Here is a 142715-nt window from a genome sequence, read left to right as displayed (position 1 = left end):
TGTGTGTGTCAGGTTTCCTAGCCTTATGTTACTGTTCCTCGTCTCCTCTCTCCCGCTGCCTCACGCTGTGTTTTCTTCCTGGAGGGCTGACCTGAAATGTGCCTAATGCTGCATGCAGGCTTTATATGGTCCTATTAATGTTTGCAGTGTTTTATCTCCCTGGACAGTTAGTGTACAACAGGAGTCAGGTGCCACATTAAAACATCTGATCCAACTCTTGAAATACATTGTATGTGTGAGACACAACTATACAAGAATGTCTTTAATTCATTATTTAGAAGAAAACTATAGGAGCATGAGGACTTTTGGGAAATGAAAGAACCCTCCTTGAACATGAAATCAGTCCTTTCCTGTTTACTCTGATAATACCACCATGTTACTAACGTTACACAGCTAGTGTTCTTCATCGATTGGCTTCTTGTCGCCTCACCTGACTTGTTCCTATACTTAACCACAGCAGTTTAATTTGTGTCTTTGCCCAAAGGGTGTATCAGCAAAGTTCACTGACTCACTAAATCCATTTCTGGTGCCACTCGATAGGCCAGTGTTCTGACTCTTTAAGCTGATAGGTCAACAGTGTGCAGATTGTTGTCATTGCTATGTAGTGGAACCACTGGTTGTTCGAGCAGAGGAGTGATCAATCATGTTTTATCAAGTTGCGCACGGCAATAAATGTGTTGACTTCCAAGAGGTTGAAATTACGCAACCTCCTCTCGGCTCCTCTCAAAGTGACAAAGCAGGTGTTTATCTCCTCACCCAGGGGGACACACACACGCTGTTGAACATTAGCGCTCCTTCACAGCGGGGCGTGACCTGCAGCCAAAGGCTCAGGACTGTTAGTGACAGAAGACAGGAAGGGCTGAGGGAGTGGCAGGGCAGGGTCTCTCTGCTGCAAGCTCTGTTTGTCTTAATCAGCACAGAGAAACCTGAGTTTGAATGGAAGGGACTGAGTCATGGTGTATAGTGTGGTAAATAGCTTGCCTGATGGTTGAATATTCTTGATTATAGCAAGAAGAATCGTGTGTGTTTGTAGCGTAGCTCTCAGCAGTGAATGAAGTCAGACACATGTTGGACCTTTGCAGAAGAGATAAGAGCCTGAGTGGAGGGGCAGTCAGTGGAGGAGGAAGTATTCAGATCCTAAGTACTGCTACACACTGGCAAGAATGTATAACTCAGCCCAGCACTGAAACTGTTACTAAAGTAGTGTGTATGTGTGTAAGTATCAAACATAAAAGCATAATGACGCCCCCGTGAGTGGTGTATTATATATTGTATCATTAGGTTATTATTACGCATGCGTTTGTGCCTCGGGAGTAGTAGTTGGAGTTGGTTGAAGTGGAACAAAAATATGATGATTTTTTTTGCTATGGATTAATCTCCTGATTGACTGATTGGTTGATTGTTTTATTAAAACTTCAGAAACACCTGTTACCCAGAGCCCAGAGGGACCCCATCTCAATGCTTCTTTTGTCCTACCAAATATTTCCATCCAAAATGATTCATGAGCAATAAAAAGCAATTCAATCATTTAATTCACTGACAATAAATCTACACATTTGAGAAGCTGAAACCATGAAATGTTGAAAAATGACATCAAAACAGTTTATTTTCTGTCAAGGACTCATTGATTGACTGACTAATATTTTTAGCTCTTCTTGTAAATACTGTTGGATAGTTAAGCATCACATTTTTTAAGGTTTTGCAAACAAAAGAGCGTATATCAATAACTATCAATAACTAAGCTGTCAATTAAATGAAGTGAATGAACTGTGGTGGAATTAGAGAATAAAGAATACACTCAAGTAAAGTACAAGCACATCCGATTTGTACTGAAGTAGCTACTTGACTGAATGTACATAGTAACATTCCACTACTGAGAGTAATAAAAAATAATAATCAACCCAAGTACTCCGCCTACTACGAGCCATAATGTCTGACTGCGACTGTCACAGCCCCGCTGGCATTAATGACTCCTTTACTTGATAAAAGATGAATGGTGCAGTGTGACACACGTCTCAGCAGGAATGTCTGTCACTCACAGACAACATTCCAGACCCCCCTCCCCAGCGCAGTCCCCTGGGTCCTGCTCCGGGTGTGTCAGAATAAATAGTTGGCTTTCATATCACAGCAGAGGAGGTATGACAGTACAAACACCCAGAGAGCACAAACAGGTCTGCAAAGAGCTGTTTATGAGTGACATGCCAGTGTGGAATCTTCTTTGTTCCAGCTCTCACTGGGTTTTATGTTCACACCTGAAACATTAACTTCAGTGCCCTTTCATTACACGAAGAGAACCAGTAAGTGTCACGTTAAGGTACAGAAAGACATTTACTCAACTACTGTACTTATGCAACATCATGAGGTACTTTTAAACTACTTCATACCAGCAATAATTACTTTGAAGATCACCATTATACATAAAAAAAACTAATCAACTTCTTAAATTAGGTGCATTTATAGACTGATCACCCACTATACATTTATACTATACCTTTACAAGTGTAAAGAACAGCTATTTTATCACAATAACCAGAGTATATCTTACCTTCTACTTTGTTAATGTCCTGGAACCATGCCAAGAAACAGCTGAGGCTTCCTCACAGAATGATGTTAGTGGTGTGGAGGATGTTGACTGTCACCTCTCTGTGTTTTTACCCAGGACTCAGGCCACTGACCTGGCTGTGGTGATCGCTCGCATGCAGAAGAATGCCGACCAAGTGGAGAAGAATATCCTGGCATCGGAGCAGCTGCTGGCTGTGGTAAGAACATGCACCAGAGCTGGAGACTCACCAAGATAAAGAATTGTGACGTGACTACATTGACACTGGCTTAATATGAGTGGGTCGTCCCTTGATCACAAGGTTGGCGGTTTGATCCCCGCCTCCTCCTGTCCACATGTCCATGTGTAGTTAGAAAGGCACTATATGAATGCAGTCCATTTGATACTTATATCAGTTTCAGTTTTCAACGATAAATCTCAGCAATAAAGGCTGATCATGCAAGTTGATTTGGCTAACATGCTGCCTGTGGTGGAAAATACAGTACGTCATCTCTGTGAGAGTAAAGGTTATGACAAAGTATGACCCCTGCTCATGTTTCTTTCTCTTTTAAAAAAAATAAAATAAAATTACAAAAAAAAAAAATATATACATTGTAGGGAGTTGGTCCCTAATGTGAGTAAAGTGGTAATAAAACAACCAACTTAAACAGGACATGATTCAACAGAACTTTTTTCTAAATCAGATATGCTCAGAAACATGAGAGTACATGAAAGTGTTTTTTTCTAAACTGAATCTTACAAACACGTTGTTCCTTTTGGCCCCTTGCAGGACACAGAGCGTGATGGGAAGAACCAGGCCCTGGTCCACCAGAGGGAGAACGCGGAAAACCTGGCGCAGGCTGAGGGGCTGCTGAAGGATCTCTTCATGGACGTGGACAAGGCCAAGAGGCTGCAGCACCCGCAGGCCAAAGAGATAGAGAGAGAGTGAGTTTATTCTGCAGTGTCACAGACAAATTCCATGCATGCCAGCAGACACACCTAAAACTTGATGCGTCGCATGCCATGACCAGGCTTGTCACAAAGTGTCATTTCCACATTCCATTTTCCCCCTCTCTCCACCCATCAACTTATCTGAAACACTTCTGTGTCTAAATCTCACTTTTACAGTGTGAAAAATCTGCACGATCGCTGGGTGAAGGACTGCTCCATCTACAGGGAACTGTATTCCCAGATGCAAGAGTTGGACCCAAAACAGAAGATCGACTGGAGCCCTCTGCTGGATGAAAAACTGGTCAGTTGTCAGTCTTTGGTTGAAGCTAAACATCTTGACGATTATAAAATGTCACAGGTTGAACCATTTTCTTCTTCGTAATGCTGGGATTTACAGAAACAGTTGAAGGCAGACGCATACGGCCCCAACCTGACTGATGTGGAGAAGCAGATAGCTGAACATAACATTCTGCACCAGGAGATCGAGGCCTACAACGCCCAGCTGGAGCCCAGCACCACCACTTCAAAGGTACAGGACACAACACGTTATACACACACACACACACACACACACACACACTCTGCAGGACTTCATGCAGGTTGATTAGTTTCTCTGCTTCTTCTTCTTCATCATCTTCTTCTTCATCTGTGTTTGCAGGAGCAGTACGCCGCCCTCAGAGAGAAATATGCTAAACTTCACGTGAGTTGTTTTGTTTGCTCTTGTTGACCTTAAGGCAGCATTGTGTGACTTGTGTTTTTTGAAGGAAATAAGAAATGAATCAAGTGAATTCAGAGGGATGTGTGTATGTAATGTGTGTATCTTGCATGGGTGTTTATGCAGGAGCTCTCCCAGCAGAGACGCAACCACCTGGCCTCTCTGTACGAGTATGTGCAGAGCTGCAGTAAGGAGCTGGTCTACCTGTCAGGCCAGCAGGAGAGGATCCTCCAGAGAGACTGGAGCGAGCGCATGGTCGACGCCCGGGGTGTCCGCATGGAGTATGAGGTGAGGCGGACAGCGTGCGTCCTCGTGATGATGTGGTCTTGTGATCACGAGGGAAGTGCGGGGTGGAGAGATTTTGGAGAGAAGAATATTAACATTTTGTTTGTCAGCTTGCCTTCGAGCACAATCCTCTCAGGGCCAGTTACACCAGCTCGGGACCCAACTGGTGTAACCAGTACGGTGCATAGTAACTGCTTAGCTGCTGGGGAGACTTGATTGTTTGTGTGTTGTTTGCGTTTTTATGCAGAAATTCAAAAACAACGGACTGCTCGCACATGAGAGTGAGATCAACAAGCTTCGGGAGGAAGGAGAGCGTCTTCTTGAGAAGACACACCCTGGCAGCTCAACAATAAAGGTACTGTCAGCTGTTTCAGACATTGGGAACATAAATAAATCATCCTTGTACATGACACAGTGACTCAGTTTTTATTACTGTCAGATACATTAGAATGAATGCTTAGAATCAAATTGCTTTGAGTGAAATTGAATTGAGGTGATTGATTTGGTCAGGCGCACAGGAGTGCTGTGCAGGCCGATTGGCAATCGTTCCTCAACTTGTGCCTGGCTCAGGAAACACACCTGGACAACATCGAAGACTACAAGAAGGTAGAGATCCTCTGACGGCTCCACACTATGACTGACTGTGAACATATTTCTCCTACTAAATCACTGTAGCTCGTTGTTAAGAAGTGCTTGTTTGTCCAATGCAGTTCCAGCTGGATGCAGAGACGCTCTCCGAGTCCCTGGAGAGACTCAGTTCCACTATGGACCCGAGGTCTCTGGCTCAGAAGAGCAACTCTGAGGTCCTGATGGCACTGGAGGTACAACTGTGCTTTTCTTTAAATCTTGGTTTCCACGCAGCTCCACAAAGTCTTGAAGAGTATAGAGACATTTAAAGCTGCAGGATAAGAGTGTCACTTACAACAGTGTAGTGTAGGAGGAACCCAACTGTCAAGAGATCACATGACTGAATACAGGTATTCTCAAACTTTGATTCACGAGGAAAAAGTAAAACGAAAGCAGGATTAAGAAGCTCAGAGGAACTTGAAGCAAAGTCCATGTGTGATTTTGTGCAGACTGCAGTGAGCTTTTAGAAAATAAAGACCACAATAACGTCCACCCACAATGCCCTCCTTCAAACAATGAATCAGCCAATAGCAAGCAACTTGTGACTTGTCAGGTCTGTGTCACATCTCAGCTTCATGCTCACCACACCAAAGCATTATATATGCTTCACCATATTGTTGCATGCAAGAGGAAAGCTTATACGAGATGTATTCCATGCAGCTATGTTGGCAACATCAATTTATACTATTTGGGATATGAGCCATAAAAAAAAAAAACAAGTTAAGGAATTATATATAATAGTGAATAGTATTAAATTATAGAAGAGATTATTTATTTTTCCCTCTTTTACAAAACAGAGAATGCAAACATTTCCTTAAAAATCGACCTGCAACTACATATATTTACATATATATGTATATCACAGCTCTGCTAACGGCTGCACTCTTCAAAGCAGCCACTTTGCTTCTTTACCTGATCTAACCCCCTTCAACCTGCTCAGCAAAATCAGTTCACCTCTACTCAACTAGATAATCAAGAAATACGGAGACATAGCACATGATCTTCCTGGTTGTTTGAGTTGCTTCTGTTCTAATTCAATAATCCCTTCAGGGAGATGAACCAGCAGTAAGGAGGAACGAGCAGCGCCTGGCTGCCCTCAGGGAGCTCAGCAGCAGCGTCGTGCCTCTGAAGTTACGCCGAATCCCGCCCCCCAAACCCACCACCGCAGTGTCCCTGTGTGACTGGGCAGATGAAGATGTAGGTTATGATCAGTCAGGCTTCGATATTAAAAAAACATGATTTCCTATGATGGCAAAGGCAAAATATCTATATTTTATCATGTGCTCTGTCTGCTTCAGGACACAGTGAGGCGTGGTGAGGGGCTAACCCTAAAGTCCAACTCTGATAATAGGAACTGGGTGCTTCAGAGCAACAGTGGGAAGACCAGAACACTCCCTGGGGCATGTTTTTTGATCCCACCACCTGATGCTGAGGCGCTTGACAAAGTAAAAAGGTACAGACCCCAAACACAGCACCTACAGTCTGTATGATTTACTTACATTTTCTTGTTATGTGATTACAACAGAGACAATGCCTGTGATGATTTTAAAGAAACTTTGTGTGTCTGTGTGTGTTCAGTCTGGACAGAGCGCTGACAGACCTAAAGAGCAATAGATCTGCGATAATGGCCTCTTTGAAGAACCCCACTGTGGAGGTGGACGGCCCTATGAAGGCAGGTGAGAAGAAAGTCATCCCACTCTGTTTTCCTCAGCGATAAGACCATGAAAGAGTTTTCGATGGAATATTTGGGCTTATCTCACATTTCATTGTTGATTCACTGTCTTTGCTCCTACCCAGCTGCTACTCAAAGTGCTCCGGATGATCCCAGAGCTGCAGAGTTAGCCACTGACATAGACAAGATCAACAAAGCCCTGGATCTGAGCAAAAAAGAAATCCTGAGTCGACTCAGAGCTCCGTTAGACAACCGCAACCCCGCACAAGACCTGGCGAACAGGCTGCAAGAGCATGAGGTGAATGTGAAAAACATAATGCTTTAACTGTAAATGTTACAGTTTCATTATCTTATGTTTTTTTTCCAAATGTTATTCACTCACACCATATGACTTTGTCCGCCAGAAAACTGCTCGCACTGTAAGACAGCTGGAGTCTGAGAAATCTGCGGTCCAGAGAGAGATGGAGCCTATTCTGGCCAAGAAACCCCTGGGACCCATTGCCTCCACCCTGCCCCTCAAACTCAGCGATGCCAACAACAAGCTTGATGACATCGACACCCTCCTCGATCTTTATAAAAAAAAGTAAGAAGAGTTTCTCTTTAATTTTTAAAGTCACAGGGGGGAAAAAGCGCCTACGTGCACCTAGAGCCTGTTGTTTGTTTTGCAAAAATCCACCTTGCCCGTATCAATCTGTCCACTCAGCCCAGTTCACAGTTTGTGCACACGACACAGATCCTCCCTCCCCCCTCATGCATGTTACAATGCCACACGCCTCAAGCTAGGCATACACTAAATGACATTAGCAGTTGCTATCTATGAGTAAGTTAGCCAGCCTAACTCCATGTAGGGTGTACCCCATTCTGTTTATTCATGAGAGAAGAGACGGCCGCGTTCACAGGTATCTGGTGCACGCCCACTGACGAGCACTTGATGGGAGGGAGCTGAGGAGCTTGGTTATAGGGGGGGGGGGGGCGTGAGAGTTAGAAACGTTCAAAATTTTGACATTTGTCAACTCGATCTGTCAGACCTGCCGATTGCAGCTTTGAACATAGGCAATTAGCCTATATTGTCTGTTCGGGGATGTTTTTCATCATTATCTCTATGTTTCTCTCTTTATAACCAGAGCTACAGCCTCCATGTTCCTCGAGAAGAAGAAGCAGAAAGTGGAAGACATCGTCTCTGGGTTCGAGGAAAAGCTAGCTAAAGATGCCACCATTCTTGATCAACCCAATGCCCTCCAGAGTCGCAACCAGGAGCTGCAGGTATTGTACTATAGGCTCATATGAAGGGAATATGAGGGGATAAAGCATGGGATGCCCCAAAGATATCCAAACCTGTTGTTGTCTTTCTCCTTCGGCCAAACAGTCTATGCTTAAGGATGTGGCCTCAAAGAAGGAGGAGTTCACTAAATTAGGCAAAGATCTGGACCTGACAGGGCAAGCATGCAGCTCCCTGCAGCAGAGTTTCAATGAATACTGTCCTGACATCCGCCGCCAGGAGAACGAGGTGAAAGAGCTGAAGAACCGTTACATGACTGTCAATAATCAGCTCCAGGAAAGGTGTGTGACACATGATCCAGGCATTGTTGTGACTGTGTGTGTGTCTCTCTATGTTCTACAAATATGTTTTTATTTCGAGATGAGTAGTGTTTTTTCTATTTCGCTTTAGGTCTGGTCTCATACAGGAGGCAAACAATAAAAACCAAGATTTCCAGAATGCAGCTCAGTCATTGGATTTCTTCTTGATCAATTTGCCCAATAATTCCATCAAACCCACCGATAATGTGGCGCAGATCACAGCCAAGCAGAACTCTCAGAAGGTGAGTGGAAGTACTGAATATCTTTACATTACATTAACCTGTCTCCAGCTTCTATATAAAAACTTACTCATGTCTGTGTGGTTTTTGGATTATATGTCTTGTTTAGAAAGTAATGGAGGACATCAAGAAGAAATCAGGTGATTTAGAACGAGTCAAGTATCTTTCCCGTGACCTGCAGAGCGTCTTGCATGTGAGTTCAGGAAAGATGATTATTTTCATTAAGAGTTGATCGGTTGTGCACTTCCAATTAGTAATCCTTCAATGTTGCAATATATTTCAGGAGTATGACGTAAAGTCAAACACTTACCGTGGCACTTTGAATAATGATGATGATGATGATGATGATGATGATGAAGATTATGAACCAGTTCCAAAGATACGTCAAACTTCTACTATGACTCAGGCCGTACAGAGAAAGGTACGCTTATAGACAACCGCCTAAACACAACTAAGAACTCATGACAGATGTCTTCTTTTCCTGTAAAATATTCACTGTCTTCAATTACTAAACTCATTTTGTCTTCTGCTTCTTCTGCAGGAAAAAGATCTAGTGAACCTTTTCTCAGAGGTGTCTGCGCAAAATGACCAGCTACTGAGCCATATGGAGACGGCGAGGAACATCAAGGCCAGGGTACGATATTATGGAATCAAAGTTACATCAACAATTTAAGTAATAGAATGATTCCTAGTGTTTCCTCTTACAAATTATCATCTCCTTTGTAATTTTCTTCATTTGTAGAATGAAGATCAAGTTAGTCAGGTGGTGGTCAGTCAGCAGCTGCAGCTACAGAACCAGAAGAAGGACCTGGAGGAGAGTGGTAGTCTGAAAAGGGAATTAAGTGAGGAGGTTGAAAGGCGCTCACATGCTGAAAGAGACCTGGAAACATACCGTAAGAGGTTTGTGTCTCTGAAGAATAGAAGAGGAGTGGAGAGGTTGGAGGAGAAGGAGGTGGTGCAATACTACCGTGACCCCTCACTAGAGGTGGAACTAAAGTCTCTGAAAAATCGGATCCAGGACGAAGCACTGAAAAGGTCAAGAACCCATTCAGAGATAGAAATTATCAATGAAAGGATTATCAATGTAGAAACACAGCTAATAAAAATCGAACCTAAACTAATAATAAGGCAACTGACTGAATACGAGAGAGACCCGCAGCTTGATAAAGAAGCCACCAGGATCAGAGAAGAGATGCAGAGGATACGGCTGGAGCTAGAAACGAGAGACACTGAGTCAGTTCAAGTGAAATCTGAGCTGACGGTTCTGTCTCAGCAGAAACCAAAAATCAGGGAGAAGATTGTTAAGAAAGAAGTGGTGAGGCTCGAAAAGGATCCGGACATGCTGAAAGCTGTTCTCACGTTCCAGAGCATTATCGCGGAGGAGGAATACGAGTTCAAGTCACTCAATGATAGCATTTTTAACATAAGGAGCCAGATAAACACACTTGAGAGGGTAATTCCCACCATCCAACCCAAGATAGTCACCAAGGTGGTGAAGAAAGTACAGCAAGATCCTGATTTACTGGAAGAGTCGAAAAAACTACGGATTGCCTTGGAGGAGGAGAAAGATGAGAATGTTATCCTTATGAAAGACCTGGCCACCTTACATCTACGTTTTAGTGAGGTGAACAAGCTCAGGGCTAAAGTCGAGGTCAAGGAGATCATCAACGAGATCTACAGAGTTGATCCTGAGACAGAAGTCGAGCTGGTGCGTCTGAGGAAAGAGCTGCAGGATTCCAGCCGTAACCGTACAGAGCTGGAGAAAGACATTAAGACATTGATAATAACTCTGACTGCCCTGCGTGCTCAGAAACCCAAAGTAGAGTACAAGGAGGTGACCCAGGAGGTGATCAAAGAAGAGAAAAGCCCAGAGGTCACCAGGGAATTGCAAAGGCTGAACAACCAAGTCTCCCGTATACTAGTCAACTATGAAACCACCCTGGAGCTGCTGACCCACCTACGTAAGGAAAGAGATGAGCTGAAAGCTGAAAAATCAAAGGTGGAGACCAAACTAGTCAATAAAGAGCTCATCAAATATGAGAACGATCCTCTTCTTGAGAAGGAGGCTGACAGACTTCGGAGGAATGTAAGAGAAGAGACTCACCAACGTCGCACTGTGGAGGAGTGTCTCTTTGACCTCCAGAACCAATACATTGTCCTTGAAAGGCAGAAGCCAGAGGAAAAGGTTGTCATGCAGGAAGTGGTGCGTCTTCAGAAGGACCCCAAGCAGATTCTGGAGCATGATAAGTTGAACAAGAACCTGGACGATGAAATGAAATCCCGCAGAAAGCTTGATATTGAGGTCAGACAGCTCAGGGCCCTGGTTCAAGACACAGAGAATACCCTCGCTCAGATGGACGAGCGTCAGAAGAAGATTCAAGTAGAGTCAGAGCTCAGGCAGATCAAATCTCGTATTCTTGAACTGGAAAACTCCCCGCTGCCTATTGAGGAGAAGATTATCATCGAGGAGGTCCTCAAAGTGGAGAGGGACCCTGCGCTGGAAAAACTTACTGATGGTATACGTGCTGAGTTTGAGACGGAGGGCAACAATATCAGTCGTCTAGAGAGAGAAATACGCAACCTGAAGCTCAGGCTGGAAATTCTGCAAAAGGAGAAGTCAATTGAGAAGGTTGTTTACAGAGAAGTTGTTCGCGTAGAGAAAGACCCTGCAGTGGAGGCTGAAAGGGAACGTCTAAGAGAGCTTGTGATGCAGGAGAGAAATCTTAGGCGTGACCAGGAGGAAAATAATCAAGACCTCCACCTCAAAATTACTCACATGCTAACAACAAAGTCTGCCTCTTCTCAGGAGGAGACCACTCTCATCACCAGCAGAGATGCTCTGCAAAGAGAGAAGGAGGATCTTCTCAGACAGCTCAAAATGCTAGAGTCTGAAAGACAGAACATCAGCATAAGCTTCCAGCAACAGTCCAAATTGATGAGTGAGAGGAACCAGACTGTACGACAGAGGAGTATTAAGACATCCTCTGAAATACAAAGGCTGGAGAAAGAAATCCTTAACGAAAAAGATAAAATACACCAGAGAGATACACTCATCCTCGAGCTGCAGAGCAGCGTCAACAATGAAGATCAGTCTGAAACTCACACCAGGGAGACAAATCTCTCCACAAGGATCACCATCCTGGATCCGGAAACCGGTAAAGACATGTCTCCCTATGATGCTTACCTGCAGGGGCTAATTGATCGCGACCACTACATTCACCTGTCAGAGCTGGAGTGCGACTGGGAGGAAATCACCTCAACTGGTCCGGATGGAGATACAACAATTCTGCAGGATCGCAAAAGTGGGATGCAGTATTCTGTCAAGGATTCTCTGAGGGACGGCCGCTTGACTCAGTATGACTTAACACGGTACAAGGAAGGGAAAATGTCCATTTCTGAGTTTGCCCTCCTCGTTGCAGGAGAAGTTAAAAAGCCCTTCATTCCTCCAGTAACAGTTCCAAGATCCCCCACCAGACCCACTCCACCCTCTCCCTTGAACTCCATGCCAAACTCCCTGAGGTCCTCCTACCCCAGCCTCAACTCTCACCACAGTGGCAGTATGAACAACCTCACTGCTTCAGCAGGTGATGAGCAGTTTCCTATCTCTGGTATTTTAGATAACACCACTGAAAGCCGCATGTCTGTAAGAAGTGCCTTGACCCGCAAACTAATTGATGCCGATACAGCTCTGAAGCTGCTGGAGGCACAAGCAGCTACCGGGGGAATCGTCGATCTCGCCAAAAAGGACAAACTCTCTGTTCACAAGGCAGCTGAACGGGGTCTCATTGACACAAGTGACATGTACACGCTTTTGAATGCCCAGAAGGCCTTCACTGGAGTAGAGGACCCGATGACCAAAGAGCGCCTCGCAGTGGGACAGGCTGCAATGAAAGGTTATATTCCCAAAGAAAAGGCCAGAAGGTATATGGAGGCGCAGTACCTGACCGGTGGGTTTGTGAATCCAGCTAAAGCAGGGCGCCTCACTATCAAAGAAGCTCTCGCCAGTGATATTCTTGATAACACAACAGCTGAAGAGCTACAGGATGAGGCTTCCTACAAAAAAGAGCTGGTAGACCCCATCACTCAAGAGAAGATATCATACAAGCAGGCGATGGATCGGTGTAAGAGAGACGTCAGCACGGGGCTCCTGCTGCTTCCTGCAGTCTCTACTGATTCTGCAAATGCGCCATCATACTCAAACTATCGTTTTAGTTCCTCTTATGGAAACTTCTAGATGTGAATTTAAGATGTTTTATTTTGCACCAGCCACTGGTGCTAGAGGGTGTGTGATAACTGATCCACCTAAAGATTCAAATGAAAAATGTAAGTTCGTACACTTTTTGAAAACACTGGAAAAATGTAACTACTTTTTGGGTGAAACTGTACATGTGGATCCGCTTATTTTCAGTGCTATTTTTGGGTCTGCTGTAAAGACAAGGGAAATGTTTGTTTTATATGGTAAATTGTATTTTCAGCACTCTAAAGCTAAATCCTTCATAAGTGCTTATTAAACTCCACAAGTGATACATTAATTTGTCTGTTTTGTTATTTGAAATATTAACAACTGAATCATTAGAACATACAGTATGTGTGCAAATTGAGTCAGTGTTCACAACACTCTGCTTTTGAGCCATGCTAACAGCAGCAATACTTTGGTTGTAGTGCTAATTAGCAAGTGTTACCTTGCTAAACTGAAATGTTGAAAATGGTAAACATTGTACCTGCTGAAATGCCATTGCTGATTTGATTCAGCAGTTTGTGTGGGTTAGGAGTTATGGTTAGGGTCACATATGCCTATTTGCCGTGGAATTTGGCACTTATTGTGGAAAAAATAACAGACCGAGGAACATCGGACTCTTTTCTTAAAAAAGGGTCCATACTGGTCTCATACAAAGCGAGGAACATGGGACCAGGGCAACATAGGACCCAGTGAACATAGGAACGCTCCTCTGAAATTCAGCGTGTTAGCATGCTGATGTTAGCATTTAGCTCAAGTACTGCTGTGCCTAAGTACAACCTCACAGAGCTGTTATCATAGAGTCTGTAAACTCTGCTATAAATATTAAATGCGGGATATACAATTTATGACACATGTTCCCATCTTGTTCCACAAGACAGTTAATCATCTACTGTACCTAATACTTAAATAGCAGTACTTAATATACAATGCCCGTAAATCCTGACGAGTAATATGCTTGGAAATGATGGATTAAGGATACAGATTAAATATGACTCATGTTAAGGTTAACAAGGTCAAACTCACAGATCTACATGGATGAGACACGTGTCTATGGAAGGACAAATGCATGTGGACAATGAAAACATTAGAACCAGGACCCACAGAGTGAATTACCTTGTCAGCAGGCATACGTATCAGTAAATAAACACTGTAGAAACTAATTTACTCTAGTGCCTCTCACAATAAATGTGAGATTAAAATCCCTTTTTTTCCTGACAAGAGTTAAAAGGTGATATTGGTTGGGGAATTTTCTGAAAGACCCCATCTGACGCCACAGTGGATGTTACAGTAAATTATGTTGTCGTGGGCTGCTGGGACGTCTGTCTGCCAGATTACCCGGTGACTGAGAGGACTTTGTGGGATTACTGCACATGAGCCTGTCTGGAGGCCAAAGTGGCCCCACTCTGCGACTAGATGGGTGTGTTGTTCACTGACATGATGCTGTAATGACAAAACCGGCTTTCTGTGTGGTCTCCACTGCACCACTTGCAGACTGGACTCAAATTCTGGGTTCTTTTTCTCCAGTTTTTATCAATGGCATAGTGATCTAAGTGCATGTATGATGACTGCCTTCCTAATAAAAAGCCTGCTAAATAGCCCAGAATACGACAGCATCACATACAGTAGGTGGAAACAAAAAGGGCACATTTGCATTGACTGGACCATTGCCTGAGTGATGGTAATTGGCAGCTCCTTTTTGTTTCACTGGATTGTTGTTGTCATAATACTAGGCTGCAGCGCTGATGGTTTAGACCCTGACAATGAGCATTTGCACATTTCTCTCATATTAACTCTGTCATAAAAGACAACGATGAAGCCCAGTGAATGTCTGCCCTGCAATCATGCCAACACTATATCCACTAGTATTTAAAGCACTCTTCTTCAGTGTAGTTTGCCTATTCATATGACAATATTCAGTGATGATTAAAAGTATGCTCCTGAGTCAAGTACACATTTTACTATTGCAAATGGAAACTGATCATCAATACAAATAGAAACATAAGAACAAAAAGTAAGAGTCCTCTTCATCCATGCATTGACAAATTCCTGACAACCCGACATTAAAATGCATTAACTCAAAGTGTCTGGCTCATCATTGGTTGAAACTCTCTGCCAGAGGCGATAAACTCCAGTAAAGCTCAGACGCCCCGACAGCCAACTGTGCAAAGATGCCAGCTGGCAGCATCAGCTTGAAACCGAAGACGCTGCGAGCCTTCTTCATTCTGAAGATTTCTGTCTGTTACTTTATTCTTTAAATCTTGACCAGTGAGATTAACAGAATGAGACTTAACTGGAGATGTGAGAATCCTCAGAGGATTGTGTTTTTTTCTGCATATTACAAAGGTGTTCTGCTCAAATGTTAACTTGTGTCATGATGTCCTCATACTTCAGAATTCCACCGGGTGGCATCTCTAGAAGAAGAAGAAGAAGAATTCCTTTATTCGTCCCGCAATGGGGAAATTCAATTTCATAGTCAGTGGTGGAATTATCTACCACCCCAATTCCAAAGAAGTTAGGACGTTGTCAATCCATCTTCAACCGCTCGTCCCTATTGGGGTCCTGGGGGGCGGAAGCCGATCCCAACTGACACGTGAGGCGGGGTACACCCTGGACAGGACGCCAGTCTATCACAGGGCACGGCTGGGACGTTGTGCGAAACGTAAATAGAAACAGATTACAATGATTAACAAATCCTTTTTGACCGATATTAAACTGTATCAGAGGTGAAACTAATTCTTTTTTATAATTCCCCATAGTTCATGCGCAGTGCACAGAAAAATACACTTAATTATTGATTATAGTCTACTTATCAAGCATTCACTAGAACCTATCACTCTAGTACTTTTTCATCACTAGTATCAATCTTTCAGCCCCCTGTATCCTAACCGATATTTTCCTCTTGTCCTCTTTTCCTTATCTCATCAAATAGATCTATTTGAATCATGATTTGAATATCTCTCTTAGGCCCCAAGGTGAACCACGAAAAGTCTTTTAGAAAAGGATTTCCGCCCGTCCGTCCGTCTGATCTCTACACACTCTTTGGTTCATATAAAAGAACAAGTCATGCTAAGCTACCAAAAAAGTTTGTCGCTGAAATTCCAGTCGATTATGCGTTTATGTTTTATGCAGAACTAGTTTCTTCAGAGTGTAATAATATTTGGCCGCGGGTGGTGGCATGGTTTAACACGTTACCGTCGCCAATAAGGTAGCTGCTTTTTATCAACAGAATGGCAAGATGGCGGCTCCCATGGTTACATTCAACGTTAGCGATAAAGAGGAAAACACTTGTCATGCTGAAAGAGCATTTTTGTCAGAGACGGGATATTTTTGTCTTTTCTTTCCGGTATGGAGCACCCCCTCCCCCAAATCTTTTAGTGGTAGTGCCGGCTTACTTTCACCCCTGCACTGAATACACTACAAAGACAAGAAATTTAATGTTCAAACTGATAAACGTTGTAGAGATCCTGGACTGTTGAGCAACTGAAGTCGTACATCAAACAAGAATGGGAAAGATTCCACCTACAAAGTTTCAACAGTTAGTGTCCTCAGTTCCCAAACGCTTATAGAGTGTTGTTAAAAGGAAAGGTGATGTGACAAACATGCCTCTGTCCCAGCTTTATGGAACATGTTGCAGGCATCACATTTAAAATGAGTGAATATTTGCAAAAAACAATAAAGTTCATCAGTTCGATCATTAAATATCTTGTCTTTGTAGTGTATTCAATTAAATATAGATTGAAAAGGATTTGCAAATCATTGTGTTCTGGTTTTATTTACATTTATCAGCAATCAGGCTTGCAGTAACAGTAGTGTATCTTAATGTAAACATAACAAATTAGATTTAAAAGGTTTGCCACTTTATCAAATTGAGATTCAAATAGCTTTATTGGCATGACCAATATGAACATGAACATGATCCAGTGCTTTTTTCCTCAGTTGCCTTTTCATTTCCAGCTTTCACTGTCGCTTCATACTGTATTGTGTCAGGTGCTTCTTCCCTAGATATGTTAAGCAATATATTAGTGGCTGGGAATATGACAATGTTTGCACCAGAATTCAAACATCTTTATCCTGCTCACAATGCTACCAGAGTTGGAGTTCTGGGTCATTTTTGAGATGACCACTAAGTTTGTCCTTCAGAGGAGGGGGAGCTATACACTCGATAGTGGATTAGACGGTGACTGTGTCATGGATTAAAGCTCCAGTCAAGAGCATAAGGCTTCCCACTGGCTGGACAGAGTCTCCAGAGGTACAGTCCAGTGACATTATACCACATAAAGGCTAGAAACCATTTTGATTATAAGTAACGGTCATCGAGGGGAATATTTGAATAGATAAACTTGTCAGTCTTCAGTCTATATATATATATATATATATGTATATATATCTTATGTTGTGTGGCAGAAAAAAAACATACATTTTTCATCTTTAAAAAACAGTATAAAACATTTTATTGAAATTGTTATAGTGTAACAGACAAAAACTTAAAAAACCATCACAATACAAGTCTGGATGTGCGGACTAACTGATGAGTGCAGCAGCATTTAAGTCCTCGGATGTTTACAATAGCTAAAGCCCCCTAATAGAGCTAGAGGAGCTGTGGTTGAGCAGCTAAAGCCTGGCCACTGACGTCAGCCCATAGTTGTGGAGAGCCCAGAAAGGTGCTAAGCAGGAGACAGCTTACTGTCCAAATGTCTAACACAATGTAACTCCAGTTACAGAGCCAACACACTACTCTACTCCTGTCATGGGTGAGTGATGAACACAGAATAGCGTCTAACAAAGCGGACTTACACATAATACATAGTAGTCTGGTACATTCTGGATTTTATTATACAAAATAAGAGAGTTTCACACAAGATAGAGTCTGTGTGAGATTAGGGAAAAAGGGTCAGACAAAACAGAGTAGACAGCCACTTAAACTGGGGAAAAGTTGACATCCTACAAAGAGTACAACACTGATGTTAAAGGAAAGACGTGCAGATACCTTAAACAAACATCACCTCGTCATACATCAGCATTTTCATCAGTCTTTGCCATTGGCAGTGTTAAGGGATGCTGAGTTAAGAGATGCTGAGGGAAACGGATTGCCTCACTGTTGCGCCGCATGTACGCGTGGCCGCTGATGGGGTACCACATCTCTGTGAAGGTCAGGTTGGCCACGGTGATGGCACAGCGCCCTAGCACCTTGAAGCCTGACTTGCAGTAGAAGGGAACGAGGAAGTCTTCGCACATGAGCACTGCCCGGCGCACGTTGGGCAGGCAGCGGAGATACTGCAGGTAACGCCACATCAGAATGGGACCTTTGCCCTGCTGTCTGAAGGTGCGATGGACAGCGAGGACGTGGATGTGGACGGTGTGGCCGCGGGGTTTGTGGAGAGTCAGTGCGTCCTGGAGAAGGGGGAAGTGGAAAGGAAGAGGAAAGTGGTTAGTAATTACTGATCATATATATATGTGATGGTCAGACATACATGATGATTTGGGAAGGTGCAGGGTGTCTCACTGTTGTGAGTCTGTCCTGGTCCCAGAGAGAGCCGATGATAAAAGCCACGAGCCGGCCCTCCTCAATCCAGCCCATGGACAGCTCTGGACACAGTGTGAGGAAATGACGCACTTCATCCAGGTGGAGAGGACACTCACCCGACACTGAGATAAATGCTGAGAGAGAGAGAGAGAGAGAGAGAGAGAGAGAGAGAGAGAGAGAGAGAGAGAGAGAGAGAGAGAGTGAATAACTGTGCGCAAAATTGGTTTGGCACTACTTTTACGCACATTAAAAGCCCAGAAACCCCAGTGAACATTGTGCTGAATACAGCTTTAACATCTTTAAAGTGTAGATAAAAGAATATCTGACAGTGACCAAATGAAATGCAAAGAGGGAATTCGATCTCTCTACGCCACAAATGGTTTTACGCACTCCTCCACGAAGCTTCCTTTCACTCAGCGACACTTCCAAGCGGATTTCTGCTTCATTCCATGGCTGATGAGACTCTCACTTACCTTCTCGCTCGATTTCAAAGACGCTTATGGCATCCTGCGTGTTGAGCGGTCGGAATTCGCTCGCGGGAAGCGTGTGTCTCCTTTGGATGCCAGGCGAAACAGACGGTGTTGGCTGCATTGGTTTGATGAAAAGCTGCGCTCCAACAACGGACATCGTACGACTTTACACTCTCTCCTCCGTAGAAAAAAAACTGGTCTGGTCTTCTTCTCCCCCCGCTCTGCAGGATCACCTCTGTCGGGCCCTGCGAGGAGAACACCATGCTTGTGTCTGTATTTATAGGACAGATTTCCCGGCTGTGATCCAGCAGCTCATTTGCATTTGAATATTTGATGTCAGTGAATGAATGAAGGTCACGACTGCGTGGGGCACTTTACTGAAGCCTGCAATTAACTGCGTCCATCGCTGCGGTTTGGTTTTTGTCTCCATTGATAGATAATAACAAAAGGTTTTCTATGAACCATCACCTCTGGCATGTTTGCCACGTGTGTTCACAGGGAGGCGCACCGATCCACAACACAAAAGTTTGGATAAAATACCACTAAAATATTTCGTCAAACGACATTCAAGGCATCGCATCTGTGTAACAATTGTTCCTCAATATAATGAATAAAACGATAAAGAAAAAAACTTCCCGGATTCTTCCCCACGGCGCCAACAAAGACACTTACCGGAGGAGGTTGAGGTGAATGTTGGTGAGGTTCTGCGCACTGAGCGGCTCTTCTCTGCCTGTTCCACCTGCTCCACCGCAGACGTCTCTTTTCATTATGAAGTGATTATTACTATGAGTCACATGAGGGAAGGATTACTCATGTTGTTTCCACAACTCGGCGCATTACCGACACTTTATGTCCTCTGTGACAGAGCACAACGCGTCCACTTGGCTGTGTTTTGGAGAAAGTGATGCCGTTTGTATCCGAAATAGATTCACTTTAACAGCATCTGGCCCTGATTGGTCAAGCTGTTCTTCTCTTCAGTTTGTTACACATAATTCATCTTAATTATTATTGTAACGTAATATGTTGTTTAACATTCAAATCTTACTTGACTTAAAGTATTATCAGCAACATGTACTTGTGTATCAAAAGTAAACACTATTCATTGTGTAGAAAAATGGTTTCTGTGATTGATTTAATAATATTGTGTTATTACTCCTGATGCATTAATGAGTGAGTAAAGCACTGGCCGAGGTGGGGCTAGTTGAATTGCTTTATACACAGTGAGGTACAGCGAAGGGTCTGGGCCCTCAAAAGACCCAAGATCAACGACTGAGATGAGTCATGTGAAGAGAAAAGCTGTGCTGCAATCATCTGTACTTGTCTGGCTGTTTGTTTAGTCAAATATTGGATCATTTCATCTCTCTGGGCCTATAACGGTTATTTAAATAATCAACGTTTCTTTGATGGAACTGCAAACAGCTTACATCCTAAATATGACCACGTTCCCCATGTGGACACTGCTTTGGGTTGGAACCTTTGGTTTAAACTTAAACAATGAACTGTATTTTATAAATTCATCATGTTAAAAAAAATCTCATATCTTAAGAGTAACTAGTAACTATAGCTGATGAAGAAGAGTAAAAACTACAATATTTCCGATTCAAATGTGGTGGAGTAGAAGTATAGATGATCGGAAATTGATATAAAGGGAAACATATCTGATTTTTAACTGGCTTGGCGTGATTGCAGTGTGTGTCAAGTGTATGCAAATGAACAGTGTTTCACGTATCTCCATGTGGCCAGTGCTTCTAAATACTCCCAACTCTTACCCTAACCTAAACCTAATTTTAACCTGAACCTGGAAATCAAGGCTGAACCAAACTAAACCAAATACTACCTGTTAACACAGTGACCAGTGTCACTATATGACTAGACTGAAAAAGAGGAGGGGAAAGAGTAACCTCAGAATAGAAGAAGTATTTCCTGAGAAACCTTTCCTAAAGCTCGGGGGTGGCTTATAGACACATCCAAGCTGTGGAGCATAAAACCTCACCGTCCTCACTTTGGTTGAACACCCAAAATGTTTAAGAGTAGGAAAATGCGTGTGACTGCTGCCATGCTGACTGGCTTCATTTTGCTGCCAACGTTTGAAAATGGATGACATCACTACTGCGATGGCTGAGAACTTCTAACATGTACATAACATCATCATGGACTAACTGAGTGACCAGTTTGTTTTGTAAACAGTGAGTTATAAATACAGTGTGAGTGAAGTGGGCTCCATAGACTTTAATGTATCATGTAGCTCATAATAACTCATGAACTGTACATGCCATGGTGATAAGCATAGGTACAGCTGATCAATGTGCAATACTGAGCAGTTTGAAATATGAATGAGTGTGTACTGTATAGAGTAGCAGAGATATATAAATACAGTTGATGTCTATCGGATTGTTTTTAAATCTTAATAACTCAAAAAGTATAAAAGTTATCAATAAGAAAAGTCATAGCACCCATCCAAAAAGAATCCCGCACGGTTTGACAAATCAATCATTGTGGTAACATACAAATGAAAGAAAATACCACTAATAGCTCATTACATATGCAAATTTATGAATATTTTATGAAAATACCTTCATGAAATTAGGCATGGTTCAATATAGGAACTGCGGCATAAATGGGTTTTGAGTAAAAGAGAAAAAAAAAGGCACAGAAGAAGAAGTAAGCAAAGGAACATGAGTGTGACTGCAGCACTCACACCAAATAATTACAAGTCAACACTGACCTACTGTCAAACATGCTCATGCGGAACCAATACTGTGGAAAGAGCAACGTATTGTAGCATTGAGGCGACGAGGCAGCTTACAGTCACATTTCTATATTCATATGCAAGCAAATAATCCTAGCACAGGAAAAATAATAGTCAGGTACAGTTCAACTAACTAAAACTAAAGTGATTCATATGATGGACATACTGTATATCTTAGTTTGATGCAAAAATAGTCAGAAAGTGGTCGGCTTTCATCATGATCTGTTCCTTTCCAATAATGCAATGCTATTATCTTAGCATTTGGAAGCATTTTAAACAGCTAAATACTGGTCCAACGGAGGATAATTACCATCCACTCAAATGTGCTCGCACTGAAATATGAGCTCAAACACAAGGTTTACGTGTTTCTACTCTCTGCTCAAATGGATCAGGGCCTTTTTAGTTATCAACATATGCACCTGTGCAGTTTATGTGCAGTTTAAAAAAGCACTTCTATTTGATGCAGCTCATCTCCCATTCAGGTCACTGAAGAAGTCGATACATGATGGAAGTTGCTATTATATTAAACAGCCCTGCAGCTGAAGAGGAGGGGTAAGGCAGAGAAGGGCTTCTGGCAACTTTCAGTGGGGCGGGAAGGAGAGCGTTGGGGGTCCAACTGCTGGTGTATGCTTAAGTGTAGGGTTGAGGAGTAAGGTCGGGAATATGGGGGCTTCTTGCTTAGATCCCGCTGCATGTGTTTGGGGATAACAGATCTATGCAGACATGACATAGAGGCAGCAAGAGGGTCTCTATTCAAGCCGGGAGGGTTGAAGAATTTCTGTTGGGGCTGAGAGGTGATGCGTAGACGGGAGAGCAAAAGTTAAGGCTTTCTTTCTTCTACTCCGGCTGAGGCGCCGGCGTCTCATTGGCATTGTTATCGGTGATCTTGTTTTCCAACTCGTCATCGGACAGGAGGTCCAGGGAGGTTCCCTCGACCTGAAGTGCGCGTCTGCCTGGACGACTGGAGGAGAAGCTGATGGGGCCGCCACGCCTGCAGGGGGTAGAGGAGCGGAGAGGAGAGGACAGTTTGAAAGGCTTGTTATCCCGTACTCACATATACAACACGTTAACAAACTCATTGATGCCACTCAGACACAGTCTTTACCTGTCCACAGTCAAAAAGTCTAATTAGGCAATGGTGAAAACACCTGTGCGGGTAGACTGTATCCCTGTCACTGCCTATTTAACGGGCCGATACTGGTGTAACTGTTAACTGTTGTCACAGAATAGACATACATAAAGGCAGTGTTCTTTAAAAAAAGAAGAGTGAAATAAAATGATGGATTGTGAACGTCTGATGGGGGAAGCGTTCGTATACTGCACCGTACCTGAGGCGGTTCTTGAGTGTGTGAACCTCGCGGCTCAGACCCTCGCTGGCCTCAGTGGCGTCATCCAGCTCTCTCTGCAGTTTCCTGCGTGAGGCGTTGGACCTCGTGGCCTCCTCCTCAGCCTCCTCCAACTGACGTTTCAGCTGCTTCATACGAGAGCTGGCCTTTTCCACCTTCACACACACACAAAAGAGAAACAGGGAGCAGGGTCAGGTTCTAAACTGGATTGTAGAAAGGTGAAGGAGGTTTATGATGGTCAACACTTATGATCTTGCGATCAAAATCATCCCATGATCTTTTTTTGCACTTAAATACATCAAATAAGCCATCGAGACAGTTTTTTTCATGTAACAACCATAAACGGAGAAATCCGGGAGAGTCGCTAACAGCTGGACGTGGCTAACATTGATTAGCTTGGGGCAGTACGGTGAAGGCATTCAAAGGTCTTTTTTAACCACTAATACTGCTCAAAATAACAGCAAACCTCTGCAGCAGCATGAGAAGAGTCCCTACACAGAAAACAAAGCACCAATGGGCTCCTTCCTTTGGGATTGACTTTGGTAATCCACTTGAATGGACTTTACTATGAGAGGAGCTGGTACAGGGGCCAGTAGGTAAGTCTTTCAAACACTCTTTTAATAAACTCTGGGTTCACTAACTACGTTGTCGGTGCTTTGTTTTCTGTTGTTGTGGCTGTTAGCGACTCTCCAGGATATCTCTGTTAATAGTTGTTACACGAAAAAAACTGTCTCTAAAAAGACCCTGGGATGATTTTGTGCCGGAATTACACTTTAAATGTCCAAACATGTTCAGAGAATGAGATGAGAAGGAAAAATGTCAAAGACCAGATAACTGTTAATGTCAAAAGTGGCAGACATACTTGTTCTTTAAACTGGTCGGCATGACGACGCTCATCCTCCACTTGCATGCAGATTTCTTTCAGCTTCTTCTCGGTCCTTCTCACAGTTTTGTTAGCTGCTGCTCGTTCTCTTCAGTGGAGAACAAGTGAAGGTTAGAGAAACAAGATTAAGCATTACAGGAAAACCCGTAAATTATTTTTGATTGATCTCATATTTTAGCGTAGTTTATCGTTTTTGAACTGTTAGTTTAAACAAGGAGGACAGTGTATGAACTCTCACTTGGCCTCCTGCTCCAGCTGTTCCTCCAGCTGCACTATCTTGGCCTCAAGGGCGGTGATGGAGGCCTTGAACCTGTTCTTCACAGAGCCCTCCAGCTCGCCCAGCTTGGCCCGCAGCTCCTTGTTTTGACGCTCCAATTGCTGGCGAGCGTTTTCGCTCTTCTGGCCTGTGCTGCGCTCTGCACTCAACTCTGTGGTCAGAGTGTCCACCTGAGGGGCAGAGAGAGAGGGGAGGAGGTAATGGGACATCATGTCATTTATAATTATGCACAGGCTAATGAAGAATTCTTGCAAATGGCCGGATGTAATGTAAGTTCAATGAAAATAGGCATGATATCATTAAAGATGTTCTCTAATTCTGCTAACTCAAAGTAAACCCACAATAGAATTGTGCAGCTTTTGCAGCCACTAAACCTGCACAAATCAGACAAAAAGAAACCTTATAATTCTTGAAGCACCCACAATGGTTGAAATGCAGCCCTAACTGTGCTGGCCAGCAAATAGCGTCTCTGTGCTCTTGTGCTATTTGGTCATATTTAAATCATTATTCAAATGTTTTCTAAGCAAATGAGCCGTGTTGTAAACGCAGTCCAATTTACAAAGATCAACAAACTAACAGCCACACACAGTGAAATGATTTCTCAGTGAGTTGTTGGTAATGCAGCGCGGGTGTCCTCTGCTTCAAATCATTCTGTCTTCTTTTACAGCCTGAAGGTGTGTGTTTGAAAACACCAACAGCACTGACAGATCAAAACTCTCTGTTGTGTTTAAATTCCTTTTCTGAAGTTTGAATTTTCCTGCCTTTGAATGTTCTCATTTGTCCAGGTCATCGTTATCCCCAAAGCAATTTCAGTCAAAAGCAACTGGACTTGATTATCTGACCAGGCTGACCATAATGCGTACATGAACTGATGAAGCTTCTTGGATGAGAGGTGAAACTTCTTCCTAGACAATTAACCAAGTCCAGTTGCTTTAGACTAAAATTGCTTTGGGGATAAAAATGGGCAAATTGCACTCAGCAGCAAATCTTTATGGCCGTGTTTGCGCTGTAGTATCATTAGTGCAATATGTTTTGTGAAATGGACCTTGAGACAAGGCAGAAAGTGATTGTAAATGATGCAATTCATGGAGCTTTCAGCGTCTGTGGTCCAGGCAAAGTACGATTTCCTCATGACACCACACCTGCATGTTTGTCTTTCTGAAGCGGTCGTTGAGTAGTTCCATGTTACCCTGCTCCTCTTCCAGCTCCTCCTCCAGGTGAGCAATGCGAGCCTCCAGCCTCCTCTTCTCATCCATCAGAGCAGACCTGACACACACACACACACACACACACACACACACACACACACACACACACACACACACACACACACACACACACACACACACACACACACACACACACACACACACACACACGAAGAGTCAAACATAAAGAGCACATGGGCTGTTCTCTTCACTGTGGCAAATATATATACAAATATAATTTCCCTTTGCAAGGTTATTATCAATTATAACTGACATTGCAGAATTAACTGGATGATCCATTGGTTGTACTGATTATGTAATTGGATGATCCTCTGACTGTAATTGAGGCTTTGCTGCTTTATCGCCTTTTTAACGATAATTTCCCTCTTATTTCTACTGTATCTTCTGTATTTGTGAACCACTTTTATTCTTATTATTCTGTTTTTTATTCTCTTTTTTTCGTAACTTTACTCATCTCAAGGACCAAAAATAATAATAATCCCCATTTATCTGGTCACAGGTAGATTAAAAGAAAATATGAACAGGTAGATACATCTGTTAAAAGATGCTATGGTGTGGTCGAGTGGTTGAGGCAGACATACTTTCCAGAGGTGCTGTTTGAAATTTCATCTTGCAACTCATCCCGTTCCTGCTCTGCGTGGCGTCGGCCCCTCTCGGAGGCTGCCAGGTCCTGCAGAGAAAGGTCAAAGGTTAAACACAAGTACTCACAATTTTTTAATGCTTTATCAGAAATCTACACTAAATACAAAAACCAGAAATGAACACCTACTTCTGCAGTGCCTACCTTGTGGCACAGCAAACATCACATCACTGTCCTGTACCTCATGTAGCTGTACAATCTCAGCCTCCAGACTCTTGAGTTTCTTCTCATTTTCCTTGGATATTGCGAAAATATCATCTCTAGAAGCCCGGGCGTCTTCTAGCTCCCGCTGGTAGTCCTTCATTTGGGCCTGAGAGAGAACACCTTTGACTGAGAATGGCTGCTTACTGTAGTGCTCAGCATGGGAGTGGTTTGAATGGAGAATGTGTATGAAGAAGTCAAAATCAAACCCGTTATACCTGTAACTTGCGCAGCTGTTTGATGGCTTCGTCTCGAGCCTTGTTGGCTCCCTCTATGTGACCCTCGATATCCTTCAGATCCATCTCCAGCTTCTTTTTAGCAGCTACAGCCAAACCTCGCTGCTTCCTCTCATCCTCCAACTCTGCCTCCATCTCTCGCACCTGAGGGGGAGAGTCATGAGTGTGGTGGGATTATACTGTAATCCCACTAACACTCTTATGTTACGTAAAGTGTGATTCTGCACCTGCTTGACCAGAGCTCTCTTCTTCTCATCGTTCTGATCGTCCCGGCCCTGAAGGTCTCTCTCATACTGGGCCTTCATTGCCTGCATGTTGACCTCCAGACGCAGCTTGGCATCCTCTGTGGCCTGCAGCTCGTCCTCCAGCTCTTCCAACTGAGTCTTCATCTCCTCCACCTGCTGCTCCAGAGTACGCTTGGACTTCTCCAGCTCATGGACCTGATGACGAGGAGATAAACAGAGGATGATCAGTGAGACTACAACTCAATTGTGAAATCCTACGTTTTATTGATGCTCCCAACGCTCACATTCTTGCCCACGTCGTCCTTAGAGCTCATCAGATCTTCCATTTCAGCACGAAGCTGCTTGTTAACCCTCTCCAGCTCCTCTTTGGCCTCCAGCGCTTCGTCCAGAGCTCTGGTCATGGACAGAGCTTTGGTGTCCTTCTCCCTGGCCTCAGCTTCGGCGCGGTCACGCTCTTCAGCATAACGAGCCGAGATGCTCTTCTCTTCAGCCAGCATCTGCAGAGGAGGACGCCACGTTGTGGATCAGCATTTTGTTTAAATGGCATGAGTAATTTTTTGGGAAATTAAATAAATGAATGAAATGAATCTAAACTGTAAAACTAGAGGATTCAATTGTAAAACTTGTGTTCAGTTTTCCCTAGAAAATATTTGTAAAACCCACCAGAAAACAGTGTTTTCTCACCTGATCAAACTTCTTCTGTTTCTTCTCCAGGTTGGAGACGATCTGTCTCTGGTGATCCAAGTCTACAGTTAGATCATCCAGCTCCTGCTGCAGGCGGGTCTTTGTCTTCTCCATCTTTTCAAAGCCGATGGTCTTCTCTTCCAGACGCTGGCTGGCCAGCTCCAGGTCCTTCTGCAGCTTCTTCTTCATCTCCTCCAGGCCCTCTATTGTTCCAACATCATCCTCCAGCTTCTTCTTGCTCTCTGACAGCTACAAAAAAAAGCACAATTCAGAATAAAAAAAAAACATCAAAACATTATTTAAGCATCACTTCACTACAGCAGAGAGCACATGTCCTACCTGAGCCTGTATGGCCAACATTTGTTTCTCCAGAATCTTGCGTGCCTCCTCATCCTCCTCCTGCTGCTCCTGTATAGCGTTTTTCTCCTCCTCCAGCTGCCGTATACGACTGCTGAGGTTAAGTTTCTGACGGGTCTCCTCCTGGAGCAGCTCCTGAACAAAAAAATGACATTTGTCCAGTTTAATAAAAAGTATGTTTTAAGTGAGGATTGATGATTAATGCTCAGAGAAACCGTATGTCACCTGTGAGTCTTGTAGCTGACTCTCTAGTCCAGCAACATCTTTGGCCATCTTGGTACCCTTCCTCTCTGAATCTTCCAGAACAGCAGAGACGTTGTCCAACTCAGTCTGTAGGGAGAGGCACCTCAGTTTACCCAGGTTATCAATGTAATATAAACGTTTTCCGAAAAGATTTGAATGAAAATAAACCAGTCAATTCAGAAATCAAACAAAGAATAAAATCCTCTGTGTGCTTGTAATTTAATCAAGACACTATTTATAAACCATAACTAACTCACAATAACTAATGTAAACTTGCCCAAACATCATAAATTTTATACAACATTTACATGAACTTTGTATGAATTGTATTCTTTTTCTCTCCATTTATTCAACTCAACATAATGCTTGTGATTTTGGCGGATCAAACCCCCGACTAAACCACACATAAACAATTTTTTAACCCATGAGATGTGGTTTGATCTTCACAGACAGTACGATAAAATCATCACAGCTTCAACTGTAAGGACTCAATTTTGCACGTAGCTTTTCATTTGAACTGCACCATTATAGTTTTTAGAGTTTTTGGTTTACATGCTGTTTGTAAAAAGCAAACAAAGTCTACCTTGAATAAAAAAGAACAGAAATGATAATATAAAAGTATAGATAAAGGTATTACAGTGAAATAAAGAAGCACATTTAACTGTGTATTTTGATATTTCATGATTGAATAAACCTGTCTAAGTTTATTATTATTGAGAATATTTCTTTAATGGTCAGGAATGATTCCACTGTATTTAATCCACTATGTTCACCTGCAGTTTGTGTGTGCGCTCGGCCAGATCTCCCTTGGCCTTCTCTCCCTCAGTGACTCTGGCCATGAACTCCTGCAGCTGAGCCTCCAGTTTCTTCCTCTTGTGTTCGGACTCCGTCTTTGTCTGCTGCAAGCTCTTCACCTCGCTGGCCAGCTCCTTGTTGGCACTCTCCTGGCTCTGCTTGGTCTTCTCCAGGTTGGCTTTGAACTACACACAGTCAACAATAATCAGCAGTGTGGTCAGATGATGAAGTGATGTGAATTTCTCTCTGGTGGATTTTTAAAGCTGCGATATTGGATTGTAGGTTGTGAAAAGGTGTGTTACCCTCTTGGCCTGTTCCAGCTGTTCAGACAGCTCTTCCAAGACAGTGCTATGCCTCTGCCGCATCTCCTGGATCTGAGATTCATGGTTTTTAGTCTCTTCTTCGATGGTCTTCTTCAGCTCTGCGACCTCCTGTTCACGCTTGGTTCTACAGAGACCAGGGACACAAAACAGTCTTGACTTTCCTGTGGACTTAATATAATAAATAATAATAACATAATGGGCTAAATGCCCCACTGTCTATGATATGAATGTAAAATAAAGGAGAGTAAAATATAGAAGTTCAGTACCTAAGTTCCTGCTGGGCAGCGGTTGTATCTAGGGTATCCTCCAGTTCAGTCTTAAGGGCCTCAAGCTCTTCGCTCAAGTCCCTCTTTAGCTTCTCAGCCTTGTTCCTGGCCACTTTCTCCGACTCAAGGTCCTCCTGCAGCTCAGACAGCTGGGCCTGAATCTCCCTCACCTGTTTCAGAGCGTTGTTCTTCTGGCTAACCTCGTCCTCTCCCCTGTTAACCAATAACCACCAGAACTCATAAATCATTATATCATATTGTGATTGTGATGTTTTGATATTTGAAAGATAAAACCTGTAAACTCACCGCAATTTGAATGAGATGCACCTGAGCTTATTTTATTAGTGCTACAAAAATGATGTAGCTTTTCTTTTATTAATAAACTATTGCTTAAAACTTAAAAAACACATTTAGTTGTCTGTGTAAACTCTTGTGTTGTGTAGAGACACCACTGGGTGGCAGCAGAGACACTGTTCATACTTTTTTCAGACTCTCTTAAAGGTGCATTACGCTTCAAATACCACCTGTTCTTCCTGTTCAGCGTGATCTTACAAATGGACATTAATACCACACAAACACATGCACACCACTGATAGGGTCACACATCGCAAACACATTCCAATGCAGTGAGAATCAGTGAATAAATACAGGCAGCGTATCAACAATAGGTAAAAGCTCAGAGGCATTTTTTACAAGATGATACGATTACTGCGGCACACTAGTCTGCGGTGTTGTCAGTCCAATAAAATGCTTGACATAAACCAGCAGGTGTGAACGTATCTTTCAACAGTGTTTAGTTTGATGACTGCTCCGTGCAGCTATGTAGCACTTATCTCAGACTGACTCACATCATGAAGCAGAATCTCAATGACTCAATATTAGAACTAACAGCCATATTTAGCCCACACAAAGTTATGTCATACTGAGCTGAGCTCCTCTATGGAGGTCCCGGTATCACCTACCTAGCCTGCATCATCTGCTGCTCATCATCCTTCTTGCCCAGCTGAGTTTTCAGCTCCTCTGTCTGGGCCTGGAACTCTGCTATCTGGTCCTGAAAATCAGACATCTCCCCATCCAGCTTCCTCTTCGCCTTCTCAAGCTCTTGACGGGTCTTCTCCTCCTTCTTCAGCCTCTCTAAATTAGAAAAGAGAGGATGCAATGGTTTAACAAAACACCAAGAAACATCTTTTCGTTGTAGATTAACTCTAAAGATTCTACAGGTGAATTATTCTTGTTTACTGCTCTACGCATTCTGTATTTCACTTTACTCATTTACCCTCCAGGTCGACCATCATCATCTCCTGCTTGTTCTTGACCTTGCCCAGGTTCTTGGCCTTTTCTTCCTCTTCACCTAGCGCCGAGGTCATCTCATTGATTCGATCGTCCAGCAGCTTCTTTTCCTAAAGAAAAAGAAATACAGGTAGGTTAGCGCACAGCCAGCCTCCCAACTCAACATCAATATATTCCAATGAGCTGAAACTTTTAGCTACATCTTATTATGCATCGGGGTAAAGGAGAAAAGCTTCTTAGAGAGGGCGAGACTCTCCATCTCTAATTAAAAATCAACCCTTACATTGGAACACAATACCTCGTTCCATCCAAAACCCTTAGCTTGAATGTAGACCTTCAGAGCCTTCTCCTGCTCACCTTGAGGAACTTGGAGTTCTGGTCTTCCAGTAGCAAAATGTCTTCTTCAAATTTCTTCATTTTGGCCTCAGTGGTAACTTTCTCTAGCTGAAGCTTCTGCCTGGCAGCCTCCTCCTCATCCAACTGTTCTTCCAGGTCCTACACACACAAGTATTTAATCATAGCAACAGCCATATTGTTGTATTCCAGTAATAGGAAATAGTAATATATTTTAAAGAGTATAAAAATTGTTTTCATTAACCAGAACTAAGTACATCCAGAGGACACACCTGGATATGGGATTGCATCTTCTTCTTCTCGTTCTGCATGCCTTGGGTCCTCTCTTCTTCTTCCTCCAGCCTGGACTCCAGGTCATGCAGGATCTCCTCCAGCTCTTGCTTTTTGGAAGCCAGACGAGCTCTCATCTCCTCAGCTTCTGCAAACAGCTCTGTCTCCGCCTGCAGCTGCTCTGCTAGGATGTTCTTCTCCTCCACTAACTACACATACATAATGTTAAAATCTTTAATTATGCATCCTAAAAAACAGAGTTTGTTATAATTTGGTACTAATGCTGCGTGGTTGCAACTGACCTGCTGGTGTTTTCTCTCCATCTCCACCAGCTCTCCCTCCACCTTGGTCTGCTTCTCCTTCACCTTGACTAACTCCTCATCTTTAGCCTGCATCTCTTCCTCCTGCCTGGTCACCTGCAGCAGAGGCTTCACCTGCACAAGTTTCAGAGGTTAGTAGATTAGTGACCTCTTAAGTTAAACACACAGGGTCTGCACTTTAACAAAAACCTTTATTTTGTGAAAAAAAGCAGTGAGCAAAAAAATTAGAGTTAGAAAACTAGAACACTTCCAGATCCCTCCCAGTTATTGGTGTTAATCTGCACCCGGTGACCATCTACTTAATTGTTGGACACACCCTATTTATCTGCAGCTCTCCTGGTTACTTTACAAGATGTCAGCTGCTCTAAGGCGACTGAAACCCTGAGACAGCAGGTTGTCCAGATGAAGGCCAAAGGGATGACCCTCTCAGCCATCAGAGAGAGGGTGGGCGTTCACAGTCTGTGATTTCAAGAATATTGAAACTTTACAAGGACACAGATTTATTTAAGTCCCTCAAAAAGACCGGTCGTCCACGTAAAACAAGTGCACGAGAGGACAGGATTATGAGAAGACTCTCAATGGGGAATCAGTTCAACACTGCAGCTGGAGTTGGTCACCAGTTTAGTGCTGAACAGGACAAGGAACTGTCTCTGCACAGTGTCTCGATGTTCAAGCCTTTTTGGACTTAAAGCCCACTCTGCAGTGACCAAATCTCTCATCAGCAGGAAGAATAAAAAGGTGAGACTTGAATACTTAGCTCAGGTGATTTCAATAATAATGTGCAATACTAATATTTTCCACTGTGCCTTGGTGTACATTTAAATGATTTAAAAATAGTTTATATATTGTTCCTATTATTCTTATATTTTACATTTCCATGTGTTAATATTGTTCATATTTTTCTACAATTTATTGTTTCTTATTGATGCTTATTCTATGTTTGCTATCCACTTTGCTGCTGTAATAATGAAATATCCCCTTTGTGGGACTAATTAAGGAATATCTTGTCTTATCCTGCCTTTGCTGAGGAGTAGGACTGGGGAAAGTTTGTCGTAGGACTGGGGAAAGACTGAACACAAAGTATGTAAAGAAGTCAAAGTTAAAAAAAAAAAAAGAAGTTAAATTCTGTGGAGGAAGTGTCATGAATTGGGGGATGTTTTCTGCAGCAGGAGTTGGGCCTCTTGTTGAATGCAAATGTTTATGTGAACCTCCTTCAGGAACATGGAATACTTCCACTGCAATTGACTCCCAAACAGCTGCAATTTTCATGCAAGACAATGTCAGTGACACTGTCAGTGCAAAACAGGTGAAGCAGTTCCTTGAAGCTAAGAATATTGAAACAATGAAATGGTCAGACCAGAGTCCAGATCTAAACCCCATAGAGAATCTCTGGAAAATCCTTGGTGACACAGTAATGTGTAATAAACCCACTCCAGTTAGTGAAGTGTGGAAGAGACTGAGTCAGAATGGACCAAGATCAAACCAGAGCAGTGTGAGAAACTAGTGATGTCCTGTGGGTGCAGATGTGCTGAAGTCATGCAAAGCTGTGGCCTCTACACTTTCTATTCATTTTTGAATCCTATAAAAGAAAGCATTGTTGAAATCTTCTCTTCTGACACAATGGTTACTGTTTACTGTTTTTTACAAAATAAAGGTTTTTGTTGAAGTGTCTTGGTTCTTTAAAAAAATCATGCTAGAACAGCAGTGGGATAGCCACAGCGGATATTTAATACAATTCTGAACAATAAAAATAACAATATTTACGAATAAATCAATTATTAATATTTTGTCTCTAAGTTTGATCTCCAGTGTACAATGGGGCTGCACATAAGGACTATTTTCCTTATCAGTTAATCGTCTGGTCTATAAAATATCAGAAAAGGGTGAAAAATGTCCATCCCAGTTTCTCAAATCCATTGTCTTTAAATGTCTTGTTTTTTCAATCTCCATATTAGAGAAGCTGAAAATAGAATTTTCCACCATTATTGCACAAAAAATGACTTGAATGATTAATCAATGGTCAAAAATCGTTGGCCATTATTTTTCTGACGACTGATTAATCAAAACAGTCGGCTAATTGTTGCAGCTCTAACAAACACACAGGCACACACCTTGGTGAAGAGTCTCCACCACTGCCAGTGACGCAGCTTCAGGTAGGCAGCGCAGTTCCTTTGGAGAACCTTCAGAGCGCTGAGCTGCTGCTGCTTCTTAGCAAAGGCCCTGAATCATGACAGCGACAGGAAGAGAACACGGACTGAGTGGGAGAACAGTAAAATATACTTTTTTGTGAAATGACTCCATTTCAAGTTGAGGTTGGAGCAGATCCCCAACACAGACTGCAGCGGTAGAGGAACCCTTACTTGCGTGCCAGATATCCCCGACAGACAGACTGGAAGTAAATGATAATGTCAGTGATCTTCAGGTCCCTCTCTTCCTCCAAGTGAGCCAGGACTCCAGCCCTGAAGAAGATCTTACTCTGGCCGATACGGAACAGGTTGCCGTCCAGCTCCAGGGCTTTAATCTATCAAAGAGAGGGAGAGAGAGAATAAGAAATAACAAAAATAAAGGAAGACCCTTGTTTCAAATGTGAAGCCTTGTAACTTCTGAGGCAACAGTCGAGATGATTTCATTTGTTCTTAACTGAGTCCTTACCATTCTCTCACAGGCCTGCTTGCCATCCATGAAGCCCTTGGGAATGGCGTTAGGAGTGAGGATCTCATACCTGGGCACAGAGCAGAGAGAATATCAAAAACCAGGATGACACCAGATCCATCATTTGTCTTTTACTGGGCACCAAAGTAAATTGGTATATTAGTCCTCTATCAATTTTCTCAACAGTGCTGTGTCAGCGGTGGAGAAAAGTCAGACTGCAGTCATTTCTTTAAACCAATCATGATCTTCTTGGGTGATGCTAAGCCCCAGATGCATTGATGGTGCCCTTAATAGACAGCAGAAGGGGAAGAGAAAAAGGCAGCCAATGGCAGGCTTTATCCCAACAGTCATCCGGTGAGTCACACTAATGGTATATGTAAGCCATATATCATGTCAGATTAAGTAGAAAGAGGGTAACATTTTTGACTCTTTGAAGCACCTTTATACACAATCTCTGTGATATTTATCGATTTATGACCATTGTGTTTATCTACTTATTTCAATAATGTACTTTTATCTGTGTTTTATATGATACTAGTTAAGTTTACATTACAACAGTACCTCTGTCTGAACTCCTGGAAGACAATGCGGTTGGGGAAGCCCTGTCTGCAGATACGAATTCCCTCCAGTACACCATTACACCTCAGCTGGTCCAGAACCAAGTGAGGGTCCAGTTTACCAGCCTGGGGGAGGAGAGAGAAGAAAGAAGAGATTATGAAGAGGAACATTTTGATGTAAGGGCAAAGGTTCTAGATAAATACGTTTCACGACTTGAATAGGCTGTATTTTTGTTTGGGTTTAAAGGTCCCATGTTGTACTCAGTTTTATTCTTGTATTTTGGGTTTCTACTCGAACATGTTTGCATGTTTAATGTTTAAAAAACACATTCTTTTTTCTCATACTGTCTGTCTAAATATATATTTGTATTATCCCTCTGTCTGAAACACTCTCCTGAAAAAGCCCAGTCTTATTTGATTGGTCTGATTGGTTTCTGGGTTTTCCACATCTGCCCTCAGTCTCTGTTCTGTCCTTGGAGCTGGGGAATGACTGTAACAGCACTGTAGCAGCACTTTCTACTATAGAGTATAGTTGTGACATCACAAACGTACAGAGGTCCTGATGCCGTATGCAAAATCACCCCATGGTCTTTTTCAGCACTTACATACATCAAATAAGTGTACCAACTATTAACGGAGAAATCTGGGAGAGTCACTTACAGCCGGACGTGGCCGTACCTGATTAGCTCGGGGCAGTACGATGAAGGCATTAAACAGCTTTTTTAACCACTAATACTGCTGAAAATAACAGCAAACCTCTGCAGCAGCATGAGAAGAGTCCCTACACAGAAAACAAAGCACCAATGGGCTCCTTCCTTTGGGATTGACTTTGGTAATCCACTTGAATGGACTTTACTATGAGAGGAGCTGATACAGGGGCCAGTAGGTAAGTCTTTAAAACACTCTTTTAATAAACTCTGGGTTCATTAACTGCGTTGTTGGTGCTTTGTTTTCTGTGTAGGGACTCTTCTCATGCTGCTGCAGAGGTTTGCTGTTATTTTCAGCAGTATTAGTGGTTAAAAAGACGTTTGAATGCCTTCACCATACTGCCCCGAGCTAATCACTGTTAGCCAAGTCGGCAGTTAGCATCTCTCCTGGATTTCTTCATTAAAAGTTGTTACACAAAAGAAACTGTCTCAATGGCATATTTGATTATCGGTGCCATAAAGGCCATGTGATGATTTGACGCCGGAATTACACTTTAAGTTACAAACCCTCTAGTGTCTGTTCTCAAAAGCCATCCCCAGGATATATTGCTGTATATTTAATTGCGGATTCAATCCCACACAATTTATAAATGTGTAATATACAGTGAACCAGAACTCTGGGTTTGTTAGGTCAACAGATTTAGTGAAGCAGTTCTCAGTCTAGCTTGTGATCAGGGTAACTGTGATCTTAATCTTAAAACTCACCCTTTTCTCATGATTTGGGATGATACAGCGGACAAAGTTGGGATTGGTGTTCCTCAGTGTGGCCATCAGCTTCGAAAGCTGCTCCTTGTACAGCTGTCCCACAGTGCGAAACATGCCCTTCTTGGTCTTGTAGGCTGCACCAAACGCTGTCTCATTCATGCCGGCAACCTGGTCCAGACCCACGATTCTGTCGACTGGTGATGAAAAATTAGATGAGGAGAATTGGAGAGTGAATTAATGCAGGGATACATTTATAACTGATGCAACTTTAGTAATGCTGGTTTTACTATTAAATGCGTGGAGTACATCAAGGGAACGTGCTATACTGTTTACATGAATGTAGAAAAGAGTAAAGCCAATAACTTGTAAGTCTTTTATTTAAATCCAAATCATCAGGAAATGTTGCCAATAAAGGTTGGGGTGTTCTACTGAGCAGGATTTGCTCTTTTCTAATTTTGTGATAAAGCATGGAGAGGACAGACAAGGGTGTCACACCAGCTGTGAGCAGAGACCATCAGCTGATTTGATATCACAGGCAACATAACATAAGTGTATATACCCTCCCACTCTACTGTCAATGTCAACTATCCAATAAAGGCAAAATGAAAAGAAAAATAAACTTAAAGGATCCTTGTGGGGTTTTCTCTTAAGAAAACAAAAGATATGTTTACATTCAGTGTTACTTGCCACATGTATCATTGACCTCTACCAAATGTGCTGAATGCATTAGCAAAGCTAATTTCTAAGTATTTTAAATCCACCATTGCCTGTATATCAGTGGAATAATGTCAAATCATTGACTGGACTGTGTGCATGTGCGACCCACTCATAAAAAGCTGCTACATAGTGCTACTAGAGGTCAAAAACTCTGTTAAACCTACAACTACATGGCAGTTCAGCAACACTACGTCTCTCAGCTTACGTGTGTATCCCTTCGTCTTTGAGAGTTAGATCAGATATCTGGTGTGCAGGTTCCTCGTAGATTACATTCTTTCAGTAAATGCCAGCACTAAGTAAGCAGGAATTTAAATCAATTCTGGATCAAAGGTTTTAAAAATCCACCTGACCGAGCAAATGTGCATTTCTAGGATTTGCTGTCTCTGATTTTTTGCTTTTTGTTCATTTTTCACACAATTACAAAAGGAAATACCTTGCCTGGATTATCATTCCAGCAATAGTTGTTGGGATATGGCATTAAGCCACAAGCACTTATGGAAGAATGAAATGTTTTAGTACCAGAGGTTTTTGCAGCCATGCAAAGCCAGAGCAGAGTTTTTAGAGGGGTGCACTGTGCAGCCAGGACAGGAACGTTAACCAATGATCCCTCCAGTGCAGAGGATGAGGAGAAGCCAGTAGTACACAGAGATCAAGAGCTACTATCATTCACCTGGAGCTTCATGGAGCCCAGACACATTGTCATAGAAAGAAGCTCTCTGAAACGTCTGAATGTCTACAGCAACAGAGATAAGGACAGAGAAAGAAGACAAGAGAGGAAAAAAAGTGGGCATGCAAGCACAAACACCTATCACCCATACACATACACACCAACCTTTCACAAGCATTGACTAACTGTTAAAAAAAAGAGGACTGAAGAGCAAATGTTACTTCAAGCACTGCATATTATCAAAGTCTGGTTATCATTCAAAGTCAGTGTTGGGTTATCATAGCTGAACATTAATCAGGAGAAAGATTAGTCCAGAAAGGGTTCATTTGCTTTCCATTTGACCTGACTGTGAATTCTTGAAAAAAGTTGAATTAAAAATAATGATTATGAAGACCATGGCTTCTATCTCACTGACCCATTATCATTGTACTTGCTAGGGGAGAAAATACGGGATAAGCAATACAGTTGTCATTCAGCTCTGCGAGAAGAGTGTCCTACTGTAGCTCTGGTTTACACACTTCATGTTTTTGCTGGCAAAACTCATCCCACATTAGAGAAACCACGAGGCACACTGCTGAATGAAACTCAGACAGGAAGAAGATAATGTATTTCCCCTTTTCAACAACTGTGAGATTAGGTTGTTTCTAATATGCTTTGAGAAGTTAACGGCATGCTAGCTGCTCTGTAGGGCTGTATTCAGGCCCAGCTATGAGCTAAATGCTAACACCAGCATTCTCAAATGATAACATGCTGATTTTAAAAGGATATAATATTAACCATATTCACCATCTTAGTTTAATGTGTTACAATGTTGGTATTTATTTAATTTTCCTTAAATACAAAGTGCAGCTGAGGCTGATGGGAATGTCATTAGGTTTGCAGATATTTGGTCCTAAACCAAAGTATAGGACAACTTAACATTGTGACCTGATGATGGAAAGTGCCAGGTCATCCTGAGGGTAACAACCGCTGAACCAAATCTGATAACAAGATATATAAAAGCTGTTGAGACATTTTTCTCAAAGCCACAAACCTGAACCTTGGGGTTATCAGAGGATCACCAAAGTCATCAGGATACATCAAATGCAAAAATGCAAAATGTCATGGCAATATATCCAATGCTTGTTAAGATATATCAGGGACAATAGAGGTGGACCAACCATCTGACCGACATTATTATCCACACAGCCATGCGTCAAAAAGAGGTGATAAAAGTGCTTTTAAATGCTTTTCCTTTTGTTCCTCATCCGTTCCCAATAGGTATGGTGTGTAACATCCTTCTGGACTGATATAGATAAATATAGATTTATTTAAAAAAGTATACAACAGATTAAATCGCATATCAATATACTTTTGTAAAATTAGAAACTCGAGGAGCTCCTACACACCGTCTTTCCAGAGCTCAGCCACAAACTTGTCAGTCGACTGATGCAGCAGGGTGGCCACATTGTCATTCAGGGGATCCATGTTCTTCATCAGCCATTCATCAGCTTTATAGTCCACCTTAAGAAACACAGTGATTCATCAGCATTAGTTTATATGTTGGACAACAAAATGTCAGACTTTGTTTACATAAAAAAATCTCAGAAACATACAGGCTAAAAAATTATGAAATGCTGTTTTTTTCAGAATTATAACAAATGATAAACGTGAATACTCTCGAGGCAGTGAGCTGCATTAAAACCCCAAACAGGCTGAAATAAACTGTAAATACCAACAATGACCACACAGGTTTTGAAATCCTGACAGCAAAAACCTCAAAATAACTCAGATGTCATTCATGGACTTTGCTTTATGTCACCCAATTCTTTTCCCTTCGTTGCTGCTCTACCCCATTGTAACAGTGTAAAAGAAAAATACTTTAAAAATACACTTCCAGAGGACTGTGTTTCAGTCTGATTAATTGCTGCTGGTCTGTTGCTTCACCTGTCTGCTGCAGTCTGTGTAATATGTCTTAAGTGACAGCTGGATCTGGCTCTAAAATTGTTTCCAAATACCACACAGTGTTTTAACTTACAGACAGAACCAGATGTGCTGTATGTGCAACGTGGGACAACAGATTCAATGAGATGAAGAAAGCACAGAAAATAAGTGATGCACCATACTGACATAAGAATCACTGTTGGATTATATCTAAACTTAATATTTCATTGCACCAGGGTTCAAATAAAGCGTTTTATATTATGTGCACATTCTATTTGACTGACAGCACAGTGGACTCTTAGTGGACCATCATGTGGTGATGGGATTAGTCTCTGTAACATGATGATGACTTGTACTTGGATGTGTTTTTCAAACGTCTAACGTACTATGAAGAGTATTGGATTAGAGCAGGACATAATAAGTTAAATGACACGGTCAGCAACCAGAGAGGAGAAATGTAAGATCTCCATATGGATTTCATTAGAATTCTGGAAAGGCAAACTCACAATGTTTGCTCTTATTTTCCTATGCAGTATCACTCTGTCATGCAGTGTTTATTTGATTAAGTTCAAATTTAATCCTGGCCTCAGTACTGCATACTGGATTCTTGATATTAGGCTGAATCTGAGATTTCCACCTGTTTGTCATGGCAAGGCTCAGGTCCAGGACTGATGCTCTTCACTGAGTTCATGTGCACATATGTGCAAGACAGGAAAAAGAGACAGGTAAACCTAATTAAACTACCACTCTAGGGATGATATTAGCTTTCATGCTGAAACTGACAAGCGCCCTCTCTGGAATGTTGTAGAGTATCGTTTTCTCTTTACAGACGGCAGACCACCACACAAAGGTGAAAGTTGAAAATCTCCGTTATGTAACCGCCAAGCACCAAAGACTCAATCGCATCCCAATGTGAACCAGATGTAGGTTTCCTAGAGCAGCAGTATGACAACTGGGCTATTGTTTTTAGGCAATGACCTGGTTAACGGCGCCTCAGTTGAGCTAAGTCTGTGCCTCTGAGAAAGCTTCAAAACAGGCCAGAAAGAGAGTTGTTGCATAAGGAAAACACATAAAGGGGATATGAATAATGGTCTTCAAAAATGCCTGTTGCGTTTTTTTGTAGCTTTTAAGAGCTCTCTTCTAAGAATACTTAGGTCCAACCAGCTATCATTCTCAAGGGAGCAGTCAGAATGCAAGACACCTTTATGGGTCTGAAATACATACCCTCCCTGCATAGTGAATGATGCAGAAGTCAGCTTTGTCCTTGAGCTGACGGGGCTTCTGAAACTTGGTGTGCGTGCCCTGCTCCTGGAGCACCTTGTCTATAAAGGTCTTGTCGGTGGCCTTCGGAAACCAGCACTCCTCATCCAGCAGAGCGAGGATACCAGGGGGGTTAGTCTGAGAAGACAGAATTAATTTAACACACATTTTCATCGGCAGACACATACAGTCACACACATACAGTAGATGGAGAACACTGACCGGCCTCTCAATGAGGTCGATGCAGGGCTGCAGGTCCAGGCCGAAGTCGATGAAGCTCCACTCGATGCCCTCCCTCTGGTACTCCTCCTGCTCCAGGATGAACATGGTGTGGTTGAAGAGCTGCTGCAGCTTCTCATTGGTGTAGTTGATACACAGCTGCTCAAATGAGTTCAGCTGGAAGGAAGCGTAAAGCAGACGTTTGTTAGTTACGGTCAGATGACATGTTTTCTTGTTAATCATTGTGTTTTCTTTAGATGAGCCTTAGATGACATGAAAAATGTCAAATGTTTCAGTAAAGCAAGATTGATTTTTTAAAAATTCAAATGTAAAGCAACTCACTGAAACGGAACATTAGGTATCATTAAGCTATTTATTATTATTTTAATTTATTATTTATTTAAATTATCAGCAATACTGATACCAAACATGTTTATTTAAGTATTTATTTTATTTTTTATTTATTCTTTATTTTCTCATTGTTCATTTAGAACTGGTTGACAATGTCAGACATTGGATCTATAATGTATAATGAAGTTAAGCATTCTTTAAAACAGATATTTGTTTAGGAAAGTGGCCTGAGTATCTTTGCAGAGTCATTGGTGAAAAATCCACATAGAAAAGGTTTATTTTCATTCCAGCTAAGCTCAAACACTCACTATATCGGCCGCCATATCGGTAATCGGTACATTTCCCCCCTTTAACATCAGTATCTGTATAGGTCTTGGTCTTAAAAATTCCATATACAATCCCTGTGTAAATTAACTAAACTACAATATCTAGAAGGTAGTTTGAGTCGGTAGGTAGAAGGTAGTTTTGTGAAAACGAGTTTGTTTGTAAAGCACCACAATGAAGCACCTCAAAGATCTCAAAGCCAGCGATATCCAGGATGCCGATGAATGATGCACCCTGACGTTTGGTCCTGTCCAGGGCTTTGTTGATGCGGTGGACCAACCAGCGGAACAGCCGCTCATATGTTGCCTTGGCCAGGGCTTCTACAGCAAAGTCAGCCTGAGGAGAAAAACAGGGCGAGTAGCCATGAGAGACTTCAGACGCTTCATAAAACAAACCCCATTGAACCATGAGTGGAACTATTAGAATAAAAAGTGTGTGTGCGGATTTATCAAGGTATGACTTCAGACCAATAACAAACCCTTAGGAAGATGATTTAGGAATATTTTTACTTATTTAACAGTTAAAAAATAAATGGACATTGAATTCAAACATCCTCATTGATAGAGTGAGATGGCACCTTACCTGTTCTTTGGTCTGTGCCTTCTGTACGTAGTCTCGTCCCACCTTAATCCTCGGGGTTAGGATAGCTCTGGTGAACTCCATAACATTCATTCCAAGCAGGTGGCAGAGCTTCTGCGCCACTGGGAGTGCGAGGGAGCAGGAGGCATGGGATTTATCTTGATATAAGTGTAGACTTCACACTGGTTTACATATATTGCTTAAGATTAATTTAAAAAAAAATGTTTTTTTACTACGACCTTCAGAAATCAGTTTTATGCTTGGGACAAATAATTAAGTATGTAATGAATAAGTCTGAAAGCAACACCCCTGGATGTATGACCCAAAATCAGCATATCCTAGCTGGGTTGAGACCTCAAAATGGGTCGAGGGTTTGTTTAAGTGAGTTCTTATGGGTCTGACCCCAAGACAGCGTATTTAATAGAACTAAGTGACTTTCTTCTGTCTTAGACTGAGAGGTGAGATGTGGTCACACTATAGTTCAGACAGCAGGAGCATCTGATGTTGCTGACATGAGCCAAGCATTCCAATAACAGGAGACAGACAATCTAGTGTAATCATGTTTCTAATAAAGCGTATGCTCACAGTGAATGAGAAAATTGTTAGAGCATGTATGCATATGGAAATGATGGTCTGTTTTCCACCACCTGTTGTGGTGTCAGCTGAAGTATCAGTCATCTCATTTCACTGGATACATGAATCATGACTGACACGAGCAAGGAAGGGTGTGTATACAGTATGTGTTTTACTTTAAATGGATGTTGAATGTTTACCTGTGTTCTCGGGCATGGAGGCCTGATCAGTGTTTCTCTCTTTCTTAAAGACAATGTTGCCAAACTGCAGCACCGCAGAGACCACCTTCAACATGCCTGGTGAGGATAAAATAACATTTGAGTGATCCCCAGGGGGGAAATTAGGTAATGGCAGAGTAAGAGAGGAAAAAAGGGAATTTAATTATAGAAAGAGAAGGAGAATAAGAGTGTTTCAGGGCACATCTGGAAGCACTACTCACAGACAATCTCGTCATGGGAGAAGCTCATGATGCGCATGGCATCCAGAGTCTCCTGGAAATTATCTTTGTCCTGTTGGCCAGGGATGGTAATGTTACCATTTGACATGAAACGGTAATTGTTAAAGCCTTCGAGGAGCAGGTCAGCTGGAGAAGGAAAGGAAAGAAAGTGTATGAGTATTTTAATGGCAATTTTAAACAGTATCCTCTTATCTATGCTTTAGATCTAAGATGTTTGTCTTCCCATTTCATGTGCTGTGCTGCATTTTGGGATAGTGTTTGTCTGTTAAGTGTATTAGGAACATGATGCATGTTGATTCACCCTCATAATAATTTAAACAATTTAAATGATTGTTTGATGGACGGAAACAGTACAGTGAGGTATGTGTTAAATTTATATCCATGTTCAGTAAAGACACTTCATTCTACACTCAGAGAGTAGGCAGATCGGGGAAGAAGAGATCAAATGGTCTTTGAAATCGACTGATTCATAAGAAAAATGCGTGATCTAAACATGTTCTGCATCATCATGGAACAATGTACTAACAAGGTTAATTAAAAGTTAACGAGGGAAACAGATTAGTTGGCCGGTGCTAATTAAAACCAGCTTCATTTAGCTTTATTCCTCGCTTCAGGTAAACTGACATAAACAGGAAACCTCACTGATACTTTCATTTATCCTTTTTGCTCCTTGTAGCAGTTGTCAAACACTCACTTCGGAGATGCTCTCCAGCCCCAGCCAGCAGGCGGTAGAAAATGTGGAAGGTCCTCTCATCTTTGGCCTGTCTGATGGCCCTCGACTTCTCCAGAAGGTCTGAGAGCAAAGGTTAAGGACTGACCAGGAAATTACAACATGAAACTGAAACTGTTGTAGTCAATGTCATTATTATAAAGAATTGATGCTCATGAGAAACAAGAGTGTAAGGTAATCTTTCTTCTATGTACAAGTGTTGCAACAAAGAAATATTATCCTGAGGAGCTCCATCCTTTATTTTCCTCACGAGGCATAAACAAATGAATTGGAGCTCAGTGCCCTCTGGCTCCATCTGGAGAATATGCAGAATGGGGAATGGCATTCTTGTGGTTAAGTGAGCATAAGCTGTGGTGAGTCTTACAGCCTAACCACCGCTCTCAGATCTGAACTCAGCATATGCTCCCTTTGTTGTGTGTGAAACAATCCTGTGACCGTCCGCTGCTTCGGCCTGTCCCAGTAATGAGGATACAAGTTTCAATATTGGCCCCTACAATGTATCCTGTGACATCAAAGTTGATTCTGATGAACTTCCCCTGCAGGAAACAAGATGCATCTTTATGTTAAAACTTGAAACTTCACAGGTTTATCTAAAAAGTCTATGATGTTAGCGTGTACTGTCCTGTACTGTATGTGTGTGTCTGTCATATATTCCTCCTCCCTTCTCTAACCATTACATTTTAAACACAGTTGAGAACAAAATGCCTATATTAGGAAAAGTCAGGTTAACAGATCAGAAAGAATTCCGGCATGTCTGTGGTTTCCTGACAGTGAAAGTGTGTGCGCCCATCTGTCCACTGGTCGTCATTGCTTCTCATCTGAGACAGTCAGTCATTCATGAGGACTGACCACCATGGTGGTTAACCTTGGCCACATGGTTTACTTAGTCATGCAAAAACAAAATGCTTAGAGTGGCAATTGTTGTGTTTCCTGTAACTCATCACTACAAGATCAGAGATCACAAAATATAAAAAATACAGCACCAGTCAACTTTAAAATATTAGATTCTTCAGGAAATTATGGTATCAGAGAACCAGGACTTATGAAACAAGAGAGATGTGAGGTTTATGTTTATTTGTTTCCCTTCTGGACACTATCTGTACATATGTTTAAATCACACAGATGACAATTTAAACAGAAACTTTGAACTCACGAAGCGAGATGAGTTGTCATTTTTCACTGTCTTTGCATTTCCAAAAGATTCAAGGATAGGGTTGGCTTGCAGGAGCTGGCGTTCCAACTCCCCCTGTGGAGAAGGACAGAGAGGTAAGAAGCCAACTAGCTGTCAAACATTTCATATGTCTTGCACCACTAATGAATCACTATAAATCACACGTTTTCTGTGTCTGCCAAGACATACGCAAGCTGGTGAGGCAAAATCAATTCTTTGAAACAGAGCAGTAAGAAATGTAGCCACGTTAATATGCTAAACCAATCTTTCAGGCAGTCAGCAATTTATCACGGCTCTGTTGGCTTTACTTTAGTCAGCTGCAGTACAATGTGATTTTTGTCAGGGGAACTCCACAAGTTTAACAGGCCAATACAACCCAACAGTTTGACGGAACTTGTGAAACCACAAAGGCAATAGAGAGAGAGTGTTTCGACCATGCCCTACAGTGAGTGGTTAGTTTGGCTTGATGAGTGACAGCCTTCTTCCGGCCTGCACATTCCTATGGCTGTGATGATGCAACCTATATATTTGAGGACTGTACCACCATGATGATAATGATGGCTTATGCCCAAAGGTAGATAGGTGGTTGGGACATTCCCTGCAGCTCCAGAAACCTCTAACTCCACAACCCATGACACAATCTCCTCAATCCAGGGCAGTGACAGTACAGAAATAGCCCCTACTACACATCAGATCCTGCCTTGAACTGACTTCCGCAAACGCCTCTGGAGTTCGACAGCCCAGGGTAACAGGGTGGCTGGACAGAAGTGGCCATCTAAACCGGTTGGGTCTCCTCAATTATGGTATAAATCATAATCATGGTTATTTTTGGTCAATCTTGAGATCATGATGATGAAACACAATTACTAACTGACTTTGGAAACGTCATGCATTTTTTCAACTGATACCGTTTATTTATTTTATATCCAGTGTTTCCCCTACCATTATATTAGGGGTGGCCACGCAATAGTCTCCATGCACAACCAAGATCTAAACCTGGTCGCCGTATGACTACAATCTGATCCCATCATAGCCAAAATCTTACTCACATTACTCCATTATATATCGAAAATATACCTTTATCACGATGTGCAATATTAACATGTCCAGAGCTGTAAGGCAAAGCTCTCGATCTACCGGTCAGTCTTCATTCCTACCCTCACCTATGGTCATGAAAACTGGGTCATGTTTGAAAGAACGAGGTCGCGGGTACAAGCGGACAAAATTAGTTTTCTCAGGAGGGTGGCTGGAGTCTCCCTTAGAGATAGGGTGAGAAGTTCAGCCATCTGTGAGGAACTCGGAGTAGAGCCGCTGCTCCTTTGTGTTGAAAGGAGCCAGTTGAGGGTTTTTGGGCATCTGGTAAGGATGCCCCCTGGGAGGTGTCCCAGGCACGTCCAGCTGGGAGGAGGCCTCGGGAAGACCCAGGACTAGGTGGATGAGTGAGTGAGTAAGTGATTAACATGTGCAATATACGAATCGCAAAACACAGCTCGAAACGGATTAATTGTATATATTTCCATATGTCATTTATTAGGACGCTCCATGTCAACATATCTGGCCAGTTTTGTGGATGTATAAGTGTCACTGTGACTCAAGGTCAAGCACAAGGAGGTGTGTCAAGCTACCATAATAGCACGAAGAGAGACAAGCGCTGAGGGAAACGTCAGCGACGAAGGAGAACTCGTGGCTAAAAAGAGCAGCTCTTCTGTTATTTGGATACAGGAGAGACAAAGTGTTTCTCCTAACAATGATGCCTGTGAATTCAGCGAGCAGGGACGGCTCCGTGATTCTGATAAACAAATTGGACCGAAGATACCAGATTCCATCTCAGAGTTTACACAGACAATGGTACTAGACAATGGAGAGACATTTCACTTGATTATCATTAATTTTTTTATAAGTTATTTATTTAACATTATTTGATATGTATTTATTTAAACAGTCCAGGCATTAAGACTTCCTGTTTTGTTTAGAGTAGAAGAAAATATTTGAAGGGGAGCATGGAAATTAAAAGTTAAATTATTCATATTAATTTCAAGACAGTACTGGGAGATAAAGTTTCCTCTAATGGAAAAAGGTGGTAGGTGTTGCTGATTGTACCTTTTGCATTAGAAAGCATAGGCAATTCCCGTCTGCCTACCAAATTATTTTTCGTCTGCTTTTGCATTAAAACTGTAAACTTTTAATACTTGTTTATATATCTCAAGTCATATTGTCATCGAAAAAGTCAATTACAGTATCGCAAATCGCAAGTTCAGAGGAGGTGCTGCTCAAACAAGGAAGTACGTAAACATTATAACTGAAAATATAAATATATTTCTGCAATTTCCCAGCTTGGGATCAATAAAGTATTTCTATTCTATTCTATAACATCATCATTTTTTATTGACACCTTGTCCTCTGAGTGTTAAGTAAGTTGGTCAGAATTGATCAGTATGACACAGAAACAGGATACAGAAAAAAAGTTTTCTGACTGACCAGGTTTACTCTGCTAGAGATCTACAAAGTTTACTCTCTCAGGCCAATCCTATGAGCCAGACATGGACAATGTGGTCCTTCACACAGCATTTTGATATTACTTGTCCGTCTCTCCTGACGTGGATTTTTACTGAGGGTGTCGTCCTATTTTTTTCTTTTATCTTTCACGCTCTGAATGAAATAGAAAAACCTGTGCATACATTCCTGTAAACCTTAAGAATAAACAGGCATTCCCATTTGTCTTCCTCACTGAGAGAAATATGAAAGTCTGGTCCCCTCTAGTCTGCTTTATCTCTTCTACACTGCTTCATCTCCCCCCTTTTCAGCCCCTTCCAAACCCCTCTCCTCCACCTTGTCTACGCTCTCCCTCAGTCCCTGGTTCCACATTCCTCTGGCCTCTGCTCAGAGGCAGCCGTAATGCAACGCAGAAGCATAGCAGCATTAAGGCGAGTGTGGATGGTATACTCTGGCAGGGGAGCCCTGAGGCCCCGAGTTACAGCTACTGAAACACAGCACATTAAACTAGCATTCACCCCGGATTGTGTGTGCTCAAAGCTGCAGGATTAGGTTGCAGCGAAGTCTCTGCTGCTTTAGTTTTTACATTTAAAAGAGGACACAGAAACATCAGGTATTGGTTTAGGGGAGAAAGAAATATAGCTACCGGATAAATCAACCTGAGAAGAGGTGAGCCAGAAAATATCAAGTATTATAGAGAGATAGAATAAGGTGTTTGGGTGAATTCAGTTCTGTGTCAGCAGAGTCTCATTTCTGTTACGTCTGATAATATTATCACAGACAAAGCTATGGAATAGGCCAATGAATTATTAACTGAAATGCTCTTCAAACTACACACATGCACCTAGACTACATCACCAGTAGAAAACATGCAGAAATGTATGAAAGATTGAATCAACTGCCATCATATTTCTTCAAATTTGATATTTTAATTTTACATATATTTACTTCACTAAAATGTAGAAAGATGAAGCTAGTCATAAAACATTGGAGGAGAGATGTTTAGTGCTGCTGTAGTCTGATTTCACAATTCATGTGCTTTTCATAAACACCATATTTATCCTAGAAACAGCGGACGGGTGAACTGCCACAGAAAGGCTATACAGAGTCAGTTAATACTTGACAAGCGCTTAATGTGAACAGTTTTAATGACAGGTGTTTCTAATAATACATCGCAATTTCAAGCTGTTCTAATAAACCCCAAAGCAACTGATGAAACAGTGTTTTAGTATCATGAGCCTGCAGGTTTATTGGCAGATTCAGTGGGCTTGAAATAATCATGTGAGAAGACTGAGCCGGCACAAACAAATACCTCATAAAAAGAGAAGCTTCGTTTAGTCTGTCAACATTATTATGGCAGCGGATGAGTTTTAGAGAGAGGGGCATGCACACATACACCAAAAACGGACCACACACTTTTGAGAAAGCGGGAGATACACTTGCCTGGAGCTTGAATGCTTTGGGAGATTCGGGCTGTTTGTTATGGATAAACAAATGCAAGAGTTAAAACGTGAAGCGCTCATGTCAGACACAAGCCACAGGAAACACCAGTACACACTTGGCCCAGCGTTGGGTACACTCTCGCAGAATAGCATTGGATGACAAGCAGGAGGAGTGACCGGGCAGGCTATATCAAAATCTATAAGGTTAGCTGTGGATTAATACACAACTTGTTATCAGCTGAATATCAAAACTAAGCTATGCAATAATTGAATTTGGACTAGAACACAGCAACATTAGCATTCTTTAATTGACATTTTGGGAAATACACTTATTTTTATTCTGGTGGAGCGTGAGATGAGAAGATTGTTACTACTGTGTCTGTACGTCAGTATATGCAGCTACAGCCAGGAGCTGGTTAGCTTAGCACAATTTAATGTGAGGTGTAAAAACACTAAAAACGTTGCTCTGCTGCCTTGCATTGCCTCTGGTTCAATCAGGTATTACTAATGTAAATTTTTAAACAGATTGTAATTGTTTTTTAGTTATTAAGCCCTGGAGGGCTGCATAGCCACGTGTAGAGAGAAAAAAAATAGAAAAGATGTGTAGCAACTTTAGCTGATTACAATCGATGCTCCATTTGTTGCTCCATATATTTTGGCCAGATATTTAATAGATAAACATGAGAGTGGTATTGATCTGATCGTTATTGTCTGGCGTTAACTTGAATAAGTCTGTTTCCAAAAATGTCAAACTATTTCTTTAAATTACAAATAATGATGTACAGAGGTAATTCAGAAATACAAGGTCATTCAGTTTTTAATTACTGAAGTGAAAAACTTGACTATCAGCATGGATAGTTCAAATGGGATGTATGGAGAGGGGAGGAGAGGAGAGAAGAGGAGAGGAGAGGAGAGGAGAGGAGAGGAGAGGAGAGGAGAGGAGAGAAGAGGAGAGGAGAGGAGAGGAGAGGAGAGGAGAGGAGAGGAGAGGAGAGGAGAGAAGAGGAGAGTATAAAAGGAGTATAAAAAGTGTAGGCAGTGGGGCACTCACAGGAATGTTGTGGTCTTTGCGTCCTTTGTGTGAGGAGGCAACGTGGGCCAGGTACTGGATGACCTTCTTCGTGTTTTCGGTCTTGCCAGCTCCTGATTCACCTCTGAAAACAAAAGGGAGAGCCAGCATGGATATACACTTGGACGGACAGAGGGAGTAAAAGTGTGAGTGAATACTGAGTGAGTGAGAGAAAAGAAACAAACTTTATTTTTTAACTTTGTTTCACTAAAAACAAATAATTACAGCGCAATTGTTTGCAATCATGAATAACAGGCATTTAGATGTGAGGCATAGCCACATTACAAGAAATAATCTGTGTAAATTGTCCACTATTTAGAAAGGTACAGTCAAAACACTGTAAAATCCTAACCAAAATAACCAGTCATTATGGTGGCCAAGAGTGATTGGATGTTCCCCAAGGAAATAATAATCAAAGAGAAAAGGAAGAGAGGTAGAGAGAGTGGATGATTATCAAGCTATCTGTTGTTGTTTTCCCAATCCATCCATTTGCCTGTTTTACTGGAGAACTCTGTGGTTTGGTGGGCCAGTCTCCAAAGTTTCCAGGCTTTGCTTTTGGGCCGTCTCTAATGATAGCTGTGTTCAGGCTGGGCCATCAACAGCTCCCACAGTCAGGTCCCAGAGCCCAAAAAAACAGGGCCAACATCAAAACCAGGCCAGCAATGCTGCATCTAGCTACATACCAGTGGCTTTAGTCTAGCTGGCTATTATCTCTACTGCACAGAGACCACTGCTGTTTTAGCTGCCGCAATACAATTCGATGGGCGAGTCCTCAAAGACAGGATACAGACATAGCAATATAGGTCAAGTAAGTTACACATCCCAGTTTGGCTTGATGTCTTGATAGTATTATAGTGTCAGTTATATTTCTCATGGACATGATCATTAGCCGACTTTCACACATTATATCCTTTTTATGCCTTTGTGCCAGCGATAGGATTTTGTTTTTGGATTGTCCGTCGTCCGTCCACACATTCATCCGTCCCATTCTCGTGAAGGCGATGTCTCAAAAACCCCTTGATGTAATTTCTTCAAATTTGGCATAAACGTCGACCTGGACTCATAGACCAACTGATTAGATTTTGGTGGTCAAAGGTCATTGTGACCTCAAGTCCATCCCATTCTCGTGAAAGTGATATCTCAGGAATGTCTTCAACTTTGGCACAAATGTCCACTTACGGATGAACTGATTAGAGTTTAGTGGCCAGCAGTCAAGGTCACTGCGACCCCACAAAACACAAATGTCTTATAGGATAAAATAATGACATTTTATATCGTAAAGGTCAGAGGACAACTTCACTGTAACGTCATAATGTTTCTTTCCATTATTTAACTCCATAACTCAGGAACAGACGTGGAGACATTTGGTCGGATAGGATTGTGAAGTATCCATGTTTTAGAATTCATAGCTGTTTTGCAGTAAAATCCATATTTGAAGAATTGTCTAATGTCAATGTTGTGTTGTTCCTGTTGCTCTGGTAGTCCAGCACAAGCTCATTGGTTTTGCTAATTTTCAGCTTCAGGTGATCGTTGTTGAACAATGTGAAAAAGCTCTACGTCTCACGTGAAGCTGAGTACAGTGAGTGTCTTCACTCTAAAATCATCCTTTGATAATTCATACACGTCTATTTATCAGTTAATACAGGGACACAAGTACGAGGAATTGGCCATTCACACAAAGCCTGGGTCTGCTGAATACATCCCTGCTAAACCACATAACTACGAAAGACCTTCTTTAATTCTAAGATATGTTAAAAATGCGTGTGGCATTTTAACTGGATTAACAGTGGTTGTTGCAAAGCTGATGCAGTCTTTTTTATTCTAAGACTAAGTACATTCAGACCTGGATAAACACAGATTTGAGCTGGCCTGAGGAATCATTTTCCTTGCAGGAAGAGTAGCATCCGAACCAGTACTGAAACCATGTGATGCTACTCCTCTTCAATGAAATGTAGATTTTAGTGAAAGTAAAATAAGAGGATAGATCAAACTTTATTGATCTCATGAGGGATATTTAACATTACAAATAAGACCAGAAAAAAGGTAATAGTGTCGTTTTCTGCAAGAACGGATTATCTATTTCTCTCTTTCTTTCACAGCTGCTAGTGAGAGGGGGTCATTTTGACCACATACTTCACTGTTGCGATTTTAATATATTTTATTATACATTCACTTATAACTAATGTCTTTTGTACTGAAATCAATAAATCAATCGTCTTTACGGTAATGAAGCTGGGTGACCACCCTACAGTGGGGTGACTACTAAAAGGGCCCCACTGTCACCAACAGGGGGTGTCGTTTTCTGAATATAGGACAGATTATGCAACAGCGTTTGTCTGCTCATTGGCAGCGTCAGTGGAAGCCACATTGAAAGAGTGTGGAACTTAATTACGCTCTGCCAAAGAAGATGAAGGCAAGGCACCAAACCGCACTCATAACTGCCCTCAGTATTGGGTAGAGCTGCTGCACAACCCAACATCCACAAAAAGCTATTTGAAACCAGTCTTTAAATAAAACAGCAGGACGACGGGAGCTGGCCAACTGACTCAGGGAGAGAGAAACATAAAGGAAGAAGAGCAGAGGGTTACTTTACAGAGACAAAACCACCACGGAACCAGGTAATTCAGAGGTGATGGTCCGTGTGAAGTGCTCTCATTTACTTTATTTTATACACTTGCAATGCTTATTACTACTCTTCTTCTTCTACTTCTTCACTGTAAATTCTATGAGAACAGTACGTGTGACCCTGTTTTCACTAAAGATAACACTATTAAAATGCAGCTATTTCATTTTTATCTTCCAGCCCATTAAGCTGCTTTACCACCAGAACCACCTTACCATCATCTGTCCCAACAGAGAAATGACCTCAGGAGAGGAGAGGAGGACAATTAAAAGAGAGTTAGGAGTCGAGGTACTTACGTGCAAAGGATTGATTGGTCCTCACGATCTGTTCAGAGAAATCAGAAAAACACAGTCAGCATCTTTCCACCCTCTCTCGGGTTTTACCCTTCAGTACAACTAGAATAATTACAAAGACAGCGTTCTGTGGTCAAGCTGTTGGACGATAACACACTCAAATGCAATCCAGCTTAACCAGTTCTTTTTCTTGGTACAGGGCACAGAATCAACAAGCAAATACAGGAGCTACGCTATGTTGGGTAAGGCTGAGAGGGAGGATTGCTCCTAAATGAACACAACTGATATTGATTTTTCCTGAGAATAATGGGAATCATTGAAATGCTGCTCCATAAACACCAAAGTCACATTAATCCGGTGTGTGTGTGTCAAGAGTACGTTTAACAGCCAACAGGCCATTACTCAGCCTCTTTCATTCTGACGACCCTGCAAAGCCATGCTGTGTGGTGGCCATAAACTGACACCCAGACTAGTAACTGAAGCTCTAACACCTTTCATCACAGGGGGATTCAGACTGATGACCAGATGACAGGATTAGCCATGCCCACTGAAGTGTGTGACCTCTCAACTTTGAAGGTCCAGCTGTGCACTACAAAGAACTGCAGAGGCCAGAACCAAGAGGGAACTGACCTGTTTCTCAGCTCACAGAAACGGTCACAGTCAGAGAATGTCCTCATTTCACATACCCACTGACAAACTGATTTTTTTTTCCTTTTTAGAGAGGACATTTAAATTTGTACTACTACCACTTGGATTGGCAGAAGCAGAATGTTTTAACAATTATCCAAACATTTTTAGCTTACTATTCCAGCCATTCATCCATTACTTAACTATCTATTCCAACTCTCACGATACAATTCCATTCATATTGAATTATGGCCCAGCCTGAATAGAAATTATGTAAATGTTCAACATAACCTGATCTGATTTCATTCTATGAAAAGTAACTGCTGAGCTATTTTCAGCACTTTCTCTAAACCTCAACTACAACTGTGAATATGCAAAACCGTTCATTCAACCCACTTTTTCCAAGCATCAACCTCCTCAAGATAGAGCTCTAACATTCCTCAGTTCATATGAGAGGAGCGATCTGACAAAAAACACGTAGTGTAGTAACTGTTTACTGTGAAACTCTGAAACCTGACGTGACTTAAAATTACAAAACTATCTTTTTGTGTTCTGTGTGGGGAATGGAGTCTGAAATGACCTCATCACACGGGCCAACAACAACAAAGGCCAGAGGCTAAAACATCTGATGTGAGCTGCACACAGGAGGAGCACTATCATCACACACAACCTCTGTGTGCAATTTGGAAAGCATTTGACTGCTGAGGAGAGTTTTCATCATGTCACCATAACTATACAGTGTGGACAACAGGTTTGATTATGATTTTAGAGTAATGCTGTTTGTGCCAGACTCCTCCTGCTGTCCGTCAACCGCTGCTGACATTCTTGTGGCAGGAAGTAAGGAGATTTTTCATTTCCTGAAAAGACCTCTACATTCCTAAACCATATGAACTTACCTTTCACACAACTACATTGCTTAGGGAATGATAGCAGATTATACTATTAGATATTACACTCTGTCTGTGTTGAATGTTTTCCTCTGTTGTTCAAAAATCCCTCGGTGTAGTTATCTTTAAGCTCTTCTTCCATTACTTTTGAATAAAGCCAAATCAGCAAAAGACCATGATGAGCTAGAACCTTTAATGGATAATATTAGTGGACTCTATAACAGCTATCCACTGTTGGGATGAAGAGTGGAGCTCTGTGGAGAACAAATGTGCTTCCTACAACCCATTAACTCCCACCTTGTTGATGGTCAGCTTTCACAGATGGATCAGAAAGTCTTTAAGGTGTTACTTTTAACCAAGAAATTACCTTTTGTTCCTGCTTTTTAGTGCAAACTTCCCTCGGTTGAGAAAAGCTGTTAAAAATGACTTTGGCTCTGTGTGTGTGTGTGTGTGTGTGTGTGTGTGTGTGTGTGTGTGTGTGTGTGTGTGTGTGTGTGTGTGTGTGTGTGTGTGTGTGTGTGTGGTTGTGTGTGTGTGTGTGTGTGTGTGTGTGTGTTTGCATCTGGAAACCTTGTGTCATCAAAAGTCTGTTTTTCTCATCCAAAAACTTACTCAAACACAAATATGCAGAAAACAAATGTACGCACATTTGTGTTGGATGAGAGTTACTGTAATAATGGCAATGATGAATGTGCTGCTCACTTTAACTGGCCCCATCAGCCTTGATGATGAGGTAGCCTTCGGAAAAAAACACATCTACATAAACCTGAAGCTTATCAGTTGCACCTAATGTTGATTTCCAAAAGACCTTGCACTTCCAGCCTCGCTGGACTACGGCACGCTGCAGTGCGTAACCTATCATGAGTATGAAAACCAAATACACACTCACCAAACAGCCTCTGAGCAACATCACTTCAGCTTTACATGATTAAAGAGACCAGTTTGCATGTGTGACCTCATGCTTCTGAAATTAGCTCTTGACTGCAATCTGCAACAAATGTGAAACATCTGTTAGAAATTGTGATTTTCTTTGGTCATTTGTATTCGAAACAACACTCTGGAGCCTCCAAGTGCCCCACAACGGCAGCCAGCCTAAATGCCCATACAGTCACCTCAAGTGTTGCTCTGGTGCCTTAACAAACACCATGTGACAGATAAGTCTTTCCTGCAGAAAATCCTCTGGTGCACATGCTTTGTCCCTTGGGCAAGCATTTGTTTGGAGTTGTGGCTCTGCTCAGTAATAGATACCATGGCTCTACAGGCAACAACTACAACAACAAAAGGAAATTCAGAAACATGTGTCACGGTTGTACAGCCTTTCACATGTCGTGCAGATATTCCTGTGTGTGTCTGCCTATAATTATGAAGAAATCTATGCTCTGTGTGGGAGATAAGATGATCTCAGCTGATCTCTGTTGATAGATTTGATCACTGACATGAAATGGAAGACTGGCAAATATGTTCTTATAAGGGAAGTAAAGGTTGGGATGTGTTTGTGTGATCAGTCCTGGCTGATGGGAAGGGAATGGAATAGGAAATCTTGTGCGAGACAATAACACATGCACGCACGCACGCACACACACGCACGCACGCACGCACGCACGCACGCACGCACGCACGCACGCACGCACGCACGCACGCACGCACGCACGCACGCAGACGTAGACTCCGTTCCCATTACTAGTAGATGAGTATGCCTTTCTGTTTTCTTTCTGCTGTGTTATGGTTGAAATCACGGACGCACCGGAAAACAGTTCGTAAACAGGAGAAAGCAGCATAGAGGCTAGTGACAATGGTATTTATGGTGGTTAAATCTTTTTTTTTTTTTTTTTTTTAAATATCTGTTACTTATTGCACAGACAGATGAAATTTGTGGCTTAAATAACAAAGAGTCACAGACTTTACAGAGCCAGAAAAAGGAGCGAAAATAAGCGTGTCTACCTGGGTTTCCATCACTGCCGATCAGAGCTGGAGATGATAAATACCCATGACTTCTGCAGAGTCGTTTGTCCTGGGAATACCGATTGTAACATTTCTCACTAAAGACAAAAGCCAGATGTTAGTTTTTTTGGCCAGTGGGAAAGGAGCTATACTGATCCATCACATAGAGAGCAATCAGACTGATATAAGACAAGTACATTCGCAGATTTTATGATCCTATGAAGTTATAAATACATTCAGATTACAGAATAAACTTCTGTTTCTTATTACAACTTGTATGGTCTTGCTGTGTTGTTAACCGTCTCGTGATGAATATGTTTTGTAAGATTTTACTTTCAACGGTCTAATGTGACCTGTGCTGTTCGAGTGAGTGAATGTGTGCATCCATCTGGTCCGTGCTCCCACCTTGGCAGCTGCTGCTTCCTTGATTACCACAACAACTAACTGCTGGGTCATATTTACCCAGGATGCCATGCTGGCGAGGCGTAGGCTAGGCATAGGTGGACCAATCAAACTGAGCATGCTCTTCCCTTCCAGTAGCTCATTAGTGCCTCACTAAATCTTTACCCCCTTTGTGTTTCCCCTTTCACTCTGCTACTCTCATTTCCCTTTCCCCCCGTGAATGGTGCAGCCACATTACTCAGACCACTACAGAGTGGAACTTTACTGGAGACAAAATCCCTTTTCCACACCAACAGATGTTTTTAATTTGATCACCTCATTAGAACTTTTAGTTGCACGGTTATTTCCTCCACAGCTACTCACAGCCAATCATCTAGGTAATGTTAATGTGAGATGATAATAAGTTGACCCATTCATTCATCAACTTTTAGGTTAGACCACAGTTCAGTCTCTGTTTGGATACAGGCTGCAGGCTTCCAGACCAATCAGTGTTGCTTCCACAGTTCACTGAAGGGTGACATACTTCAACTCCAAGATAGAGAGCAGGCAGTTCTAAAAACAATACTTTCAACCGACGTAACAGCCATTTCCAGCTCTATAGTGACACTTATTTCCTGAGTTTGTTGTAAAGGTCACTTATCATGTCAAATCAAATTAAAAAAAGGTGGAAAACGCAGTAAAACCATTAATGTACTGCATCCATTACTCACAAAAAACGATGAACCTTCTCTCATGGTAGGTGACGGTCTTGCACAGCAGGGTTCCCTTTGCCGCTAATACTTTATCCCCCACAAGGTTTAAAAAAACTCTCATTCTTCACATTCCAGAGCAATCCCCCTCTCCCTCCATCTCCACAAAAGCCCCAATCGTTACAATAACCCCCTATTATCAACCTCATTTAACCTTGTAGAGCCTCAGTATCCCACTCCTGACTGTAACTCAGATTATTGTTCTATTTTCAAACCCATTCATCTAATTTACTGTAAATGATACACACCCTCCTTATATGGAGTTCCCCACTCTTAGTAGATAAGGTGATTTTGATTAAAAAGAGGCCAAGAGATTAGGACTGTATTATCAAAGCTACGCCCTGCTGGAAAGTAGGGAAAACATATATTGTAACTATAAATGATTGGAAGTAAAACACGACAAACTGACATGGAGTGTTCAGGTAGCAAATGTCTGCAAAGGGTCCAACAGCAGCTTCAATTTTTTTCAATTAGAAAGTGTGCAAGAGAAAAGGCTGAATTTGCTTTACTGCCAACACACATCAGAGGAGCCGTAAAGTGTCACCTTTGCTAGTTTGAGAACTCCATTTCCTTGATGTCATACCAAAAGAAATATTAGGCAATTAAATTCAGCCATCCTCAATTCTTACCTAGCAGCAAGGCAACGGACAAAGTGCACAAAAGACACTTCTATATCCTTGGTACTACTCCACTTCTCACACAACCTCACTTCAGAAAGTCCACGACTTGCTGCAAGATGGTTTATTCGGAAGTTTGTCCCCTACAGTCACAGCTCTTTGCAATGGAACACATTAAACACATAAACATAAACAGATATTAGGTCGTTTGTTATTTGTTATTTATCTAAACCATATGCCAGCAGCAGTCAAATTTAAATTGTTATTGTATGCTGATGACTCCTCACTACTAGTGTCTGGAAAAGACATCTCTCAAATTCAAGACACTCTTAGTGGAGAGCTAAGAGTTAGACAGTAGACTGTCATTGCACTTAAGGGAAATCTGAGTGCACCCTATTTGGCACAAGACGTAAGCTACAAAAGGCACCTGCTAAAAGTTACATGTAATGAAAATGAAATTGAAACAAAGAATAATGTTACAGACACGTATCTTGGTATTACACTGGATCAGACACTAACAGGGCATGCCATCGCAGAGAAATTACTGAACAAAAGTGCCTTCAAATTGAAATTTTTGTACCGTGTACCAGTTTTTACAGCAAAATAAAAAAACTTGAGGGTGGCGTTTCTGCCCGTAAAGCTTAGGGTTGAACAACTGAAACTCAATCACATGTTCAATATCATTATGGAGTAGCCCCTAAGTACTTGGCTTCTCAGATTTTGATGGTGCACACTCAACATGCCCATGCTGGTGCTATGTGTAGATTATGAGGCAAGAAAGTCTATTTTTTACACTGGAATTATATTGAATATAGAATAGCCTTCCACTTACTATTGAAATGGCAGCTACTAAAAGTTTTTAAACAAGAAGTAAAGGTCTACTTGTGGATTAAAGTGGATAATTAGGAAAATAGACTCAAGGCTGGGGCCTGGGTAATTTATTGCATTATAGCTCATGGGATTTAATCAGTTTACCAGGCTAATACAAAGAGCCATGAAAATCATGGAAGTCAGGCATCATCCCTAACACCAATCTGTCTTTAATGATTCCAGACCCCACCCATGACCTCCACCCTGAGTACCAGCTTCTTCCCTAATCTTAAAAACATGGAACAATGGCACTGAATATACAAAACGTATTAGTATACAACAAATGTACGTACTGTATGTATGCATGTGTAATAGGGCTGCCTGCTTTGTCTTAGTTGACTTAGATTTCTTTAGTTGATCTGTCATTTTTAATGCTTATGCTATATTGGACTAGTATATCTAGCAACTCACTTATCCAATCAGGCAAGTGATAAAAAAGAAGCTGATGATGGAAGAAGCTAAGGATTGAGCCATCTCGCTTCCTTCTCATGTCCGTTGAGAGTTAACAATTCACTCTATTTCATAACGACTAATAAATAAAACAATTTGTACAAAACAAGCAAAAATGTACTTTTGGAAAGTAGATTTCTGCAAGTAAAAAAAAAAGATTACCGTTGAACCCTGAATTTAAATTAAATTAGTGCAGTTAAAGCTAATTTAAAGGGGATGATTGGTGAAATAACAAGTGTTACAATCACTTATGTTTTTCATGATTTTAATGAGTGAGGAACAAATTTTCTCATTTAGACTCCAGGCTGAAAATGTTCGAGGATTACTGGCCTCAACTACCAAAACCATTCTTCACATCCCCTGCTGAAACCACCAAACCTTAGTAAACCAAGAACATTCTCAGCTCAAGGATCATAATTACATCCATTTATTGTCAATGGTCCTCAGCAATATGGCTCCAGTTCAATGTGGTTCACCCACAAATTGCACCCCTATTTGTTGCAAACTGTGGTTTAAATGTTAAATCTGCATTTGGATCAGCCAGCTGTCAAAAAATCCGTGATTACATTCACGTGTATTCTCATTAATCTCATGCTCGTGATAACATTGGAAAAGATAACTAAAGGGAAAAGTTGATGCCAGTCCTTGCCCACTCCCAGGCAAACTTATTTATGTACTGTAGAGGAACTCCATGCTCATGCAAACACTTAAAACTCAAATCTTTTTGCAGATTAAAGAGACAAAAACCACATCTTTCTGATTAGGAACATACCGCTAACAGGAAACAAAAATGGAAGCTGGCCTGAAAACATGATTTTCAAACTTTTTGATGTCTTCGCGGCTGGATGTAACACATTTTTTCCAAAATGGGGCTCAAGCGCTCACAATTTGCTTCATAAAAGAAGTCGTAAAATGCAACTGCACACGGTGAAAATTCTAGCACCATGGTAACCACTCCACACACATAAGAAATCCTGAGTGATAGCCAGTGAGTTTCTCTTTTATAAACTACTGCTATATGTGCTGAGGTTCACCCACAATCACACACATAACACACACAACTCCCTCGTCACAGTAGAGTATGGTGATTGTATCAGTGCAAAGGTAATGCCGGCGTGCTTACTCATAAAGGCCTAGAGCAGAGGACACAATCCAGAGCTACTTAAAACCAGAGGAACAAAGCTCTTAGTGTGTGTGTGTGTGTGTGTGTGTGTGTGTGTGTGTGTGTGTGTGTGTGTGTGTGTGTGTGTGTGTGTGTGTGTGTGTGTGAGAGAGTGTGTGTGTGATAGAGAGAGAGTGAGACCGAGCACATTCACATTCCCAGACAGTGGTAGTAGCAAACAGTCTGCGTGATCTGGGAAGTGTTGTGGTCTGTGGGTACCTGCAGTGTTTAACTGTCACTTTGAAGCTTCCGGACAATTATGATAAGACGCAAATTAAACACAGTTAAGTAGAGGGCAGAGGAAGAGTAATATGCTACATCCTTTAACAGCAGTTTTTATAAGATAAACAGACTTAGTATAATCTTAACCACTATTGTAGGATATATTGCTTCTAGTAGTCACTCCTGTTACATTGAGCGATGTAGAGGACAAGGAAGGTTAAAGGCAGACATTACAGTATCACAGGATACACTTCATTGTATTTGGGTCTATATACAAACTTGTCCTCTCATCTCTGTATGTTCATGAAGGAGAATTATAAAGCCCAGTTTCAGTCATTTTCTCACGCAGACATGTCTGGTCCCAACATGGGTGTCTAACTTTGTCTTTTCATTCACTTCAAATGGAATCGTGTTGCATCTAAAATCTGTCTGAACAATGCTTTAGAGCTAAATCGGATATTGTTTTCACAAGTTGAGTAGTGCTCTTTGTGATGAGTTAACTGAACGAAATGTGTGGACTGCCCCTTTAAAATTAACCCTGAAAGTGGCTGAAATGGAAAACTGCACGTCCAAATACGTCATTCACTTTCCTCAAGGGTAATTTGGAGGTAGGACTGAAGCCAACACAATATTTCAAGACAAAACAATGAAGTTTCACACTGATGGTGTACACCAAAGGATTTGTCCAGGAGAGTGAGTGACAGTTTTAAAAGTAATGCTAAAAGATGAGAAAGAAAAGAACTGCAAAATCTCTTATTACAGCAGTCTCAACAGTGCAGGTCCCCTGTTCATTATCACAAACACAAAAATGAGGTCTGTAGCAGTTTATACCAAACTGTTATGTGTCAGCAGTAAAGGGATTAGTAATCGGCTACATTTGTAATATCATTTGAAGAAATCAGCAGTATTAACAGATATTTTGGCTCATAGATCAAACTCTTTTCAGGGACTACAATGTACTTTTCTGTACATATGGCCATTTCGGCCGCTGAGTGACTAAACAGCTCAACGGTGTTAGTCACAGTAATGCTGTTGAACCAGCTGCCAGTTAGGCATTCATAGACATTCATGAGCCTTCAAACAGAAGGGCAGACAGCCCCACTGAGCTGACCGGCCATGTGTGTGTACCAGTCAGTGTGTGGGTGTGTGTGTGTGTGTGTGTGTGTGTGCTGGAATTCGGATGCCCCTGGTTTCCCTCCCCACCAGCACTGGGGCCTCTTGGGCGTGGAACAGGCGTTGTTTTCATGAGGCTGAAGTGACATTAAGGTGAAATGAGGGGCAGTTTTAGTGGGGTCAAAATGTGGATATTGTGTCTGTTTTTATGGTTATTATTTTATGTTTCATCATCAGCTATGAATAATACAGCCTACCTCTCAGTAAAAAAAATGTCAGAAGCAACAACTTAAACTATGCAAGTGAGATGGCACCCATGGAACAAATGGGTGGGGGCCATTCTAAATCCCACTGATAGTCACAGGATGTTTCCCTATGCATCTGATAGTTGCCAGGATAGGGAAGAGTGCGCAACAGTTTAGGGTTAAGTCGAGAAAGGTGTGGTGGGAAGGGACCAGACATGGCAATGAAAAGGGAAAATGGAGATAGCAGAGGAAAAGATCATTGGAGTGCGGAAAAGAGAGACTAGATATGGAGCTTTGCAGCTATAAATAACTTCATGTCACCCGCTGTACATATTTGCAGATGAAATCCTGAGTGTGTTTCAGTACTTCTGATTCAGTTTCGGGAGAGCAGTTGGCAGCTGAGTTCACAGGCAGAAATAGACTGTCATCATGGGTTAGTGAATGTCCCCACCCTGTCGGAACCCTGTCGGAAACGACAGCAGTGAGTGAGGGGACCTCCTGTGTGAGCGTGCACACAAAGGCACAGAGGTAGCTTTTCTCATCATTTACACATTGAGCTTCTCTCTCTACACCTCTCTCGCCCCTTTCAGACCACAGGGAAAAATCTTTGTTTGCTGTTGCTGCGATTGGATCAACACAGATCATATTAAAGTGGAAGAAAAAAAACTTGACATGCATAAAATGGTTTTATCAGGCAGAAACACTGTGTGCTTTCATAATAAAACTGTACTGCACCACCTGATCCTTAAAAACACAACCTTAGCTTCACCACCCCATCCAGCTGAGCATGCTCACTTCAGTTTGTTTGAAGCCAAGAAAAATGGATTCAATTCAAATAAATGAATGGCCGTTAAATATATGGACAGATATGAGAGAGGTTTGGTTACTATTTCTTGGCTGATAGCAGTAACTTCCTGGAGCCATGGAACAGTCAGCCATATCATCCCACCTACTGTAAAACAGAAAATTTCTCCTTTAACTTTAATTTGAGTACAAATTATACAAGCAGATGAGTGAGCCAGAGAGTAGCAATGAAAGTACAGTACGTCTGCACAAATAAATGCTGCAGCTCCTCAAGACTTGTTGAGATGCTTTGTTGATGCAATTTCCCATAAATGACCTAGCCTGTGGGGGCCTAGCCTCGCGAGACCATCTTGATCTTGCAGGCTCCATTGTATTTTACTCGCAGATCAGTCTGGTAACCAGCGGCAGTGAAAATTTGGAAAAGGTTGCCCAAGTGACCGAAACAATCAGTGTTGGTTTCGAGGCGGCTCAGAGTGTGACGCAACGAGAAGCGACTGCTCAGTGGCAACAACATGGCGACTTCCGCGGATGAGATGAACTAACGCTTTTTTCTCTTAGATCCTTCTGTTGGAATATGGAGTGGGCACCTGGAATTGTGCCTTTTTTCCGTAAATTCACATTACACAAACGACAAATATCCTTTACCGACGCTCTGTTAGTACGTCATATGCGTTGGTTGAACCTTGTTAATATAACAACTTGGAAGGCAGGGGAAAATGGACGACTTTTTGACAAAATTACGACAGGAATGGGTCTTCTTGGTAGTGATGTTACTTGCCATTGCAAAGTCCTTCCTCGTTTTAAAGGTAATGGGGTTTTTTTTTTCATGTTGTTTCAACGCCGTTGCTTCCTGATTTATTTTATTTCTGGGTCAAAAGCCACTGCCGTGGAGTGGGTAGGGGGAGTTATAAGCCACAGAGCATGCGCAGAGGCATGTCCCGATAGTAATTGGGGAACGCTGTTTACAGCAATAGTCTGGGTAATGAAGGAGTAGGTCTTTTAATTGGGGTATGTAAACTCCCAATTTTACCCGGGATACAGTGTTTACATGGCGTTTGAGAAACCAGAGTATTGCCTTAGTCCGAATATAATAAGGTTTTTAAACTGCATGTAAACACACTGAATGTCTCTGTTTGTGCTTCAGTATCTGATGCTGAGGGGGAGGGACATCACAAAGTGGCAGTTGGAATCAGAGGGCTGCTCATCCTGCACACTGTTATTGGATGGGGGTTAAACCCACACAAGGGTTGAATCTACTCCCAGAAATGTCCCTGTCCCTCTCTAAACAACAAGAAAACAGAAAATCCAGGCAGGTACATTGTTTTTTTAGGATAATACTACATATTAGACCCTGAATGAGTGAGTTTTAGAGGTGCTGTCAATATTTTTTTAGCTAAGCCAACCAACTGTTGGCCGTAGATTCATGTGAGAGCTGACATGCATTTCCTACATGACTGAGAGTGGTATTGATCATCTAGCTCTCTGCCAGAAAACAAAAAGGCATATATTCCCCATATGTTGAATTGTTCCTTTATTTGTGCAAATATACAAAAGACCATCAACCTTTATTGAGCTATAAGGTCAAATATGCAACATATGAATTCTGCATCACTAAGTATTTAATGTTTAAATTGCATGGTGATGATGGCTAACTCAGGTAAGATTAGTGGAATTTTATAGTTCAGACAGTATGTTTAAGAATAGTGTCATACACATACAGTGTGGAAGTAAGAGTCTCTTGTGTGTTAAGTTCAGCTTCTCAGCCCTGTGTCCTATGGGCTTGTGTTTGGCTTGTAAGGCTTGTGTTATACTGTCTAAGCTGTACTCTACAGAGACCACAGGATCCTTCCTTTTTCCAAGTCCCACAAAGCACATTTTTCAAATGCTTCTGACGCAGGGGTGAAATTAGAAAAGTCTGGAAAGAAAAAAGAGGGAATCGAGATAGATAGATGGATAGAGGAAGTGTAAGAGAGAGGTGAAGAGGACTTGGTCCCACGTGTTTCTCATGGAGAAGTTCTGGGCTGGTGTGGTAAACATTCTTGGGATAATTAAAAGACTCTTTGAAATATAATATGTCTATTCCCCTGCATTAACTGTCTGTTGCCCTGAAGATATGTGCCAGCTATATGGCAGCATAGCAGAGACAACATATGAGTGTTGACGGTGGAATGGATATCCATGGCTCAACTTCCCAGTTGGGAGTATATGAGTGGGACTATAACATCTGGTGTGGGTGGGAGTGAGACAGTTTAATGCAGTTTGAATAGTTTTGTAGCTTGTGCTTGCTGTATTTGAGAAGAGCAATAAACACAAGTGACAGAGGCAGTGAACAAACTACATACAGAGCATTTCATGGAGAAGAGATAGACATGGCAACAGTGGCGTCGACATAATCTACCTTTCGGTTCACTGAGCACAGTGGTCAAGCCAGATAATGCACAATCAACTTCTAAATAGCAGAGGAAAAAAACAATACGCCGAGACTCGTGTTCTCATTTCCCACAATAGCGAAGAGGTGTGGGGTCTATTCCCTGCTCCTGATAGACTCTGTCACTATTCAGACCATTGTTCATCAGCCTGGCTAAACAAATTTTATCCACATTCCAGTCATAAACTCATTAGAAATAACTGCTTGAAATAAACACTATTATGTTGCTCTAATTACACCCATTTCACCCAAACTCAGCCTTCATTGTGATCTCAACTGCCTCTGTGTTAGTTCCCACTACGGTAGGTGTCTTTGGGACCATATTTTGCTATGATGATACACACAAACTCACAAGGTGAAAATAATACCAGCACCTCTGTTGACGCTAGTAAAAATGAACCTACCAATTGTTTTTCTTCTTGCCATAGTATCGAAAGAAGTACTGATTCATCGTTTTTTAACCTAGTATTGTATCAAAGTTTCATATTATGGTATTGGGACAACCTTAAAGACAATTACTACTGCACAGGGTGCAATAGGCTATGATTGAGACTGAGTGCCTATATGCTGAACAAAACACTGCACAGTATGTCAGCAGGAAGAGGGCTTTTGCACGTATGTCATCAACGTTTTATATGAAATATATGATCTCCCTCTGGAAGAACTGAAGTGTTTTCCAAAGTACTCCACTCTGGTTTTCTACTTTCTATCACATGTGCCTGGAAACTACTCCTGTGCAGCATCATAGACAATTCCCCGATCCCCTGTTACTGTCACACCTCATCATGTCCATCCATTCTCCACGCTTGTCACTGTCAACAAGGATTGCCTGCTAATGGTCCCACGGAAATATAAAACACATTACTACTGCTGCTGAATGGTCAATGATAGATTTTACTCACTTCTCAGGCTGGGGTTATCCCTTAAACATTTACAGCGGACAGTGCAAAGTATTGTTTATGCTAACAGAGAGTAATTGCTGCACAACAGCATGCTTACCAAGAATGTAAAATTAGCCCTGAGCTGTTGGGTGTTGCCTTAAGGCCAATCAAAGAGGAGAGAAAGCAGTTGCGGGAGATATGGCAGAGAGTATTTGGCAATGTAATCGATTGCAGATGGCAAGTTGTCGGGCGGCTTGTTTGGTCCACAGTGGTTCTTTGTAAGGGCTAGGCCAGCCATAATCCAACAGGACAAGGCTGTTTTTCGGGTGTATGCCTGTGTGTTTATGCTGGCACCTCTAATATCGCAGTGCTAAGCTCTGCAGTCACACAGGAATCCAAACACAAAAGGGGGAGCAGGGTTTCAGTCAAAGAGGGGAAACTATATCAGTGTGAGACTGTGTGGCAGTGTAGGATTGAATTTGATGGAATTAGTTAAAGAATACAAAATGACACACTTAATTGAAAAATCGGAAAGGGGATAAAAGGTAACAAGAGTGTTTATGACTATTCCACGTGAAACTAGGTCACTGCAGCAGTCATAAGTAGTGGTGAAACAATTGCCATGAGATATACTGTAATTTGCAGTCTTGGATTACTGCCAGACTTTTGTGAATATGTTCAGTTTACAGATTAATAAATACACATATGTCATCAGTAGCTTATTAAAAAGAGTGACGGTGTAAATTAAGTCCAGTCTGTATGACACACAGCTGAGCAGCAAGCTGCTTTTCTCCCTGGCCTGCAGTGGAACGTTATGAGCGTCAGTGGGAGGTTAGTGACAGCATCAGTCAGGTAACTCTATCTGTCGTGCTGAGGCTTCTGGTATCGATGCTATGTGTCTCCCATGACAACACTATCCAAGAATGAGGGCAATACATGACAGAGGTTCCACCTTAAATCATCTCTCCACAATCTATCAGATATACAACTGTTTCTGACACTCACACAGACACACACAAACCACTACACGTCAGGACCTGGTTTTATGGCAGCTAAGAGTGTTGACTATTGACTACATGTGAGTAAACAAAGTCAAACAGATAAGCCTATGAATACTGTAGCTGGACTGTTTTTAACCTGTGGTCCTGGCGAACTCAGAAGTTTTTATGTCTTGAAATTGAAACAATACTTTAAATAACTTAAAGGGAGGTAAGGGGAACATATTTTGTTTTCTTAAAATTAATACTTAATATATCAGCAAGCCTCTGAAATCCATCTACCTGTAATATCTAAAGAATGTGTCAACTGAGGATAGAAAGGATTAAAAAAGCCAAGATTCAGTTTTCTTTCCAAAAGCCACACACTATAATACATATGCATGGCTACCGACACACAACAGCTTTCCCAGTCATCAGCCTGTCCAGGTTAGGTAGGAAAAGTGTCTGTGTGTACTTGTGGAGAGGAACGTAAGCATAAATCAAAAGCCTGATGTATGACACCCAAAGAGAAATATGACTTTATCCTGTATGAATTCCACAGCTGTCTGCCATTTAATACGTATTTGCCCATGTGTGTGCATGTGTGTGTGTGTGTGTCCATATGTTTATGAGTCCAAGCATATTGTTTGCTTTCCCATTTGTCTGAATGTCATCTCTTGAACACATAGCCAGTCCTTGTGAAGACCAGGAAAAAAGTCCCTCTCTCTCCCTCTCCCTCTCTCACACAGACACACAGACACAGACACAGACACACAGACACACAGACACACAGACACACACACACACACACACACACACACACACACACACACACACACACACACACACACACACACACACACACACACACACACACACACACACACACACACACACACACACACACACACACACACACACACACACACCTGTCTTGTCACTCTGGCCCTGGGTGAGCCCTTCACCAGCCTTGCTCTCAAGCCCTCATTGACCCAACAAGAGGCCTCATTTCCCAGGGAAGAGCTCCGTAGTTCCAGGCCTCCACGCACGCACGCACACACACACGCACACGCACACGCACACACAGAACCCTGGTCCCAGCCCCCTTCAAACTGCACAAAGCCCCCATTGTGAGTCACAATGCTGGCCGCCCCCTCTGCCTTTCCCCTGTACCCTCTGCTCTGTTTCCCCCATAACTCTGTCCCTTCTGCCCCCTCTTGCTTTTGCCTGACTCCCTGGTTCTCTGCTTTACAGCCTTCTTTATCTTCTCTCTTCTCTACTCTCTCTTCTTTATTCTTAAATCTCTACTACCAATCCTGTCAATCGTGTCTGTAGGGGTTTGCCCTCTTTTATCCAAGCTGAGCCCTCTCCCCCCATTATCCCCTTCAATATTAAGGCCTTCCACATTCCCTCTTCTCTCCCCCCTGTCTCTCCCAGCATGGCCCTCCCTCTGGTCTCTATGTTCCAAGACATTTTCCACTTCTCTAACTGTTGTGTTACCTCCTATATCCCCTTCTTGACAATTCATATCTAGGAGTATCTGTAGTTCATGTGAGGCACGGTTCATGATTGTTACTGGACACAAAACAGTTTACGTTATTTAATTTTTTTTTGACATTTTAACTAAATTCTGGTAATTCAGAAGCATTAAACTGTAGTTTTGTTTCTGACAGTGCTTGATGCTTCTATAAAAAATCTGTAAATTAGTGAAATAGCTCCTTAAACTGCAGTCTCTCCGCAGGTAAAGAGATGGTAATAAATAAATATAATGACTGCTGTCGAATAAGGCACAGCAAGCAAATACCAGTATATTTACTGCACCTACAGGGCTCGTTTAACGATGTCCACACCAGAGTGAAGACCTTGCAAGTTATTGTGAGAACAAATGCAATTCGCACCCAGTAAGTTCCGCAACACATAATGTTTAAGTCTAACTATATAGATAAAAAACATACAGTGAGCAACATGAAATGACAGTGTTGAACAGGTAAATGTGCCAGTGTATTGATGGGAGGCAAGTCTGCATACACTGCATCAATCCCCTTCCTGGTTATAACCCACTATTTTGCCCCAGTTTTCACCTTTATTCTGAAGTATGCGGTCTAACTGTACAGATTTCATTCATACCTGGCTGAGATACAACAACAAAGCATGTAAGACCACCTCCAGATGTGGCTTGGCAGATCATATTGCATTCCAATCAAAATGCATTCTGTGTGCATTTACATTCTGCATTAACATGTGATTTCCTTTATCCTGATACAGATCACATGTTGATACCAGGTCTAAATGCGGTATGTATCCCAAATAAGCAACTTAACTATATCCACACCCACACAATTCTGAACATGTTGTGCCTACAGTGTCATCTGTGTTGCTCCATAACCTTAACCATGGGGTGGAGTTGCATAGCTGCCACTAATAAAAAAATCCCACTTTTGACTTGCATAGCTGCAAACCAAATTCTATCAACTAAATATTGCCTATCCTGTTGGAGAAGTGTATACGCCTTCATGCATAATGTTTAATGTGTTAGATGCTTTTGAAGAGAGGTCTTCTGCTATTCAGTGCATGTATGTGATATGTGCAGAACTATTTCTGGCATTCACCTGAAAAATTAGGTTACCCTGTGGCAGTAAAACTACTGTACGGTGCCATCTGATTGTAAGTGACATAACTAATGACATTAAAGGAAACAACTGCACACAAATGCAAACACACTGGAAATCTGCCAGAAACTAAGCCCTGTGGTCTGGCTAGTTGAGGGGTGAAATACGAGAAAATGGGGACACAATGTTGTCAGTTAAACAGAGGCTTAACCATGGCAACCCTGGCTGTATCCTCTTATGGAGCAGCGATGAGAAGGTGGACATTCCACACACTTGTCCTCCTGTGTTTCCTGATCAAAGGTGGAGAAGGAAAGAACAAAGCAAACTGAGCCAACACAAAGCTTCCACCAGGGCTGTGGTTTGTATTTTTCATGTTAAGTGAAAGGCGACCAAAATGCCTTCAAGGATGTGGGGAATTTTCCTCTCCAGTGTCTTCCCAGCCACAACATTCTGGTTGAAAGAAAGAAACTGAACAAACTAAGTAAAGCAAAGAAAGGGTGGAAATAGGAGAGGCCAGCTGCTCTAGTCACTGGGAGAAGAAAGAACAAGACTATAAAACGGTGGGAGATCCTAAAACGTTAGAAATAGCTTTGGAGAGTTCAAAGACACAGCTTTTCTCACCCTGAACAGGACATTAGCCACACTAAACGGACTGAAGGAGATTCAGTCAATAACACACACAAATGTCCCTCATTGCTGTCTCCTGAAATACTGTCACTCACCAAGTGACACCTCTATTTGAGATCCCAGGGGAAGGTTATTTTGGTCGCACACACAGATACACACACAGGTATCCATGGTGACGCACCCCTGCTCAGGGTAACAGGCTGCTCGGACGGCTGTGACAACTTGACGGTGACTCAGCTTGTAGAATTTAGCACAGCATGGTATGGTAAAGCTGGGGCACTGATGACCTCATTCCACTGGCTGCTTCGCCCCGGCCCCTTGTGAGGGACAGCAGTCCTGAAGAATGAACACTGCCGGCGCCGACAGGGAAAGGGGGTCAGGGAGAAGAATGGTGGCACAGGAGTGGTGTCCCATATCCAGACAAATGTCTTGCATAGTGATAGGATGGGAGGAGTGTGTATATAGTTCTTTGTGTGTTTGTGGTTCTGAATAAAGCTAGATTAAATGAATGGGACTCATATCGTCACATGAGACTCACTTTGAAGCCCTGAACCAGACTTTGAAAACCGATGCACTGTGTGACATGGTCCACGCTCTGGCCCTGCTCAGCCCATGGCTCCAGTCAAAGTCTCAGCTGTGTGGAAAGACCCAGACTGCTTAGACTAGAGCCCATCCTGAGGGTATGTAATGACAGGGAGCCTCCAGCACATCAGTCAGACACACAAGCCATGGAACTTTACAGCTGCAGCTGCAGAGGTCAAACAAACAATCAGTGACAATGTCACAACCAGGCTGATGTATGTTGGGACTAATGAAAAATGAAAGCCAAGGGAAAAATTGACAAACAAGCAATTTAAAGAATCCAAGCCTTTAGATGTGAAACAACATTCACGAGAAACAAAAGGGAGAAAGTAATGCTGTTGACGGTAATGGCACACAGCAGAGAAGCTAAGGCTGTCCAAACACTAGTAGACTGTGATAAAGGTTCTAATTATCACAGTGGTTCTTCAACATTAGACTTGCTAATTCATTGGTCTGCCTCGTAAGTACGAGCCCCTGCTCCGCACCCACGGACAGCTGCTAGGCAGGCAGTGAGGAGAAAGTGGGGAAAAACAGCGTTTGGAGCCGGCATATTTCCACATTTTATTCAGGCAATTGAGGATTTATTTCAACCTGACTAGAGTTGGTGATTGTTGGAAGAGTGGAAAGAACAACAAGACGGTTTTGGGGAGTTTAATTGTATTTTGAATGAAGTGTTTTACGTTGAGTTAAAAAGGCAGTTACGTATGTTGGTGTTCGCTAAAAGAGATAAGTGTCACCGTTGCACATACGCCTGGGTGGATATATTGGCTGTCGGAAGTTACTGGGCTGACGGTGGCTGATTGGAAATTTTTACCATATCGCCCAATCTTACTGTGAACAGGTGAAAACCTTAAGTATACAACAGTATGTAGCATGAACTACTTGAACAGTGTGTGTGTAGGATTACTTTAAGTTTTCAGTGCAGCAGGTCCCGTTAATGACAATTGACAGTGGTTGAACCTGCTTTCTCTCTTTGCCTCCTCATCTGTCTCACTCCTCTTTCTGTTTCCTCTTTTCTCTGTAAATCCCTTTGTCACAGGGCATCAGCTCCCACCACTCACACTATTAGGAGCTTACAGACTGCCACTAGCAGCATGCTACTCTAATCTTATCTCAAACAAAGAGAGGCTATCTCTGCTGGCAGCATATGCTGATCTACTGTAGATTACAGTTCTGGCTTCTCTAAGTCGACAAATTGGCCGTTTTGGTCTTAGTCGACTAAGATTTCATTTTTATGATTTTCTCTTAGATTAGAAACCAAATATAGACCTCCACAATAAAGTACAGCAAATCCACAATGATAACGGTTCCTTTTTGTTGAGCTGTCAAATGATTCAGAAATGGTAATTTGATTATCAAATTGTAAAAACAAAGCTTTTAAGAGTTTCACTGCATTTTGATGTTCTTTGTGAGCAAAAAAAAAAATTAAGATTTACGGCTGCAAAAATGTTTCCGTCTTAGACAATGATCGATCTTGGGTCTGAATTGGAACTTTTGTGCTTGGAAAAAAAGTAACAGTGGTTCAAAAGAGAAATGAGTTCATGGTTTGGAGAAATAACAGAAGACAGAGCCAGAAAGTTACATAAGCACAGCATACCACTTGCCAATAATATTGAAAACAAGCTTAGTAGGAACAATGCGACTTAACACTTTACCTAACCTAGATCCTTTGTCCTGTGTTGATGAATGTGTTAAACATGCTCTTATTACCGTGCAATCACTAATTGACCAAATGACACTGGTGATCCAGCTGGAAAACCTGCCAGATAGTTAATCTTCCACTTGACCCAATGACAGCAGACCTCTCAGACATAATCAGTGATGTCTCATCCTCTCTGACCTTATGACCTTTCACACACTTTACACACTTTCTTCACACACTAATCTCCTGGGATATGCAGCCGAACCCCATGCTGCCTGCAAGTGATCTAAACTCCCTGCCAATAAGCACACACAAGAAACAAAATACAAATAAAAATTTGCATTGTGAATCACTATAATTCACACCGTGGATGATCACCACCACTTGCATAAACCCGTCAATGATGACCAATAGTGAGGGGGAGCTTTATAAAAGCAAAATAAAGAGTGAGTTTGAGGGGGAAAAAAACTGTCTGTCATACCTTGAAGCATGCAGCGGTATGCTGACTCAGAGATGGCATAGATGTGTGGAGGCATCTCGTGCCTCTTCTTCCCTCTGTACATCTCTATGATGTTCTCTGAATAGATGGGCAGGTTCTTGTAGGGGTTGATAACCACACAGAACAGGCCAGAGTATGTCTGTAATTAAACATACAAAACATGGGAAATTAATAAACAGTAAGGAATAAAGACAGGCTGTGTTTAACATCAGAATACCTACATGATATAAAAGACATATAAAAACATGTGGGCTATATTTTTCAAATTCTGCTTGAATAGAAAAAAAAAACACTCCAGACAGTGGATATAAAGATAAAACACTTCATTGCATTCACTCAGAGCATGCAGGCTTCTAGCTGTTTAAATCATCATGCCTGTATTCTATCAGCGTAGGGAAAACCTGTCATTACCCACATTTTAGGAGCTTACATCATCATAGCGGGTATGCAACACAGTGATAGATACAGAGCAGACCAATTGAGAGTCAGACAGACTAAATGAAACACTGAACAGACTGAGAACTGTCTCTTGCGCAGCAACAAAAGGCCCTGAGACTCCTAATAAGAGTGTTCAAATCAAACACTGCATTACACACTGTGAACAAAGAGTATACGGGTATTATAACGACTCACGACACAGCAAATAGCTTTTACTGCAAAAGTATAGCCTATTTTCTGAATGGTGGTGTTGCATTTGGCTGTGTCATTAGCCTGAAGATTTCTCCCCAGAGACTGAGTGTGGTATGAATGCTTCTCAGCTATGCTGACCAGGCAGCAAGGCAGCCAGGAATGAGTGAGAGGTCCTGGTGGGACAGTGACTCTGTCTCTTTCTGCAGATGCTATAGGGGCTTTGCATTCCCACTATAGACGACACAGAGAAAGAGCGGCTTACCAGTAGTAGGACTTTCATCACTGACATAACCTAGGGGCCTACAAATGTCCATCTCTACATGCCTAACTAGCTTACCCACATACAGGCCGTACTTACTGAACGTAAACTTTAACTAGCTACATGGATATATGTAAAAGCATATACAGACCTTAAATGTGCTGTGATGTAAAACTAACTGGAAGTCAATTAGTATTAAATTAGTTATTGCCCACTAGATAAGTTCCGCAGTCAGTCCTATCTGGAGGCCCAGGGGATCAGTGGCAGCTGGCTTCAAGGTCAAAGTGACAGACATGTTTGTTTGTTCTGTCTCCTGGGACCATACGTACTCTACAGTGACATTATTTTACAAGGAACACTTGCATTACAAAACAATAAAATCTAAAGTAGAATCATGCACTGCAACATGTTGCGTGATTGTTGAATTTCTGTTCTTAAGGAGTCTATTCTTTGACTACCAGCATGGCACTTTGAGATCATAAAAAAGCACATGATCTCTATTCTGTTACAGTGATTTTTTCATAGAGTAGCATCAGACACCATGACATCTGCTAAATAATTAAAACTACGTCCAAGGCCGAGTAAGTCTCCGTGCCACGAGTGACTCAGCAGCCATCAGTTCACAAGGAGGCCCCAGAGAGCAGACAGCATAATGAAACCATTAGATAACAGCTCAGGTAGAGCCCTTTCAGCACTGAGCAATGGATGCTCTGTACCACTGATGGAGAAAAAAGCAGGTGGGGAAGGAGAGGGTATCAGACTGGAATGAAGGGTGCAGCAATGAGCCAGCTGACAGAGCTCCCTCGTGTCCAGTCCAGTTCAGAAGCAGAGGTGCAACAAACACAGTGAACTGTGTTCTCAGCCTTCCTGTAAATTGCTCCCTACCTGAGGAGAGGAGACAGCTCAGAGAGAGAGAGAGAGAGAGAGAGAGAGAGAGAGAGAGAGAGAGAGAGAGAGAGAGAGAGAGAGAGAGAGAGAGAGAGAGAGAGAGAGAAGAGAGAGAGAGAGAGAGAGAGAGAGAGAGAGAGAGAACCAGCTGAACTTCTAACTCTCCACACTCTTTTTCAGAGGTTGATGAAAAATTAATATCCCCTTTATCTGGAAACTGGAGCTGCTACAAATACGGGTTGTGTTCCATTCTATTCAGTTCTGCGACAGCACTGGGGCAGCTGGGAAGGCTGCAGAGAGATACTTGTATGTTCAATGTGGACTGTCCCAGGCTGCTAAATCCAGAGGCTAAAGGAGATGTTGTAATTTTTTTGCATCTTGTCTCTATATGCATGATGCTGATGCATACTACTACACAGAACACTTCATAGACAGCAGAATTGAAATGGTACATCGGAGTTAGGTTTTTCTTATTTTCATTGCTTGAGAAACTTGGGAAATTTGGCAGAACAGTGGTTATATTTGACTGGCTTTATCTAAAGTTAGAAGTACCTGATTAATGCCCCAATCTCTGTGACCAATTAACAAAAAAGGCCTCAAAACCAAATAGAAACGACCACTACTTGATTCATGCTTGTTAGTGCAATTATTATTGAGAAAAACTTTGCATGATCAATGCAGCATAAAGAACATTTACTATTACTGTTGCCTACTAGCAAAGCACTAACTTAACACCGCCTGCCAAACCGCCATGCCTGGCCCTGTCCAGGAAAGAGAAGGTGATATTTCCACTGTGAAATCAGATCCAGGGGAGTGGATGCTGGCCTAGTAACAGCTGAGCAACACACAGGCAACAGCAGACACAACAGCCGACCCCATCTGCCATCTCTGATCAGTCAGGCAGCGTGCCTGCGTGGATAGGCCCTTCACTGCATAGGCTGGAGAGGGCACTCTGGGTGCAGAGGCAGATTTGGTGCCATTGATCTGTGTGGAGGAGAGAAGACCTTGACCATTCCCTTGAGCTTCGCTCTAGTGATTTCATAATAAAGCTTGCTTGGCTTTTGAAATATGATCAATACACTGAGATGCATGGCATCAAATCACATCTACAGCAGCAGGGACACCTTCGGTTATCTCGAGGTCTAATAAGTAGGAGATTTTTGCTCCCTGGATTTTAGGGCAGAGTGGCCAAACTCATAGTGCAGTATTCAATTCATACTTGGGAAATCATGCTTGTGTTTGTCAAAAACATGGTGACATGAAAAGCAACCTAATGTCAAAGGTTAAATCATATCCTGCAAAGAGAAAGAGAGACCACATGTGGCTCTGTTTTACGTAAACTCTCCACAGGGATGAGCATGACAGTGCACTTTTGTTTTCAATTGTTTTTCTATGCTGTTGTGCCTTTTAACCTGCGGCAGATCCAGTATTAGAAAATAGAAACGTTTTGAGCAGGAAAATGGGAAAGGGTTACATACATCTAACACTTGAATGACAGAAATATTCCAAAAAGGATATAAGAAATAAGAGGGCCCTGAAGATGCAAGAAGGAAAACCAGAGTCTGTGGCATTAGAGTGCAAGTACAGTGAGGCAGGGAAGAGGAGATAAGTTGAGGGAGTGTGGGAAAGGGAGTAGAGTTGGTGAAGATAGGACGACATTGAGCAGCGGCAGAGCTGAAGTGGGCGACAGACTGACGGACGATCTTTTTGCCATGGAAGAATGCTGAGGCTTTCTGACAGCTGAGGCTTATCTAACGACACAAAGGCCTGCTTGTAACCTCACTGGTTTGGCGTAGCATAGTGTGTAGCATTGGCGTTAGCCTGTGACTCACTGCCTCACAGAAAGCAAGCTGCTACAATAAAGGAATTGGCTCAACAGACTGACTAACTTCACACGTGTGCAGCCGTCCAGCCGTCTGATGGGCAAAGGGCCACAGGAGGAGCCAGCCAGTATAGGATAGATGAATCCCTCGTAGACCAGGGGCCTAAAAATGCAGTGGTGGCCTTAAGGTTTCAGTTGCTGGCTAGTAAAGGTGTCTGATAAACTATAGGCTCAGAGACAGAGACAGAGAGAGAGAGACAGAGAGACAGAGAGAGAGAGAGAGAGAGAGAGAGAGAGAGAGAGAGAGAGAGAGAGAGAGAGAGAGAGAGAGAGAGAGAGAGAGAGAGAGAGAGAGAGAGAGAGAGAGAGAGAGAGAGAGAGAGAGAGAGAGAGAGAGAGAGAGAGAGAGAGAGAGAGCTTTGGACTACAGCAGACAGTACATGCCCAGTGAAACCAAAGTCAAATACACTGGAAAACATTTGGAACTTAGGGGGTTTCTTCTTCTTAGAGCGAGCTGAATTGGGACATTTTCTTCCTGATAGAAAACCAACACTGTCAGACACATGTTTTCGATTTCTTTTAGCCAAGGGGCAAATTAAGAAGCTCTAACATCAAAACCATGACACCATGGTATGAGAGAGAAAATGAAGAGGAGGGAACTGAGGGACTGGTATGTCAATTCAAGGCATGTGGGAAACTGATAATACCACATCCACTGAAGTTTACAGTTCTTAGTTTTTCTTATTGCCGTTTTATCATATCTTCTGTGGAGGATAAATTATACGTGCAACAATCCTTGAACCAGAGTGTCTCAGGTGATAACCAACCCACATTCTATTCCTGGAAAACATGTCAGTAAATGGGTCAAGATCAAAACTAGAACATCACAAGGAAGCTCCGTCTGTGGTGAAATTGGATTATGGGGACAGTAGCAACGCAGTGATACAGACCACTGCAAACCTATGATCAGACATATGATCAAGAGATTGGACACCGAACTGTCCAACGTGTTTGGATTACATTTCGGACCATAGATACCAGAGCTTTTTGTATACATTTAAAATCATTGGTCTTGTACAACCATGTGGATGGAAAAAACCCTGCTAGAAGGTTGTCCTGTGATCTCGTAAGTGCTATTTTTTTCAGAGACAGTATATTTTTCTTTCCGGTATGACATACCCCCTCCAAACCTTTTAGTGGTTAGTACCGGCTTACTTTCACCCCTGAGTGTGAGACAGAGCAAGATGTAAATGTTCTTGTTAGGCTCAAGCCATTAACGTTGTGAATGCAAGATGAGTGAAATCTGCCTCTGCCAACAAAAACAAAGAACGCGTTTGCAGGTCCCTGCCAAAACGACGAATACCATGATATCGGGGGCGGGGCACTGTGCTGTGATGACACATTCTCACTCTCAATAGCTACTGGCTCAGGGTTAAAGCTGGTGATCAACTTTTAGAAACAGTGATTCCACATTTAAACAGACTTTTCAAATTGATCTGAATTAATTTCAATACTAAAAATCAAGGTGACTAAATAATTCTGTTAACCTACATTTTGGGCCAAACGTGTTGAGTTTTACACAGTGTGACTGCCAGGAAAAAGAGAGAAAGGTCAAGCCATCTCTGTGATCAAACAAGGCCCACCAGTTGGATCACAGGGCAGGACAAACAAACTGAAGCCAGTAGTGTTTATGGAAGAGGCCTGCCTTTGACTGAGGTGAGAGAGAAGCCATGGGGGGAGGTAACAATCTGTAACCCAGAGGCACTGAGGAGAGAAGATCCATTGGAGGTAAAAATGTGGCAATGGTTAAAGCTAGCAAGATCTGTCGCTCATACTGTGTGGTCAGGATTCATACAGAAACAGCAGAACGCTCAATGCCTTCTCTGTCCCCAGACAAAGACTGATAAACATAAACATCATTTCTAAATTATAACAACTAGGGGTGAAGTTCAATCTAAGGCTGTGAGAACCAGGGGATCTGTAAGTGTTAAGGTTAATCACTCCCTTGTGTGGTACAAACTGTTACAAAAACACAGACAATCTTTAAAGGGTCCAGGTCTAAGTCACTCACGTATATGAGTCCAGAGTAGTAGCGGTCCTTCAGGTTGTGCAGCACAGATGCCTCATTCAGGCAGGTGAGCTCAGCCATGTCTTCCACCTTGCTGAACTTGGGCGGGTTCATCTTCTGGATGTCATCCTTGTTGATCACCACCTTCTTACCATTCTCAGCCAGCTCCAGCAGCACCTCCTCGCCACGCTCCTCCCGGATACTGGCTGCCTCAAAGCCATGGCGCTCTGACGGTATCCACACCAGCTTCTTGGCTGTCCAGTCAGCCTGCGTGGCTGGGTTGTAAACCACAGCCCGGTCCACAAACAGGTACCGCTCTGGGTCCTCTTGTCCGCTCCGATGAGACATCTTACCTGGGGTTTACCCGTGCAATGTGGCCACCTAGAACAGACCAGAGTGCAGGGATTTGTACCTTAGACATTAAATGTAAGATATGAAATATTAGACACATAATACACATCTTATGTGCCCTTTAAAAGTATCTAATAACCCTCTATGTATCACTGACTCAATATGGCTGATGGTTTTTACCTTCACTTGATCATGAGTTTCACTAATATGTTGTGCACTCTTATTTCCTTTTGTAGCTCTACATATTTAAGAACTGTATGACCAACCGTATTAGAAACAGTCAGGTAATTCTGCAGGGTAGAAGGGGAGGATGTATAGGCCATAGGTACAGGCCTTTATTATGTAATACATTTGGTATATAACAAAGTAATGCACAGGACACAGGCAGATATACCTATGTCACCAGTTCTGGGCATGACTAGTGCCGAAAGGTAAAAGTTGGACCACATTTTACTGTATGTTTGATAGCCCGCACCACTTCTCACTGACTGAGTCTGCACAATATCAATGCGCATACTGCGTAGGCTTCACCGCTCTCACAGCAGATCAAAGGGGACGGAGCGCCGTCGTGAATGGCACATTACTAGTTCCCCTTCTTCCTCTAGAAATCTTGCAGTATATAAAATAACCCACAGTAACACATGATATCCCTGCCGTCCAGATAATACCTATAACCTGCGCTTGATACAGATGGAGCTTATATAACAGATACGATGACTGTGCATTGACAAGTCCCCAAGGAGCACAGGATGAACGGGGAACAGCAGGGGGAAAGTTACTGGTGTTGTTTACAGATATATGGCTAATACCTGCAGCCATTAACCTGCCCATCTAACATAGCTAACTTATGTCCGTGAGCTAAATTAGGTCACCGTAATGAGTCATGACATGGTTACAAAGGGCTAAAAGTGCTGTTATCAGGAGAAATGCCCTTAAGATAAACAAAAACAATTAACAGTTTACTTCAAAGAACAATGAATAGCAGCCATGTTCATCCAAATACAAATTGTAACGTTGCTCATAAAGCTAGCTTAACACCGCTAAATAGCGCTTATTATGTTATCCGTATGAGTGTTGACGTTACCTCATTAATGTTTGTCTACCTTACGTTAAAAGGGTGAGCAAGGTGGAGTACAGGATACCTCATATTAAAAAGTGCGTTTTAACTTACAAGCCAACGTCACCTAAATAAGAACTAACGTCATAGTCCAACTAAGTTTCCAGAGACCTCCATCCTCTGCCCGCGAGACCACTGCGTCCATCCACTGTGAGGGTCTATATTCCCCATGCGCTCTCATCCCCGTGCTCGCAGTGATAACGGTAACTTACCTGGCGTAGTCAGTGAAGCGGCGAACAGATCCTGTTCACCAAGCAGTCCGATCTCTCCCCTTGATGCGACCCTGTATGCAACTAGCTGCTCCACACAGTGAGTGAACTGCGGGCATGTATTGGGGCTTCGGTATGCACCACAGGCACAGTGCCACCTCTACACTGGGGCCCCTCCTAACAGAGCAGACTTGACCGCTGCTGCTGCTGCTGCTCCCGCCTACGATGGACTGTGCTCACATAGAGACTGACCATGCAGATCAATACACCACAGTGTGACACCCTCTGGAATGATTCATCACAAAACAAATGTGGGTTGTGTGTGAAGATGCCCGTCAGTGTCTATTTTCACTGAGGAATACACACATTGATAAGCATGTTATGAGGACATTAGGAGTCAGTTAGAGGTTTTAATCCCCAAATATCTATGCATCGCACACGCCCACCACATACAGCCTGGAGACAATTGGGCTTTCACTTTGCGGTCTCGCTCCCCTCCTCAGTCATTGGCTGAAAGAAACCAGCCCTCTAATCTGCAAACCAATGAAATGCGTGCAAAAATGAACGACATTGCAACTGTTGCATGCCTGCGTTACACATCAGTTCCAAGATGAGTTGCATTATCACCGCTGATCATTCTGGTACCTTCTGATAGCTCAAAGGTTTTAATTCTTAAAATATCCTTTAGAAAAAAAAACACATGTAGCTTCATCCCATTCAAAGGGCTAATACAATATGAAGCCATCATTGATTCTCTGCTGCGAAGTGAAACAGCCCCCTCTGGTGTCTGAAACCAACAGCAGCATTTTAAGGTCAGCAAAACCCCCAATCACCAACACAGGCTTTGGTTTTTACAGTGGCGTTTTATTACAAATGGAAACATCTCACAGAGGGGTAGGAAACAGTTTCTGGAATTCAATACTGCCGTACTGAACGTTGAAAAACATACTGGGGTCATGATCAAGTTTTACATTCAAAACACAAAAGGCATAGTCTTGTTATGGTTATGTACAGTCTGTTAATGTGGGGGGCTTCAGCGTCCTCCCCTCCAGGCTGCTGCACCCCTCTTCTTCATTCCTCCTCTTCCTCCTCCTCCTCTTCCTCCTCCTCCTCCTCCTCCCATTCCTCCTCCTCCTCTCACTTTCTTCCTTACTCCGCTTGCTTGTTCTGTGTCGTCCTCGTCTCCATCGCCTCCTTTGGGCCTTTTCCTTTTTTCACCTTGCTCCTTCATTTCCTAAGATGAGACAGTCATTTTTTGGGTTGATTTCTTTTTTCCATATACAGTCTAGATATGACATCTATCTTTCTTTAAAGCAGTGGTTCCCAACTCCTTTTTTTCTCCAGTTGTAAACCCCCACAGCAGTATCAGAAGTCAAGCCCCCCTTCATCAACACCACCCGTTATGTTGCAAATGTGTGGATTTGAACTGACTTTAAACTGGATGTTGTTTAATACTATTAAATACAAAGAAATGGCAAGCCAGGTGTTAAGTCTGACGTAACAAAATACGATTTTCGGGTCCAAACACTCTGTTGAAACAAAACATACCCCGGCTGAACATGTGAACACTTACGATCACCTCTTTCGTCAGTTAGACATGTTTTTCATTGATGCGAAAGAGGTCAAATGACAATTATGTTGTTTTTTTTGTTTTTTTAAAACTCACGAGGCTTGGACCGGCTTGGACCCGGAAATCATATTTTGAAAGGGTGTAACGTCATGACTTAACAGCCCGGTTGCTACAGTATTTGATTCCCTTAGACATCCATTAAAATGATGCCGTTCCTGAGCTTATTCCTACCATTACAAAGTCTGTACCTATTGAGTGTTAGTTGGCTTAAGAGGGTTTGTGCAATATCAAAACTGTCACGCTCAAATCAAGCAATCTGATTGGTGCTATGTCGTATAATTCCTTTTCACAATTGAGTATCACTCCGCATCAGCCATTTCCGATGGGCAGTTGAAGCTGTTATCTCTGCTCTCTCCAAAGCCACCAGACTCCATTGACAAAAAACATTCATTTATCGCTGCCTTGATCGGTTAGTTTGTTTGTGTTATTGTGTGACTTTGGTGTTTCAAAGGGTTAGGAACTAAAAAAAACTAACAAACCAGTCGAGGCAGCCGTAGAACAAAAACTCCCGTTTGCAATTCAGTCTGGCGGCTTTGAAGAGAGGAATAACATACAGAAACTGCTTCAGTTCCCCGTTGTACTTTTGTGTTATTGTGTGACTCTGGTGAAAGCCATCTGTTAGTGTAGGCTAGGCTACATGACAACCGCCTCGGTATGTGCAGGCAGCCAGCCCAGGAGGGCCTGTTTGTGTCTGTTTTATAAAAGCAAAATGGTTTCCCATGTTTGGGATAATATCTGTAAACCATCAGAAAAGTGACTTACCAGCCTGGCAAATCTCTGGGCCTCGCTCACCCTCTCCACCAACATCATCACTTCATCTTCCTGGGTAGGGAAGGCAGGAAGTTTCTTCCCTATCAGGGTTTCGATTCGCTGGAAAAGCTCCACGTCGTATCTATGATAACAGAATGTCAGTTTTTTTTACAGTCAACTGACTTTTTTTTTTTTAAACCCAACATTTACTATATGAGATAATATGGGTGTAAAAACAAAAACCACTTGTACCCAAACAGAAATGTTAACTTGTGCGTAAGCTCACTCATGACGGACTAATATGGACACACCTGTAGTCTGTTTGACTATCTAAAGCTGGACTGCAGCTCTGAATTACTACCTGCAACATGTTATGTCAAATGTCATTAAAAAAAAAATAGCATGATGGAGACAATGCATTCTGTTGATAACAGGACGGGACTAGATACGTTTGTGCTTCTCCCACTTTCCCTTTCAGCCATGATTTAAACTAAGATAATGTGTGATGATGATTGATCTGACTGACATGACCAAAATGAACTAATAAATAAACGATATAAACTGGTGACGGACAAGCACACGTTTGACATTGATAGAAATGGCCAGACTATCTAATCACATATCAAGACGTTAATAGGTAGTTCTTACTGTGTGACAAAAGTGATTGATTTCCCAGACCGCCCTGCTCTGGCTGTTCGTCCGACTCTATGGATGTAGTCCTGCGAGGGCAGACACATCAAATATCCATTCAAATCAAACCAAACAAATTAAATCAGCTAAGAAAACAGCAATGTGAACTTCAGCACCAATGTACCTTGGAGTGAGTGGGGATGTCGTAGTTGATGACGCAGTCAACATGAGGAATGTCCAGTCCTCTGGACGCAACGTCGGTAGCCAGCAGCACCGATCGAGACTTGGACTTGAACTTGTTAAGCGCTCCGAGACGTTTGTTCTGACATGTGGGAAGATTCAGAGAGTGAATAAGGCACAGAATGCAAAAAAAGAAAGCAGAGAAGTGTTTGATACTGATGGAAAGCCCTTCTCAAAAGCCTAAAGTAGTATTAGAGTACTTTGTATTTCAATAGTATAAAGTATGTTGTGATTATAAATAGAGTAAACTAACAAAAATAATGCAGAATAGCTGATTGCTGAAGCAGCATGTAGAGCACACAGCACTCTGTTCTTTCAGGTCAGATCTGGTGGAAAAAAGCTGTATTGATGTATGGCACAAAACCAGAAGAGGAAGCTGTTCTCCCGCCCAAACAGTGTCACAGCTGTTCCATATTCACACAAAGGCTAGCCTCAGTGCAGATCTCTTTTGGGGCGGAATTGCTTTAAACATGACTTATCTGTTAATGGTAAACATACTGACAATGATATGACGGTGACAATGACCTGCTGATGTTTGAAAAAGTTACACAAAAGATTTCTCAGAGCAGAAAAACAAAAAATTAAAACTCCAACAACATTTTAAAGATGTACCAAAGAGCATTACTCGCTTTCACGCTGCTCTGCAGACTCGGCCCAGGGTGATTCTGAGTGAGATGGAGACTACGTTCCTTAGAAGTGGTGACTGAAGTGATAACTTGGCTTGTTTACTGTATTTGGTGAGCGCCCCTGTCACTGTAAACGGCCCACCAAATCTCCTGCTCAACAAAGCGTTGCTTGATAGTCTACATATAAAAACAAAACAAAACGTGACATGTTCATACTAACACAAAGTCAATATAAAAAAGTAGAGAGGAGATGGTGATCTGTGCATCTGACTAGTGTTTATTTTCATGCCGTAAAGCCGCCTCGCACGGCGCACATCATGCCCCGCAACAGTCAAATAACACAGGCTTCAGCCACAGGATAAATCGTCCAATATTCTGATTGAACAGCCAAATCTAATTTGACTGACAGGTACAGCCCTATAGTTCATAGTACAGCATTATCATCAATGCTAATGTCTGACACCAAGAGCTCAGAAGACAACTGTTTGCACTATTTAACACCAGCTGGATTTGTGTGAGAAAAGGCCTAGTGTGTGTGTGTGTGTGTGTGTGCTGCACTCCATTGTGTTTTGTTTCACTGCATTGACGCTCTACCTGACTCATCTGGCCATGAAGAGGGATAGCAGTGATGCCAAGGTTCCTCAACAACAGCGCCACTCGCTGGGCATTGTTACACGTGCTGCAGAAAATCATAAAGGAGTTGCCGGCCAGCTCGTTCAGGATGGACACCAGGTAACAGTCCTGCCACAGGACACATACAAACACAAAGCCGTGTTAGAAACTCCAATAACATACCATTATAAGGCGATTGTGGCAGTGAGGGGATGGACAGCCTCCAGCATGCGGCTTCAGACATGCCCTACCTTGTACTTGGATGGTATGAAAGCGTAGTACTGCTGTAGTTTTTCTACTGTAGAGTATTTGGTTGATACGGCACACTTCACAGGATCTTTCAGAGCTGCTCTCTGTAGTTTCGCGACCTGTACCCAAAGCAAAGAATGTCAGTGCGAGAGAAAAGTGTGCCAGCACCACAAGTGGGGGAATGCTCTGGTGTCAGCTGATTGGGCTTTCCTGGTAAACCTGCAGCACTAGCAATCAGTAACTAAACACTGAAGTGTCTCTGTGATATTTTGGTCTCACTGAGTCTATATTTCCATCATGATATTTCAATTTAAAAATCTATTGTATAAGCAGAAATGTTTCATCGACAGCATTCTACAGACCGGCGACGCACTAAAGAAAAACAACAAAGTTACATGTTTCAAAATGCGTCTCCTGTGACCATAGTGGATCTTTTTATTGATTTTTGCTAGTACAGCAGTGGTAGACAGAGGATATTCTATCAACTTCTGAATAGTAAAAAATAACTATATAACAGAATAAATCAAGTATTTACTTTGTACTCTAATTTTGATCTCCAGTGTACATTATAATATTAATAAAAATATATATTTCATTTGTTTAATTATTATTATTAGTATTAATATTACTGTCATTGCAGCTGCAATTTCCCAGCTTTGGGTCAATAAAGTATTTCTATTCTATTCTTCTATTGCATCCATTTAAATGTGTTTAATTGTTAAATATGGAAATAAGTAAAGAAATAATTGGGGGGAAAAATTGTCTCCTGTTTGTAAACAGATAAACCTCTACGACACACTGGCCCAGCAGAGGAGCACCTTCAGCAGAAGACTCCTAACACCCAGATGCACCACAGAGCCACAGGAAATCATTGCTGCCTGTGGTCATTAAACTATACAACACATCCCTATAAGAGTCTGTCACCCCCTCTCTGTAATACGGACTCAATCATAAACAATCTGTTCTTTGCACATTTGTACGGTACTTTCCATGTTATTACAGTACTTTTGATCTGTATATATTAACATTGTCATTTTTATATTCTATTTACTGTGTATATATAGTTTTATATATATATATATATATATATATATATATATATATATATACTGTTTAATATTTCTGTTGTTGTTAAATATGTTGTTTGTATAGCTCGAGTTTGAAACAAAACCAATTTCCCCCTGGGATTATTAAAGCATTTCTGATTCTGATTCATTCATAATCCAAGCACATTTCGATCTTTGAACACAACATCAAAGTGTTTTCAAGGACTTCCAGCACCTGAAGAACTTTTTTACAGGAATAGTCTTGGTTTCTCTACCTTTTTGGTCATGGTTGCAGAGAACAAGAAGGTGCGCCTTTCTCTGGGAATCACCTTCAAGATTTTATCCACCTGGAAGAACGGAGGAAACCTACTTCAGACGAAAAATGTCTCACGCGTTCATTATTTTTATTAAATGAAGACTATTTCGACTCAGGTGATTATGTATCTTCACACTAAATAACATAACAAACTAAAGCAAAATGGCAAAAGGGGGAACTGTTGACATCAATAAGTGAGTTTGAACTACCCACCTCAGTCTCAAAGTCCATGTTGAGGATTCTGTCTGCTTCATCCATGACCAGGAACTTGAGAGCTCGTAGAGAGAAGCCCTTTGTGTTCTCCATGTGGTCTATCAAGCGACCAGGTGTTGCTGTAAACACATTTCATTCACCTCATCACATTAAAATAGGCTTTATTACCACATCTGTGATTATAAATGAAGTTTACAGGAGAACTGATGTATACCGGCACTTATTTTAACAGCTGTTCTTATTTACTTTGATCAGATGTTTTCATCATGCTTATTTAATGCTTAATTCCCAGCATAAAGGATCAAGAGAGGACTTATCTGGTTATGAATGAGGAGTGAATACAAGAAAAGAAAAAGGTTGAGCAGAACTCTTTTCTTACTGTGGCTCCTCTCCAAAGACAGTTTTGATATTTCTCGTTATTCAGCCCATTGTCATTAAAACTATAGCATGACATGTTGCTAAAGCAATAACAAAATTCACCTCTAGCTGATGAACAGGTACACTAGTTTCAGGCACGCAATGTAAAAGGGACAGAGAGCAGATGGTTGCCTAAATAACACTGCAGACAGAAAAACCCCCGTCTTTCATTTAGCCGGGCTGACGGAAACTCAAAATATTAAAGACGTCACACTAAATGCGCCAAGCCATCATTGGTATTTGCATCTATTAACCAAAAATCCAAGCCACTGTTACTTGTGTATTACCATATATCCTATATCCCAGTAAGAAAAGGGAAACCATTATAAGATTCAATTCATTTGAAATGTTATGATATATTTACATGAGTGATTGTTTAGATTCTGTTGAAAATCAAGAATTTGAGCATATTCCAACCTTGAAAGCATAACGGTTAAAATCAAGCATTTCCTAAACTTTTAGGACCTTGTATGAACCTATACCTATGTAAAATACAGATAATAGCTGACAGTCTTACCTATGACGATGTGTGGTTTTTTAGCCAACACCAAGGACTGGGACATCATATCGATTCCACCAACTATAACAGCTGCAACAGAAATGAGACGAGTGTTAGGACCAAGAAAAGGAGAAAGACGCCTGCATTAAAGATTCACAAATACACTCAGACGCCGTCCAAAATCACGTGCACTCTTAAATAATCCAACCACCAAAGTAAGTTTTCACCCCTTCAGAGATCTTCATGGACATTTCACCCCCCTCTACCAGTCCCTGTGTGAGTGTATTGCGCTACGTGCAATAGTGCCACCAAAGCCAAAAGGAAATGTTGAGTTGCCCTCCGCAGAGTGCTCAGCACAAAGTATGTAGAACCAAACACTACAATTCTGAAATAATCACTGAAAGCTTGTGCTCCTGGTGCGTAAATGCGCACACACACCGTCTCCCTTAATGGCGACATCGGCACACAAGCCTGACAAAAAACAAATCCTCTGTCTGCAGCAGTGGACAGCAGCTCTCCGCTACATTTACAGAATGTAATTCATATTTTCTTTAATGATTTATTATTTCATGAACCTGCGACCTGACCAGCAGACATTCATTTGTTGTATCACTAATATGCGTCAGTGTGTGCAGTTAACTTTTAATTCACGCTTACCGCACTTAACACCAATGCTGGAGCCCAGGGCTTCAAACTGCTCAGAGATCTGAAATGCCAACTCCCTGGTAGGGGTGAGGACGAGGGTATGAAGTCTCTGGGGCGAGGACAGCAGTGACTGCAGGATGGGCAGAGCAAAGGCGCCCGTCTTTCCTGAGCCAGTCTCTGCCAGGCCAATAACATCTTTCCCTGCAGTTCAAGAAGAAGGTACAGACAGACTATAAGACATGTGTATTAAACAATTCAATTCAATTCAATTTTATTTATAGTGTCAAATCATAACCAAAGTTATCTCAGGACACTTTACAGAGTAGGTAAAGACCCAACAATTCCCCGTAGAGTACGGTGGCAACGAAAACCTTCCCTATAACAGGCAGGAACGTCGGACAGACCCAGCTCTGTGGAGGACGGCCATCTGTCTTGACCGGTGGCCGTCAACAGTGGATGAGAGTAGTTATGTGGGTAGCTATGTGGGTTTAAAGGTCCCATATAGTAAAAAGTGAGAGTGTCTTTTTAAATTACAATTAGGGTTGGGTACCAAAACACAGTGCCTACATGGCACCAGTTCCTAAACAAACAGTATCTCCCGGACCGAATGACAACGCAGATTTCGGTTTCTTGTTCCGATGCCAGGTAAATGCCTGAGCTGCTCTCTGGGGCTCCGAAACAGACATTACAGGCAACAGAACAGGCCAAATTTAGTTTTAAAGATTTTTTTGGGGGGCAGTTTTTCAAGCCAGGCAGGAAATGGGGTGAGAGATTTTTAATGTATTGGTATGGGCACGGGCATAATTTTAAAAGCACCAGTGATGAAAAAAAACAAAAACTGATACCCAACCCTAATTATAATGCAGGTGGAGTTGGGGAGACATCTGTCCAGTTGTGCTGTCACTTTAAGCCCTGCATCACAGTCAGGGGCGTTTCTGACACATGGTGGAAAAGTGTATAAGTAGACAGTGTTCACAGCATGTATACAATTAACATGTCGAACCTGAACGTTTGCATAATATGGGGCCTTTAAGGTCTGTATTTTGGTACAATTCAATTGAGACTACCACACCATTCTTCAGAGATAGTGTACTTTTAACTCACACATGTATTGTTATTATTATTAAAGATCTGAATGCTTCTTTCAGCATTGCATTTTAACCCAGCGGCACTGTGGTCACTCACCTTGCAGGGCTACAGGTACAGCTTCTATCTGAATCTTTGTTGGACTCTTCCACCCCAGCTGGTCACAAGCCTCACAGAGAACCTCGGTGACCCCCTGTGGACGGCAAAGACACCGGACAGACTCTTCTAAGTTGCTGTTTTGATAACTTACTAAAGTAAAACGTCGTCAGAGACTAAGCATAGTTCTTTTCATCCCATAAACACAGCTGAAACTAGCTTAGTTTAGCTAGCTTACACCGCTATGCTGAATTTGTGTATGTCTCTAAAATGGCGCGTCTTCTCCGCTCTGAGATAAACCTACCAGGTCCTTGAAGGTCTTCGCCTTTTCGGCGTTTTCGCCGCTGTTAACGTTACTGTCATCATCACTACTCGAATCTTCGAGGGTTTCGTCTGTGTTTGGCTTCACGCTTTCCCCGTCGTCCGCCATGCTTTTCGCCCCAACGTGTCGTCAGCTACGGAACGCGCAGACGCAGAAACAAGGGAACGACTTCGAGTTTACGCCGCAATGGCTCACGGGAATTGTTGTTTTTCACCTTTTTAATCCTCCTGTTATCCTTGTGGTCCATTTGACCCCATTCAATGTTTAATATCTCTAAATACATGGTTGACATATATATTTATTTCTGGATATTTAATGACTTTTCCTGTCTGGTCTTTGCCCATTTTACGGTACTTTGCACGTTATTACAGTACTTTTGATCTGTATATATTACCATTGTAATTTTTATATTATATATATATATATATATATATATATATATATATATATATATATATATATATATATATATGTATATATATATGTATATATATACTGTATAATATTATTGTTTAATATGTTGTTTGTATAGCTGGAGTTTGAAACAAAAACAATGTCCCCTTGGATTATTAAAGTATTTCTGATTCTGATATACATACTTGCCGCATCAGTGTTCCTTTTTGTCAGTTTGATTATTTTAATGATTTAATCATTATTATCTATTCTACAATTCAAATATTTAGAAATGTTTAAAATTGTTTCTCCTGAGGTCAAAGTGACCCTGTATGTAATATATGCTACTGTCCTTGATAATAGAAATTTATTTCATTCCAAATATTATAAATAACACAATAAAGTACTTACAAATAATAAACTCACTTTAAAACACAAACAAATATCCCTTGATCCAATTTTAATCTGTAAGATATTTTATTTTATTTTATATTTCCGAAGTCAAGTTATAGGTATTCTGGATGTATAGGAAGGTGTCTGGGGTTCTGTGTTTGTTGAATTTAAAATGCTATTTAGGTAGTCAACAAATACACAGAGTATCTGACAAGAAAACTTGAGTAACAACTTTGATTCTAATCATTTTCTGGATGTTTAAATTGCCGGGGTCAAATTGACCGTAAGGATAAACGATGTTAGTAAAATTTGAGGGTAACAGGAGGGTTAACATCATGTTGTAGCTAGTGGTTGTGGCATCCTGTAGGTAAACGCTGCACAGCCGAGCACTGCTGTTGCTATGCGTTGTGCCCATACACCATAGCCTTAACGTACAACATGAGATATCCACTACCTAAAACAGATGAAACAAACAAAAAAAAGATATTTAAAAAAGGGGGTTCAAGAAAAAAATAAACATATCTGGAAACTTAAATTCCTGACTGGAGTTTATGAAAATATTTTCCAGATATAAAGTATCCTGACATAAACTTCCATATTATGTAATCATTTTGTCTATGTGTTGCTTATGTTTCCTCTTATATTACGTGAAACTGAAACATGAGGTAAAAAGTATTTATTTAGCTGCAGAACAGAACAGTTTCAGACATATATTTAGTCATTTCTGTATGGTTGACAAACATTCCACACCTTAATTTTGATGTCCAACATGTTTTTGAGGTCATCAATAAAATAATCATACAAAATGCCTTTTCTTGTTGAGGCAAAAGACAAAACAGTTGGCTTGAGGAAAATACAGTTATTGGGGGGGGAAAAAATAACGGCATTTTTTTATAGTATTGTTTTTATGAGTCGCCTCCTCATAGCAACCAGTCGAAATGTTTCCAATTCCATACATAATCAGATTTCTTACAAACATCAAATTCACATTCTCTCCGATACAACAAGTAATAGTCCAGATGAAATGAAGATGAGCCTGGTGAGACCAGTGCTGAAATAAGCCGCATTTCCTTAGTTCGCTAAAGAGAAACTCATCTAACTGACTGCCTTGAGCACAGCTACCACTAAAACGTTAAACAGAAAACAAATACGCTCCTTTTGTTAACCCCCACCCATCCCAAATACCCTCCCAGTTCTCAGAGGAGTCCCTCCATTTCCCTCATAAAGGCTTCATACATCTGGTCCTTAGTCTTCATGTTGGGCTGAGCCACAGCACCCATCTGGGCTGGGTTGACCAAACCCATGGAAGCAGCTGTTACCTGCTGTTTCCGCCCCTGTCCACCTCCCATACCATCATCTCCTCTTCTTCCTCCGATACCACCGCCTACTTTCTCATGAGGCCCAGCTGCTGCCCCAGGCATTGCTCCGCCCTTGTCCCTACGCACCCTCAGTGCCGTAGGCACAAAGCGGGTGACCTCCGCCTTTGGATTGATAATCTGAGGTTTGGCAGAAATGGTGGCTCCACCAGAGCCAGCACCCGCTGCCAGGCTGCCTCCAGCTGAGGCGATAGAGGTGATGTTGGGTCGCTTCTCGATGGTGGCTGCGTGGTGGTGGCTAGGGGGGCCTCCAGGATTGGAGCCTGTGGAGGCGGCAGCTGTCCCTGGAGGAGGAGGCATCTGCATGACACCCGGTCGCATGGGCATGGGAGGGGGTGGCATGTTGCTCTGGGAACCATCCTGGTTGGGACCTGAGCCTTTTTGTCGCTGGACAATATTGGGAGGAGCACTGAGCACGTTGGAGTTGAGAGGTGGAGGGAAGAGGGAGAGTGGTGGGGCAAGTGGACGTGGGGGCCCTCCTGCTCTTGGGGGAGGAGGTGGAATACCTGTAAAAAGACAAAAGATGTATTTTGATGAGAAATAAATAAGACCTTCTTCTATGCTAAGTATTATTTTATATATTCATAGCAATATTTGTAAATTTCAATGCCAAAGTGTTTGACAAGAAATAATGTCATTATGTGTTTATGCACACAAGAACATATACACATTATATACACATTGACATTGTGATTGATAGTACTACACATGTGCACACAGACACACAAATGTGTGCCTTCATACACTGTACGCACACATGTGCCTACCTGGTGGTGCTGGGGGTGGCAGTCTGGGAGGGGGTCCTCGTGGTGGAGGACCTGGTGGAAGGCCAGGAGGAGGGCCTGGTGGCGGACCTGGGGGCCTTCCTGGCGGAGGTCCAGGCGGCAGAAGACGAGGCATTGGACCCCTCATACCTCCAGGTATACCAGGAGGCCTCAGGAACGGAGGAGCACCTAGAGATGACAGAGTATATCATCTGTATGATGCATAGTGTACATATGGATAATGAGTACATCCTGTACACCCTTAAAGTGGAAACAGAGCAGATTCCACCCCATAGCATTCTCAAGTGGTATTATTGGTTCAAACCAGATACAGATCACTTTCTGTATTCCTTAAAGCTAATGTTACCAACAACACAGGACACAAACATTGCAACAGAGATGGCGATAACATGTATATGTAAAACATTTTCTGTTTGCAGATTTTCTCATGAACAAGTAGATTGAGCAGCTGTAGCTAAGAAGAATGGGTCTTCCTCCTTTTGTATGATCGGCAGCGCAATTCCTGGCTCCTCCAGCCCACATGTTGAAGTGTCCTTGAGCAAGATAAGGCTGCTCGGGGCCAGGAAGCCTTTGCCTTTAGTGTATGAATATCTGTTGTGTGAATGGGTGAATGTGACAAATAGTCAGTGTTGTGCCTAAACGCGTTCATCCCACGATAGTTCATGAACCCGTTCATATTTTGGGCGAAGGTGAACTGAACGTACCATACTCTGCCTGATGAATGTTACTGAAACGAAAATGAACTTTCCCAACACGGCAAGTCGTATAAAAACGCCCTGAGTGTTTAGAAGACTAGAAAGGCGCTGCATAAGTACAAGTAAATTTAGCGTTTAGCTAGTCAGGTTAGCTATCTAGTCACTGGATCGGATACTTGTTCATACCGTTATCATACCTTTAGCAGCATGGCGACTGTCCAAAGTAATACACAACTGTAATTTGTACCAGAATGATAAATGCCTTAGCAGTTTTGAGAAGTAGACAGTGCTGTTCTGTTAGAAAGAATGGTTCTTATCGCTCTCTTATTCGGCTGGCTGTTTTTCTTTTGCCATCTACCTGATGATAGCTTCTGTTACTTATTTTGTTGAGTTGTAAGCTGTTTTGTTGACTTGCCTCTTAGCAAAATGATCTGTGGTGCGGTATACCATGTCTAGGGCTTTTATTGTGAAAGTTCAGAAAGAAGCAGTAAGCCGTTATGTGCGGCTTAAGACGATGGTTTTCCAACGACAAATGTTGCATCTAACCTGGTGGTGGGCCAGGAGGCGGGCCAGAAGGTGGACCAGGAGGCCTCATGGGAGGAGCTGGGGGTGGACCCAGTGGTGGAGGCCCAGTCATTGGCGGCCCTTGCAGGTGTGGAGGCCCTTGCGGTGCCACTGGTCCAGAGGGAGGGGGTAGACGCGGATTAGCCATAAGGTGTGGTGGGTTTTCCCCTGGGGGCCCCCTGTCCTCGATGTCTGAGCTGTCCGATTCATCTGTGTATTCTTCCTCGACCTCTTCTTCTTCCTCGTCTTCAGGAATTGACTGACCTGAAGACAACAACAAAATGCCATACCATGTCATCAGAAATAGAAATGAAGATGTGCTAGCTTAACCAGTATGGAGCAAAGACACTGGTTTACTATAGTACCTGCCATCCTCAACATCATCGCCTGAAGAGGGGTAATGGCCTTGGTCTTCTTCACCAACCTCTTTTTCTTCTTCTTTCCTTCATGGGGTGCCTCTGGAGGCATGTCCGCAAAACGTACACTGCGACCTAAAGAAGTTAGGACATGAAATTAGTATGTATTAATATTAGAATGCACGATGGACCTGCTAGTTTCCTAAAACTGTTGTGATAAGTGCAATTTTCTTCATTATACCCTAACCCATATCATAATACAGACAGAAACCCAAGATGGGGAAGTGCCAGCAAGATGTTTGTAAACTGGAGAGTTCCCACTTTTCAAGCATTACTCAGGAATTTTTTTGTAAAAATGTATGTGCAGGCTGACTGAGTCTAGGAATAGCATGATAAGGACTTTGACTGACCCTACCCTAAGTGAGACAGGATATTCCTCCAGCCTTTGGAAATATTGGAACCAACCTTTGTATGCATTTTAATCTTTAGCACACATGTCCACTAGATATGCGTCATTTTTATGTTATGTATGTGTCTGTATAGTTTGTGTTTGTCTTTAATATCTGGACCATGAGCCTGTCAAATATAGAAATAATAACACAGAACAACCTTTTTAAAGTTGAGACATTATATCAAAAATGTGTTTGAGTACTTCTTAAACACTCACCAGCATTTCTTTCATTTCTGTCTCTATCCTCCTCCCTATCATCATCCTGCCTTTCCACGCTCATTCTTTGGTCACCATCTCCCCCTTCATCGCGTTCTTCTTCGCTGTCCTCTTCAGAGTCACTTTCATCGTCGTCCACATCATCCCGATCTCTATCGCTGTCACTGCCGCTGTCCCGATCTCTTCCCAACTCCATTGGAGAGTCCTTTTCTAAACCAGGAATGGAAGGCTCTGTTCAGGGAAAAGAAAATGTAAGGGCAACCTGCAGAAATGCAACACAACTATGCAATCAAAGTCTTATCATTATTATGGAAAAGTATCATTCATCAATGTTATCATTAAGGGTTTATATGCGTTACCTGAGTCCATGCCAAAAGATCGCCGAGTAGGAATGCCGTACAGTGCCAGGACCTGTGGAGGTGGAGGCCCTGGTGGGGGTCCGGGGGGCTTCTTTCCTGGAGGTAAACGTGGCACAGCTGGCATTGTTGCCAAAACCGGCCCAGAAACTACTGACAGGGGTCCTTTACTGAGAGAGACATAAAAACAGAACTCCTTCAGAAAAGATTGACCTCAGTAGCACAGCAAAATTCTGCAGCTTAATGTATTGAGATTACCCAAAGAAACCTGTAATACACACAGGCTGATGCCTACCCAAAGGTGGTGTTCTTCTTAAGTATGGAGGGAGGCTGAGCTCCTGGTAGTGGGATGTCCTGGATGTGGATATTGGAGGGAGCGTGAGGCATATCTGGTAAAGGGATGCTGTCGACCTCCACTGACTCTGCATTCTGAAAAAGAGGAAATGAAACACGTGGTAGTAATGACAGAGTGACCAAAAAGTCCAAGCACAGTAAAGCTCCACAAACTGTTGAAGCTCAACATACTGTGTACACATGGCAGCAAACAAAAGAAACAAACATGCGGGCAATTCCCTGTAAAAGAAAAAATATAAATCTAGAATTTCATACCAATGTTTTCAACCTCAATGGGTCAAGATTGATCAAAACTTAGGTTCACCACTATGGAGCTTTATGCCTGCAACCAAAATCCTTTCCACATTACTGCATCTCAATCTCACCAGGCAAATACACATTTTGTTTAAACTGTGAATACTATATCCTTTCATTTAAACATAAATATATACAAATTCATGACTCCAGTAGAGCAAATAAAAGCATGCATCGAGTACAAAAAATAGACTCATAAACACACCTTGACAGAGTCAAAATAGAGAGCCAGCTGCCCTCTTTTGGTCTCATAGTCCAATTCCAGTTTGCGTAGCTCCTTGTAGGTGTCAGGATTTTCTCTCTCGTATAGACGGACAATACGCTCAAATGTCTCGCGTAGCTTCTTCCTCTTGTCCCTCAATACTTTCTCATTCAACAAGGGCTGCTGAACTGGGTTGAACTCTGTTGGAGATGTGGCAGAAAGGCTTCGTTTTTATTTTTATTTTTTTCAAAACCTATACATACATGAATGTTGAAAGTAATCAAAAAATCTTAGATCTTGAAAAAGATATTATCCTCTTTTCCTTTAACTTTTACAGTAAATGACTATGGCTAGCAAACATTGTAGAAAGCATTTTTAACTGTAAAAAAGCCCGTTCAACAGCAGCATACAAAATCAGCCCCCTTACCCATCTCATCCAGCTTCTCCATGTCTCTGATGATCTGTCTGGGATCCTTCATCTTCAGCACCGCCGCTCTCACCATCATTCTCTGCTTCTTGTTCTATCAGGAATATTAACAAATGGAGTGATGTGTTATCAATACAATAACATTACTAAGATCAATGAGTACATTAAAGTGAGTCTTGTGTTTGAGGGACTCAGTTGTACCTTTTTTAACTCCCTTTTCCTGGCCTCCTTTCCTGTAAGGGAGGTAGAAAACAAGTATACTGTAGTTACTATTCTGACATCTGACAACAATAGATTGATAATTCGTCAGGGTTATGGAGCAGGTTGGTTTCCAAAGAGACCAGCTCTTGGGTATGGTCGGTACTTACTGGCCTGGTCGGTGGGGTTCATAAACTTCCCACTCTTGGTGGAGGAGGTTGAACGTCGCCCCATTGTGCCGGTGCGTCTCCTTCACCCTGCAGAGTATCAAAATCCCAGCAATTATGACAGGTGAAATAGATATCTTGGTATATTAATCGATGAATACCTCTCTTTTGCAAATCATATTCAGCAGCTGGTAAAAAGATTTAAATTGAAACTGGGTTTTTATTTTAGGATCAAATCCTGCCTTCCTTTCTTTCAGACTGGTTGCTGCCACTTCCATGTCTGTTCTGAACTACGGTTATGTTGTATATGTGCAAGCCTCGTCTCAAAGCTTACGTGCTCTTGACACTGTATCATGGAGCTCTGAGGTTCATCACTGGTTTTAAAGCACCGACTCATCACATTACACTATATGAACGGGCTGGATGGTCCTCCTTATCAACGCATACTGGGATACCTGCCTATTCTCGTTTACAAGGCATTTGTTCTACATTAACTGAAACAATGTTGGGACTTACAATCTTCGGTCTCGGTATCTGTTCTTGCTGTTTGTCCCAAAAGTCAGAACTGAACTAGGAAAGAAAGAGTTTGTGTTTGCTGCTCCCTCAGCCTGGAACAGTTTACAGAAAACTTTAAAACAAAATGAGGCAGAAACATCTGGCTGTAGATGCTTTGTATTATTGTAGTTTACCTTGAAATGTTTTACTGTTTTGTCCCTATTGTGTTTGTGTGTATGTACAGCATGACTATGCTGCTGCATGTCTTGGTTAGGACACTCTTGTAAAAGAGATTTTAAATCAATGAGTCTTTTTAAATAAAGGTAAAAAAACACCTGTGTTCGCTAAAAGATTGTGCACGTCACCGCCTTATATTTTCATTTCACAATCAATTCTCAACGATTATCCCTGATAACGTCAGAGCATATTTGAGACGATGGTCGGCTCCATTTAGCTAATGTTACTGATAGCTGCTAATAAACTGAAATTACATTAGGACAGAGTTATTGCTAAATGTAAATACAACGCTTATTTAGATAAACACTGTACTCGAGCATGACGGTTAGCTAATACTATTAGCCATCAACTTAACGTTAACTTAAAGTTAACAATCAAAGTCTTGTTCACACGCAGGGCAACGTTAAGTCAATCCAACACATTTCTCTGATAGACTTAACGTTATTCACTCGTAGTGGGTGATTTAAGTGGATAGCAAATATGATAAAGCCAGCTAAATGCTTGTGATAGATATCCAACACACATCTTAGCGGCTAGAGCAGCATTCGTCTGGCGACGATAACCGTTCACGTTCGCTAGCATGTGTAGCTAGGGCCGCGTTAGCATCGACAGCAGCAAAGGAGGCGAAACTTGACTTTACCTTTTTATTCAATAAAGCCCGTAGAGCGTAACGCCCCACACACGCACCTCTGCGTACCTACAAAAACAAAGTAAACGTAGTGTGTACGTTCTGAAAGAGAAACCCAAACCCTGCAGGACTCAATGCGACAATGTCGTTAGCCGGTCGCCATGTTTACTGCCGCCTCGAGCAAGAGCGGAAGACGCTAAAACAACGTCATCAAAACGCGTCACTAGAAAGTGATGAAGGCGCTGACAGCCTTTGTAAACATTGTGTTAGAATTGAGTTATGCCGAAAAGCAGAAGAAGAGCAAAACAGTAGATTTTAGATATCTTTATTTGTATTGATAAGTATTGTTAAGTGGTAGCAAGGCACGTCCTTTGCACTGTGGTGTTGGTGTGTGAAAAGGTGTTTCTTCGAAAGAGAGCAATTTTGTTGGTCTAAAATGTCTTGTTCGGCATTGGGTTGCACTAGAAGAGCCTGTAAGGGGGCGGATGTGAGTTTTTTCCGGTGAGTACATTTCGTTTTGGTTTTAAGCCTGTTTTTTGCAACTCAAAGTTAGCACCACAGTAAACGTGAATTACGAATGCACCATGTAGTAAGTAAACTACTTACCTACCTACCTGACCCCGGGCTGGTAACCTTTATTGTCCACTGACCGTGGGGGTGCAGCATGTTCAGCTCTCTCGTGGACTCCGTTCACGCACGAATGCGTGGCCACCCACAGCTCCAACACCATTAGGTTCTGTCTACAGAGGAGGTCAGAGCCCTGGTATGTTGGTGCCAGACAACAACCTCCTCCGTCTCAACTTAAACCAAAGGAGCTGACTGTAGACTACAGGAAGCGACAAAGGAAGGGACATGCCCCCATCTCCATCCATGGGACTGTAGTGGAGAGTCAGCAGGTTCAGGTTCCAGTGAGTACCTGACCTGTGTTGTGGTTCAACATGCCCTCCTTCCCTTCCCCTCAGCCCTTATATTATTATGTAACAGCACAAGTCACACGGAGGCCACTTGGAGAGCAGAGGGAAACTGGGCAGAGTGTGATATGAAACTCACCTGCCCTCGTTCACTTCAGCCCAAACTATCATGGATCCACCACCAGGTGTAGGTTTAGCGCTCTACTGCTTCTTACAAAGAATCAAAAATAGCTTTAGAATCATTTTAATGAGATGGTGTTTCCTATGGATGATTGCAACACGTCTGCACCGTCTACACTTTGTAAACAACAGCACCCGTCTTTGATTCAGAAACTTCTGTTTGTGATCTGTATCATGATTATCAGCATAAATATAGCTACGATATATGGCAAAATAACATTTATTCTATGGGTTTACAGATAATGTTGAGAAGAAAAAACAAGTCGAGTGTGTAGCTTTATGTAAACTAAGTAGACTAAATATTTAGTGCAACTAGTCATTTTTCAGTAAAATATGAAGCTATGAATGAGATTGTCTTAAGAAACTATCTGCTAAATAGGTGATTGATCAGCCTAAACATGTAAGAATACGGACTTATAATAAGATAATATACATAGAATACCGAAAATCATGTTAGACAGTGAATTTTTATGATATAAAGTTGCTCAATTTATGCATATTGTTCTTAAGTGGTGAGTAATGACAGAGTTTTACGTCCATTCCAGCCTCCTACCCATGGATGTATTCTCTTCCACCAAATGCATAACTGCAATGCATTGTGGGTGATATCGACCTCTGGAGTGACCATCGTTGTTCACTCGAACACTCAGCCCTTCAAGGGTGGATCTCATCAATTTCACTTTAGTTTATTAGACCATCAGAACGACACTTATGATGGCGGCGGGGATTCCCCCAAGAGCAAGTGCTGAGGGGAAATGAACGAGGGCGTGTTGAACCCTTTATTGGAATGCAGCAACCGACTCACTACACACATCATCATCGAGAATGCAAGACAGTGGCTCCTCTACCTCTGTAGGCTGGGAAAGTTCAACATGGACTCCAGAATACTCTACAGGTACCCCATCAAGAGTATCCTGACCAGCCAGCATCGTGGCAGTTGCACTGCCCTCGGCTGGTGAAAACTGCTCAGCACATCACCAGGGTGGAGCTGCCTCTACACCCAGGTGTGTAGGAAAAAGGCCCAAAGGATCAGCAAAGACCCCAACCCCCAGAGATTCTCACTCTGTTTTTATTTGCGGGATGCTCCTTTTTTAATACAGCTTTAATCAGCATTTTTATACCATATTTTCTCATGTTTTTGTGTCTAAGTGACTAATTTGGACAACCTTTTCGGAAACTGGTCCAGTATTGAGCAAGAGCGCTGTAGCTGCAAAACAGGCAATTGGGAATTAAACGTCCACTGAAAGTGCTTTGTTTTTGCAGCCGACCGGTTCAGATATTGTAATAACAAGTTATGGAGAGACCTACAGCGAAATAAAATGTTTTTATTTACCTTTTGCTCGATCCGATCTGTTCTTAGTGTGGACCCAAGTCTCTCCCATGCTGGAATCTGATATTGAGGTTTATAGCTCCACTTACATGTTTTTGTGTGCTTTGTGTATTGCTATGTTACATGATTCACCCTAGATATTGGTGCCAGCCTTTTTATTTGTTTTTGTTTGCTAATAGCTGCTGGTTTCCTGCCTGCTAATTATTGCATAGTTTTTCTATTTATCTGTGCTTTAGTATGTTTTCTTTTAATAGTTTTTTTAACAAACCATCAACCTGCCAGGGACTACAGATGAAAATGAACCTTTAAGGCTACATTTGGCACATTTAAATGATGGACTCAAGTGTTCACATTAAATTAATGTGTTCTGTCCCTTCTTAAATAAACAAACAATTATAATTGTCATTGCAGATGTGGTACCTTGTTAGTGTAAACTGTTAATATTGACCATTCTGGAATGTAGAGTCTAAATGCTCAACAGTAAACGCTTTATTTTCCAAACAGATTTCCTTTCCGTGAGCCTGACCGACTGAAGCAATGGTTGACGAATGTGGGGAGAACAAACTGGGCTCCATCTGAATGTTCACGTCTGTGCAATATGCACTTTAAGGAGGATCAGTTATTCACAGACAAAAAGGTAAACAAATATGCACAAAGTACACAGCAAATGTAAATCTACCAGACTTAGTATTGAAAGTGGCTCAAATGCAAATCCTATCATGAGGTGACTTCATTTCAGATTCATTCAACATGTGAGTATTAAGATAACCAAACCATAAAAAGTAAATTACAAAGTAAATGATAAACTGCCAAAGAAAGAAAGAGAAATTCTATCCTATGTATCACAATCTACCTACTGATGTTTTCTGTATCTACCATTAGGGCCAGAGGAGGCTGAAGGACACCGCTGTGCCTACCATTTTCACCTTTCCAGTAAGTTTGTTTGAAAATATACAAACTCCCGGTATGACTCAGATCAGGTTGGTAGCTATAAACATGGAGGTCAGTGACTGTCCAGATTCTTCTTCTGACCCTAAACCCGTTGCACTTTTTTATCCAGTGACATCCTTCGTCAGCGACACTGACGAAGCATGTAGTGTTATTGTTCCTCCTGTTGATCCTAACAATGTGAAGCAAGAGGCCGATGAGTGCATCACCACAAGCGGAGACTCGCAAACACTTTTGCATGATCACAGCTACCTCTGCACCAAACCACTGCAAGAACCTGTGTCCTCTGATCACATGTATGTTATTTCAGAATCTCCCGCATTACTCAAACATAAAGTTACTAGAGTACAAGATAAGCTCACTGTAGCTCACAAGAAGCTTAGGTTGAGGTGTAAGCAGATAAGAAAAATGAAGTCAAAAGTCTCGTCCTTGAAAAGTCTGACAAGGGGTCTTCAGAAAAAGTTGAATGCATTAGATGAACAGTTGGGTGCATTGCAGGAATGTAAAAGTAACTGAGGTAAGGTGCAATAAGTCGAGGACCTTTTTTAATCATGATTGCGACAGTGTGTGAGACAGTTTAGATGCAGCTAAGGGGAAGAAGGTCAAGTCTATTCATGTTAACAGTTTCTTAGTTTACTTAGGTCACTATGAAAGGCACAAAAAGGCAACCTGCAAATGCAAATTTCCTCAGGAACAACCTGTCTCTAAATGAGTGATGCTCTTGGAACAGCAAACCGATGCAGTTATTGAGAATGATGAACTCTAACATTTTAAACTATTTATAATTTGTTACAGCTTCGTTTCACATGGTGGGAGAGAGTGCGAAAGACCATGTGGTGTAAGGGAATAAGACATAAGGCATGACACTGCAAAAAGACATGACATGTTGAAGTTAGGCTTTAATGGATTCAGCTAAACCGTTTTAAACATATCATTTTCCCTAGAAATAAGATCCATCATGCCAAAATAAACCCATCTGTCTCAAACCTTAGGATGAACTAAGCTGCCATTAAAACTTTGAACATATTCAGCCATAACATCGTTCAGAGACATGTAATTCTTGTCGGTCTTCTCCGGACTGGCACCAGCCTTCCACCTGCATCTCTGGGTGATGCCAAAGAAGAGGTTCTTCATGTCTTGATACTGATACTTTTTTTTTAAATTATTTTGTTAATTCCTCTTTTATATATAATGTTTGTTTTATTTTTAATGATTATTATTTTTTTATGGTACCTTTATAGCCGGGCATCACCAAACTAATGGCAATGCGTATTAGACTTGGTCCTCTCAGTTCATGTTCATTATCAACAGTGCAGAGCAAAATGCTTCTGGGCGCAATTGGATAGGCCTAAATCAGAGCCATGAAACAGCGGTGCTTGCTCAGTGGAAATCAAAAGCGGTCGGGTCAGAAACTTTCTGAAATTAAACGGTATTAAACCGTACACTAAAATGCACTTCTGGAAACATTCCATGTGAGAAAGAGGAGAGCACAGTCACAGAATATTGAGTCATGTTTGATCAGTGCCTCCTACAGTCTGCAGGTCCTAACAGACAGTGTCAGTGACAGTGTCTCGTCCAGTCTGCAGGTCTGTTAGGAGACACTCAGTCAGTCATCATCTTAAACCCGCCCCACATGAGATAAACTGATGTGATTGGTCCACACAGGGCCATAATAGCTATACATCTGTCTGAATGAGAGAGGGGCCAGACCTATCTGCCAAAACAAAGGAAACATGAGTTTGGCAGATTCCTCTGGTTTCCAGGCTAGTACTTCTATGGCTTCATACATTGTTATCAGTAAAAAAGACATTCTGCTTTATTGTTTTACATTTAATGGTAAAGAAAATACATTTCCTGTTCCTTAAATGGCAATAGAAAAAAAACAACTCTGTTTTTTAACATGTATGGTGCAAAAGCTTCTCTGCAGTTTGACTAAGGCTAATTATTACTTTTCATCAGAATACAAGTGCTTTTCTGTCAGCAGTTGTTTTTTTTTTTAAATTATAAGAGCAGTAATAATTATGGAGTTACTAGCATCTTTTTATTAGCTTTTTTTCTTTCTTTCTTATTGCATACTTCTTGTGCTATTTGGGACTTTATTTAAGGATGGTTGTTGAAAATAAATGCAGAATTTGAAAAATGTAATGTATTCCGATGTTTAATGAACCCAGTTGTTATATCAGATCATTGCATTACAGTCTTTTTTTATAGAAGTGTGAAATGTAATAGTGCCCGCTGGCATTAAAATGTCTCTTCTGTCTGATAATGCTTTAAACACGCTTTTAAGTTCTTATGGAATGACTACAGGAAAACGAAGTATGAGTACAGTTGTTTACAACAGTGAATGGATGTTGGTGAAGGTCAAATAAAACAGGTGTTCCTACATTACACTCTCAGTGTCACATGGCCCACAGCCAGGTCTATGAGAACTCTGGAGAGAGAAGTGGTGGAGCTGCTGCAGTGAGCCGACTCCACAGGAGAACGAGAACGAGTTCAAGTTCAAAAAAGGGTCAGCTCTATCTGACCTGCTGGGTTTTTCTGCTCAGGGCCCTCTGGTTCACTCCTGTTTTGGATGCTCCCTCTCACTTTTTTATCAGTCTGGAACAAAAGAATGGACAGAGGAGGCTCAGGCACCTGTGGTCAGACACTAGGCAGCTGCTGCAGGACGCTGCTGACATCCGTCAGTGTGCACAAAAAGGAGGGAGCAGAAGGGGAACAGCCTTTCTACGAGGGCCTACCCAACAGGACTGGAGGCCAGGCCAGAGCTGGAGGCACAGCTCTCTACTGAGGAGATGCAGAGCCTGGACAGGAGAAAGACCACCTGCAGACTGCTCTAAGACTTTCTGGCCTGTGATTGGTGGAGACTTGTTAAGTGCTCTCAGAGACTGAGTAATGGGCGTCTGTCTGTGAGCTGCAGGAGGGAGGTCCTCACCTTTCTCAAGAACTGGTTGCCAGTGGCTTCTCTTTGTATGAACTATGGGCTTCTGTCCAAGGTGTTGGCTACAAGATTGAGAAAAGTGATGGAGCATGTCATTCTTGTTGACTAGACTTGTTGTGTGCCCAGCAGGCTGATATCTGACAACATGTTCGGGACATTTTGGACCTCTCCAGTTCATTGAGCTGGGAAGTCAAGGAAAGGGCTTTTGACCAAGTTGAACACCAGAACTCGTGGCAGACGCTGGACGCCTTTGTGTTCTTGTGTTCTGTGGCTCTGGTCTTGTGCAGTGACACTGAGAGTGTATAAAGAGGGACCGAGGAGGGATATTTAGATGAACCCCTGGTCTGGAGACCAGTTCTTACCGAATCTCTGCTTTTAATGGACTTGAGTGAACGCAAGCTGGGCATCTTTTAAGTTTTTATAATGGACTGTTTAAAGAGTTGGAAACGTTCCACAAAGGTTTCACTCTGGTCTGGCATCTGTCAGCGTCATCAGCCACACGCTCAGGGACTGGAGACAGCCACTACACACACTGAACTGCTGCACACGATGATGGACTGGTTTAACATGATGAAATGACCGATTTAAGCCATGTTTGTCTTGTTTAGCAAGACTTTTTTCTAATCTGCCGGTTGTTTTGGGTTATAAATGCAACCGAAATTTCTAAATTTTTTTAAAATGTTTATATTTTCTCTTGGGTTAAGCAAAGACTGTGATGCAAAGATCATTTTCATTACAATGTTAAACATCAGAGTGAAATCTGATTTCAGCTTTTGTTTTTTTTCTCATTTTGATTTATGTATGGTTGGAATTAATTTAATTTGATGTATTTTGCTTTGAAATATTTATTTGAGCAAATAAAGTGGTTTTGCAAATTCATATTTCCTGTCTACTCTCTCGTAAGTATGCTCAAGTATTGTACTTACCAATAAGTCCTAATTTGAGGTACTTTACTTTACGTACTTTTCATAATACTTTTCTGGTGAAAACCATTTATCTCCAAATTTGGGGATTTTGGATGTGAAGGTTTCTACAAAACTGAAGGATCACGTGTTTCTTTATGGGATGAGGAAATTCTACTCGTTTTTAAAGGAGAGACATGCTCATTTTTATTAGGTTCATGCTTGTATTTTGTGTTTCTACTAGAACATGTTTACATGCTTTCATGTTCAAAAAACACAAACTTTCTCATTCTGTCTGTCTGAACCATAGACTGTATTAAAAAATGGACGTAGCCTCTCCGTCGAGGCCTGTTCTCTCAACTTGAGCCAATTGTACTCGCCTCTGGGAGCCGCCATCTTGTCAGACTTTTACTCCGCATCATTTCCTCCTACCAAAAAAGGGCATTGATTTTTTTTTTTTTTAATTCCCTGTGTCTCTAGTGGAGATTACACCGGCTCTACAAGTAAAGTGCAGCCAGCTTTTATGATATATGGTTTAAACTTTAAAGGAGTCAACATACAGGGAGGAGGAGCAGAGAGAATAACCTGTCACTGAACACCACAAAGACTATGGAACTAATAGTGGACTAAATTGGTGGCAAAAAACTTTCAGATTGTATGTGTAATAATCACCTTGATGATGAAGATTTACCTAATATATTCCTCATTCTAAATAAAATAAAAGTCCACATGAAGACATTACATAGATTTTTACCCTTGTAATAAATCATAACATGTTTAAGCAGATACTTCTCCAGTGCGTTCTTTCTGTAAAACAGAAATTGAATCCTTTTCTCACTTCTTCTACGAATGGACTTACTCTTAATAGTGGGTGGAAGTTGCTCTATTTTATTGGAGTTTTAATAGATGAACACCAATATTAGAAGACACGGTTTTGTTTCTAAACTGTAATACAGGTTGCCCCTCAGTTGTAAATCTAGAGTGAATATGTTTGTTGACTGCTCCAGGTCTCTAGTTTGTAGTTGTAATGTTTCAGGAGGCTGTGATTATATTAATTCAATTCAATTCAATTTTATCTACAGTGCCAAATCTTAACAAAGGTTATCTCGGGACACTTTACAGAGTAGGTATAGACCACACTCTATGAATTTATGATTTACAGAGACCCAACAATTCCACCGTTATGCACACAGTGGCGTTTAGAACCTTCCCTTTAACAGACAGGAACGTCAGACAGACCAAGCTCTGTGGAGGACGGACATCTGTCTACACCGGTTGGGGAGGAAGAAAAGGAGAGAGAAAGAGAGAAAAGACAGACAGATGGACAGAGAGAGACAAAGTCAGACAAAAATACACTTTCAGAGATGCAAGCAACCACAAAACTAACATTAACTATATTTAATATCTATAGGTATTTGAATATGACTTAAATGTTATGGTAGTTAATATAGTAGAATAATAAACAAGCCCAGCTAAGGTGGTAGAATATTACAATGATAATTATGGTGGTAAACATGATCAATGATGAGTAGTGGTAACAACAGCTGTGATACAGCGAGACATACCACTGATGGTGTTTTTATGGCTACAAATGTTATAGTTTATCTGACTAATGATAATATATATGAGTAACAGTGATAATAGCAGCAGGAAGCGTCATGCAGGACCACTGCATATTAGAGGTCACAACAGCTCATTTTATACAGTGAGCTCAAGTTTCAAAAGATGTTCTCACTACAATGTAATGACTACTATGAGGACTAACATCATCCCACAGTTGGGTTAATTAATCCACACGAGTCTTTCCAGTCAGACCAAGTTTATGCAATTCAAGTTTTGATAAATATCCGCTGTGGCTATACCACTGCTGTACTTGCATGTTTTTTTTAAATAACCAAGGCACTTCAACAAAAACCTTTATTGTGTGAAAATACAGTGATGAAAATGAGAAGACGTGGTACATTCTGACTCAGTCTCTTCCACAGTTCACTGACTGGAGTGGGTTTCTTAGACATTACATTGTCACAGAGGATTTTCCAGAGATTCTCTATGGGGTTTAGATCTGGGCTGGACATTTCATTGTTTCAATATTCTGAGCTTCAAGGAACTGCGTAACCTGCCTTGCATGACAATTGCAGCTGATTGGGAGACAGTTGCAGTGAAGTATTGCATTTTGCTGAAGGAGGTTCACATAAACATTTGCATTTACCTGCCATGGAGCTGTACAAGAGACTCAACTCCTGCAGCAGAAAACATCCTCCTAACCATGAGACTTCCTCCTCCAAATGTAACTGACTTCTTTACACACTTTGGGTTCAGTCTTTCCTCAGTCCTACGCCCAACATAATGTTTCCATCAGACCCAAATAAACTGAACGTCCTCTCATCATTGAAGTGACTCTGGACCAGTTCTCCTCTGTCAACACAACATGCTCCTCGGCAAAGGCAAGTCTCGCCTTTTTATTCTTTCTGCTGATGAGAGGTTTGGTCACTGCAGAGTGGGCTTTCAGTCCAAAAAGTCATAAACGACAAGACACTGTGTGCAGAGACAGATCCTTGCCCTGTTCAGCAATGAACTGGTGAGCAACTTCAGCTGCAGTGTTGAACTGATTCCCCATTGAGAGTCTTCTCATAATCCTGTCCTCTCGTGCTCTTGTTTCTTCATCACAAAATATACTATATTATTGTAATGAATGTTGAACATTTGCCTATAGAAGGTCTCCTGAATGAAATGGGAAATTTAAGCAGTTGATGCAGTAATGTCTGTAGGGTAGGCTGGCGAAAGGTGTGAGAAAGTGAGTTTGTGCTGAATTGCATTTGATCTTGCTCTTGATCTTACTTGAGCGATCATTGAGGTGAAGGGGGACGAGAGGGGTGTAACCGTGTGAGATGGTGCTGTTTAGCCATCAAAATAAAACGCTTGTATGCTTTAAACCTCTCCTCTGCATCTATCTCTCTCTCTCTTTCTCTATCACAAAGCCCCAACTCTGCTGTATCACATATTTTACACTATAATGGACAGTGGTTAACAAAATGAACATCGTGCATGTATTGAAAAGACTTAAAATTAAAAATTGAGACAATAAAGTCATTAGGAAAATGTCTACTGAGGTAATAAAGTGAGAAGTAAGGGCATTTGCCCATTCACTTGTATACAGTCGGACTTCTTTTTGCAACCAGTGGAGGCACTTCCGCATTGGCTTCACTTTTCAGAGCCAGGAGAACCTTTGTGTTTTCACTTCACCAAAGTTATTGGAGCATTTTGGTCGATCAAACATGTCTTGTTCTGCGTTCGGTTGTTACCACAGACAAACCAAGGGGTCGACTGTTAGTTTACACCGGTAAGTACCGCTGTAAGACGTTTTTCGCTGGCCAAAATAAGTTAACGTGAACGAGGCTGCGGGGCACTTTGCTAACCAAGCTAGCTAACAGTTAGCTGACAACTTAGCTTTAGCTATGCTAACGGTACCAAGCCCCGTCAGGCTCGTAACCCGTGTTTAAGGAGGCAGGGTCCGTGGAAGTCTTAACCCGTGCGGTAATGTTGTGGAAAGCGGAGTTAGCTATTCAGTCAACCTGACAAAAATTGAACCAACGGTGCACAACCACCTTGTTTTGTGGGTCAACTTAACGTGTGTTGTGTGTAGGCTCAGGCTACAGGATGGGAATAGCCCCGCTGCTGTGGCTGAGCCCTGTTAGTACAGCGGGAGGGTTTCAGACATCCACACAATCCCACACTGTTAAGAACAGCATCTCTTTCCAGACAGCTTGCTTAACGCGTATTACAATGATCCTACAGACTTTTTCAAAGTTGTAAACATAAACATTCAAACTGTGTCCTAGTCTCTTTCCTGTTGGCAGCTGGCAGCAAGTTAAGTCCTATGTAGCCTTGTGCCAAGTATGGAAACAGATTTCATATGCAGGGAAATATATACAGGAAGAGGAAATAAAATGGGACTGTTTTGGATTGTTTATGTTTGCATCTTTTGAAAGGTCCATACATATCTGTGCTTGCATTACAACGCTGTGACAGTTTAGGTCAGGGCTGCCCAACCCTGCTCCTGGAGGGCCACTGTCCTGCATGGTTTAGGTTTCTCCCTGCTTTAAAGATTTTCAAACCTGTGACAGGCTTCAGCTGCTTGATAAGGAGCAGATCATTAGATGCAGGTGTGTTGGAGCAGAGAGAATCCTAAAACATGCAGGACAGCGGCCCTCCAGGAGCAGGGTTAGACAGCCCTGGTTTAGGTTAACGTCAAGTTTAAACTTAAATGTTGTTAAAATAGTGAAGACCCTGGATTAACCAGCCTTTGATTTGTAATGTCTAGACTCTAGAGCACATGTGTCAAACTGATCCAGTTTGCACAGCAACCTGCGGCTGCAGGTTTTCATTCCAACCAAGCAAGAACACATCTGACTCGACTAACTCCATCACCTGAACTGCCTTCACAGTTGATTTGTTGGACCAGGTGTGTTTTTGCTTGGTTGGAATGAAAACCTGCAGCCACAGCAGTCCTTTACTGGATCAGTTTGACACCCCTGCTCTAGAGTGAAGAGTCGCATGCATGACAAATGCTACAATAGTAACATTTACTTTCTACCTTGACATTAAGTAGTACTGTTGTATAGCTCAGTTTAAACAGGTGAAAAAAGTAGTCACACTCAGATCTTAGTTTGGTCCATGTAGCCTTGTGTAGACATCAGTCAGAGTCAGCATTAGAATGAACTTTTCTACCAGGTATAGAAACAGATTACATATCAGGAAGTGAACCTGGTGGTTTGTGCTCAGGGGATGCAGGACAAATATATATGCATAGAAAACTCAAGATTATACTAAATTCCAAAAAAACCTAAATTGCACACAGTATTTTGTGATTTTATGGACAGTTCATATTTCACAAGCTGCACTGGCAGACTTTTTTTAATGTTGCTGATCCAAATATTGTGATTACAGAATAATCCAATATGCTCGCACAGTCTGGTGTACTGCTTATGTTATTGTTATGTTAAGTGTTTATTGTGGTGTGTTATTTTTAATGTGTTGCCATATTGAGTGTTTGATATAATTTCTGTATTAAAACACTGCCGGTCGCTTTGAGTGGTACATGAGTCCCCCCTTGCAGTGAATGTTGGAGCACTCAGTGGCAGCAATTAAACTGCTCTTTTGTGCTAATTCTTGCATAGTTTTACGATGTGTCTGTGCGTATGTGCATATTTTTAAACAACCTGCCAGGGACAGTACAGTAAATGTTTTTCTTTTTCTAACAGATTTCCTTTCGGAGATTCTGCAAGACTGAGGCGATGGTATTGGAACATGAAGAGAATAAACTGGTCCCCGACTGAATCGTCACGTCTGTGCAGTATGCACTTTGAGGAGGATCAGTTCTTGATAGACAGCAAGGTAGACGGATACATCTTTTGCACTCCTAATTCAAAATCACTAGGGTTGGGTACACTAGTGCCACCTGGAATTCAACACTGGTACTCAACGGTACCTTTTTTGGTACTTTACTCCCAGTAGTAATAAAAATGTAGTTTCCATTAAAGTCTCAATTTAAAGGTGTTATGGGTAACATTTTTATGCAGACAAATAATTAAATAAAATTATCCACAGAGCTTTTAGAAAGTTGCAGAATAAAAGTATCACTTTTTCCTTGAAAAATAAGGAACTCTTTAAAACATTTTGATGGGTCCAAAATGGATGTTTTGTTTATCTCTGCGTAAGATGTTTGATTCCAACTTCTTAAAAGGCTACTGAGCCAGAAGTATAATGCAGTCGGTATCACATAGCTTTGTGTCAAGTTTCATTTCCATCAAACACTTTCGCTATAGTACCTTTAGAACCATAAGTAAAAACATTTCACATTTCCACTGCAGACAGTCCTCTTAAAGCGATAGTAATGTAGTACTTATCCATAGTCCGCGTATTACCTACAGTAGAGAAGCAGACAGGATTTCATCTCTTTAAAAAAAGACCAACCTTATTGAAATCAATGTCAGTTTGACTATATGCTAGATATAAATCCAACGCTCTGCCTTGCCATCAGGCAGCCCTTTCCTGTGGCACTTCCTTTTTTCCTTCCTGGAGCTGCACACTGCCCTTTCTCAGGGCTGCCTCCCCTATCGTGATTCACTCAGCACTGACTTCATAACATCTTCCAAAATTTTGTGCACATGCAAGTGTAATGTCATTAGGATTTCAGTGCTCCTGTATAATGTTAATATTTTTTTTAAAAATAAATGTTTGCAAAATGTGTGGCTTTCTTTTGTATATCATGTATTTCTATTCTAAAGTCTCCGTTCCAGCTAAGTACAGATGAAAGTGATGTTAGCGATCAAGGAGAACCGTAGCCATGTGGGCGTGCGTTTGAATGGCGTTTCTCTCCTTTCTCTCAGTCCATGGAGTGAGTGCTCGGCCTATATAGCCCTGTTTTTGCCTGTCTCGGCTCACTCAGCTGCTGGGACAAATTTCGCCCCCTTCACTGTGGCTCCGAAGCAGCTGCAGGATTGGAAAACTCCATTTCACCCAGTGCCAGTCTACAGTAGCTGCACCCAACAACAGACAACCCTGGCAACCAGCAATGCCCAACGCTATTGGCTGCTACTATGGCAACAGAATGTGACAGAAAGTCATTGTCAAACCTGTTAAAAAAATTACAAATATTAATTCAAAACAATTTTTTTTACGGAAAAGCAATACTTTAATTCTGTACCCTCAAAACGCCCCGTGGGTGCATTATATTTAAAACCTATATCTTTTAATAAAGATTCTACATATTCAACCTTAGGATAACCACCCTGAAAAAGTCCTCCACTGGCAAAAATAAACCATAAATTGAAATAAAAAAATGTTTTCTGTATTTACCATTAGGGCAAGAGGAAGCTGAAGGACACTGGTGTGCCTACCATTTTCAACTTTCCAGCACATATGTTGAAAAATAAACCACGTGCCAGGACCACGCGGACCAGCCGGTTAAGTGGAAAAATAGATGAAAGTAACGGTCCAGTCTCTACCTCCGACCCTGGACACTTTGCACAGTTGTATTCTATGTTGGACGAAGAGGCCGTTACCAAAATTGACAAAGGATGCCATGGTAGCATTCCTTCTGCTGATGCTAACAATGCCAGTGTGAGTCAAGTGACTGCCGAGGAGACCAATGAGGTTGTGTGTGTCCTTAATGGGGACATGGTTCGGCTTGAGGCCAATGCAAGTGGAGACCCACGGACAATTATTCTCGATCATGCCTACTATGTTAGTTCCAAGTCCCCCGCAATACTCAGAAGGGAAGCAAATGCAGTACAGGATCAGCTTGGTTCCGAGTCTCCCTCGACACTCAAACGGCAAGAAAGCGAAATATACGCTCAGCTTGTTATAGTTCGCAAGAAACTCAAGTTAAAAAACCAGCAGGCAAGGAGATTGAAATCGAGACTATTGTCCTTGAAAAATCTGTCAAAAGTTCTCCAGGAAAAGATGGATGCAGCTGAAAAGCAGTTTAAAAAGCTATCGCAGCAGAAAGACGCTTCTAAACGGCTGCGCTGTAACCACCCTGATTCCTGCCGAACGTTTCCCACAAAAGCAAAGAACTGTCCTCCAAAAATGCAACTGCCTAAAACCGCCGCGGGCGACACCGCTTCCCCGCTGCCCCCTTCTCCCACTGCAGACTGCGAGTTACCACCCAGCACTTTTTCTACTGTTAAGTCAAACGATTGTTTTGCGTAAGGACTTTTCCAAAATCAGCTGCTTGTGTTGGATTATAAAAAACTAAACAAAATGGAAAATGAAATCAACTTTTCTGTTCTCCATTCACTCAATCAGATGTCAAACGCCAGACTGAGAACTGATGAAAGCTTTCACAGTTGTAAAATGTTTTATGCTCTTTGGACTTATTTTGAGTTGACCAGTATTGTTGCATTTCATAAAATGAAGTTCACTTTGAAAATATCGTTATGAGCAAATAAAGAGTTTGTGAAAGTGAAATGTCTCTGTCTTTTTCCATCAATTCAAACATGTTCTGGCAAAGTTGAATATACTAACTCAAGCACTGTACTTAAGTTAAAGGTCAAGGTACTTTACTTGAGCTCTTCCATGTAATGCAGCTTTATATTTCTGCTTCACGTCATCTCCGTTTTTACTCCACTACATTGGTCTGACTGCTTTAGTTACTTTTCAGAATCTAGTTTTTCTAACCTTTCCTATCCTGGGAAAACCATTTACCTCCAAATTTGGTGCATTTGAATGTGACTTTCTCTGCAAAACTGGAGGACCAAGTGTTGCTTTTTGAGATAAATAAACTTTTTAATGGTAAAAACTGACCGGGACAATTGTTCTGCAGAATGAGTTATGCCGTAAAATGTAAACAATGTTACAATTACCACTGGTCCTATGAAATGAAGCATGTATATGTATGGTTATCCCCGCTTCTAGATGAGAGAGGTGAATTCACTTCATTATGACTGACAGCTTCATCGTGGGTTTTGCTTTTAATAGTTCTCTACAACGCAATGACTACTTTTGTCCAACAGGTGTCACTGTTGACAGTCAAACTTGATTCACTCGCCACGGAAAACTACCATGGACGTGTTTGCAATAGCAGAGTCAGAGAGTTGCATTTTTGCATCAGCATTCTTCTTTATTTGACCAAATAAAGGGATCTAAGATGCAGTTGCAGAAAAAAATCTTAATAATAATAAACTTTATTTGTAGAGCACCTTTAATACAAATGCAGCTGAAAGTGCTTTACATTAAAAGCATAAAAAGATGACACCTATTAAGAGCATTAAACATGACACTCAAGAGGTGGCACACAAATAATCTAAATAAATAAAGGAACTAAAGTGACAAACAGTAGTACATGTGGCTAATTTGATTTAGAAATAGAATAAAAAATGCCTTTAAAAGGAATAAAATGTCTTGAAAATGGTGGGATTAGGTGTTCAATACACTGTGTGATGGTGTTTTAAAACGGCTAGATTAAAAGCGTGTTTATAGCAGTTTAATAGAAAAAAAGTACATTATTAAAAGTTAAAGTTGTATTTGTCTCAGTAAATGGACTTGTACTTATATATTAAAGTCCTGAGACAAAGACTTGAGTCTCAGCTGTATAATAAGTATGTCATTGTACACCAAAAACAACCCCTGCATTTACCAGCAGCACTGACAGTACTCCAGTTGTTCAAACACACCATGGCTGGCGAAGCATTTTTATTAAAGAAACCAAATAACTCAAACCAGCTCCAATCCTGCAGATCGTGCACGTAGGTTTACAGGATTAATGAACGGTCTGGTGAATGCATCTGTTTTCAAATGTGTCTGTCTACTGGAATATAGGCCACATTTAGTTGTCGTGTGAGGTGAAGTCAAACCGGTTTGACACTACATTTAAGAAATGGACTCGCCCATAACTGGAAAAGATTCTGTTTTGTTACAGTTGTTTATAAAAGTCATAACCATGTGAAGTATTTGCACCAGCCCTTTAAACAGAATCAAAGAAGCAGTGACCAGGGGCACACCTCAAAGAAGACGTAATCCCAGTTTGTTATGATAACCTATTCAATGAGAGATTACGCAGCTATTTCTCATGCGAGAACCTTGGGCATTTTTACTGTGAACCGCCCTCCTCTCGGAGATATCCACGCCCAACAGAAAGCACCTGTCTCCCCGCCTCTCGAAAACACACTTCCTCACACAGGTTTGCAACATAAAAGGCTCATCCTCACATCTGTGAATGTCAATCCCAAACATTATCTTGAGGAAATAAACTGTGGATAAAACAATGTTCAGAAACAATCAATTCATTCAATACATTTCAATTAATCTGTCATAAAATCTTGGGAAAGCATCAGTTCCAGGCCTATTCTTAATCTACATTCAGTCCTCCTTTCACACTCAGATCACTGCTCTTATGGTTGAGTGGATCAGGAGGCCCACCATCATAAAAGCACAACAGTGCAGTTTCATTAACTTCCTGGAACTATTTAATGAATATATAAGCAAGCCAAGGACGTGCTAAACTGAAGACTTTTCTGTTTTTTTGCTGCTGCCTGCTCCCTCTAATACATCAAATAAATCTTCATTTCCTGCACTGTAACTTGTATTCTTATATTTTATACTTGTCTTATTCTAAAGGGGTGTGTTTATCGCCGTCATGAAACATGGCATGAAATAAAAAGTGCATTTTGAAATAGAAAAGTCCTCTAAAATCACTATTTTGAAAATAAGAAGGATCCATATTTTACAATGAGTTTAGAGAGTTCAGGTTCAAATATTAAAATTCCTATGTTATTTCACATATTATGCGTCCCATGTATGTATTTGTATTAGTTTCATAATTATTTATTTTATAACACTTTGGAGTTTCACAGCACTCATCCCAGTGAGTTACAGAGCTTTCTGGAGGAGGCGTAGAAGATGAAAATGGGTGTGTGTGTTTGGAATCATAACTAAATGGGTGCGTCCAACATGACTCTCAATGCTCAGATCATCCCAACAGACACAAAGCCTTTACCCCTTTTGTAAGTGCTTTAATGTTTTTAGATCATTTCAAAGCAAAGTAAAAGAGCCAATATGAAGTGCAAATGCTTTTCCATATGTAAACAGTGACTGACTAAAATAAGTGCAGTAACGACATCAGTAAGTATTTACAAACACAATACATGATTCTCTTTCTAAGGATTTTCTCTATTGACTTCTAACACAGACAAGAGGATCGCAGGAGCGCTGCTGGTCTCCCTCCAACCAAAGGGTAACAGATCGAAAAGAAAAACGTGCAGGGACTCAGTTGGGTTTGAAAAAGTCGAAACCTTTTATTTTAGTGGGTACAATTTCAAAAACACCAACGTGTGTTGGCTTGTGCCTCTCTGAGAGACACATCCAAGCAATTCTAGTAAAATCAAGTTCAGCTGTGAACCCTTAGATCTGTGCAGTGCTCCTCCAGGCCTGCAGGAGGACCATCAGGGTCCTGAGGAGATTCTACTTCTGACATAATCAGAGCCAATAGACAGACTATTTGGTCATTAACAAGATACAAATATAACAATCTAACATAAACCATGGATTACAAAATGGAGACCATAAGAAGTAATGCAACTAATGTGCAGACAAAACCCAAAAAATAATTATCCAACTGAATATAAAGACATAGAACACAAAGAGCCAATTTAAATGTGTGAGTAATGACGTAAACATAATATCGAAAACCATCTGAAGATGTCTAATCATTTCACAACAAAAATATATTTATCACTAAAGGATAAGAGGTCAAAGGCTTCATTGAGGCCAGGAAAGCTGGTGTCCTTCACGGCATGAAATTATCCTCACCCTTACATCAGCACTAAGAACCTCAACACCTGACACTGGTAGAGATGAATGTCTGTGTGTTGTGCTTCCGTATAATGTTTGGCCATGGGAGAATTCACATTCCGTGTTCGAATGGCATATCTATGCTCCGCCACTCTGTCCCTCACTCTTCTCTTAGAAGGGCCTATATTGAAGAAACAATCTTCCAACACACTTCTATTGCATTTAACTGCATCAGCTTTGTGTCATTTGGATCCTTTTAAAAGTCCAATGCTCTTTGTTAATCTGAGAGACTGTAGTCCTGATGTGTTAGTCTTACTCAGGCCGCTGATTCATCGGTCTCGGGTAAGCATAGGTGCCCATTTTACCCCAGGTGCCCATCTGGGAATCCAGCCAGCTGCTGTAAGCCAAGTTCTGCCCCATTTCCTCTCCCTCCTCTTCATCACTGGATGCTGCCTCAACGTCCTCTTCTGAGCTATTCTTTCCAGTGCTGTCTCCCCTCAGGCGAGACATCTCATCTTCCTTATTCCGAGTGTGGCAGAGACTGCAGATCCTCAACTGCTTGGTCGGGTGAATGTGGCCTATCACCTCACGCTGCTTGGAGCATGCACTGCAGACCAAAAAGCCACATTTCCGACAGTGGTGTCGGCGTTTGGTCGCAGTGAACTTGTCGAAGCAGCGCATGCATTTATATGCGGCCGGGTCTGGTATCCAGGCAACAGCAAAGTTTGAACCAGGTTGGCTGCTGCCGCCCTGCAGCAGGTTTGAGTGGCATTTTTCGATGCGCTCCATCCAGGCCCTCTTTTCATCGCATGAAGAGGCAGACACAAAAAAGGACTTGCGTGGTGTACGGATCAGCCATTGGTTACTCAATCCCACACCGTCCTCCATGTCCTCCAGCTTGATTTCCTCTGAAATGACAGAAAAGATGGCATAAACATGGATACTATGGTATGGCTAACACAGTTAGAACACGAACATCAGTTCTGAGTAGTAGTTCAGCGAGACAATTTTGTTTTATAGGCTAAGGTATGAGATGTTAAGATATTCGCCTTCTTCAGGTGCATCAATGCAGTGAAGGTGAATGGAATTGAATTTTGAGGTGTTCAAAGCATTTAAAAATTGCATTCAATTGCCTAAACCTAACTGACACCAAATGTAACCATTGCAGTCAATTTCTGAACAGTCGCTGTCTCGTGGTTGATTTCCGGTCGCCGCTTACGAACCTGGAGACGAGAATCTGACGTAACAACTTTTCAAAATACAGTACTATGTCCGGGTCCAATCACTCCGTCGAGCAAAACAAAAAACAATCATCGAACCTGTTAATCTTTTACGGTTACTTGAGGGAGACACCTCTTCATCTTAGCAGTAAAATGGCAATTCATTTTTTTTTATTGTTGGTTTGATCTGCTCAAACAACGGGCAACACGGCTCTGCGGCATTGTAGAAATACGAGGCTTGGACCGGAAATAGTACTTTGAAAGAAGACCAGTTAAAGACCAGATACGTTGCAGGCCTAAAACATCTGCACATAAATGCAAAGTCATGAAAAGACAAAACCAAAGCAATAAAATACTTGGCCACTAGCTTGTATGGAGCTTTGGTACTAGTTCAGATCATTATCCTACTCTTCAGGGGACATGACTGGATCAAGTGCTCTGCTCAGCCACACGAAAAAGCAGACGAGTCGCTCACCTAGAGGGATGACCTTCTGGTTCTTGTGCCAGCGGCCGTTCAGGATGATGCTGCCATACACCAGCACATCGTTGAAGAGGAAGAACACCTTAGGCTGGGGCTTCCGACGACCCTGCTTAATCAGACGGCCCTGTCCTAGCAGAACTCGACCTGGCTTGGACAGGGGCACCCCTGCCGGACCAAAAGAATTCTCCACTGCCTGTATACGCTCACGGTTCTCCGTCTTAAATGTAAGAAGGTCCATCATGGTGACCTAATATTTGTCTTAGCACTGGAACCACACATGAACTAAGTGTCAGCGGCAGGCTGAGCGGAGACTCATAAAGCTTGTTTCCTGATGATGAAATGGGACTTACCAAGTGAAGACAAACACGTTATACAGGAAATATAAGAGACGGGAAGTTGTGGGTTGTGGAGGCAGTACCTGAAGCAAATTTGGATTTCTATTCTATTCTTACTTCTACGTTTGAAAGTTCAAAGGTTACCCTGTAAATTCAAAGGAATACAAATTGAATGAATGTGTGCCTGTGCAACATGTACTTATCCTACACAGAAAGTTGTTGGTTATATTTTTTAAAAAGGAATTCCCATGCGAAGCACAAAAAATATAATAGTTTTTTAAATTAAACACCAACAAAAAGTAAAAATGAGCTGCACCTATATCAGTATTAAAATGATGACTTTCAATGCATCCATAATAATGATCCAGTAATCTAACACTGAGCGGGACTGCTCTGCAGAATGTGCTTTGAATAAGTGTGCTTTTAAAGTACTTCTTTAATCAATGCATGGCACATCAAGTATAAAATGATGTTGAGACAAGACTTTGAGCCTACAGCCATGCTAGCAGCTCTGTAAGTCTAACCATTTGTACATAGTTACAAATACAAGGCTTACATGCTGATGTTAAGCTATAAATTTAATGGTGTTCACTATATTAGGTTAGCATGTTAGCACACTCACATTCGCTTATCAGTCCACAATACAAAGAACAGTTGGCTGATGGGAATGCCAAATGATTTGCATGTATATAATACTCCAGTAGAATAAGATTAAATCTCGCAATCAGGAAGTCTGAGGAATTCAAAAGTAGTTTGTCTTCTTGTTCTTCCTGTATGAGATTATTTGTGCAGAATTTGACACAAGAAGGCTGCTTTCACATTTATCTGCTGAAAGTGGAAAGATTCATTAAAATTCAGATTTTAAGGGTCTTGCCTACGAGCATGATCTGTGACATCACAACTAGGTAGGAATCCAATCCTGGTCCAATTTCCAATTTATACAAGTGTGATTTAGAAAAGTGGTGCTTAGCTTCATCACCACGATGAATGGGCTTGCAGTGAAATAGGAGACATCTTTGTTCCAGCAGGAAAACCTGAAATGAACTAAATAAGCATATGCATAGATTCAGGAATTCAAAAAACATTAACATATCAGATGCACATTATTGTTCCCAGCAGACTATTTGTATATATGTAAATGTCTGGAGGGGATCATTCACTTTAAGAAGTAGCCTATTAATAATTCAATTGAATTTAGGATGCACTAATTTAAAATGTTAGAAAATGTGAATATCACATTTCAGTTAAGATAAGTTAAATTTATAAATAAAAAACAGATATAAATTAAATAAAGATGTCACTTTTCTTGGTCAAATTAATACAATTTCTTTAATAGTCCTTGGTAATCAGTTACATCAAACATTTGGAGTATTGTGTGGAGCATTTGAACATAAATAGTAACGTTATGAAATGTCCTATTTGGTGTAAATATCAGCAACAATTTCAGACAGTAACAGTAAATAGTAAACAGTAAAACAATGTAGATATGTCACAAGAGACCTAATTCTTGCACTATATACAAAACAGAGCTCATTGAATGGGACATGTTAAAGTTAGGCTGGCTGAGCAGATCAGGCAGCAACTGGAGTGAAAAAGAAACAAACACGAGTGAGTCAATCACATGCCATGTGCCACACACATTCTGTGGTGTCTCTCCAGCAGTAAACAGGTTCACCAGTCTAACTGTAGGCATCAGCCAACATGCTCTTGGTCAACAGTGATACTGTGTAGTAAACACACACACACAAGGAGAAATGCAAGGGGAGCTCCAAAGGGTGGGGGAGAGAGGTTTGGGCATTGTTTTCCTTCTGATGATGAAATACATTTAAAGGTGCCAAATACTGACGGTACTGTTTTATTTGGTCTATGTTAGGGAACTTCCCCAGAGTGAACTGATCAAACAACATGTTAATCATCGTTGCCTAATTAGAATAACATAAAAACAGTTCTGGTTTAATTTAGACAAAAAACTTCACTCAGCCTAAAACAATGTACAGAATGAGTAACGCGGTACTTTCCTGTGTGTGTGTGTGTGTGTGTGTGTGTGTGTGTGTGTGTGTGTGTGTGTGTGTGTGTGTGTGTGTGTGTGTGTGTGTGTGTGTGTGTGTGTGTGTGTGTGTGTGTGTGTGTGTGTGTGTGTGTGTGTGTGTGTGTGTGTGTGTGTGTGTGTGTGTGTGTGTGTGTGTGTGTGTGTGTGTGTGTGTGTGTGTGGCGGGAACTGCCACAGAGGCAGTATTTTGCCACGTGTGTCTGTCTGTCTGTCAACAGATATTAGCACTGCAATTGAATCTGTATGAGATACAGTCACGAAACCCCCCAGGTGTGTATTTGAGATCATAATGAAGGCACAGTTCAAAGATGGGTGTGATACTTGTATTCTTGGTTTCTACTAAAACATGTTTACATGGTTTCACGCAAAAAAACAAAACATTATTTCTCTCATTCTGTCTGAATATACCTGTATTCAAATGCTCCATTTTAGCGCCTGTCTCTTTAAGACCCCCTCCTGAAAATGCCCAGTCTGCTCTGATTGGTCAGTGTTTCTGGGTCTTCTGCATCTCTCACCTGGTCATTGCAGCTGCAGAATGACTGTAACGGCACTGAACAGGCACTGAACCCTAAATTGCTCCTCGTGCTGCGCATGGGTGTGTAAATGTGGTGTGAATGGTTACATTAGATGATATGTAGATCAGTGTGAATGTCTGTGTGAATGGGTGAATGTGACAAGTATATAAGTCCATATATACATATATGACATCACATCTGTAAAGAAGTCCTGAGGGCTTGTTAAAGGCACAGTTTCTGTGTGCATTTCTCTGGGGACAACTGCGTACATGACGGAATGATGAGAGGCTTCAGGAGACAAAGTTTTTGATATGTGATGTTCAACAGGGACATCAAGTGGCCACAACTTGTCAAAGCAGGTCCTTCAGTAAGTGAATGCTGTGTTCATTAGAGTCCTAGGTTATAAAAGAGCACAAACCGCAGAGTTTTATTAATCTGTATTTAATTCCATCACACTACTCTACAGGTTTACAGCAATTATAGAATCATAGAGACAATCTGTGGGTCTATGCAGGATGGGAAAATATGCAGCCGGATATTATTCCTCTCACACATCTGCTTGCATCTTTATCCACACATCTCACTTTTTAATTTGTAATGTTGTGACAACATTTTATCATGCTTTTTTTGGTTTGACACAGAGAACCAGGCTTGGCTCCTAATAGGGGATCGGTCCGTAGTAGGCAGTGTAGGCGGCGATGATTCCCTCCGTGTCCATCATGTCCTCACAAGCCAGGTTGGCCTCGCACACTTCACTCAGGCTGAGGAGAGAGAGAGAGATTTATTTATATATTTATTTTTACAACTGCGCTCTATGATTTATTTATTGTCCGTGTTTAATCATTCAATCATTATCATCTCAATTTATTTTACTATATTTCCATTACATATTTGTATTTTATTGTATCAGCATTTGAACGATTTGTAATGTACGTATTTGTATTCTTGGGCGTTGTTCATACTGACAGTTCCTACTTGTTCAATGTAATTAACATAATTGTTCACTATTTCTATTGCACTGAATGCTTTGGCAACACCATTGCAATATGGTCATGGAGAGAGAGAGAGACACACACACACACACACACACACACACTCTCACACACACACACACACACACACACACACACACACACACACACACACACACACACACACACACACACACACACACACACACTCTACTAACCTCTCCAACTGGGTCAGAGATAACTGTCCAGCCGCTCTCTTCTGCCTCACCACAGTGGAGGCCTGCTGCTTCTCCACCAACAACCCTGTGAATCATTTAACATCACTTTAAAAATACACAAGAGGTCTATCCATCGACCAAAATCAAATGCATGTGTGATTCAACTTTTAAACAGCAACTCATCTGATATCAACAACTAAACCGTAGGAACTCAGCTGCTGCAAGTAAAATATGGATTAGTATAGAATTTATGCAGTGAAATATACGTTTAAACATCGTTATCATTATTCTACATTTATATAAGAAATCTGACTAGAAGGCTATTTAACTAAATGTTAAACTAATAATAATTTTATTATTTAATCTGGAAATCTTGCTTTTTATCTTGTCAAACTACTGTGACATATTTCAGATCATACAGCCAGAATCAGTGCTCCTGAATCCTGATCTTACCCTCCGCAGCAGGGTTGTCAGCAGGCTGGGAGCTGGTGGAGGCATCTGTCAAACATGAGGGGGAAAATATGACCACATATTTTGATTTTCTTATTTTCAATCCTCTTCTGTCATTTAAAATACAGTACATCAGTTGGCCAGACCTTTAGTAGCAGGAGTTTTAAACTCTGTTCGCAGAGCAACATACAGTACACTTGAAATCATATAATAATATACTGTAATCAAAAGCTTTTCTAACACATACTGTTGTGCAGCTCTTACCTGAAGTCAGACACATGACAGCCAGGGAGCAGAGAACCAGCACGGACAAAGCTTTCATCTTTCAGCGTCAGCACTTATCAGACTGTATAAGTAGGACCGGAGACTTTAACAGCTCTGTCACTCTTCTCTCTCCTTCTTTCTTTCTCTTACACATATATATAGATATACATAAATACACACTTGGATTATAGATGTGGCCCTCACAATGACATGGGTATGTGATTGGTTAAGGAATCATGTATCACACACCCACACAGGGGCAGAGATACACACCTCCAACAAAATTTCTGTATCTGTTTGTGTGCGTTTGCAATGGACATGCAAGTTGTGGTGGGTATTTGTTTCGGAGCATAAGTGACATGAGCCACTGGATGTGTCTTTGACTGAAAACTATGTTGTTCAGGTCATTTAAACCAGACTGTTGTTGTGATTTATGTGAATTTGAAAAAAAGTCTTTTGTATAAAGATGAGAAAAAAAGAAGTGAAGAAGAAATGCTCAAACATTTGAAAAGATGTTGAATGGGGTGAAAACACATCAGCAGAGCAGCCACATGTCAGGAATGAAGTATTAAACGAAATCTTAGGAATGCAATGGCAGCTGGCAGCCTGGGGAGGTCACACTTTCACAGCGCACCACACACTTCTACACGCAGGTCACTAAGTGCACGCCGCAGAGAAAAGCACAAAACCAAAGGGAAAAACCGCCGTCCCTCATTATGTGACATGATTTTAATCCGAGCGTCCTCTCTTTTATTGCAAACTGCCGTAATTTCCTACACAAAGAAAGAAAGTAACATTTAGAAACATCCCCAGTGTGTTTGAAGATCTGTGGGAGGGTCATTTGAAAATGTGGAAAGATGTTTTTTTTACCAAAAACAAGTGGGTGGTTTGCCAATAAAGTGGTGGAAAGCTTCATTCAGTGGAACATGTTAATTAAAACACAACTCGCCACTAGAAGGTTGTTTTTGTAATGTGGGCCACTTTTAAAACATCTAATTCTTTTGTGTGTTATTGCTTCGTTAGAACGCTGGTAATGATGCACTGTAGCTACTAGAAACAGCCTATTGTTACATTTTCATGAGCGTATGAACTTCCTTCATGATATGAAAACATCCTTTCTCTTCTGTTCTTGCTTTTTGGGACTGGATATTTAGATTCTGGACTGGTCCTGACGGCATTATGGGAGGTGTAATTTAACTGTCTGGGTCAATGGGACAGACTTCAAGGATTCAACCTCAGGACAACTTTAATTGTGCACATCTGCGGCCTTGTGGCAACATGAAAAACCAAACAGCCAGTATGAGGACAGTCTTAGGGACTGCCGTGCTGACATCTACTGTGTGCTGACCTGCCTTTGTTTGTGTGACTATCTGCAGATTCCTCCTGAGATTACAAGACACCAGATGTTGATACGCTTACTGAAATCACTAATGTGTCTTTGTCGAACTCCTTAACAGGGGGATACTAACTAAATACTTACTCTCGTATTATTTTATTTTTTTGCAGTGTTGAGTTTTAAGCTACTTTCAGAGGTAAATATTGTCCATTTTACCCTCCTAGAAACAAATATATTTACTCTCCTCTGCAACAGTTTATACGATAAAATGCATTGTTAAAGAACCACTTTGCTTGTGAGTGTGAAGTTTGCTGCTCTTTGTCACGTTTCAGATGTCTATGAGTTGTTAGTGGTTCCACCAAAGAGACATTTCCTCACGGAGCTTCTCAGATGGTTTCGTTTAATTAATTGTTTGAGTCACAAAGAGCCTAATAATGCATAAAAATAAACAACCCAGTCGCCAGAATTAAATGTTGACATTGTACGTGTCTGCAAACCACAGATACAACTTTTCTGAATAGGGAAAGGGCTGTTGCTCTAATCTTAAAGGAGAATTTCACTGTTTTTTAACCTGGACCCTTTCCCCCCATGTATTTTTGTGACTAATGGCAACACGTTTTTTTGAAATTGGACCGGCATTGCGTGTGAGAGCTGCAGCCTGGCTGCTGCACCTGCACACTGACAATATACATCCATTAAATATGCTGGTTTTTGCCCCCGACATGCTCAGATCGTTATCAAGCTCAGATTGTTATCAAGTGTGTGACGGTGTTATGAAAGATGAAGGGGTCTTGTTCTGAAAAGTTGCAGGATGTTGCCGGGAAACACTGGAGTGGAACTTCAGAGAGGGGAAGTATTATGAAGTATCTCTGTGTTATCTAAACCCCATTTCCGAAATTGTGGCCACAATATGTGGAGCTCCACTTCACGCAGCTTTCATAGACCAATGTTCCCTTTGGATGCAGACAGGCAGAAGTTTGGTCTACTTGTGCTACAAATGGATCCTAATAACTCCAGATACACCGCTCCTTAAGCCCAGTTCAGACCAAAGATTCGCAACGAGTCGAGTCGAGTTGAAACTTGCAACTACTTGCATGTTCAGGTCCGCAACATTCTGAAACCTGCCCGTTCAGACCAAGGAGACGAGGCGGTGTATCATCGCCTCTCTGTACTTCTGCTCTAACCTCTGACTTTTAAGGCTTTTTTCATAGCTGTAAATAATTTGTATCATTATAAAATATAAATGAGGACAGAGGCAGTGAGATACTTTCTACAGCTGCATTTCTAGTTGTGATGTTATTTCTCTGATTCACTGCTTTGTTCTGGATTATGGCCGGTGCTCCCTCTCCTTATTCATTGTATTGCTTGCTCGGCCTTCTCTCTCTAAGTCTCTCTCTCTCTCTCTCTCTCTCTCACACACACGCTCGTTGAGCCTTTGATTGATTGATTGGCTGTTGAAACAGGTGACGTGTGTTAGGTTCTAAAACCAGCCACTGGAGATCGGACGAGCTTGATCACTGGCGACAACATCAGCCGACTAGATTCGCAACCAGACGGGTCAGTTCACACCGCTGCAACGTTCACCTGTGCCGGTCTAAAACGGTTTTGTTGCTTTGCGAATCTTTGGTCTGAACTGGGCTTTACAGACCATCAGGTTTCAAGAGTGGAGACACTTTCTGTAGGCAGTGGAGGTAGGTTAATGCTATTAGCTAAACTCACTGGGTTGACCTGCATCAGTAGGGTGTCATCCCTATGTTTTCCCGAAAAGGATCCCATGTTTCCCGGTCGCATAAGCCTCTGACTCCGCTGATTCACTTCAGCATTTTGTTAGGGTTAGGGGTTACAGTTAGGTTCAGGGTTAGGGGGTAGTGTTAGGGTCTACATAAGCCTATTTCCCAGGGAATTCAGCACTGATTGAATAAATAACAGACCGGGGAAAATAGGATATTTTCATCTGACTTTTTTTTTTAAAAAAGGGTCCGATGTTCCCCGGTCACATACAAAGCGAGGAACATAGGTATGCTCCCCATCAGTAGCTACAGACCAAAGCATGGCAGGAGAGCAGCAACTTCTCCATCTTTATATAATCCAGTCAGACACTTCTGATAACAGTCAGTGTAAAAACTGATCCAGTCAAAATGTCAAAAATACCAGATCCCTGTATTTCTACAGAACACTTATGTAAAGGTCACAACGGAAGGATGGATGTTTTTTTTTTTTTTCCCCTGTGCTGGCCTTTTTTCTTTTTTCGTTTAGGTTTATTTGTTTGTTTGTTTTTCTTCCTTCCTCATTTATGTATTGTATTTCTTTCCTTATTTTTTGTTGTATTGTTGATACTGCCATCTTGTCTGAGTATCATTTCTACTTCTGCCACTGTCTACTTTGTTTTACAAAATGCTTTCCATTTATCACATTTATCCAGGTGTACATTCGATGACTCAGGTTTTATATTGTTGTTTTTTGTCGTGAAAAATTCACAAATAAATCATATATTATAAAAAACAACTGAAGAGTTATCTTGCGCATAGTTTGCCACCAATAGGGTCCATAGGGCAGTGCTTTGCATCACTTTTCTTTTATGGGGAGGGGGCCACCCCATCTCTGTGTCCCATGATTTCATACCTTTTAAAAATGTGACAATATTTTGTAGGATATGATATGGTGATTTAATTTGCCTTCTCTGAGAGTTTAATATTAACACTGATGTTTTTATATTTGACTTAATAAAGAGGAGAGAAAATTCCCACACTGTCCTATTTACTTGCAATTAACTTTTGTTTTAAAAACAAGTTTCTATGGAACTATGGACATTTCCTATCTGTTCACAAGAGTGGAAGATGTGCATGAGCCCTCACAGTCAACACTAGAGTTAGTTAAAAGCTTGGTGCATCTCATATAGACGCTAAAGGCCGAGTGCCAAATATGTTTCATATCAACGTAACTGTGGTTTGCAGGAATGTACAAATCAGATATTATTTTTCTTGCGCATGAGCTGAAATGAATACAGCAGAACTCTTTTTTTCAGATTTATCTTGTGTCCCTTTGAAGGAGCTCAACCCCTAGGTTGTGAATGACTGGACTAAACTAGCTAACTGTATCTCAAGCAGAACAAAATACCTTGAACAACACAGTTTACAATACTACAATACAATATTTGAATGGAAAGACCCATTAGTTTTCCCTGGCTGCTCTCATACGCCTTTGTGTTAATCTCCTAAACCTAATAAGAAGCATGGAAACACTGAGCTGTAAAATCATCTCGAGCAGTCACAGAAATTGGACCAATGCTCTCTAACATCTGCCGTGCATCGCAAACACTAACACCAAATGTTCTTACACACGCCCATATGGCAAAGAAAATGCATGAACAGGATTAAGGCAAAACCCCACTAAAGGGGAGTTTATTTATTTGTTCAAAGCAATAGAAATAATCACTGACAGCAGTGCTGGCCCTGGATAAATAAGTGTAATAATGTGGGCGTGATCACACTATCCTTTTGGCCGCGGCCAAAACCGGTTTTTCAGCTAAAGTCTAGTACCTTTAAGTAGTGTGAGCGCACCCGCTCCGCGCTCAACTGGGGCCAGCTGGGCCGCCACGGCCCGCTTGAAATAGGTGGGCTTTAGCGGAGCCGTTTGCACATGTACGAGCACGAGCGTGCGCACGTGTACGCGCACGAGCACGAGCCCTACGGCAGTAGCGCTATGTGCGCCTGTTCGGACATGTAAATAGAAGGACGGACCATGCGCGGACATTTAACAACAACAACAATGGTGGTGAAAGGTTCACGCTGGTGTGGTGCGGAGGTGGAGTGTTTACAGCAGATTTGGTCGGATGAAAATATTCAAAAACAGTCGACAAGACGCACAAAAACTCTGAGGTCTGTGGAAAGATTTGTAAACAAAGCCACACACACGCGATCAATGCGTGTGACGTGTTACGGCTTGAAGGCGTATGGACAGCAAGAAGCATTGGCCGAGGCCCTGGTAGTGTGAGTACAAACGGGGCTGGGGCGCGGGGGGGAGAGGGAGGGGGGACAAGTACCCTAAAGTCCGGGTCTCGGTCCGGGAGGATAGTGTGAGCGCGCCCTAAGAAACAGTTAGTGGATAGTGAGCGAAAACATTTTACTCATGCAGATGACATAAAGCTCATAAATGGTGTGATAATAGTGGATAAAAGTTATCCTGAGATTACACAAGAGATGGGCCGTGAATGTCTACATGTGTGTGTAATGATGGGTTGTGGGCCACACTGGATGCCTTTGTGTTTATAAAAATGTGTTTTTTCTACAAGGATTCAATTCACATCCAGAAGAGGCCACGAGAACAACCACACAAATGATATAAAAGTCGTGATATGTGGAGTTAAGGAAGGTGCATTCATTCCCAGACGACAAACGATAATTCTGCATTTGACTGACAGACGCTTTGGGTTTAGTATCGACGAGCCACAGCTGGTCTCTGGGGTTGATTCTGGGAGCCAAAGTATCTCTGGTAGGCCTGCTGAAAGCCGTGGCGATAGGCGTAGAAGCGGCAGGGAGAATAGTCCTCACAGGTCTCCGCACGCCTCTCTGCTGGAGACTTTATTGTCCTGTACAAGATATACAAAGATAGTTAGAGCAGAAGAATGGTGAGGAGGATCATAATCAGAAACAGGTTGTCTTCTCTTTTTATTGCATTTATTCTTAAAGTCTTCCTCTAGTTTCTGTGTGTCAGTGGGTGTTTCAAGCACATGTACACGTTTAATAGTCTTATTAGGTTTGGCTTTAATTGCCTACTACAATGTGTGTGCCTGTCTGTGGGTATGTGGTTCTACATATGTAGGATATAAAGGTTTATGTGCTGTGTATGCATGTCTGTGGTTGTGTCCTCTACCTCATGAAGTTGTAATAGTTGTGGCCATTCCCTCGGGGTGGGTTGTATATGTTACCCCGCTGTGGCGTGATGAATGAGTTGGCTTGGTTTGGAGGCACAAACAGATCTGGAACCACAAATGTTTACTAGACAAAAAATCCCCATTTTAATCAGGTAAGGCATGCCCATCCTGCACCCCATGTATGTCAAGTGAAATAAAGGGTAGGGGTACGTTAGTGAGGGTTAAATATAGGGCTGTAAACTTTGAATCATTACCTGAAAAAAAATCCAAAATGTGGATATGTAAATGTAATTCATGGTGCTGTTAGATTGCATTAATACGTGCATGCCTCCCTTTGTGTGCAACAGTAGGAGAGCAAATTTTTTTTTGTTTTTTTTGAAAGGCTAAACATCCAAAATATAGATTGAAAACATGATTACATCCGTCTTTTTTCAATGAAGTTTGGCTTTTGGACTTTACAATACTCTGGAGTTATTGGAAATGTTTGGATCACACAAGTCGGAAAGCATTCAAATGTTGATTTGAGAATTCAGATGTCAAAGTTATGAACAAAGCTCCCAACTATTCTGTACAGCTCCAGTTAAATACATTCAACTTTATAACAGGCGGTGTCATGTGTGTTAGAATTGCATGCATGTTTTTCCATGAACGACAGACAACATTTAATCACCTTCCACGGATTCTGTGCTTTCATGAGAGTCTACGGGAAAAACATGGAATCTTGTTAATCATAAATGATGATAAATGGGATGTATTATATGTTATGAATATATAAAAGCTGCTGAATGATGATGAGGGATGTCTGGGACGATCTGTACCATAGCAGACGCAGAAGGAGATCGCAGCACACAGTGCCAGAAACTGAAGAAGGCTCCTCATCCTGTGGCTTGTTTATCTGCCTGTCTGCTGGAAAAGAGGACAAAGGTGTTTAAGTGAATCATGTTGGCACCGAAGTAAAAGCTAGGGAGGAAAAGAAGGATAGAAATCAGAGTAATAGAAAGAGAGAGAGATGGTGGCTCTGGTTTTGAAAGTGAGTAAACAGAAAGGAACCACAAGCAGGGATAAATGGCTGAAAGTTTCTAAATCTGTGCTTGAGGTTTTGTGCATATGACGAGCACATAAACATCTATACATGTTTGCACGTGACTACAGAATTTCTGCAGAGGACAAACCATAGTTCTATATATTCATAAGAGCAGATTTTCACTTAGATAAACAAGAGTCCAAGGATCTTAAGTCTGGGCCAATCCACAATTACAACTCAATAACCTAACTAATAGAGTCCACAGAGGCTCCAGTTTAACACACACAGGCACACACGCATACGAACACGAACACACACGCACACACACACGCACATGCACACGCACACGCACACGCACACGCACACGCACAGGCACAGGCACACACTGTTTTTGAATGCCTGCACTGCAGAAAAGCTTTCATCCCCATCTTCTGTTTGTGGGATTTGGATGGGATTCTGCTTCAGAAGCCCTCCTTTTCACCATCAATAGCAGCTTTCTTTTTACATAAACACACGCAGTTACACATGGTCAACTCACATACACACACACACACACACACACACACACACACACACACACACACACACACACACCACTCATAACATCATATCCCCAGGCATACCTTGGCTTGCAGTTGTACCCAGACTCAAAGTGGGCACAGAAACAGAGAGACTTGGGCCCAAAGTTCACACTGGCAAAAACATCTGCACTGTGTGCGTGCATGCGTGTGTGTGTGTGTGTGTGTGTCAGGTGCTGACAACAGTGTCTACATAGTTTTATGCCTGTCTGCATCTCAGTAGGGGTCCTGGTGGGTTCATATTCCTTGCGGGCAGAATGTGCCCACTTCACTGGAAAAAGCCACAGGCATGATGCTGGGCCCGCGCAGAACCAACCTGAGGCTACATTTTAAGTACTCTTTACACAAACAGACTAGTACTGTAGGTCCATTGAACTATGAGGATTGCATGTTGCAGCATTATACTAATAACATTATAGAAAAGCATCAGCTGATAAATACAATGAGCCGTTTTTGCACACAAACAGGTTTGGCTTGTTTAAAAGATTTCAACTACTTCTACTATTCACCTGCCATTAAGTTCAAGATGATTCGTTCTGATGTACTTACCCTGAAAAATAATTATGGAGTGAGAAGTCTTGGAAATATCTCTCTGTGTGTATTTTCTCCCAAGGAATATTCCCTTATTCCTCACAGCAAGGCTTTTATACTCACCTCTCTTCCCCCCACCCCTCCATTTCTACCCACCGACTCCCTCCCCTAAGCCCTCGCCCTCTCTCCTCCCTTCTCATACTATCAGCCCTCTTTTCCAGCATTTAATCAGACAGGGGTATTAGCTCACTCTCTCCCCAACTCCCACGCCTTCACCGAAAAAATACAGGAGGTGACGGAGAGGCGAGGAGGAAGAAGGGGGAAAAACAAGCATGGGCTAAACAGAGAGACAGGGAGGGGGTGATGGAAGGCTGGCACGGGACATCTAACCTGCTTCATAGCAGGTACCTGATAATATTCGCTGTTGTTTGCCAGCATGGCAGCATGATATGAAAAGACTGTCCATACATACACAACATGCACAAACTCCACTTTTTGACCCTTATATGTATCATGTACAGGAATATTGGGTTGGTATTGTGCTCTTCCAGAGAACACATTTATCATTGTTTAATTTGATTTCATGAATGGAAGCTGTAATTTCATGTAGGTCGTGATTTCTGTGTTTGAGTGTAAAAACATGTCAGTCCACTGTAGTTAGACTGTTTAAAAGCAGTGGCGAAGGCCCTGTGACGTCACGCATTGGTTTGTGGACTATCGTTTGAAGCCTTGAGTTTGGCATTCTGGCCAGCACCATCTTAGTTTTTGGACCCAAAGTGACCAAAGTGGCTTGAGTTAGGGAGGAGCATTAAACTAAACACTTACAAGCTAACACTAGCGCTAGCCAGCTAGGTTAGCAAGGGGCCTCCATAATTTACATTAACAGTGATATTAATTGGGATGCAAATTTTGGCTAGCATAAAACAGGCGTAAAAAAACAAAATATACCTGAAAAAATTATCAGTCGACTCCTTAGAGTGTCTTCAGTACAACCGAACGCTAAACAAGACATTTTGAGCTTGTGTCTACATTTTTTTTTTTCCTTCAGAAAGGTGCTGGTAGGGTGCTGGGTAACGCTCCATCCTAGCGCCTCGATGCACTGCCAGTGGGCTTTGTTTCTGTGACAAAAATATTTACTTTAGCTAGATTCCTAACAACTCACAACAAGCCTACAGTGATAAAAGCAAAACACTCACCATCAATAGTCAGTGTCGGGTTGATCTGCTCCAAAAAATGAGCTTTTCCATCGTTGTTGCGATAGTTTCCTGAACAGCAGTGCCCGTGACAACACCAGTAGAAGCCCTCACAGCCGCTGAGTAAAAGCAGTGGAGCGCTCTGAAAAAAGACACTGGGGACTTGAAATCATAAACTCATTTGGAAAATGTTTACTGTGGCAATAAATCAAGTGAGAAGTCAGAGAATTTTCTCATTGACTTCTGCACAAACTGACTTGTTTTTTGCATCCAGTGGAGTCGCCCCCTGCTGGACATTGGCTTCACTCTTCAGGCCTGGAGGGTCATGTCTAGAGACAGAACAACGGCCCATGGTGTATATCTCAGAGTTACATAACAGCACATCACATTTGGCTCAGCTAGAACATCTGTGAATAGCTGTGTGAGAGCAGACCCTCGCCAACAGTAAACAAACCAGAATAGGAGGACTAGGCTATGCCAGGAATCAGCTGGACTTAGACAGACTGATAAACATAAAGACGGAGATAAACGCCGCCTGCAGATAAGAGAGTTATTCAGATGGAGTGACAAGAGAAAGCACATGCTGTTGCAGTCTTGGATGTTTTTGGCGCTAGGGCTGCAGACATTCAGTGATGTGGTCATATTAGGCTGTTAACTCTGGAGGTTTGGTCCTCTAGCACAAATATTACATGTCCAATTTCCACAGGCAGATACCAACACAAAGGAGGGAAAGAAAGATGGAGTAGAGGGACTGTTTTCCTCTAGATTGTAAAGACTTGGTTAAGTAGTTTGACTGTGTTCCTAAACTTAGAGACAGGCAAGAGGAGAGGAGAAAAAGGTGGAGTGGGTGATTGCATGGAAAAAAAGAGTCAAATATATTTTTTACCCTTCTCCTCCCAATGTTGTCTCTTATTTATGCCCTCTCTTACGTTGTATTTCTGCTGTTCTCTTTATGTGCATCCCCCTTTCTTTACCTCCATTCTACTTTAGTACTTTTCCCTTTCCTCACTCCCTCTTGCGCAGCTTATGTCCTGCTCTGTCCAGCCACCCCCTCCGCCCTTCTGTGTCTATGCGGTGCAACAGAATATCCTGTTCTTGAGAAATGTCATGAATGCACGTTAGAGGGCCAGAATCTTATTTTTTTTGTAAGCAGTGAAGTGTGCCAGAGGCCCAGATAAATGATAAATGAAAAACAGAGGGAAGTGATAAACAGGATGGGATACGCCCGGTGGAGTTAAGTATGATGCCTGTGACTAAGAGAACGCACCTGTGCATCTGTGCTTAGACTGTAGAGAGAGGTCATTAACAGGAGCAGTAGGTGATAAAAGGCCAAGTAATTCAAGTAAGGCAGGTAGGAGGAAGCTGCAGACACAATGCAACCTTGGAGCGAGGAAATGACTGGATCTGACTCTGTTAAAGCTAAACATTATAATAGCAAGAGTCTGTGCGGGAAGGAGGAGGGATGGAAGGAAAGAGTGAGACTTTGGCAAGAGAATTCATGAAAAAAAGTGAAGGAAAGTGCATGAATTTCATAATGAGGCCATGACCACAAACTATCCAAATAATGTCTGCACAAACACATATTCTAACCTGTCTGGACAGGCTCGTATTTCCCTCAGTGGTTGAGCAGGTGTACCTGTGGCTGCTCTGTGGCTGTCGGTCAGAACACACACAAGCACTAATTCAACAACAACAACAACTCCCAAATGAAGTTCAGCCCTTAACTGGCAAGCCCAGATATTTTTCCCGCTATTTTTCACATCTTATTTTCTTCACGGTCATTGCTGTGATTCACCTAATAAAAATTCTTGAAAACAGTTAGACACATTAGGAGTGAGTGACTCAGATAGAAAACATCATGCGAGGGACGCTCGTCCCCTGCTCTGTCTGTGGGATGGAGGAGAGTGGTCAGACGGGATGAAGGACAGACATTACTCAGGACGCTCCTCTGATGGCCCTGTTGTCCTGTGGCTGTGAATTTTGCCATAGAAATGCCAACATGTCAGGGGGCAGATTTATGGGTGTTGCATAACCTTGGTATCCTGCAGGACATACAGTATGGATCTTCCCGTCTGTTTGTTTCGTTATTGACTCATTTGGACTGATTTGATCTAAATCTGCACGATTTGCACATGTACAAATCAAGTGATTTATCATCTCTCTTTCCGGGAAGTCATTTGGAAAAAAAGGATTTGGAGGATTTGATCCCCGTCAGTTATGTTTCTTTTGGCAGCTCTCCCAGGCCTCATCACCTATTAATAAAAGGGCATGCTGTAGTGTAGGCACAGTATGTGGCGAACAAGGATCTTGTACCACTTTTATCAGGCACAATCTCTTCATCAACTCTCAACCCTCCCTCCATGCCTACTGTACATACGACATACAACAGAAATAGGGAGGGCAAATAACGAAACATTTGGCATTGTTGTTGAAATGGATTTCTTCAATAAAGATCAACAAACATGATCAGCTTTTTCTCTGTGGTTTATTTTGACAAAGTATTTTCCTCAAAAATACGTTCACCCCTGCTTCCTCACAAGGCTCAGAGTTTAGCAGGAATGACCCCGAGCCCACTGGTGCTTAGCCTTTTAGAGGAGGAGACCCCCCATCCAGACAGACAGGGTCACAAGGTAATAGATAGAACGAGCTAAGCCTTGGTTGGGTGACATCTTTAGACCAAACAAAACATGCCTTAGACATAACAATCCCCCTCTGAACTTCTCTCATAACAAGGTCTCTAAAACAGGGTCCACATAGGCCATAAAAACAGTCATGAGTTATCTGCAAAAAACAGGATGTACAGAAGCACAGATATGCCATTATACCGTCATGAGGCAGTTATATATGTTATCCATTAAGCACAAACAAGCTATGTAGTAGTCATATGATAAGGTTAAACAGAGGAGACACTGAACTGCGTCTGACCTGATAAAACTATGATTATGAATTACAAATATCCAAAATTCCCACAGCAGCATTGAACTTTATTGAACTTTAGGCAGGTGTAGAACGGAGAAAACCAGAAGCACTTTTTCTTCTAGAAAAGCTGCATAGAGTTAAAGTAGTTCAATATTTTATGAGATGTGCTTTGCCGTTTTCTTGCCCAGAGTTCTGAAGGTCAATACCACTCCCACGTTTGTACGGTAAATGTGTAGCTGGAGCCAGCAGCTAGGTAGGGACTGTACAAAGAATATTGAAATTACTGTTTAGCTTTAAGAAAAATGAAATAAGAAACAAGACTCTCCTTGCTGGTAGGCATAGAAATAAAGACTAGAAGTGCCTTTCTTCCCCTCGGCATGTGTTGATACAGCCGCCATCTTGTGTCAGGGTTCCAAGGCAGTTCAACCGTGCTTCTTTGATTGTCAGAACCAGCGACGATATCCGACTTTTGTGCCGCATGCGGCTGTAGTAACAAACAAACAAAGACGACAAAGCATCAAGGCATAACTTTTCAGAGGTATGATTTTACTCTGTTATCTTGTATGTTATGAAGGTTTGTTTTCGACAAATAACTGTACTTAATCTTTGTGATCATACTGCTGAAACTCAAGATGGCATTGACAACCATCACTACAATTTAATTTCACTCAACTTGTCTGGCTCTCACATGTTGAGAAAACACCATGTGGCCAAAACTCCTCCAACTACAGAGCAAGAGTTTGAGGAAGAAACTGTGTGAAGTAGTGTTTTTGCAAGGATACTAAATATTGTAAATATTGCAATCAAGTGTATATATTGTACATTTTACAGTCAAATGTGTATACTGTAAATATTGCAGTCAAGTGTATATATTGTAAATATTGTGTAGCTATTTCATTATCAATAGTTATTTTACCAAACTTATTCAATGCCTGTGTGTTAAGACCTGCCCTGTCTGGTTCTTTTTCCAAAATAAGGAGGTAAATGGCTATTCACCTTTCATCTTAAATGTAAAAATATATATTTAAAAAAATCTTTGCTTGTTAAATATATTGTGTACATTGTCTATAGTTGTCTACAAATCATCCAAATGCCCGTCAGTGTAGAGCTGTTTAGCCTCTATTATCCAAACCTAAGCTGGATGGTGGTGGTTACAGGTCGGCCACATTAATGTTCAGTGAGGCATTCTCCAGGCCAGGTGCACACTGGCACAGACCCACTCCTAGAAAAGGTATGGAGAGGTTGTTTAGTAATTTAGTTTGTTTTTAGGCTTGACCAAACTGGCCTGTGAGTTTAAGGGGTTTGTGTAAATGTGAAAAATTGTCAATGCGTATTACGTTTTGAACATAAACAACAACAACAAAACGCTTCTCTATCATTTTACCCACCCCCTGTTTAATACATGCCGACACTAGTAACAAATCTGGACAAATGTGTTGATTAATAATTTAATTGCGTGAGTCACCTTAGCTTCTATTGACGTTCGTTCATTTAAAAGCCAAACCAAGATGGCGGCTCTGTTGACGTATTCGTTCCCATAGGCGGCTGTATTTAAAGGCACTTTTAGTCTTTATTTCTATGGCTGGTAGGTGGATTGTGCTACCTTTGAACAGAGCCAGGCTCGCTGCTTCCCCCTTGTTTGCAGCCTTTATGCTAAGCTTTGCTAACCGACTGTAGCTTCATATTTACTGTTACTCTCCTGTATTCCTTAAAATTAACAATTTAATGCATGAAGTGCTAACCAGTGCATGTTGCGGATGATAAAGAACAACTTCTACTGCGGCCATCATTTCATTAACGCAATTCCTGCTGTAACACGACTGAGTAGAAATATATTTGGATTGCTAATTCCTCTGGCTGAATCAATGTTTTCGGGTGGATTTTGGGTTTTGAACCACAAATGACTCATAGTATTTATACACTCTTATGCTCCAGTATACCCTCCTCTCCAAACAAATCTCCTAACTGTCAAGCTGATTGGTGGTGGGGATAAGTGAGTGATCCGGCTGCCAAAGACTAACACGTAGTGTCTCACCTCTTTCCCTCCATCTCCTGTAATCTCTCACTGCTGCTGCTGCCAGCCTGTTATTACAGAGAGATCACATAAGTGCATATAATTCCAATTAGGAAATAGTTTGCCTCAGTATGAGGAAAATGGCATCTGGTTGAGTCCTACATAATTTGGGGTTTAATCTTCAGTGAGAGGTTTCACAAGATCGTTCTATGTTCATCTGTAGCCCACGCATATAACACACAAATAAACTTTATTTTATTTTAGGTTTAAATTAAACACTTAAATTAAACCTTCAGATGTGCTTGGTTTTGGCATGTGAGCAGTTTTAATCAGTCTAAATTATTTAAGTATGTCTTTAACGCGTGAATAGTTGGGGTCAATTCAGGAGACATCCCACATGTCTGTGTGTGTGTGTGTGTGTGTATGTGTGTGTATGTACATGATTCGGTTACTGCATAGCTCAGTATAATCTGCCTCTATTTCTCATAAGAGCACCATCCAAACTTTTCGTTTTATGTGCCGTTTACTTTGGTGCCCCACTGCTCTTCTGTGGTGCCAACTCCAACAAACTGACCTGCAGGGCATGCAACCAGCACCCACCTACTCCTGTCAGGAATCTCACACACACACACACACACACACACACACACACACACACACACACACACACACACACACACACACACACACACACACACACACACACACACACACACACACACACACACATCAGATAACATTCACTAACAAGTGATCTCAGACGGCGGCTCTGCTTCTGAAAAGGCAGACGAGTGCAGTAATATGAGAGCACAGCAGATTGCTCTGCTCTGTGTAATCTGCTCCGGAGGAATTTCCTTGAATCAAGATCCCCACAATGATTGTTATGCCCGACCACAAGCGCACTAACTGCAGAAATCTCTTCATCTGTATAGAAAATCCTTTATCGTGTGGTGCACGGTGAGGAGCACCCTCAATTTCGTTGTACCGTGTGCAGCGACAATAAAGACTTATTTATTATAAAGATCTTATCTTTTCCGTTTATTTGTCTTATCCTCAGATTAAACCGCCCCTTTCCCCTCGCCATCCCTCCATTTTAAAAAAAAAGTGTCATTCTCCATTGTTGTTCTGCATTCTTTCCTCTTGGACATGTATCCCTGCTAATTATACACATTCAAAAGTCTTGGACTGAACATTATTTAGTTTTTTTATTCTAAACTTAAACGTTGCAGCAGGGCCAGCCAGACAAAATATAAAAACTGAATGTTTCTTTCACATCAAGTTCAACTCGGTTGAATTTGGATCTCCAAATTTGGACCTTTGACCAATAGCAAGCTGTCTTGACAATGCAAACCTTTGAGGGGACAGAGCTTATAAGTTGCACTTTTCACTTTTATTCACCGCTCAGACAGTTACCATAACCCTAGTTGATATAAGTAGTGTATAGTTCTAAAAAAGCTTTTTACCATTCTAAACAAAAGGGTGTACAACGGAGAGCAATTTCCAGGGGAACGGCCCAAATAAGGGATGACGTCCTGCACCCTGGACGTTATCATCACCCTGGTTCTCCTGACAAAAAAAAAACAATGGGACTTTTCCATTTTATCTTGGTTTACTGCAAATAATAAACTCTGTTAAAAACAGAAGTACATACACATTTTCCTCCGCAAGATAATCTTCAGAAATGAACTTTTTCATTTCGTGTAAATAGGAAGAAGTTCACTTTATATTAACAAACTATGCCACTATCATTAGCTTCAAACTGATTTTGTGTGTTTGGTGACCCTAGTCTCATTTAGCCACTTGTTAGCAACTGCTCTTTTAAAGAGTTGTACAAGATTCAAAATTCCTCAGTTGGGTTTTTACTGACGTTATGTAGTAGTGAAAAACTTTATAATCTCTTAAGTTTATGTTAACCTCAGACCTTACTAATGCATCTAACCAAACACCATTCAAAAGACCCACTGACTGCGAGACGAGGGAACCAGTGCAAACATGCTAACTCATTTCAAAGTTTTTGGACTCATTCCTGCAGCAGACACGCTCAGAGAGCTGTTGTGCGTTAGCAGTTAGCTCGACAGCTACAGCAGTTCTCCCAGTGAGTAATCACTACGTTACCAAGCCTTTCTGGTGTGACCACAAATACTGCTACGTTATCCGTCCTTAACAACACGTAAATCTGCTCGTTTCTTGTCAATCTACTTGGTATTTATTTTTCCTCTTGTTGTGGGAATTTGGAATATTTGTAAATCATAATCATAGTTTTATCAGGTCAGACGCAGTTCAGTGTCTCCTCTGTTTAACCTTATCATATAACTAGTGCATAGCTTGTTTGTGCTGAATGGATAACGTAAATAACTGCCTCATGACGGTATAATGGCATATCTGTGCTTCTGTACATCCTGTTTCTGGCAGATAACTCATGACTGTTTTTATGGCGTATGTGGACCCTGTTTTAGAGACTTTGTGATGGTAGAAGTTCAGAGGGGGATTGTTATGTCTGAGGCATGTTTCCCTTGGTCTAAGGACGTCACCCATCCAAGGCTTAGCTCATTCTATCTATGACCTTGTAACCCTGTCTGTCTGGATGGGGGGTCTCCTCCTCTAAAAGGCTGAGCACCCGTGGGCTCGGGGGCATTCCTGCTAAACTCTGAGCTTTGTGAGGAAGCAGGGGTGAACGTAATTTTGTCTGCAGAAGAAAATTCTTTGTCAAGCGGTTGAAGATGAATGAATGAATGAAAATAAACCACGGAGAAAAGGATGATCCCGTTTGTTGATCTTTATTGAATAAATCCATTTCCACAACACTCTTCTGCTACTGACATTTCATCTTGTCATCGCCATTTGATGGCCTGTTCTATTTCTTTTCCTTCGTATCTTATGACCTCTCTGTACTGCTCTCTCAAAATTGATGTGACAATAACTTGCATGTCATCCCTTCGTGCATCGCCCTCTCTTTATGTATTTTTTCTCAGTTTTCTATCTTTTCTCTCCCTTTGTGGTTGTCAGAAGCGGTCAGTGTAATCACATGTATGCAGCCACTAACACAACAGGCCAAGCAGTGAACCAACACGTCTTCTGCAACTGACAGGTGACACGCAGGCAGCCACTGGTACAGTGTGACAGGGAGCCACGGTGCCTGGCGCCTGCACCCAACAACCCCTTCAGCTTCTTTCAGACTCACTTTCTCTCAGCTGTCATCTTATTTTAGGGACTCAAGTAGTCTCAAGAGCTGTATCCCCAAATGACCAAGACAGGACGTGTAAAGATAAAGTTCCATAATCCTTACCAGTAAGTTGGAGATTTTATTCATTTCAAGCTTAAACTTTACATTTCTAATTTTCATTTTCAGACACACTTACTTATAAACATGAGCTCTTCTGAGTTTAAGTCTTGTGAATGTCGATTTGAACGAATGTACTGTTAAGTGGTCACCAAACTCATCAAATGAAGTTTCATGTTAGCGGATGAGACACTGGCAAAACTAAACAGTCAAAATACATGTCAAAGATGGTTTCTGTCATTTTAACTACTTCTGATCATGCTGATCAAGTTTGTTTCTTTTTTTTTTGGATCGGTTTGGTTTTAATTGTTTATTTAATGATATAAAACGGGCTGAAACTTCATGACACCTGTGATCAACTTGTGATTTGCCGGGCTCCATTGCCTGATTCCTACTGTGCTGACTCTGGCTCCCAAATTACAACATGGCTGCGCCCACATCCGGGATGTTTAGTTTCACTATTGTCTCTGGGTCCAACTCAGGGCCACCGCTCCAGAATGTATAACGGAAACACAGCATGTATGGCATCAGCCGGTTGTTTGGTGACTTTAACGGACTCCATTTCTCAGCTAACGTTAGCTAATGTTGCACACTGTTGGCTGTAGGGGACGTCACGTCCTTTGGATTTTCCTGGAAAATTCTTCCAAAAGTCCTTTAGAAGTCAGATTTTGTTTCCAATTGGCAATAACATACAGGAGACCTATGTGTTTTTTTAAGCATGGCTCTAAACATCAACCTGATGCCATTGTCATGTTGTGTAAGCATGTTAGCAGCTGATATTAGCATTTAGCTCAAGTAGTCTACAGTCTCACAGATCTGCTACATGGCTGTAGACTTAGTCTTATGGATTTAAACCAGCTTGCAAAGCTTTACACTGTAGAGTTTCAAACTCGTAGTAATAAGAAGAGAGATAACCTGATTCACATCACATGTCATGAGTTGAAATACCAATAAATATTGAACTATAAGTCAGGTAACAGCAAGAAGTTGATTCGCTGATTGTATATCGAGGTTCTGCTGCTGAGTCTGTGTTAAAGTGTGTCTGCCCCCTTATGGTCAAAGATAAAACAGGAGTTTACTGTCAACCAGATACTGTATAGCATCAATTATATACTGTATGTCGTAAACCAAATCAATTAGAGGTTTGCAACAGTTGAATATAACATGTTATGGTCTGTACCATATCCGTGTGTTGGTATATTTGAACTAAAGCAATTATGCATAAGCTCAGGCCTTAGCACAGGATCCTCTACACTGCAG

The 142715-nt window shown here is 41.7% G+C and overlaps 9 protein-coding genes across 13 annotated transcripts in view; 2 read left to right on the top strand and 7 right to left on the bottom strand.

Moving 5' to 3' along the window:
• Positions 1-13132, top strand: part of LOC310960018 (envoplakin-like) — a 13347-nt gene extending 215 nt beyond the window's left edge. Inside the window, exons 2-22 of the mRNA XM_083931592.1 lie at positions 2660-2759; positions 3330-3484; positions 3668-3791; positions 3888-4019; positions 4149-4190; positions 4332-4493; positions 4738-4845; positions 5001-5096; positions 5201-5311; positions 6168-6314; positions 6416-6570; positions 6696-6793; positions 6915-7087; positions 7194-7372; positions 7914-8052; positions 8156-8349; positions 8459-8609; positions 8716-8799; positions 8890-9027; positions 9148-9240; positions 9349-13132. Of these exons, the coding sequence (XP_083787718.1) occupies positions 2660-2759; positions 3330-3484; positions 3668-3791; positions 3888-4019; positions 4149-4190; positions 4332-4493; positions 4738-4845; positions 5001-5096; positions 5201-5311; positions 6168-6314; positions 6416-6570; positions 6696-6793; positions 6915-7087; positions 7194-7372; positions 7914-8052; positions 8156-8349; positions 8459-8609; positions 8716-8799; positions 8890-9027; positions 9148-9240; positions 9349-12840 (6073 nt within the window). The 3' untranslated portion in view covers positions 12841-13132. The remainder of the gene's footprint in view (positions 1-2659; positions 2760-3329; positions 3485-3667; positions 3792-3887; positions 4020-4148; positions 4191-4331; positions 4494-4737; positions 4846-5000; positions 5097-5200; positions 5312-6167; positions 6315-6415; positions 6571-6695; positions 6794-6914; positions 7088-7193; positions 7373-7913; positions 8053-8155; positions 8350-8458; positions 8610-8715; positions 8800-8889; positions 9028-9147; positions 9241-9348) is intronic.
• A 4721-nt stretch (positions 13133-17853) lies between these two features.
• On the bottom strand, positions 17854-18997 carry LOC310960361 (serotonin N-acetyltransferase-like; the record flags this gene model as incomplete). The annotated part of the gene is made up of 3 exons (XM_083932046.1): positions 17854-18237; positions 18350-18504; positions 18844-18997. 3 exons carry the CDS (start codon positions 18995-18997, stop codon positions 17854-17856), a joined length of 693 nt encoding a protein of 230 aa, XP_083788172.1.
• A 2129-nt stretch (positions 18998-21126) lies between these two features.
• LOC310959899 (myosin-10-like) lies at positions 21127-80954 on the bottom strand. Its single transcript, XM_083931423.1, has 42 exons — positions 80742-80954; positions 79065-79442; positions 73377-73533; positions 53064-53091; positions 50127-50229; positions 49077-49106; positions 45123-45215; positions 44442-44505; positions 43934-44032; positions 43222-43365; positions 42983-43078; positions 42213-42331; positions 41814-41966; positions 40959-41132; positions 40701-40874; positions 38942-39056; positions 36170-36363; positions 34762-34883; positions 34201-34270; positions 33909-34069; positions 33660-33768; positions 31531-31662; positions 31231-31437; positions 30962-31099; positions 30591-30714; positions 30277-30448; positions 29315-29527; positions 29028-29172; positions 28704-28910; positions 27913-28017; positions 27670-27822; positions 27331-27579; positions 26931-27143; positions 26629-26841; positions 26384-26545; positions 26146-26274; positions 25906-25994; positions 25238-25361; positions 24057-24265; positions 23798-23906; positions 22918-23090; positions 21127-22580 (listed from the first exon to the last, which is right to left on the bottom strand). The coding sequence occupies exons 2-42, from the start codon at positions 79407-79409 to the stop codon at positions 22427-22429; spliced, it is 5970 nt and encodes a 1989-aa protein (XP_083787549.1). The 5' UTR covers positions 79410-79442; positions 80742-80954; the 3' UTR covers positions 21127-22426.
• Positions 80955-81771: 817 nt separating this feature from the next.
• ddx47 (DEAD (Asp-Glu-Ala-Asp) box polypeptide 47) lies at positions 81772-90229 on the bottom strand (the record flags this gene model as incomplete). Its single annotated transcript, XM_083931900.1, has 12 exons — positions 90098-90229; positions 89797-89890; positions 88624-88812; positions 87985-88056; positions 87051-87169; positions 86797-86868; positions 85478-85594; positions 85209-85355; positions 83933-84070; positions 83767-83837; positions 83131-83260; positions 81772-81972 (listed from the first exon to the last, which is right to left on the bottom strand). Exons 1-12 carry the CDS (start codon positions 90221-90223, stop codon positions 81772-81774), a joined length of 1476 nt encoding a protein of 491 aa, XP_083788026.1. The 5' UTR covers positions 90224-90229.
• Positions 90230-92095: 1866 nt separating this feature from the next.
• On the bottom strand, positions 92096-98858 carry wbp11 (WW domain binding protein 11). Its single transcript, XM_083930854.1, has 12 exons — positions 98715-98858; positions 97346-97432; positions 97179-97210; positions 96978-97071; positions 96554-96750; positions 95996-96129; positions 95704-95870; positions 95345-95575; positions 94687-94812; positions 94304-94585; positions 93045-93230; positions 92096-92783 (listed from the first exon to the last, which is right to left on the bottom strand). Exons 2-12 carry the CDS (start codon positions 97407-97409, stop codon positions 92098-92100), a joined length of 2199 nt encoding a protein of 732 aa, XP_083786980.1. The 5' UTR covers positions 97410-97432; positions 98715-98858; the 3' UTR covers positions 92096-92097.
• A 235-nt stretch (positions 98859-99093) lies between these two features.
• On the top strand, positions 99094-113846 carry LOC310959553 (uncharacterized protein). 2 transcript variants are annotated; one of them, XM_083930935.1, is made up of 5 exons: positions 99094-99203; positions 101628-101760; positions 102006-102056; positions 111173-111305; positions 112776-113846. In XM_083930935.1, the coding sequence occupies exons 4-5, from the start codon at positions 111219-111221 to the stop codon at positions 113622-113624; spliced, it is 936 nt and encodes a 311-aa protein (XP_083787061.1). In that variant the 5' UTR covers positions 99094-99203; positions 101628-101760; positions 102006-102056; positions 111173-111218; the 3' UTR covers positions 113625-113846. The 2 variants fall into 2 exon arrangements, with proteins under 2 accessions (XP_083787061.1, XP_083787060.1); XM_083930934.1 differs by lacking the exons at positions 99094-99203; positions 101628-101760; positions 102006-102056 and adding an exon at positions 109122-109251.
• A 2662-nt stretch (positions 113847-116508) lies between these two features.
• Positions 116509-119196, bottom strand: LOC310959690 (pleckstrin homology domain-containing family F member 2-like). The gene is made up of 2 exons (XM_083931140.1): positions 118899-119196; positions 116509-118111 (listed from the first exon to the last, which is right to left on the bottom strand). Exons 1-2 carry the CDS (start codon positions 119143-119145, stop codon positions 117516-117518), a joined length of 843 nt encoding a protein of 280 aa, XP_083787266.1. The 5' UTR covers positions 119146-119196; the 3' UTR covers positions 116509-117515.
• A 3080-nt stretch (positions 119197-122276) lies between these two features.
• On the bottom strand, positions 122277-123829 carry bglap (bone gamma-carboxyglutamate (gla) protein). The gene is made up of 4 exons (XM_083932072.1): positions 123708-123829; positions 123447-123491; positions 122994-123078; positions 122277-122565 (listed from the first exon to the last, which is right to left on the bottom strand). Exons 1-4 carry the CDS (start codon positions 123763-123765, stop codon positions 122463-122465), a joined length of 291 nt encoding a protein of 96 aa, XP_083788198.1. The 5' UTR covers positions 123766-123829; the 3' UTR covers positions 122277-122462.
• A 4596-nt stretch (positions 123830-128425) lies between these two features.
• Positions 128426-132183, bottom strand: mgp (matrix Gla protein). 4 transcript variants are annotated; one of them, XM_083930781.1, is made up of 5 exons: positions 132068-132183; positions 130735-130819; positions 130587-130616; positions 129916-130021; positions 128426-129631 (listed from the first exon to the last, which is right to left on the bottom strand). In XM_083930781.1, the coding sequence occupies exons 2-5, from the start codon at positions 130793-130795 to the stop codon at positions 129475-129477; spliced, it is 354 nt and encodes a 117-aa protein (XP_083786907.1). In that variant the 5' UTR covers positions 130796-130819; positions 132068-132183; the 3' UTR covers positions 128426-129474. The 4 variants fall into 4 exon arrangements, with proteins under 4 accessions (XP_083786907.1, XP_083786908.1, XP_083786909.1 ...); XM_083930782.1 differs by having other exon boundaries at positions 130735-130822; positions 132068-132141; XM_083930783.1 differs by lacking the exon at positions 130587-130616.
• Positions 132184-142715: the final 10532 nt, after the last annotated feature.

Source organism: Echiichthys vipera, assembly GCF_963691815.1.
Source record: "Echiichthys vipera genome assembly, chromosome: 17".
NCBI classification, from domain to species: domain Eukaryota; kingdom Metazoa; phylum Chordata; class Actinopteri; order Perciformes; family Trachinidae; genus Echiichthys; species Echiichthys vipera.
This window is presented reverse-complemented; position numbering and strand designations above follow the sequence as displayed.

Bases quoted from the DNA above. Each gene is read 5' to 3' on its own strand.
- bglap (XM_083932072.1), bottom strand. From the start codon at position 123,765: ATGAAAGCTTTGTCCGTGCTGGTTCTCTGCTCCCTGGCTGTCATGTGT. The intron at 123,079-123,446 runs GTAAGATCAGGA...AATGATTCACAG, and splicing joins TGACAACCCTGCTGCGGAGG to GGTTGTTGGTGGAGAAGCAG. The intron at 122,566-122,993 runs GTTAGTAGAGTG...CTCTCTCCTCAG, and splicing joins TCTCTGACCCAGTTGGAGAG to CCTGAGTGAAGTGTGCGAGG.
- wbp11 (XM_083930854.1), bottom strand. From the start codon at position 97,409: ATGGGGCGACGTTCAACCTCCTCCACCAAGAGTGGGAAGTTTATGAAC. The intron at 97,072-97,178 runs GTACAACTGAGT...TATTCCTGATAG, and splicing joins GGAAAAGGGAGTTAAAAAAG to AACAAGAAGCAGAGAATGAT. The intron at 94,586-94,686 runs GTACTATAGTAA...TGTTGTCTTCAG, and splicing joins GATGATGTTGAGGATGGCAG to GTCAGTCAATTCCTGAAGAC.
- LOC310959553 (XM_083930934.1), top strand. From the start codon at position 109,187: ATGTCTTGTTCTGCGTTCGGTTGTTACCACAGACAAACCAAGGGGTCG. The intron at 109,252-111,172 runs GTAAGTACCGCT...TTTTTCTAACAG, and splicing joins TCGACTGTTAGTTTACACCG to ATTTCCTTTCGGAGATTCTG. The intron at 111,306-112,775 runs GTAGACGGATAC...ATTTACCATTAG, and splicing joins AGTTCTTGATAGACAGCAAG to GGCAAGAGGAAGCTGAAGGA.
- LOC310959690 (XM_083931140.1), bottom strand. From the start codon at position 119,145: ATGATGGACCTTCTTACATTTAAGACGGAGAACCGTGAGCGTATACAG. The intron at 118,112-118,898 runs GTGAGCGACTCG...CTGTCATTTCAG, and splicing joins CCAGAAGGTCATCCCTCTAG to AGGAAATCAAGCTGGAGGAC.
- mgp (XM_083930781.1), bottom strand. From the start codon at position 130,795: ATGAGGAGCCTTCTTCAGTTTCTGGCACTGTGTGCTGCGATCTCCTTC. The intron at 130,617-130,734 runs GTACAGATCGTC...TTTTTCCCGTAG, and splicing joins CTCCTTCTGCGTCTGCTATG to ACTCTCATGAAAGCACAGAA. The intron at 130,022-130,586 runs GTGATTAAATGT...TTGTGGTTCCAG, and splicing joins AAGCACAGAATCCGTGGAAG to ATCTGTTTGTGCCTCCAAAC.
- LOC310959899 (XM_083931423.1), bottom strand. From the start codon at position 79,409: ATGTCTCATCGGAGCGGACAAGAGGACCCAGAGCGGTACCTGTTTGTG. The intron at 31,100-31,230 runs GTGTGTCCTCTG...TTGTGTGTGTAG, and splicing joins AGATGCAATCCCATATCCAG to GACCTGGAAGAACAGTTGGA. The intron at 23,091-23,797 runs GTATGTCTGCCA...GTGTGTGTGAAG, and splicing joins CCGACCAGTTTAAAGAACAA to GTGGAAAAGGCCAGCTCTCG.